The sequence below is a fragment of the Nuphar pumila genome, chromosome 17 (assembly GCF_984573655.1).
Source record: "Nuphar pumila chromosome 17, dmNupPumi1.hap1.1, whole genome shotgun sequence".
Lineage (NCBI taxonomy): Eukaryota > Viridiplantae > Streptophyta > Magnoliopsida > Nymphaeales > Nymphaeaceae > Nuphar > Nuphar pumila.
Genome location: NC_143265.1, coordinates 83,283,648 through 83,416,270, shown reverse-complemented (window position 1 = coordinate 83,416,270; position 132,623 = coordinate 83,283,648). Strand labels below are relative to the sequence as shown.

The window sequence follows — 132,623 nt, the reverse complement described above, 5'->3', positions numbered from 1 at the left end:
ACCCCTATGATATGTCGTAACTGCTCTTTTTAGAGAGCGCTTATATATATATAAAAAAAAATAATAATTATAATTGACTCCTTGAAATAGAAGATTGTCTGAATCGGGTGCTATTGTTCTATGTAAAAGAGATTCTCCCTTTTTCTCATGGTTGTTCAACTCGGTCTAAATGGGTTATACGTAGGAATTGTTCCAGGTCAGTTGAGTCTGGATGAGATTCATATTCACAAATATAGGCAATATTCATAAAGCATTAAAACTAACAATTTATCACAAAAACATCATATCTTTTGTTGGGAAAGTATTTGGAAGTTGCTAGTTTTTTATTTTATGATCAAGTTGGGGATTAAGGCCACCCTTCTTTTATGAGAACGACACACTATCGACCAACTGACAAACAAAAAATGAAAGAAGCAAGAGATGAAATCAAACGACACAAGATATACAAAGATTTTACCTGGTTAGGCAAGAGTTGCCTACATCCACAGCCGCACTAAAATTTCTTATTCAATTGAGATACCACACATATACAAGAGAAGGATTTATCTTCTTTAAATAGAAGGAGTCTATGACTTACAAGGAGTCTACGAGAATTGTAGTTCGATTCTACAAGGTGTTTAGAATAAAATTACAAAACTACCTTCCAAACTTATCTAAAAAAAATTACCTCGAAAACTAACACCTTGAACTCCTCATCTTACGGGCAGGGGCCGACCCCATGCAACCCCCACCAACTTACCACGAAGTTAGTTCCACGAAGATTAGGGATTTATATCCAGGTAGGAAATAAACTCCACACTCCTCTAATAATCTCCCATTTGGAGATTGATTTCTTTTTAGCAACCACATCTTGTAACTTTTCTTCTTATGCGGTCCAGAATCTTAGTGTGACACTCCAGTTATTATCTCTGAAGGCCAAGAGAAGTCGAGCATGCCTTTAGCTTGTCAATTGTAACATCATTGGTTAACATATCTGCATAATTTTTGTTGGTATATATTTTGTGGAAGATAAATGGTCCATCCTTTAGCTAGAAGAGAGAGGTTGAACGTTGAATTCTTAGTAAGATAAATTACACTTTGACTATCACTATGCAGTTTAATATCCTCTTGATGCTTACTCAATTTAGACGTTAGGTTCGTTAACCATATTATTTTCTTATATGCTTCTGCCACTTCTGCGTACTCGGCCTCTGTAGTCGACATGGCAACTATCTCCTAAAGCTTTGAAGCTCAACTCACTGCTGCACTACTCAAGGTGAATACATAATATGTAGTGCTTTTCTGCTATCAAGATCACCAATAATATCTAAGTCTACATACCCCTGAAGCCTAATCTTTAAGCCTCCATACCAAAGTCCCAAATTTGTAGTACTTCTCAAATATCTGAGAAGCCATTTGACAACTTTCCAATGTGTCTTGTCTGGATTGCTCGTAAATCAGCTAACGACTCCCACTGCATGCATAATATCTGGCCTTGTACACACCGGAGAATACATAAGACTTCCAACAATTGAAGCATATGGTACTTTCTTTATATAGGTCTTTTCATCTGGAATCTTTACATACTGGTTTTTGTTAAGCTTGAAGTGAGCGGCCAACAAACAGATGGAATGCTTTGCATTTTCCATGTTGAACCTCTATAAGATTTTCTCAATATACAGGGCATGTGACAACTTCAGCTTCATTTTTGCTTTTTCCCTGCTGATTCTCATGCCAAGGATTTGTTTGACTGGACTTAAATCCTTCATTACAAAATCCTTTAACAACTCACTTTGAAAGTTTTGGAATTCTTCTATGCTTGATCCTGCAACACACATATCATCTACATACAATAGCAGTATGATGTAAGAGCTATCAAATTTCTTAAAATAGCAATAGTGGTCAGCATTGCATTTACCATAACCCTGCACAAACATGAATTTGTCAAATTTAATATACCATTGTTTGGGAGCTTGCCTCAAACACATCAAGTTCTCATTTTCTGAGGCCGCAAACTATGTGGTTGAAGCATATAAATTTTCTCCTCTAAATCTCCATGGAAGATGCAGTTTTTACATCTACCTGCTGAAGATGTAAATCTTCTAAAGCCACCAAACTCAAAACAGATATAATAGTCGCCAACTTGACAACAAAGGAAAAAAATCTCAATATAGTGGGGAAAAAATCTCAATATAGTCTATACATGCTTTATATTGAAAACCTTTTACCACCAATCTGACCTTATACCTCTTGGTGCCATCATGTTCTTCTTTCAGTTTGTAGGCCCATTTGTTTTAAAGAACTTTCTTTCCTTCAGGCAACTGGACCAAATCCTAAGTCTTATTTGACATCAAGGAGTCCTCCTAATCTATAACTTTCTAGCAATTTGCATTGATGTCTACTTGCAAAGTTTATCCAAAATACTTTGGTTCACCATTGTCAGTCAGCAGTAGATGATGTAGAGATGGATAATAACGACTAGGAGCTTTAATTGTTCTAGCAGATCCCCTAGTAGCAGTTGGGGTCTCTGGTTATGCAAGTTCCACCTTAATAGAGGTCTTTGGTTTTGTAAGTGCCACCCTAATTTCTTTACCTTTTAAAACATTTTTTCATTTATTTCTTCTAACTCTACATATTCATTTCATTCCTGTTATTTTTCAGATTTGTCTTTGTATATAATGTTTTCATTGAATATGACACCCTTGCTTCTAATGCCTTTTCAATTTTCTTCATCCCAAAATCGATATCAAACTTATTTCATTCATACCCAATGAAAATACACTTTTTAGACTTGGCATTCGATTTGTTTTTATTTTCAAAGTCAATATGAACATAAGGCATGCAATCAAAAGTCTTTAGGTGTGATAGATTTACTTTATTCTCAGTCCATGCCTCATCTGGAAATGCTTCATTTAGTGAAACTAAAGGCCCCATGTTTATCAAATATGCAACATTATTCACTGCATCTGTCCAAAACTATTTAGGCAACCCAACATGTAGCCTCATGCTCCTAGCATGCTTCATAATAGTGTGCTTCATGCTTTCAGCTACACCATTTTGTCGTGGTGTCCTTGGAATAGTCTTTTGTCATCTGATTCCATGAGTAGCGCAATTTTCTTCAAATTCTCTTCTACATTACTCTCCATTGTTTGGTCTTAAACACTTCAACTTAAGACGTCTTCCATGTTCAACTAGAGCTTTTCACTTTTTGAAGACATCAAACACATCAAATTTATTTTTGAGAAAATAAACTCATAACTTTCTTACAGTATCATCTATGAAGGTTGCAAAGTAAGAAAAACTACCAAATGAGCATACTTGGGTTGGTCCAAAGACATCATTATGGACCAACTCCAACCTATGTGAACGTTGTAGTCGTATCAACTTTGAGCAACCTACTCTCTTCTGCCTTCTATAGATGCAGTCTTCACAAAACTCCAAATCCACTTATTTGAGCCCTAGGAGCTTTTCTTTGGAATGCATGATCTTCATTATCTTCTCGCTCATGTGTATAAGTCTGCAGTGCCATAAAGCTGAATATGTAGCTGACTCTGCAACTGAGATAGGACTTGTGGTGTCTTCTATCACATAAAGAGTGCCCTCCTTCTCAATGTTATCAGTATTGGTGCATATCGGTTGATACGCATCATATCGACAAAATATCGATACGCTTCACTGCTGAATCAACTATTTTTAAATAAATGCAAAAATATTTAAAAAATATATATTATTTTAATGATTTTAATGTGTATCATGTTATGATTGATATATAATATTTTATTATTATTTTTTGGCCAATATAGAATGATTCACTTGAATATCGATATCGATTGATACAGTTGAATCAATGGCCCAACAATTCAAGGTTGATATCGATACTGACAACATTTCTTCTTACCACAGGCTAGTACCATGGCTCCGCTAGTGATTTTCCATAAATCATCAGCAAACACATCAAAATAACTTGCACTAACAAGTTGTCCCATGGATACAAGACTCCTCTTTAGATTGGGCACATGTCTCACATATGTCAGTTTCATAATAGAACCATTGAACATGTTTATCTGAACTTCTCCTTTACCAAAAATACTGCAAGACTCTCTATCTCCAAGATAAACATGTCCAAAATCTTCTTGGACATAATTCCTGAGAATGTCGCCCTGTGCGGTAGCATGAAAAGAAGCTTCAGAGTCTACAACCCATGACTCAGACGGTCCATCCAAAAAAAAAAATTAAGGCATCAGTGTCAGAATCATCAAAAATATTTATCGAAGGGCTCGTTGCTTGAATGGTGCTCTCTGTCTCTCTGTCTTATTTTTATGTCCTGCAAAATTGCATGATATGCCCCTTTTTGCCAAATGCCAGCAACCATCTCATTTGTCTTTGGTAGATTTGGATTCACTCTTTCTAGATTTGGATCTTCCATGGGTCTTTGATCTATTATGTAATCAACCCCTACTCTCCACATATAGAGTTGTCTCTGATGCTTCTCTAGATTATTTTCTCTGTATCTCCTTGCTAAGGAGAACACCTACTAAATTAGCATACTTCAGATTTGATGATCCTGGGGAGTTGCTCACAGTCATCACATGCTTGTTATAGCTTTCTGGTAGTGAAGACAAGATCAATAATGCACAAATCTCATCATTGAAGTTGATGTCAATCGAATTCAACTAACTGGTGATGGTATTGAACTCGTTCAGTTGTTTGACAACACTTTCGCTTTCGGTCATCTTCAAATTGAAAAACTTCTTCATAAAAAATACCTTGTTGAATACCGATGATTTCTCATACATCTTGGCCAAGGCAATCATAAGACATGCAATCATCTTCTCTTTTGAAATATTAAAGGCAACAGATGCCACCAAGGAGAGACAAATAATTTTGAGGGCTTTTCGATCTAAGATCTCCCCGACGTTATCGCTCAACTTTTTGGCTTTTCTTTCGAGTAGCCGAGAAAGATCCTTTTGATAAAGGTATTCCTTAATCTGCATCTTTCAAAGTCTGAAGTTCATCTCGTTGAACTTCTTGATTCTCAACTTTCTGCCTTCCATCGCTCTCACTTGAACCACAACCAGGCTCTGATACCAATTGTTGGGAACAACACACTGAATTAATAAACAAAAAAAAAGAAATAAGCAAGAGAAAAAATCAAACCACACACAAGGAACAAAAATTTTATGTTGTTCGACAAGAGTTGCCTGCATCCATGGCTGCAATGAAATTTCTTATTCAATTGAGATACCACAAATATACAAGAGACAAATTTGCTTTCTTTAAATAGGAGTCTATGAGTTACAAGGAGTGTACTAAAATTATAATTTAATTTTATAAGAAATCTAAGGTAAAATTATAAAAATACCCTCCAAACTTATTAAAAAAAATTGCCTCAAAGCTAATGCCCACGAACTCCCACCTTACGAGTAGAGGCCGACCCCTCACTAACTTACTACGAAGTTGGATCCGTAGAAATTAAGGATTTATATCTAAGTAGAAAATAGACTCCACACTGCTCTAACATCCTTTCCAGTAGACAAGCCATATTGGTGATCAGTTATACAACGACTCGTACCAGTGGGATTCGAAGTTACAACATCCCATCACATGATGACTTACACAAACTACTCCTACAAAACGGATGGATCCCTCGTTGGTTAGTAATTGCTAGTTGCTACTATCTTAGGTAAGTAAACTTGATGTACCCAGGACCCAAAATCAAATCCAAGCAAGACTGTCAATGAGAAAAAGATGAAAAACAAGGATGATTAGATTGAGGTCTAGGATCCATTTGGATTTGTAGTTAGGATTTTAGAATTGGATTTAGTTTTGAGGATTTTTTATTTAGATCTTATTCAAGATCCAGTGTAGGACTAGAGTTTCTTTTTTGTTGATAAATATTTGTCATGAAGTTTTTGAGGGATGGTTGATTAGATCAAGACAAGTTATTTCTTTAATTTTAAGAATTAATAATTACTTATTTTCTATAGATTCGTAGAAGTAGGCATAACTTAGTTGTAATGACCCCAACTCATACCCCTTGAAAATGCAGATTTTTTTTTCCAACAAGTGTGGAAACAATCCCAGAAAGTCGAGGCCTTTATAGTTCCACTCCCAATTGGATAACACAACTAACCACAATAGAGCTTACACTTATCATCCCAACCCATAGCAACTCATTATTTATTAATCATAAAAGAAAGAGTATCTAACATTAATTACAAAAGACATATCAGAGTTATTTTAATGACATAAAAGTAAATAAAGAAAAAAACTGAGTCACATTGTCCCTTTGTGATCTGTTTAGCAAGTGTGTGACATCTGTAACTCCCTCAAAAGCCAGTCGCTTCACTAATCACTTGCAACTGCGAAAAACCACAAATAGAGGGTGTCAGAACCAAAATCCTGAGCACATATACTTCTAATGAAGTAAGTGAGTTAAAGAACACTGATACGATTTCATGCAATAGTTTAGAGGAATATAATTATGACATTTACATAATTTAATTAAACATTCATACAATAGGGAGCAATTATTAAGCATGAAAGAACATTAATCAATAACAGGGATCACAATTTAAGTAAGCAGGGCATTTAACATGCATTAGAAATTAAACATCAAGCATCCACCATCATATAACAATTAAGGAAAATGAGTAAGATATGCATGTTCTAATGCTTTGCAGGATTATGCATGAATCACGTGCGATGCATGAACACGTTGTTATCTTTCATTAAAGTTTTCCTTTTCCATATGCATGTCCCTATTAATGCATACAATTTAGGTTTCTCTTTTTTATTACTGTTGCCCGCGGATATACCAAACGGGTATAATTTTCTCGAGGTGCAATTTAGGTTCTCAAGGTATCTTAACACACAATTTGTATTTTATTACTGGAATCCAAACTTAGCCCTCGACCGAATCACCTTTGGAACATTAGACCTCTATATCTAATATCGGGAACACTAGGGACACTTCACGCCCACAAGTGTCACTTCTTTGGTATATCAAAACAACAATTGTATCGAACACACCACTCTCAGGTAAAGTGACAGACTCTCCTTAAAACCATGGCTAGGAGAAAGAACCTCAATACCGGGTTCAGGGATCAAAGTAAAACACACAGAGTTTTTGTATCATCGTGGTCTCTCAAAACCAAATCTTTAAGATCTTCATTCTTCCGATGAAAGATCCCAGAACGTATATTATACTGTTCATATTCATTATTTTTTTATTAAAAGCTAATTATTGAGTTTTGCAAATCAACATGCAAAAGCAAAGGCAAAAGCTCACATCTACCACTACGAGAACCAAAATGGGACTCCCGCATGTGGAAACACATAGAACAGTGCAATAAAAATAAAGGTGATTTTTGTGATGCATTTAAAAGTAAATAAAGGAAGAGCAAATCAATGCTCGAGGCTCTTCAGGCCTGCGATGATTCACTCGGATCATCGATGCACCATATGTAAAAATCACAACAATATGCAATATATGCAATGATACCAACCTGTTTCCAAATGCACATTCATTCATACTAATTTAACAATGTGCATGAGTTACCACAGTCATATGCATGTGTTCATTATCCATGTGCAAGTGCTTTCATGTAGTCAATTATCAGACATGCATTCATTCATGATTCATAAGTACATGTGAACATTTATACAGGATTATACATGCTAAACACACATCGATTCCATGTATGCACATGCACTGGAACAACTTTCACAATAGCATAATGTTTAGGCATGTCACATAAGTTCAAAACGTGTGAAAGCTTCCATTCATAACATGTATTAAGATTATCATTCAAGTATTAAACTAAATCTGAAAATTTAACTTGCAATTTAACTACCTAACTCCATAATCAAGTAGCATCGAGTGTTAAAGTATATATATACTTTTTGAGTTGGCTTACCAAGCCTAGATAACCCTGTCGGCTAGAGTTCAGCCTCGAATCGGTTGAACCCAAACAGAATAAATGGTTGGATGCCATCTTCACATATTAAAGAGTTATGATCCAATGTACAACAACATAAAAGTCTCCACAAATGTAACATTATTAAATACCTCTAAAACTGACCTGTATGTTATGGTTGTAGGTATTATGGATCCGTGAACTTTTGATAATGACTTTTCATATTTGTATCCCTAAATTCCTATAGGAAGTACAAAAATAGATGACTTCAAACAAGAGTTCATAATATCGAACATCCTTGCAATGTCATTGACAATAACTGATTTAGGCAAATGGTTGAGATAACAAGGTTGAAAGATAGCCTTGTTAAACATCTCACAAAGTCACTTTCTAAACTATGCAAAAGTCATAGGACATTTTATTTCTTGCTTCAGTTTCAGGTTGTAAGGATTTTATCCATGTTTTTGCTTTCTGCAAGTAGAAATAACCTCAAGATCATAAACTTTATCATGTTTGACATCATTCACAACCTTACACATCTAGTACTACATCCAGGACCCCAAGACCTAACTGAAGCCCATCTCCATATTGCATTCTAGAACAAGCAAGTAGCTTGGATTGCTTATACAGATCTCCTTAACCCCACAAAATGATTTTTCCTATAGTATATGTGCACCTTAGGGTTATGCAGTAACCTGATATGCAGCAAGATAATCTCTTGGTCGGAAGATGGCATTTCCTGGTAATTTGGAAATGCTGGGAAGGGGTATAGACCAACACATCTAACTCATACTGTCAATCAAATTTCTCATATTCAGATCAACTAGAGGTGGGCAATGGGTTGTTCTAACATGAATCTTCAGACAAGCCATGGCCTAGCCACAACATGATCAAGCTGGCTAAGATTCTAAAACATGACCTGAACCCAAATAGGCCACTCTCCTATCCACAGAGCACCAAAAAGAAATGCATTCTTTTAAAAAGCTTTGCTTCAGTTTTTTTTTATAGAGGGTTTACACCCAGTCGACCAAGTTGGTTGGGGTTCCAACATGCCCAGCCGACCCTGGTCGGCTGGGTTTGTCTGGACTGAACCTAGACCTGAACATACCCAAACAGGCCCAGCTGACCTGCACTGTCATTGGCTGGGCCTGACAGCCCGTGCACAGGCCCAGCCCGGGCCTGTGTGCATGCTGTCAGGGCTGGATCGACCATCAATCATAAAAAAAAATTCAATTGACCCAACCCACTGGCATGAACAAGAAATTTTATTTCTTCTTTTTCTAATAAAAAAGAAACTACACATGTATTAGACAAGACTCCATTGCATATACACTTTTTTGAAAAAGAAATGTACACAGAACATGATTTCATGCAGATATTTAGCCCATGGTCTGATTCACCCATAGAAATCGATTTCCTCAACAACTAGGCATTAAACGGATGCATATACATCATTGAAAATTTCTGTTTTAAACACAAAAATAAATATGCACAGAATTTTTGTTTTTGAAGAAGGAAAAGAGTCAAAAACACGTGCATGGAAAGGGATCCATAGATCCTATTTCATATATCATAGAGTGATCGCATAGGTCCGCTCTTTCACCATGATTTTTTTTATCATGGTATAGCATGAGAATCGAATCAATATTCAATTTCTCACTTATGTCAAAAGAAGAACCCATACCTCATAACCGATGCTTGGGGGATGCTGTTGTTGCGGGAAGAAGATTTGTCGGCCACCGATCCTCTGCCGTGAGGGAGCGATAGGGAGAGAGAGCGAGAAAATGAGGGAGAAAGATAGGGAGACAAAGATATTATAGTTAAAGCTTATGCTCACCCATTCAAAAGATAGACTAACAGCCTACACACAGATCAGGGGCCTATTACAGAAATTAAACTCGCAAAATAACAGAGATTTAATATTTCTCAGAACCTAATAGTAAACACAAAGAACCAGAATCACAAACTAGAGTAGCATCCATATATCTCTTGCTATTTCTGAATATGACACAGGTATAAACCCCAAAATATACTTACTGACAGGCTTATGTCACCAAGTCACACAGATACATCGATTTTCCCTATAGAGAAAACAAGTCTATGCACAGTAACCATGCGAATACGAGTCCCCTTTTTTTTCGCAATAACACCATCTCAATCTTATAACGACTGGTAGTATTACTATCACTGCATACTAGGAATGCAACCACCACGACAGACATAATATACTCAAGAAATTTTTTTGAGCCCTTACTGTATTTACACAACAGAAGAACATAGGTGCAGAGAATTTGGGGCTCGGTAGATTTCACGTGTGGAGGTTGTGGAATATCATAATGCATGCTCGGTATAGGTACTCTGCAAAAACCTAGGAACTCCCACTATCGAAAATCCAAAATCCCCCAAATCAGAGATGTGGAATTTTTGATAGCTTAAGCCTCAAATCCCCAATTTCCTGTTTGATTTGGGTTTCCTTTCACAACAGCTGAAATCAAAGGTAGACATAACTTTGAATTACACAGACATCGCTAGCCCCTTTTTGTTTACCGGCCTGAAATCCCCAAATCTGCCGATTTGGGGTTTTCGACAGCCCTAAACAATTTTTTTTCATAGGCCATGGTAGCCAGAATTCCCAAATCAAGTGATTTGGGGTTTTCGCCAGCCCTCGCAGTACCCCCCTTTACTAAACCAAAATATGAAACCCCGTGGTCGGAAATCCGATTTCCCCCAAATCGAAGATTTTGGGATTTTTGATACCTTAACCCCAAAATCTCCTTTCACTAAAGATTTTCGGTAACCACACGATCAGAAATCAAAAACCCCCTTTCACTAAGGATTTTCGGCAACCACATCATACCTGACACATGAAGTACCCAAAAGAAAAGAAACAGGAGGACCTACCTTTTCCGGTGTGATAGTGGCTGATGCTACCACGAGAGGGTCGACCGACGTCGATTGCTCCGCTGTCGAGCTCGGGTTGAGAGGGACATGGAGGTGAACTTGGGGTAGCAAGGAGGGTGTTAGCGAGAGAGGTAGAGGAGGGCCGACAATGATGGTCGGCCATGGCATCGAGGCTCCGGCGAGCTGCGCAGGACAGAGGGTGAGAGGGTCACCGATAGGGGACAGAGGTGGATGGTAGCTGCCTACCTGCAAGGGCCAGCAGGCATCAGGTGTCTGGCATCGGGGCTGCAGGGCATCGTCGATGTCTTGTGTAGAGGGAGACGAGGGTGTCGACGACGATGATCATTAGGGACGATTGGAATGCCACTAGAGAAGGGGAGGAGGAGGAGGGACGCAATTGGGGGAAAGAGGGGGGAGGTGCTGGCGATGAGCCTCCCCTCCCCTCTTAGCTGAATTTAAAGAGGTCGGGGGGCTCAAATTGGGAAACTCTAAAGGGGTTTCCCTTTTCAGCTAGAGGAAGGAAGAGGGAGTGGCACGAGGATGGGAAGAGGGGCCTAATGAAACCCTCTCTCCGTGACCCCTTTATCCCTAGTGGGTTACGAATCCGGGTTGGATTCGGATCCGACCTGAGTTCGGAAGGATTTTTTTAACCACTTATCAGTAACGGGGCGCGGCCCAGGTCCGAGACCCAGAATCCAACTGTGGGTTTGGACCTGCGCCACCTTTATGATGTTGATCCATGGGTTGCCTGCTATATTATACGTATAATTATTATTATATTATCATCTTATTTCTTTTTCTAATAGATATATATAAATATATATGATAATATACGCATATTTATATATGGATCCTGGATTTCAAAATGCAGATCCTAGAACCATTTTAGAAAAATACCTATTATTTTTAGATAAATTTAAATAAATAAATGACAAAAATCATGGTTATTACATAGTTGTTCATTAGCAATCTCAAGCTTCAATGTTACATTTAAGTAGAATAAGAGCAAAATCTCGATCTTGTGATGATGTCAAGAAAATGATTACAAAGAGAGTGCATCATAAATCATGGGCGAAGCCAAAGATGTATTTATGGAACTGTCACTTAAAGTTATGTCTTTAAAAGCGGCCATTATTGACATCAATAGGAACGTTGTATTGATCGAAAAAACAATATTAGAACACTAGAACGGTGAATCGCGGATCTCATGCAGGACTGAAGGCAACATAATAATTTATATAGACGTGCTCTCCAGATCCATGAAGAAAGTGAAAAACAAGAGGGAGGCACAATGATGCCGATGGGCTTCAACGCAACTGCTCCTCTGCTTTATGCTGATTACATTCATCTGTCATCAATGTTTGATCAGAAGACAAAGATGAAATCGATTGGTGAGCCTTCCAAGCATGACCTAGAGGGCAGAAGTGGTCATCAGTCTACCATCCCCTCATCTTCCTCCTCTTCACTGAAGCAACTAGAGGTGGAAGGAATCAACTACCCTGACCTATCTGGCAATCAATACCCAAAGAGGTTGGCTTGGATGGATCCCCACTTTCCTGATCCATTGCCATCACTGTGAGCGATCCCGCCTCCACCATCATCGGTTGAGGTTGGAGAAAGATGGATGGCTTCGGTTGTCTATCCCCCTTCTTTGTTTCTTCTTTTTTCAGGTAGGGTTGGGCCGACCATCGACGCATACCCATCCTGAAAGTGTTGTAGGATCGATGCAATGAGCACTAGGGGGGGGGGGGGGGTGAATAATGCTTTTAATCTTCGTCTTTGAAATTTGAAGGAATTCGAATACCGTAAAGCAATCGCACACAAATAACACAAGAATTTTATCCTGGTTCGGTCTTTCAGACCTACATTCAGTCTCCAAGCAAAATCTGCTTGAGATTTCCACTATCACACTTGTGTCGCCACAAGATTAAACAGACTAAAACTGGTCCCACTTTCAGCAATAACCCTGTTGAAAGCAAACTACTTCTTTAAACCAAGGAGATTGTCCTTTTACAAAAAATTTGAAATAACCAACTTACAATCAACCTATGAGTCTTTTTTATGAATGCAAATGGAGTGAAATAGGCTTTTAAGGCTGCTGAAACGCTCAACTCACAATTTCACTAACTCACAGAAAGAATTGGAGTGAAAAATTAGAGTGAAAATACTCAGTGAGTGAGAAAATGAATACTTGAATGAATAGAAGTAAAAAACAAAGAATTTGATCTTTCAAATCAATGTAATTCGATTCAATTTGATCATTTTGAGTGCAAATCACACTCTTATTTATAACTGAGGAATTTCATACATTGGTGATACGAAAGGGTATCAAAACAGTCAGTTTTGAATGGTCAAATCATTTGAAAAATTGAAAAGATGTACTTTTTAAAAGTTTCAAAAAATGACTATATTAGTCGACTAAAATCAAATATTAGCGGACTAATAGTTAAAGTCAGTCAACTACTATGTCTAGCCAAACAGATTTAAATTTTGGTTTTTGAAACTTAGTCGACTAAGGAAAAGTTAGTCGACTGATGAAAATCATCAGTAGACAGAAAAAAACTTTTAGTCGACTCCTGCTAAATTTTTCAGAAATCGAACATTCTGGCCGGTCGACTAATCAGAAAGTTGACGTTTTGCTTTGAAAAACTGACAAAAAAAATCGGTCGACTGATGAGTCTATTGGTCAACTGATAAACTTGAAAATATGAGTAAAGAGCTTTCTAAAATGATTTTCGCCAAGGGTTCTTTTAGAAAAAAAATTCTTAAGTATTTTTAGGTGAAATGCAAGTAAGATATGCAATCAAAGTAAGACTCTTACATGAATCTAATACTTTTAAAGAAATTTACATTTGCACACTTGTCTTCACAGATTCTTCAATGAATTTTTCATTTCTTTTAATCTTTCTTCATTGCCTTAGTTGAAATTCAATTGTTCCAGTTGTTCATCATCAAAATCTTGTACTTGAATTGTAGTGTACAACTTCCTTGTCTTAACAATTTCTCCTTTTTTGATGATGATAAACTAGTCACAGATAGAGCATTGATAAACAAATAGAAAACTTACTCCCCCTATCACAGATAGAGCATTGATAACCAGATAAAAAACTTACTCCCCCTATCAATATGCTGTCAAAATATAAGAAGTTAGCATAATATCAACATTGTTAACACATTATTTTTCTTCTCATGCATATTGTTTTTATTCTCCCCCTTTGTCATGATCAAAAGGAGTAGATGGAGTCAGAGTATACAAAAAATACAGATACAAGTTGAAAATATTATAACCCAAAAAAATGTTATCAAAGCAATATCAGTAAACAAAGTTCAAGAGAAGTATTGCTTGATCATCTCCTTGATTTCAGTTATATCAGACTGAATAGATGAAAGTTGTTGAGTAACATCCTCATAAAATGTATGTTGTTGAAGTTCCAAAGCTTCAATGTGTTTTAAAATTTCAGCATTATCTTTTTTAGTAGAGACTTTCTTCCTTTTGCCTTGAGATGGAAGCGATATAGGGGATGGTGATGGTTCAAGAGATATAGGAGATCCAAAGGATGAATGTACTAGATAGGAAAGTTTCATTCGTTTAAAAACAATTTCATCAAAGATTTCTTTTTGAGAAATAAACTTTTCATTATTCAGAGGCACTTTAAAATATTTGAAGATTCAGGTAAGGATACACCCATACGGAAGAAAAGGTTTTTGTTTTCATAATATAGTAAAAAAGATGTGTGCCCAATTTGTAGATATATTTCCAAATAAGACATAGAGCAGTAGAAAGATTAGTTAAAAAATAATCAAAAGATCCTGTTTTTGGGAGGACATTATGAGCAAGAATTCTTTCTGCAATTTGAGGGCGAGGTTGAAGGTTTGTATTTTTGAAAGGAGGACAATGGAGAGTGCCTGGAAGTAGAATTTGTTCAAAAATATTTTCATCATTAAGGTCAATGGAATTGAAAAGAGTTCCCGAAGATGGAACATCAAGAATCGGTCCAAGGAGTTTGGAATCAAACTCGATTTCAACATCTCTAATGAGAGAGGAAAGAAAATCGGTATCGTGATCTATTTGCAAATTTGTGTAAAACAAATAGATCAATAAAGGATAATAATCACAATCAAAAGAAGCATAAAAAAAATGTGAAATCCCTGTAAACAATGCCTCAAGATCATATCTTAAATAAACATGAAAAAGAACACTTCTACCGGGTAAGATGGGAAGGGCAAAAATAGAGCCAAATGTGTCATAAAGAAGATGATTTCTAAGGAGGTTAAGAGAGAATCCATGCCGAGCCTTGGCTGTGGGTGTGGATGAGGAAGGGAAAGCATGTTCGAAGACAGTTTTCTGATGAGGCATCGTTGTCAAGAAAGAGGAGACAAAGAAGATGGAACTTGCAAAAGATGGCATTGCCGTAGTGAAGGATGGGACGTTGTGAGGAATCCAGCATTGCAGTGGCGATGTCTGGCACTACAGACGTTATTCGGCGCTACAGAGGTTGTCTGGTGCTGCAGAGATGGTTCAACGAGTGAAAAAAGGGGCATTGATTCAACAAGGGTTTTTAGAAGAGGTGAAGATGTGGTAGATAAAAGGGAAAGAGGGTTTGACTGCTGCAAAGGAGAAAAAAATACATGGGTGGGTTTCTGAGAACATAACTTAAAACATATATGTTATCGGGTCCCTCCAAAAAAAACAACCAACTATCGATCGACTAATCGTCGAATGTCAGTCGACTAAAAAGTTCAGTTTTAAATTTTTTTAAGTAAAATAAAGATTTCAACAACAAATTATAAGTCTAATAATGAGCAAATGCCTAGTTCTCTTCTAATTCTCATAATTTTTTTATTTTTGAGTGGTTTAGTAAAGATGTCAGCATATTGTGCATTTGTGGGTATAAAATTTAAAGAAATATCACATTTTAAAACATGACCTCGTAAAAAATGATCTCACTTCAATATGCTTAGTTCTTGAGTGCTGAACAAGATTTTTCAAAAGATTTATAGCACTAGTGTTATCACAATAAATTATTGTTGTGGAGTAATTTAAACCAAAATCTCTTAAGGTTTGCTTCATCCATAGTACTTGTGAACATGTTAAACTAACCGCTATATATTCCACTTCAATAGTTGAGAGTGATACTGAATTTTGCTTTTCACTAAACCAAGAGACTAAAGAATGTCCTAAAAAGTGACAAGTTCCACTAGTAATCTTGCAATCAGATTTGCTTTCAACAAAATCTGCATCACTATATGAAACTAAATCGAAGGAAGATGATTTTGGGTAAAACAAACCAAAGTTTGAAGTATCTTTCAAGTATTGAAGAATTTGTTTTACAACAATTAAGTGAAATTCCTTAGGATTAACTTGAAAACTAACACACATACAAACACTAAACATTATATCAGGTCGACTAACAATTAAGTATAATAGAGATCCAATCATACCTCTGTAGAGCTTAGTATCTACAGTTTTACGATTTTCATCTTTGTCAAGAGAGGTAGTTGTGCTCATAGGATTTCTTCTTAATTTAGAAGAGTCTATGCCAAATCTTTTAAGAAGTTCTTTTGTATACTTGGCTTGGTTGATGAAGATTCCTTCTTCAATTTGCTTTATTTGAAGTCTAAGAAAGTAGTTCAATTCACCCATCATGCTCATTTCAAACTCTTCCTGCATAGCTTTAGCAAAATCTTTGCAAAGAGAATCATTAGTAAAACCAAATATTATATCATCAACATAAATTTACATAATAAAAATATCTGATTTTATATTTTTAATAAATAGAGTGAAGTCTACCCGACCTATGAAAAAACCAGATTTTTCTAAAAAAACTTCGTAGTCTTTTATACCATGCTCTTGGTGCTTGTTTGAGTCCGTACAAAACTCTTTTTAATTTGTAGACTCTTTCTGGATATTTCTCATCTTCAAAGTCTGAAAATTGCTCTACATAAACTTCTTTATTGATGTATCCATTCAAAAATATACTTTTAACATCAATTTGGTATAACTTAAAATTCATGTAGTTAGCAAAAGCAAACATAATTCGAATTGACTCTAATCGAGCCATTGGTGCAAAGGTTTCATCAAAATCTATGTTTTTTTTTGTTATAGCCTTGTGCTACTAGCCTTGCTTTGTTTCGAATAACTTTACCGTTCTCGTCCAACTTATTCCAGAAGACCCATCTCGTTTCAATTACTGGATGATCCTTTGGTCTATCAACTAGATCCCATACATCATTTTGTGTGAATTGGTTAAGTTCTTCAGACATGGCCAAAAGCCAAAATTCATCATCACAAGCTTCATTGATATTCTTTGGTTTTATTTTTTATATGAAAGCAAAATTTATAATATATTTTTCCAATTGCCTTCTACTTTGGACACCACTGTTTATTTCTCCAATAATCTGCTCATGTGGATGATTAGGAAGTTCTTTCCCAACTGGTGGAAGATGAATGTTTTCTTGTGAAGTACTTTCTATCAAAGGTTCTCCTTGAAATATAACTTCTTCTCCTTCGCTTAGAGGTATAACTTGCTCACAATTTTCATCAAATACAATATGTAAAGACTCTCCAATGCAAGGAGTTCTTTTATTAAAAATATGATAAACTTTGCTTCTAAAAGAATATCCAAGAAATATTGCTTCGTCTGATTTTGAATCAAACTTATCAAGATTATCTTTGGCATTTAACAAGAAGCATTTACTACCAAAAATTTTGAAATATGAGATCTTTGGTATACGATCATAATACAATTCAAAACATGTTTTATGTAAAAATGGTCGAATAAGAACGTGGTTTAAAATATAACATGTTGTATTTACTGCTTTAGCCCAAAAGTATTTTGGTAAATTTTTATCTTGAAGCATGGTTATAACACATTCTTGCAATGTTCTATTCTTTCTTTCAACAACTCCATTTAGGGGAGCCGCTCTAGAAAAAGAAAAGTTGTGAGATATTCCATGTAAATCACAAAACTTTAGAAAAGATTTATTTTCAAATTCTCCTCCATGATCACTACGAATAGTAATAATAGAGGTAAAATTTTCATTTATGATTCTTCTACAGAGTTTAGAAAATTTAGAAAAAGCATCATTTTTGCTTTTCAGAAAAATCACCTAAGTAAAACGAGAATAATTATCTACTATAACAAAAACATATTTACTACCATTCAAATTTTGAATTCTAGATGGTCCAAATAGATCTAAATGTAAAAGTTTGAGAGGATGATTTGTTGAAATTATATCTTTTGCTTTGAAAGAACTCTTGATTTGTTTACCTATTTGGCAAGCATCACATAAATAATTCTTTTTATATGATATTCTAGGTAGGCCTCTTACAAGATCATTCTTGGATAACTTAAAAATTAATTTGAAGTTAACATGTCCAAGTCTCTTGTGTCATAACCATTGAATTTTATTTAAAGCAATAAGACATTTTTCATTGAAGGTGGGTAACTCATCAAGATAAAGTTCATATACATTGTTCCTTCTTTTTCCTCTAAAGATGATATTTTTAGAACAAGAATCAGAAATTAAGCATAAATCAAGTTCAAAAGAAACGAGAAAACCTTTGTCACATAATTGACTAATAGATAACAAATAATGCAGTAATCCATCTACTAAAAAAACATTTTATATTAAGGAAAATTTTGGATTACCAATACCGATTACTTTTCTCTTACTATTGTAACCAAAGGTGACAGTTCCTCCATCCTTACTTTGAAGGGTGAAAAATAACTCCAGCCTTCAAGTCATATGTTTGGAACAACCGCTGTCCAAGATCCACTTGTTCCTTATTTTGTGTACCTACAACAAATTTGGAAGATAAAGCATTTGATTCTTTTTATTTTCGGGTCCATGAGAGTTAGTCTTAGGAACCCAAATCCATTTGGATTTTGGTTTCCTTTGAAAATAATTACTCTTTCTATCAAAAAATGATTTAGCATGTCTAGAATTATAATATAGATAATCATGTCTAGGCTTATATGCATTGGAAGTACCCTAATGTGATATGTTTCTACCATGATATACATGTCTAGAAAACTGAGTTCTTTGAACCAATAATTGAGAATTTTGACTTTAATTCTTGACCATATAGTTTGGTCAATTTTGAGTATCAAAGAAACTATATCCAAATCCAGTTTTGTTAATCGAGCATCTTTGAGAACCAAAAAGTTTTTCTAGATTTTCTTGATCATTAGTGAACTTAGTCACTATGGAGAGAAGATCATTAGATTTTTTTTTTCAAACTAGATATCTCTTCTTATAAGACATTGGTTCTAATGCCAATTTCTTTTATCTTAGATGCTTGAGAAAAGTTTTCCTTCTTGAGATCTTCCATCTCTTGAAGTAAAAAATTATTCTTAGAGTCAATAGTGAAATTTTCTGTTTTCAACTCTTTATTTTTAGAACTTAGACTCTTAAATTTAGCATATAAATCATTAAAAACTTCTAATAAGTCATCATAATCAAATTGACTTACCGAGTCATCTTGTGCTACAAAGCACATGTTGGCGACTTCTTCATTTGATTTTTTTATCTGAAGAAGAGTCACTTTCATCCCAACTTGCTTGAAATGCCTTTTTCTTCTTGAATTGGTCCTTAGGCTTGATTTTGAGAAGAGGACAATCTCTTTTGATATGTTCAGCCTTTTTGTAGTTGAAACACTTAACTTCATCATGATTTAATAGTTCAATTTTCTTCACCTTTCTTTAGAATCTCCCTTTTTTTATGAATCTTTTGAACTGCCTAGTGATAAGAGCAATATCTTCATCTCCATCTCCATCTGAATTTTCAGATTCTGAAGTAGCTTTGAATACAAGAGATTTCTTCTTTGGTTCTTCTTCTTGTCTATCTTGAAGTTGAACTTTATATGCCATCAAATTACCAACTAAATCTTCAAGAGAAAGAGTGTTTAAATCATTGGCTTCCTCTATTGTTGTAGTCTTTCTCTCACATTCAGGAGTTAAACAACTCAAAACTTTTCTAACTAAATCCACTTGTGAATATTCTTTCCTAAGGAATTTAAGAGTATTAGTAATATTAGTCATTCTAGTTATCATGTTAGAAATTGACTTATTTTGCTTTATTTTAAATAACTCAAATTTATTAACTAAAGAGACAATTTTAGATTCCTTTACCTTTGACGTACCTTCATGAGTCACGAGAAGAGTATACCAAATTTTATTTGCAGTAGAACATTAAGAGATATGATTGAACTCTACTTTGTCAACGATACAATATAGCGTATTCATAGCTTTGGCATTGAGTGAGACAATCTTCTTTGCTTCATCGGTCCATAGGCTGAAATCAATTGATGATGCTTGGTACTTTTCCGAAATGACTCTCTAAATTTCAAGATCTATGGATTGTAGGAATATTGTCATTCTTAATTTTCAATAGCCATAGTTTGTTTCATCAAAGTGAGAAGGATGAACTAAGGAGCATCCTTCTTTGTACTAAGAAGACGATGTTGTTGCCATGCTAGATGATGGTAAGATCAAAAGATAATAAACCTTACTCTGATACCAAATGAAAGTGTTATAGGATCGATGCAACGAGCACTAGAGGGGGGTGAATAGTGCTTTTAATCTTCATCTTTGAAATTTGAATATTGTAAAACAATCACACACAAAGAACATAAGAATTTTATCCTGGTTCAGTATTTCAGACCTACATTCAGTCCCCAAGCAAAATTCGCTTGAGATTTCCACTATCACACTTGAGTCGCCACAAGATCAAACAAACCAAAACTGGTCTCACTTTCAGCAATAACCCTGCTGAAAGCAAACTTTTCCTTTAATCCAAGGAGACTCTATCCTTTTACAGAAAAATTGAAATAACCAACTTACAATCAACCTACGAGCCTTTCTTATGAATGCAAATAGAGTGAAATAGGCTTTTAAGGTTGCTGAAATACTCAACTCACAATTTCACTAACTCACATAAAGAATTGGAGTAAAAAATTAGAGTGAAAATACTCAGTGAGTGAGAAAACAAATACTTGAATGAATAGGAGTGAAAAACAAAGAATTTGATCTTTCAAATCAATGTAATTCGATTCAATTTGATCATTTTGAGTATAGATCACACTCTTATTTATAGCTGAAGAATTTCATATGTTGGTGGTACGAAAGGGTATCAAAATAGTCAGTTTTAAATGGTCAAATTGTTTAAAAAACTGAAAAGATGTACCTTTTAAAAGTTTCAGAAAATGACTATATTAGTCGACTGAAATCAAATATTAACAGACTGACATTTAAAGTCATCCAACTACTGTGTCTAGCCGAACAGATTTAAATTCTGGTTTTTGAAACTTAGTCGACTAAGAAAAAGTTAGTCGACTGATGAAAATCATCAGTAGACTGAAAAAAACTTTCAATCGACTCCTACTAAATTTTTCAAAAATTTAATATTTTGGTCGGTCGACTAATCAGAAAGTTGATGTTTTGCTTTGAAAAACTGACACAAAAAATTGATCGATTGATGAGTCTATTGGTCGACTGATAAACTTGAAAATGCGGGTAAAGAGCTTTCTAAAATGATTTTCGCCAATGGTTCTTTTAGAAAAGTTTTTCTTAAATATTTTTAGATGTAATGCAAGTAAGATATGCAATCAAAGTAATGCTCTTACAAGAATCTAAGACTTTCAAAGAGATTTACATTTGCACACTTGTCTTCACAGATTCTTTAACGAATTCTTCAATTCTTTTAATATTTCTTCATTGCCTTAGCTGAAATTCAGTTGTTCCAATTGTTCATTATCAAAATCTTATACTTGAATTATTGTGTACAACTTCCTTGTCTTAACACATTCAGCCACCTGCCGTTGGACAAGGTTAGCTAGTGGCGACCCAACCTACTGTGGGAAGCTTCCCGTCGCAGAGGAGGCCTCCCGGCCTACCCAATCAAGTAGGGGGTCCTCCCATGGGTGTCCCAAGCAGGTGTCCTCCTACCTGGTATGGAAGGTGGGAGACTCAAGTTTCTAAATGGAGTCACCCACATAATCAGAGTTCAAGTCAGTTCAGACTCAAATTACCTGATTTCAGCGGGTTTGGATCCTTTTACCAACCCAAAGCCCACTGGTTCCGGCCTACGTGAGTCTTACACAGGGTCCAAATATGTCAGGTTGGACCCAACCACCACCTTTTAGTCTAAATACTCAAACTTTACCCAAACTAAGCCTAATAGAACCCAGGCGAAGCTCCAGTTCCAATTCAAACTAGGTCAAGACTAGACCCAATACAATTTTGGATATAGATCAGGTAATAACTAGACCTTATACCATTAAAACCTAAACCAGTATTTGACCTATCCTAATCCAAGGTCGACGAATTATTATCCTCCTTATCCAATCGCGATCCAACTGAATCTTTACCAAGCTCATTATCTTGGCTGCCCAGAAATTTGATCCATGAACGAAACCCCACCCAAGCATAAAACCAGTCTATTCAACCACAAAACCAGCCCATCCAACCATAAACCTACCCAAAAACACCCATGTATCCTACTTATTTCACACATAGAGGTTTACCCAATTCAACCCAAACCCTGTTATTGGACCTTATCATAACCCAGGTCCACTTTAATGCGTAGAGCCACAACATGTGTTGCAAGGGTCCAGTTTGGACAATATGCATGTGCAAGAGCAGCACAATGAGATCAGAGACCACCCGATGCACCTCTTCTCTGTCCACCAAAAAGGCCTCCACCGAGACCTGCAGTTCATGGTGGTCTAATGGATCCATTTTTGGGTCCAAATGACTGCAGATTTTGGTGTGAGTATCCACCAGGATCAATTGTGCTTAGTGAAAGGCGATAGATAGAGTATGTAGAGACCTATGACATCAAGCTGGACCTTCTAGAATTTGTGGGACAACTTGATGATGATATTTTCTTGGACTGGAGGCTAGTGATGAATACACATTTCACTTCTCAGTGACTTAGGAAGCATAGTTGGGTTACACTTGCCATGATCCGCCTACAAGAACTAGCACTATTGTGGTGGACCGATTTGCGAGGGCCAAGGACTGTCTCGTAGACACATGGGCCGAGATGCAGTGAGTCATGAAAGCCAAGTTCATACTTTTCAATTATGCGCAACAGGCCTACCATCGATGCATTTTACTTCAGCAAAGTGCGAAGTTCGTGGTTGAGTACACTGCATAGTTCCATTGCCTAAAATAGACTGAAAATTATCATGTTACCTGTGATATCACGAGCTTTCATTCAGCTGTTTATAATGAGATGATTTTATATTGTGGTTACAAATGGATCAAGCAACACAACATAAAATGTCTATTGAAGAAAAACTTGAGTATAAGAACGATTTAGATAGTAGGACCAAGAATCATCTAGGACTGGACACGATTGAGTCCAACTCATTACAGTAATGCCGTGAGATCCGGTATTACCAACTTATAGATAGCACAGTTCAGGCTACCAGAGAAGATCCACTTTTCATTTGATGAAATAGGTTTATATATTTGCAAATTATCATAGATTTTCCAGATTTATTGAGATATAATGAGAATCTAATCTAAAAAATTGGACTAAGAAAAATAATGACGTTCGTTTATACTTATAGGAAAAGTCCTTTTCCTTTTCACGGTCTTCAAAATTAGTGTGAGAATTGAAAGGTGTATACCATGGTCAAGGCACAGTCATGAATGTAGCCGTTGGTGAGCTTTGAACGTTTCAAACACCGAGAATTTCAGCGCCCATGTGACGATTTATAAGTGGAAAGCCAAAAAATCGAATAGGGGCATCCTTGTGACCCCAAGACCGGAGTTATTTGTGCTTCATTTCATTAGGCTTGTATAAATTTATGAGAGGTGATATGTTAACACGGAATATGACCCAAATGCCAAGTTCCCGTCATGCCAATGCTGCCAGTGGTACACAAATATTTTACTTTGGAGAGAACTTCGAAACTTTATTTTGGAAAATCACTATCTAGATCTTGCCCAACAAACAATTTCTATGATCTAGACTAGCATTTGGTGTTCAATCTTCAGAGGAGAAGTTTCCCAACTTGGTCAAGTTCACCTGACGCCCTAACGTGCATTTAGGATGCGACTACCGAGTTACACAAGCACAGTTGCTATGGTCATAAAAATAACTTAAATGGTATTTGCTACAGTCCACTAAACATATCATCTAATTGAAAAAACATAGGTGCAAGTTGTATCCACTCAATTTGACTTTATAGATGTGTTCAACATGGTTTTGTTTGTTAAGAATTGCACCTTAGATCGTGCTTTTCTGATGTAAAAACGTGACTTTTTGAAATGAAGTGTTGCACATTGTGGGCACTTGATTTTTGAATTCTTTGAAAAGCCTTCTCAGGCTTCGCAAACACATGATCTAAGCAAACCATGCAGATATCATCTGTAGAGTAGGATATAAAAAAACTGAAAAAATGTGAACATAATGGTGCTGTATGTCACTATATAAACAAGCCAATTTCTAGGCTCAAAAGGTCATTTTCAAGAAACAAAAGTTAGAGATGCCCATCTATTAAAATAGCCGTTGCAACGGCTATAAGTTCCCCTCTTACCACTGCCATTTAAGCTTCAAACTCCACTATACCTTTGCTGTCTCCATTTTCTTCTCTCAACTTTCCAGCCATTGTTTTGATCTCTCTGTTTTTTCTTTCCCCACTTTCCATGTCTTCCTCCAAGCTATAAGAAGCTACACTTCCTGTCCTAATCTCCTTCTTTCATGGTTGAATTTCTGTGTCCTCCTCGCCTCTTCAGCGTCCATCGCCATCATTTTCCTTCTTAGACACCCTCCTACACACTTCGGTTGGGCCCTTTTCACAGCCTCCTCCGTTTCATTTCTTTCCTCTCTCATTGGGCTCTTCTCGCAACTCAACAAGCTCTGCTTTGTTACCAGTGCTTGTGTGCTTGTGTCCTCACTGATTGGGGAAGGCTTGGGGTTCCTCATGCTCTTTTCCAGAGAGAACGCCAGCACCAAGTTGCTTGATCCAACAACAAATCAGAGAGAAGCCAAGATTCTGATCAAAGTGAATGCTGTGCTGCTCCTGGTGATGTTCTTGATGCAGACGATGATATTGGTCATGGTGTGCGTCTTGCAGAGCTGCTTGGTTGCAGAATATCGCGGATTGGAGTCTCAGAGGGAAGAGGCATCAAAGAGGAGGATCAAGAGGATGACGCAGGTACAGGAAGAATCGCTCGCAAATGTGGCACAAATGGAGGAAACGAAAGCTAAGGAACTGGATGAGAAGATGAAGATGAAATATGGGCAGTGGATGAGACCTGCTGATTTTGAAGCTTAGATTGTTGAATGCCGTGGGAAAAGCAAGCTGAGCCACTCTAGCGTGACTCTGTATTGTGCGTACGAGAGAGAGAGAGAGAGAGAGGAGAGAGAGAGAGAGAGAGAGAGAGAGAGAGAGAGAGAGGTGTTATTTCTTTCTTGGATGCATGGTGAAATGAAAGGCTTCTCAAGCATTGTGACATATGCTCTCAATATTTTCAAAAAAATATCGCAAAATTTTGTCTTGTGCTGTAAACAAAATATCGTGGTGCCATTGTTTAAACGAAAACAACACAATTTAATCAGCAAAAAAACATGAGAGGGTGTTGAGTGTTCTCCCCGGAACATGCACTGTAGCTACAGTGTACAGTGCATGTTCCGTCCCCGACTGACGTGTGGCGCTCAGTCGGGTATATGGGTGTACCATACAGCACCGTGCATCCTGCAGGCAGGTGTATGGTGGTGTATGGTACACCCGTGCACCCGACTGGAGAGAGAGAGAGAGAGAGAGAGAGAGAGAGAGAGAGGTGTTATTTCTTTCTTGGATGCATGGTGAAATGAAAGGCTTCTCAAGCATTGTGACATATGCTCTCAATATTTTCAAAAAACAAAATTTTGTCTTGTGCTGTAAACAAAATATCGTGGTGCCATTGTTTAAACGAAAACAACACAATTTAATCAGCAAAACATGAGAGGGTGTTGAGTGTTCTCCCCGGAACATGCACTGTAGCTACAGTGTACATGTTCCGGCACTCAGTCACCCGGGAACATGCACTGTAGCTACAGTGCGTGTTTCGGGGAGAACATATGACCTGCCCCCGGCAAAACATTGAGAAAAGACAATTATTTTTATTTAATTACATATCTTTTTATTGGTATTCTTTTCTTTTGTATTTTGTTAAAAAAATTAAAAAAAGTATAGTTGCCTACAATTTTCAAATAAAAAGTGAGAAAGTAAAAAAAAAACTAAAAATCTCCCAAGAATTTCACAGTAAAAAATTTGCTGTTTGAACATTTGTCACTATGCTCTCAAGCAAGTGCCTCGATAATTCCTACAAAAGCATTAAAATTCACTTCCAGGAAAAGTGACGAGCGATCTGTAAAATCCCACAGGCCATACTTGTCAATATCTTTCTTGATCAATATGGTGGTATACAAGTTCTTTGAAGGTTCAGTGGTATTCTGAAAGCAATTTAGAGGCTGTTTTCTCAAAATGCCAAGAAATGAAGAGTCCTAAAATCATCCAGCTTTTTCCCATTTGTAAACCATGACGTCAACCTATCTCGTATGAATCATGGGGATCGGTGAACTCATTAACCCATGCACCTGACATGATTTCATTAGATCTCCTTGTACCATTTTTAAAGCGATTTACCGTTGATATGGGAAATTCTATACCAGAAACAATGGTATCTCCAATTATAACCTCTCTGAGATGTAAAATATATCTCTTTTAACCATCCCCTTCTATGATACAAATGCATACAGGCTCATATTCTATGGTTACTATTCTACCTGACATGTCTTTTTCATTCCGTTGAAAATCAATTTTATGGTACAGATGCTTATGACCTTCCCCTATGCCTTGCAGTAATGATTCTTCTGACATTACAACCATGGGGATAGATACTTAATGTTCTTCTAACATTACCACAATGATCAAAGTGGCTTGGATTTCACTTGACTCTCTACGGCTTCTTTGGGTGTGTTAGGGTCATTAAGTATTTATTTATTTAAGTTCTTTTCTCTATAAGAGGTGGAATAGAATAACCCAATTGAAGCATGATGAATTCAACATTAGAAGTATATTGATTGTTCCCTAACAACAGAATATTTTTTTTTGTAAATACTGCATATTTGATTTCATCCATAAATCCATTTTTCTTTCCTGTGAGTTTCAGTCATAATGACAAATATCACAAAATTTATGAATAATATCGCGAGATATTGCTTGAAAGTTTAAAATGGCAATTTCTGGCAAGATTTTTAAAATATCACGAGATTTATGAAAAAACATAAATATCATGATTTAAACGGCTATTTATCATGAAAAAATTATGTATTTTTATTTTTAAATAATTTTTATTAATATTTTCTTATAAAAAACAAATTTTATATTTTTTAATTTATTTTTTATTGCTAAGATTTTGCCAAAAATGCGAGATTTATGAATTTTCTTCAATTTCTCACGAGTTTTTGAAAAACGAAAATTTGTTGACAAAAATGTTTGTCACTATGGTTTCAATATCTATAAGAATTAGAATTCTTACAGTATGAATACACCAATTAGTTGAGATTCCATTGATAAGGAGTCAATTCTATTATTGAACGTTCCAATTCACATGCATCCCAGCAGGAATTGAACCTACGTACTTGCCAATTATGAGTTAGACGCTTTAACCATTCACTGGAGGTTGTCTTTGTGTAAGTGGATTTTAATTGAAATATAATCTTTCGTTTGGCATCAATTCAAATCCTGTATTTTTGAAGTGAGAGAGATATTGAGAGACACTGCAATACCATTTTTAAAGCGAGAGGGAAAAACACTGCATTGCTCTGGGAATGCTATAATATTCTTAGCCCCATCCGAAGATTAAACTAACAGTGACGACGATATATGGCTAACCGCTTAACCGTGGCAACCCTTCAGTGTTGACACTTCAAAAGTACAAAAACGGTATAGGGTTTATTATTTAATAAAAAATTGGATTGATATATGAAAATTACCCCAAAAAAGAACCAAGCCCCTCCCCTCTGGACAGCCGCAGAAAATAAAAGAGTTTATGAACGTCATGAATCAATAGCATTGGAAGCAAATCAATGAATAGCAAAATGTCATGTACAATCGCAGCAGGGGGTCCTCAAAACCATATCAATTTGTCTTCCTTGGAGCAAATCCATCGAATTGTAGCAGTAGAGAGTTTGTAACAACAAATACAGAACTCAACGCCATCAAGCCTCCTGCCAATGAAACCAAGAAAACAGATAAGATGAAGGCTAGCACAAGAGCAACCTCGCTGGTGAAGGTAGCAATCAGCCACAAACAGAAGTTGCGTACTCCCAACAAAGGTTTTGGTAATTTCTCACCAGGCTAAGGGTGCTGGTGACTTCCACACACAAAGTACAAAAAGTTGTTGGTAAATTTGAAGTTTGTTTGAAACTTTGAAAACAAAATCTATTTCTTCCTGGAATATTGTAAATTCTAGTCAATTAAAGGACCACATAATCTGATTCTTTGGACAACTGAAATCATTCAATCTTTCTTTCAGTTTAGCGCAATCAGTTACCGTATAACAAGTTTTATAGCCTTCAACAGCCATGACATAGTTCCAATCAAATCAAATTTGCACCTGCTACAGTGAAATTTCAACTCACCAGATAGTGACGGTGTCATTGCAAAATCAAAAGAAGGGAGCAGCATCCCAGCAGCAATGGGAATAGCAATGATGTTATATGCAACAGCCCACACTAAATTCTGGCGCACTTTTTGCATTGTTGCACGAGCAAGGTCAATTGCATCCACAACCTGCACATTAAATAACAATTCAACATGATACAAAATCCACACAGGATTTTAGAAACATGCCACCTCATTTGGAGAGTATGAACTTTCATTATGGTTTGAAATTATACAAAATCAGTTCACGATGGTTCCATCTATTAGATCTCAAACACACCTGTGAAAGTTTGTTGCCCAATAGAATTACTGATGCTGCATCAGATGCTGCATTTTCTTTTGCATTTTGTAAGGCCATTCCAACATCAGCAAGGGCCAAAGAAGGCGCATCATTTATGCCATCGCCAACCTTGAAAGGCAGAAGGCATATACCATCATTTTTGTGCTCTTAACTTACTATGATAAAAGAGAAATGGTAGGTTGAGTTACAATTCATCAGTTGAAACTGATAGAGATGCATTAAGCAAATACACTCCAAGAGGGAAAAAGCAAGTAGATACCATTGCAACACAATTCCCTTCATTTTGCAAGTTTGAGATAAATCTAGCTTTATCTTGTGGACTTAAACAGGCATCAGCACTTCCTATTCCAACTGCTTTAGCTATACTTGCCACTGCCTCTTCCCTATCGCCGGATAACAGTATTGTTTTGATTCCATATTGCTGGATCCTTGAAAAAAGAAGAGTAAATGGTAAGTTAGAAGTCTGCTCTAAACTCATTTATTATTCGTGATGTAGATAGGTAATTGAAGACGTTATCCAAGAACACATTAAGTCAAAAAACTGAAGCATGGATTCTTTTGGAAACTACAATAAAGTTGCAAATCAGGACCACCACTGATAGTCAACTATAGTTTGACTGAAAAGTATCCACAACTCAAACAAAATCATTGAATTTTGTCCTGTGCTCATTGCCATTGCAAATCCTTGAATGCCAACCAATTTCGGTATCCACTGGGTGACTGATATCTACATGGAACTGTATAATTGACATAGACTGAAGAAAAACAGAAGAAATGAAAGAAGAAAAAACAATTAATCTTTAAACAGAAAAATAGAGAAATGATTGTGATATTTGCAAATACATATGTTTAGTGGCTCAGGTCTTGTGGCATCATTCAAGTGATCTTGATTGTAAGAGCTCCAATGAGATTATCATCACATGGGTAGGCTACAAAATTAGGCTTTCTCCAATGCAATTTCCAAGCCTTTCATGAATGGAGGCATTATTATCAAATCTTCTTTTCGCCAAGAAAAACTACTTTCGAAGGTCTCTGATAATGTGTATCATCAAACCATCATATTTTAAAGAGAAATTTACAAAATAGCCACCTAATTTGTTACCTATTAAAGTTATCTGCCTAGCTTTTCACTTGTGATATATTTAACCTCGCATTTTTTATCCAGTTCAAACAGCTACCTGAGGCAAAAATTTACTTTTTTTCCTTCATTAATGAAATAGCTCAGTGTTCTTTTGCAAAGAAAATAAATGATAAAGGCAGTTTAGCCAATTTATTTTACTAAATCAAGGTCAACTGCACGAACATAGGACCAGGTGTGTCTACTGCAAAAATAAAAAATTCAGACTGTTAAATGTAACAACTGAAGTAAGGCAGTTACTTGTAAAGGTGATTAATTAAGTTTCTATTTGTGAATTCCACAGTTTAAAATTGATCAGCACCTGTCTACAGTAGATTTTGCATCATCACGCAAAGTATCTGCTACTGCAATTGCACCTATGACTCCTTCCCCTTCACATCCAACGTAAACAATGGATTCTGAATGACTTGAAGGTGAATCTCCATTTTGTAACCTATGTCTCAAAGAATTTTCCAAATCCATCAAAGCAGAGTGTCTTGCCCGTTGCTGAAAGCGTGCATGAACCCATTCCTTCGCACCAACTGCAACTAGAAATCCATCAACTTCTGCCATGCATCCATAACCAGGCTCTGTTAATTGTCCACTTGTGCTAGGAATTTCTAAATTAAGGGACTGTGCCTTGTCTAAGATAGCCGTTGCAATGGGATGTGATGCTGATTTCTCCACTGCAGCAGCAAGCTGAAGAATCTCTGATGCTTTGTGAACTATAGATGCCACATCTGTGACAGTTGGTCTCCCTTCGGTCAGGGTACCTGTCTGAAATATAACAAAAGGCAACTTGTTAATGGAGTTACAATTCCAATTTCTAGAATACACAAGGCAAAGCAGGCAGGATGTAAATGTTATGGCATACTTTGTCAAAAGCAAAGACATTTATGCTAGCCAAACGTTCCAATACATCTCCACCTCTTATAAGAAGTCCTCGTCTGGCTCCTTTACAATGCCAAACACGCATAAGACAGGTTTGTAACTATCAAAACAAGAAACCTATTCATTCAGTCTAAAACATATAGCAGCAGCTGTAATATGTGGTCAATATTGCATCATGTTCTTGAAAATAAATTCATCAAGCATATCACCTGTTTATTTTGTTTGATAAGTAAACTACAATACCTTCTCAGTGAAAGGAATACAGAACTCACCAAGAGATGTGCCAACAAGGATGGCAGTGGGCGTTGCAAGCCCTAGAGCACAAGGGCAAGAAACCACCTGAGGTAAGATAAAAAAAATGCAAGCACATCAACCATGATTATCAATCAGAAGTAATAGCCGGGAGTGTCTCTTCTTTGAGAAATGTAGTCTGGTGCTTTGCTTCAGTACATTTTTTCCTCTTTAACTTTGAAATGCAAAAAGGAAAACCCTAATGGCATAGGAATTTATAAAGGCCCATCATCAGGACCAGGTAGAGCCAAATTTAGACCCAAACTAATAAGGATGGATCTGGGTTGTACCTAGTTGTGTACAAACCTGGATCTGGACCCAAATGCACAAAATCCAACCAGATATTGTAGAAGTCTCAAGGTTGGACTCACAGACACCATTAACCAGATTGTGTCTATCGACTCTATCCTGTTCGTATCCAGACTAAGGGAAAATATGTTGTCAATTTCCCTTATGGTAAGCTAAACCAACTACAAGTTTTTTATCGACAAAAAGAATTTCATTTCCTTCGTATCACTTACTAATACATCCACAGCAAGCTTCAAGCTTAGAAGCAATGGACTTCCTTCTGGCCCTGAAATATCATTGAGAAGTACCTCAGGGAAGATGTCAGTTCCTATATAATACCTGCAAATGCACATTATCAGCAGTTTTGATATGTAGTAGGCTACAACTGTAAATTATGGAAATGAAATGTAAAATCACCACATAATAAACTGAACTACCTACTACAAATCTGGAAAAGCTTCACAAACTCTAAATGTCCAAACCCTTTCACATTGTGTCTGACCGTATTCTATTTTAGTCACTTACCATTAAAACTAAAGTTTGTCCAAAAACAGAGCATCCATAAATGATTATTAAGAGGGAGAAGGTGTTCACTGTGCTGCTGCTGAGGCTTAACAGCCTTATTTGTTTCTGACACTGTATTTTCCATCAATGTTGCCATTTTCATTCTCCATAAAATAGTGTCACTAAACATAAATGCCAACATATCGTAGAATGTACATGGACATAGATAGTGTTGGCAAACACTCCTTGTCAGTTTTAACTTTTAACATGAGGGTTCTTATAATCTTGGTTCAGTCAATGAAAAGACTTCATAGTATGCCTAATTGTTTTTGCATTTTGTTTGTCCCTTTGCATGTTTTTCTTTTTCACTTTGTTTTACTTCTTATATCTGAAATCACATAAGTTGTCTCCTCCCATTACAATTAGTAATTCTCAGTTCTACTGATAACCAAATAGAGTGGTGTCATTGTGATGAATGTCACTTCTCCAATGGAAAATATTATGGTTATCATTGCATGTTTTCTTTCAGGACCAATGATTTCTTCTTCTATTTCTCATAATAACAATTGTTTTCCCATGTACTTTTATTCGATATCCAATTTGTATCTTTCAGACCACAAAATCGTGCGTACGTCAGTGCATGATGGTTAATAAGGTTGTACACAAATAGTAAATATTCCATAATATACATGTAGATGCTAATGTTGTCGATACAAATACTTCAGTGATCATAGGAATATAGGTTTATCCTAAACAAATTTCTGCAGCAAGAAACAAACAACTCAGAAGACTCAACACATTCATATGATTGCCGATGAGTAACTAAAGTAGTTCTTGAAGGCATGTTAAACATGTCCCCAGAGTATACCTTTGCCTTTTTCCAGGCAATGATATTCATCTATTTTCAAGTTAGAAAACTTTAAAATACTAAAGTTGTCCAGTCATTCTTCAAAGGAAAACCTACTCAAAGTTTGACCAACTTTGTTCCTTCCCCAAATGCCATAGGGCCTTCATATTTTTCAGTGTATAACATGATCATATGAGGTCCTAAAAAAGCTATACAGTTTTTGCGCGAGTCCAAAAATCAACTACTCTACCAGACCAAAGAGGTGTAAATAAAAATGCAGTGACATGATGACTGCTGCATAAGGATCAAAAGTCAAGTAATTACTGTTTCTCCATGCCCACAATGTCAGAAGCATTCAGGGAATTAACGTAAAAGACGAAAAAAAAACATTATCATGCCTTGTCATATCTACATTGGGTTCAAAAGTCGAGTAAACATGCTTTCTCTATGCCCACAATGTCAGAAGCATTCAGGGAATTAATGTAAAGAAAAAAAAAACATCATCATGCCTTGTCCTATTTACATTGGGTTGATGCAAAAACTGAATCAATGTATGGAAAAATCTGCCACATCTATACGTGGCAGCAGAAATTAAAAGGCTTTTTTTCCCAGCATGAATCTGCAGCCAGGCAATCATTCTCCATGCAAAATAAAACACAAACAATTTCAACGTACAAGATAACTAGTTGCGTTGTTTCAAACCTAATCAAATTAGAAAAGTTTCTGCATAAAAGGCAGCATTAGAGCATGTATGTACCAGAATGCAAAAGTCACTGCAGATAATGTCATCACACTGTATACAAAAGACCCAGCAATTGAATCTGCAACTCTTTGGATAGGAGCCTCATTACCTTGTGCATCCTCAACCTGAAAAATCCCAAAGATCTCATAACTTCCCCAATATTTTTGCATCTAACTAACAAATGGTTGGCTCATCTTCAAGGAATTTTAGTCAAATCAAATAAGAAGACTTTGGACAATGAAAATTGAAAAGCATAAACCTATCTTTTCCCCTCCTTTTCCTTTTCATCTCATTTATATTTTTTTGTTGGATATGGATGTCTGAGGCTGTTGCGAGGGTTGGTGTTTGAAAGGAACAAAATCCAAAGAAGTATCGTAATTGGTAAATCATAATTCCATCATTTTTTCTGATGGATCTTTCACAACCATTTTAACAAAGGCTTTACAACTAGAAACTGAAAATCCAAGTGCTCTAGAATATTTTTTATTCCACCAGCATACCTTCTACTGCTATTAGCAAGCTCCATATACTTCGCATACATATAGTAGATCAGATTGGTCCTTTACTGAATTATTCTTCGCAGCATAAATACATCATCAGTCAATAATGGCACATTATTTCGAGTTGCAGGATAAAAATGATTTGACAGATGATTCCTTTATTGAATTATGCTTGGCACCATAAACTAAATCATCAGTCAATGGATGATGATTTGGAAATGGAGGGTAAAAGTAATTTGGCGGCATATTTGGTTAGAGGAGTGCACATTATATTCTTAAGGCTACACACCCTCCAGATCCATTTGTTCAATGCACTAAATAGTGACCCATGGATAGCTTTGTGTAGGGATACCCCTCTGCAAGGGAGTCAAGACATTCACTAGTGCTTCCACAAATGTAAATCATATTTGAATTTCCTAGCTCTATGAAGGCTACTGCAAGCCTCTCATCCTCATTTATGTATGTTTATGAATCTTCATGTCACAAATTGATACTACAACTTAATATTGTTTCCAGAGTCCCTACATTTGAATATTGACAGCTATGATACTAAATCCTCCAATGAAAATAGCTTTCTATTTTTAGCTAGCTACTTTTTTATTTTTAAAAGTGTATAAGAGATGGGGCTAACATACTTCCCAACATGGGATAAAATATCCAACAAATAATACATGAACATTGCACATGCAACCTAAGAAACAGCAAGAAATATGAAAACAATGACTAATTGTAGGCACTCACAAACTAGAAATATACTGACCAAGTGGATAATTTTGGAAATTGTTGACATAGATCCAGTAGAAGATGCTTCAATCCTCAATGGGCCATCCTGTAAAATGTAATTGAACACAAGTAGGTCATGCTTGACATGATAAGTAACATGCAATTCAGGACTTATCATCATGACAGCAATTTTTTAATTTAACAAACTACCCAGAATAAACATAAAATTGTGTTCATATTTCATGGTCATAAACATGAAGAAAACAACTCTAAGAAAAGTTTGACATTAGTTCTTAAAACACTTTAGAAAGATTTGACATCGCTTCTTAAAATCCAAGTTGTCCATGAATGTTCCCATGGACCTTTCAGATTCAGGGGAAGACCTGGTCAACCTTCATAATACCATAAATATTCCTCTTATTTAAAGAAGTTATGCCACTATGCATTTTCCAGATAGTTAATTTGAAAAGAATAACACATACTGTATGCGTTCAATAATTCCAAATTCCAGGTTGACTAATTATTCCATGCTTAACAAGTGAACTCAGCAAATGATAACAATTACAAAAGAGAATGTGGTGTAGGGAAGGTGGGAAGATGATTTAGGAATGCATATGGCAGGATTAAGAAGACAATATCATCAAGATGCAAAATCAATGTGCATACCCAGTTAACAGTCCCAGCTGAAACAACATGACCTCCTTCCTTGAATACAGGAAGTGATTCTCCAGTGAGCATAGATTCATCCACCCGACTTTTTCCTGCAACAACTCTCCCCTAAGAGAGTAAATAAGAGGTGTCAGATCCTGATGAGCATTTTAATATAATTAAAGGAAAAGAAGGCATATCCACTCAACCATCATGAACTCAAAAGAGAGAGAGAGAGAGAGAGAGAGAGAGAGAGAGAGAGAGAGAGAGAGAGAGAGAGAGATCTTTGCAAGAAGCTCTAAACAATAGCACATCCCTGACTTTTAAAATACATAATACAAACTTCTTCTATTCCATAAATACATATTACTTTTGGTGGAATTAGGAAAATAAAATAAGCTATACAGACTTAGTTAAGGCAAGTTTCAAATCTTGAGAACTAGTTGGACTGATAAGGAGTTATGGGAGCCTATTCTATAATTTTTGAAGGCTAAATATATATATATATATATATATATATATATATATATATAGAGAGAGAGAGAGAGAGAGAGAGAGAGAGAGAGAGAGAGAGAATTTAGTTTGTCCTGCAACTTGTGATGCAATTAACAAAAATATTCTCATAATGATGCATTTTGCACATGCAGAATGAAGCTTTCTTCAATAAAAGTCTATCACATTGAATGACTACCTTCCAAGGACCTCAATGATGAATGTGTTGTTTTATGCACTTAATGGGGACCTCTATACCTGTTCCGAGGACATTTGGGTGTTGATGCTTGTTTAATACTTGCGAGCTATATTTTCTATCAAAACATGTTCATGCTTGCAAGTCTTACTATACAAGGTTATAAACACAGAATAAAGCAACACCATTTTTTTGAAAATTTGGAAAAAAGAAACAAAGCAACCATTAGCATTTGCAAAATCCATACACATCGTCCAATATATATCACCAAAAGCAGTGAGAAAGGTGTGTTTCAAACTTTTAATCTTACCATAATGTTTCGATAATCCACATTGATAGTGTTCCTCAATGTACATAAACTTTAAACCACTTCTTTCAATAACTCAATGAAAAATGAATGACATCCATTTTGATCATTTCAACCAAGAATATGCAGAAAGAGGCAGTCTTTTTGTGTAATATTTTTTTATCAAAGAAAAGAACAGAAAAAAACAATAAAATGTCGGGGTAACAAAATAAATTCTCACTCAGCTGGCCATGAAGAGTGGTAGCGTAATTACATGTAATTACAAGCATGATTTGGAACTGATCACAGTTTATGCAGAGTTCTGAAAAGCTCGTACAAAACACACACACAGAAAGTTTAGATAAAAATACATACATCTACAGGAACAGTCTCCCCAGGAAAAATTAAGATTGAGTCTCCGACTCTAATGTCGTCAGTTGAAACCTCAACACAAATTGCATCAGGGCAGACAGCATTGTCATCTGATATGCCACCTTCAGCAGAGGTGACCACCAATCGTGATTGAGAAGACACTAATGACTGCATGAAGGCACACCCATGGTTAGTACTTTCAGCATCTTCTATTTTAGTAAAGAGAGAACATAACAGAACAGAGTTAAAAAGAAAGCACCTAGTCAATAAACAAACAGCACATACATCTATTTTTGAGAAGAATAAAAACATTGAAAGAAAGCAAACATTTATCTGAAAGGCTTCAGTGATGGAAGCCAGCAATTGAAACTATTCAAAAAGTGCCAAAACCATCATACAAACACTTACACACAGAGTAATTGTATTGCACCAAAAAACTTGATTAACTAAAAACGAGAATTCTTATTAAATTGGCTCAATTCAAAGCAAGTTTTTAGTAAATAAACTATGATAAACACATCTACGGGTTTGGATTATGCAAAAAACTCATGCAAGCATGTTTTTTAAAGGGGTCTGGGACAGTCTTGAGAGATACATGGTTTGGAAGCTACACATTTCTCTACATATACATACTAGACATAATGAATCCAATTTCATTTGCAGATGTGCTTCATGTTCCATAAGAAGTTGATTGGTTGGAATTTCCCGATTCTCAGGTTGATATTTGAAGCGACATGAACATGCTCAATAAGGAAACTAAGCCATGACTTGGCAGTTGATTACTTTGGAATCAGACTGAATTGCATAGAGATGCTTCCTAGATCTGTACATGCTATAGGCTATAGCTAAAGCAAGTGCTAGTAATTATAATGAAGAGGAAGTAGTAAGAAGGTAGACTCAAAAAGAAGAAATGCAACAAGCAAAACTCTAAAAAACTTGTGGAGAAAGCAAGCAAGAGGCAGTTGGGAAGAATCACAACATACAAAAAAACAAGAAGCATTTTGCAAGTGTTGCAATGCAAGAGTTGCAGAAGCATTTTGTCAGATGATGCTTTGGGATCATATATTCCTGTGAAAAAACAGAATATATCCATGAAAAACTGACAATGGTAGCAGGATACATAGCTTTTAACTAGTTATCGAAATTGAACTTCCAAAACTAAAAATTGATGATGCATGATTTCTAACATGGAAAACTGTGACTCCAATTTGGAAGATTAGACAAGACAGAGATGGAAACTAATCTACTTACTGGAGTTGACAACAACACATTTTGGAAGCAATTGCTGAAAACAAGTATGTGCAGGATAGAAGTGAGCTCAAGCTCCTAGCCTCCAGGGGACCTTTTCTCTAGGGCAACCCATGTAGCTCTTCTGGTCCCATGTGTGTAGCATCTGACTTTTCCAGCACTATAACTGAACTAGTGTCGTACTCACCATTCAATCAATGACTAAAACTATCCACATAGGACATAGATCCTACATGCTCCATTCAATGTGTATAACAAGTCAAAAAGACAACATTAACAACAGAAAAAGATGCAAAATTTCCAGGAAAACACTAGCTCTGACAAAAATTATGAAGTTAACAAATTGAAGGCAAGTAACCAGGCAAAGTTGGTTATTGAGAGATATTTCAAGAGCAGCAGCCAGCAGATCTAAGTGTGAATTTTGAAAATTTAATGGTTTGATCCCCTATGAGATGGAAAACTATGCAAAAAATCTGTTACCCTATCTCCAAGTTGTCCGTGCAACTCATTCTCACTAGTGATTACCAGAAGAACTGTCCAGTTTGACCCTTTAACTAAAATGACCTAATACAATTCAGAATTGTTATCCCTTTAATTCGATTAGAAAAGCTGAGGAATGCTCAAACAGCATTTCTAATGTACTAGATTTTTTCTAAAGTATTGCAAAAGGAAGATCTGATTGCTCATGTTTTAGTTCAATATATTGGCATCAAATGGGTATCTTCCTTTCAAGTTTCAACTAGATTGATATCAACATACAGCATACCAATCTTCAAAAAGTGCAGATAGTGATACAGATTAATATCAAACCTTGCAAGAATCATCAAAGCCACAGGAAAGAGTGAAAAAGGTGGAAAGGATCCGACCCGATCCACGTCGATCCATGGATTGTGTACAGCCATGTAACATATCCATAGTTATGTATTATAACCCACTTAGACTATCGGGTCTGGATACACCAGACCCGGATCCATATCACTGTGTTGTAACATTATAAAACATCTTTTAGGTCACGATATGATATGAGAAAAACAGAAAGCGTAACAGCAAAAAAAAAAAAAACTTGCGTTTCTTCTTCGTCTCTCTCTCTTCCTCTCTCTCTTTTCTCTACAGGTGAAAAACTTTCATGGTATCAGAGCATAGATCCGACTGAGGCTGAGAAGGATTCTGGCAAGAGCGAAGATCGGAAAATCGAGGTTCTTCTTTCCCCTTCTCCCTTTTTTTTTTCTCTGTTCCCCCTTTCCCTTTTTTTTTCTTTTGTTCTTCCCCATTTCCTCCCCTTTTTCTGAAATCTACTGTGTACCCACACCTCACGTGGGTTTCTTCCTTTGGTGAAACCGTGATCCACGTGACCTCTATTCACGTGGGTTTCATTTTTTTGGTGAATCTGTGATTCACGTTTACGTGAACACAGACACCCACAGTCTCTCCTTAATTTCTTTTCTTGATCTGCCTTACCTAATCTCCTCTAAGTTTGTCTTTGCACATTCATTTTTTTTTTATTCTTTACTGCTATACTGTGAAACTTGTCCTTTGATTATCTATTTCTATTCTTATAAAAAAAAAGGGGGTTCTTTTAACGTGTGAAGGCATCCTTCATCTCATCAATCTCAATTTCTAGACTGCAAAAAAAAAAAAAGGTTCAGAAACTGAGTTCCCTGCATCCGGCAGCCTGCGATTCTATATTCCAAAAAAAAGGGGCTGAACTTTTTGTGAACACTCTGGTCGACATTCTCGTTGTTTCTTTTCAAATGGACCCTTATCACTCTCAATCAAATATTTCTTCAAGCTTTCTCAACCAACTCGTCTCTAAAAAGTTGAATACCTCAAATTTCTTGATTTGGAAGAGACAAATTATTCCTTTTATAAGGAGTCAAGGTCTCTTAGGTCACCTGGATGGAACCACTCTTGTTCCACCAGAATTTGTCCTGAGAGAAGAGAAAGATGATCAAGGGGTGAGTTCGATCGTGTATGTCAAAAATGTAGAATTTCTCAATTGGGAAAGGAAAGATTAATCAGTTGTTGCATACATCACCTCAACCCTGTCTCAAGAAGTTCTAGTTGCCATTCCCGACAATTGTACAACGCTACAACTCTGAGAGTGACTGGTTCAGACGTATTCGCAGGTTTCTCAAGCAAGGATGGTTTTCCTTAAAAGGGAATTTCAGTTGTTAAGAAAAGAATCCATGACCATCATGGAATATTTGAACAAGATAAAGACCATCACAGATCAACTTGCAGTTATAGGATGTGCCGTAAGCGACAACGACATGGTGCAACAAACTCTGAGTGGATTGGGATCTGACTACAATATGATAGTCACTTCACTATTGTGCCTTCCTGCTCTTCCTTCCTTCGATGCGTTACGGGCGAAATTGATTCAATATGAAATGACTCTGAAGGGATTCTCTGAAGAAACTCACATCCACACAAATTCTCAAGAAGTTTTTGCCACAGGAGTGACTTATGGTAGAGGACGAGGACGAGGAGGACAAGGGCGAAATGGATACGGAGGGCATGGTCTGCTTCCCACTCCAAATATGTCTGCCCATGCGCAGGGATCAAGATCCGTCCCCACTTGCTTCTTTTGTAACAAAAAGGGGCATATCAAGGCGAATTGTTGGCACAATCCAGAGAATAAAGGAAAGGGCCCACAGACAGAAACGAAAAGAAAGTTCACAAATACCAGAGATAGTGGAGAGATCAAAGATCTACTAATATCTGCCTTGTCAGGGTTGAAATTGAAACAGAGTGATGAAGACACTTGGTTTGTTGACTCAGGAGCAACAACTCATGTGACAGGTGATGCAGGTAAGATTTCTAATCCTATTCCTTATTTTGGAAAAAGTAAGATTGTTACTGGAGATGGATCCCACCATCCTGTTACTCATGTTGGAAAAACTATCATTCCCATGTCACATTCCACTCTTACTCTTTCTGATGTTCTTCATGCTCCTGACATTAAGAAAAACATCGTCTCTGTCTCCAAGCTTATTGATGATAATAATGCTTCAGTTGAATTTACTCCCTTCTCTATGCAGGTCAAGGACCTATGCACGAGGGAAACATTCGCTGAAGGAAAAAGACGAGGCAATATATATGTCTTTGAAGAAGCTCCATGTCATGATGTCCGCCCTGCTCATCTGAATTCGAAGCCTTCGTTAGAGTCGTGTTCATCTTCTTCTGCCAGTGTTTTTAGTATTTCTGAATGTAATAAGCCGTTCTTATGGCATAGTCGGTTAGGACATTGTGAGAGTCATTTCATTAAGAAACTTGTTTCTAATAATCTCATTCCAAAAGAAAGTCTTAATGAGAATGAGAGCAGTCATAAGTGTTCCAGTTGTCTTTCATGTAAAAGTCATGTATTGCCTTTCCATTCCATTAATAAGAGAGCTTCAAAACCTTTTGAGATTATTTGTTCTGATGTATGGGGACCCGCCCCAATTGTCTCTGGATCTGGGAGCAGATACTATCTAATCTTTGTTGATAGTTATTCTCGATACACTTGGATATATTTCATAAAGAATAAGTCGGAAGTCTTCTCTTTGTTTCAAAATTTTCTTTCCTTGGTCAAAAATCAATTTTCTGAGTCCATTCAATTTTTTCAATGTGATGGAGGTGGGGAATTCTCATCCCGTGATTTTGTTTCTTTTCTTCGAAATAATGGAATAGGAAGAAGGGTGTCCTGCCCCCATACCCCTCAACAAAATGGGATTGCTGAACGAAAACATAGACATATTGTTGAAAGTGCCATGAGTATGCTTCATGACAGTCATCTCCCTATCAACCTATGGACAGAAGCCTTTCATTCTGCCGTGCATGTGATAAATAGGCTGCCCATGGTTGTTCTGGAAAATAAGTCTCCTTATCACTGTCTTTTTGGAGCTCATCCTAGTTATCATAATTTGCGTGTCTTTGGTTGTGTTTGCTATGTGCATATTGATCAGTCTCTGAGAAAAAAATTTAAGGACAAAGCCCAGAAATGTAGGTTTGTGGGATATGCAGATGACTACAAAGGATATAGGTGTTATGATCCCATCAACAAACGTATCAGAATCTCAAGAAATGTTGTCTTTGATGAACAAAATTTTGATGACGGAGCTGATGCAACGAATATGCCAATTGAAGTTTACTATCCGTGGTTGAGTTCAAAACTTTTTGTTGAATCCAATGAAGCATGCTCCTCAGATTGTGTGCAGCAAGAAGAAGAGAGTTTTGAAGACACTGGGACGTCGGGATCACAAAATACAGAAGAAGTACCAGGCAGATACAAAGGCATTGTCTATTCTAGACAGAGACCGATAGCATCAAGCCATTCAGATCATGTCTCAGACGACAATCCGACTCATTCTCGTACTCTTGAGGTCAGAAAATCAAACCGCATACGACATCTCATTGACAGGTGGGTCAGCTATAACAACTTCTCATTGGATTTTCAACTCTTCTTAACTGCTCTCAATAAGGAAGAAGAGCCCACTATGTACTACCAGACAACCACTTCTACCAAGTGGGTAGAAGCCATGAATGATGAAATGCAAGCCTTGCATGAATGTGGAACCTGAGAAGTTGTTCCTAGACCACCTGACAAAAATGTTGTTGGATGTAAATGGGTCTACAAAATAAAGCACAAGCCAGATGAAACTATTGAACGGTACAAGGCAAGGCTTGTGGCAAAAGGATTCACTCAAGAAACAGGACAAGACTATGATGAGACCTTTAGTCCGGTTGTAAGAATGGGAACAATCCGAATTATTATTTCCCTGGCTGTTGAACATGGATGGAAGTTGAGTAAGCTTGATGTAAAAAATGCATTCTTACATGGGAACTTAAAGGAGGAAGTATACATGGAGCAACCCCCTGGGTATCAAGAACAAAATTGTAAAACTCATGTGTGCAGGTTAAAAAGAGCTATCTATGGTCTGAAGCAAGCATCTCGCTCATGGTTTGATAGCTTCTCGCTAGAGATTCAGAAACATGGATTTTCACGTTCCATGCTGGACCACTCATTATTTATCCTTAGAAGTCAGACTGTGAGCACTCTGTTATTAATTTATGTCGATGATATTGTCATCACAGGAAACTCTGCGACCCACATCCAAGAAGTAAAAGACTTACTAGATCAGAGGTTCAAAATGAAGGATCTTGGAGTTCTACGTTATTTTCTTGGCATAAAAGTTGATAACCAGGCTCATGGCTTGACACTCACTCAACAAAAGTACACCGTAGACGTTCTCAGCAAGGCAGGCATGCAAGACTGCAAACCTCTGGGAACTCCGAGTGTGCTTCATCAAAAACTTAGCTCTCAGGATGGAGATCTGTGTGATGACCCCACTAGGTATCGAAGCATAATAGGAATGTTACAGTACCTCACATTCACCAGACCTGATATTGTTTATTCAGTCAATCAAGTGTCTCAATTTATGCATGCGCCACGTACTGGACATATGGAAGCGGTCAAGAGGATCCTTAGATATCTGAAAGAGACTATGGGGGATGGATTGATATATTCACCACAGTCATATGGCAAAGATGAGCACGGACTCACTGTATATTGTGATGCAGACTGGGCAAGAGATCCTGATGAACGAAGATCTACATCAGGATATTGTGTCTTCATCGGAAAAAATTTAGTCTCTTGGAGCAGTAGAAAACAAAAGGCCATCGCTAGATCAAACACTGAGGCTGAGTATAGATCTATGGCTGCTGCTACTGCCGAAGTCACATGGATTAGGCACCTACTAACCGAAGTAGGAGAAAAGATTTCCCACACTACTTTGCTATGTAACAACCAAAGTGCTATCAACATGTCATTCAATCCAATACATCATAGTCGTGCCAAGCACATTAAGATCGATCAACACTTTGTGAGACAGAAGGTTGAAGAAAAAGAGATTGAGCCTGAGTTTGTCAATACTGAGAGACAAGTTGCAGATCTATTTACCAAAGGGTTAACAAAGGATCGTTTTTGGATGCTTAAAGGCAAGTTGTTCATGGTCCAAAACCATGATCAACTTGAGGGGGGGTGAAAAAGGTGGAAAGGATCCGACCCGATCCATGTCGATCCATGGATTGTGTACAGCCATGTAACATATCCATAGTTATGTATTATAACCCACTTAGACTATCGGGTCTGGATACACCTGACCCGGATCCATATCACTGTGTTGTAACATTATAAAGCATCTTTTAGGTCACGATATGATATGAGAAAAACAGAAAGCGTAACAGCAAAAAAAAAAAAACTTGCGTTTCTTCTTCGTCTCTCTCTCTCTTCCTCTCTCTCTTTTCTCTACAGGTGAAAAACTTTCAAAGAGCACATCAATCATCACATAGAGCATATTAATGATGAATTCTACCAGTAAAGCAACAAAACAGGATTTTGTCAATATCCACTTTTTCTTCAAAGAAATAACAAATATACACAATCAGTCTTCATTGACCATACCCTGTGAACATTTCAAGTTCAATAATATCACAGGAAAGTAATCAACACAGGTTACAAGTTCATAATTCATCATACTTGTCATGAAAGAACATTAACAGAAAGGAACATGAAAGGAAATCGGAGAACATGGCTAAGGAAAACAGCTAACCAGAAGTTGGTTCATATCACTGGATGCTCTAATTCTTGCTCTTTCTTCTAAAGAACGTCCAAGAAGCACAAAACCCAGAAGCATGACCTGCATACTAAAGAAAAAAGGCTCACATAAGAACTATGAAATTTTACTAGCTAATAAACTTCACTTTTCATAAGAAACTGAGCTAATGAACATCAATTTTCATAAGAAACTGACTGTTTGGTGGTGTTTACAAGAACCACAAAAATTAGCAATTCATATAGTCTTATATCAGCCAAATCCAATGAGGGAAGATACTAAGATACAAAGAACAAGAGCAGTCAAAGGCCACACACATTGTTGGAATATTCTAAAAAACCGGAGCCAAAAACATGCTATCAGAATCCTGCACTCAAACACCTTAAAAATTTCAGATATGCAGTATGAAGTATGAACACACATGTATGCATAGTTGCATACACATACAAGGGGTGACATGTTACAGTTGAGACTGCAACCAATAGCACTTAGTCCTCTCTTATGATACATTATTTTCTTGGGATGAAAATTTGGAGGTGAATTGGAAGAAAAATTTCCCAGTGCTGCAAGCTTTGTCTGCGCATAGCATTCTGCGACTCCAGCTTTCAATCTCTGAGATGATTCCACTCACCAAACTCAAGAAACCTAAGTATGTGTCAGAAATTCAGAATGTGACATAATCTATTGATGCAGAGCAGGACCAGATCGGGCCTGTCCCGCGTGACCCAGGCACGGCCAGGGAACCCGACCCACAGGGGATGGACGATCGGACCCAGGAGCTGGATCCGATCGCAGGTAAGGTGACCCGATGCAGGGATGTGACCCTGCGCACCTACTCTAGACGAGGGAAGACCCAGATCGTCCCAGATCCATCTGCAGAGTGAAGACGTCTCGGGTCCAGGAACGGACCCGAGACCTGAATCCACTAGCAAGCTTTAAAAACCCTCTTCTAGGGTTGCGCGAAACACAAAGAATATTCAGATTGCAGCAGTTTTTCTTCCATTTTTTTCTGTCAACAATTTTCCTCTTGGCTTTTCTTCCTTTCTATTGTTTGTTCCCTTTCATTTACGTTCATTCTATTGTTCAGTTGAAGTTTACTTTGAAATAAAAGTAAGCCTCATCGATTTCGGTGGGCATTCTTCTTACTTTCTGCACATCGCACGACCGTAAGGGTCGTGCCTTCATCGGCCATAGTCAAAGAACGCGAAAGTTGATCCTCCTCACTGCATCAAAGTGGTATCAGAGCACAGGGTTTCCTCCTTCAACAACGACATGGCTCAAGAGGCGAGGAACGATCCTACAAGCGGAAAAGAGCGGGAGGAAATCAGCAACGAAGATCCGATGGCGCGGATGATGGACATGTTGCCAAAGATCCAGGAAAACCTACTGCGCGTAAGTAAAGATGTAGCCGGTATGTCGAAGCGTATGGATGGATTCGAAGATCGGCTTGTCGTCCTTGAATCACCGGTGGAACGATGCGCGACTTCAACACCAATGCCAGGAGCAGATCTGGTTGACGGCGCAGCAGCTCGCGTGAATCCCATCTTCGCGGAAACAGGCCAGACGATACATCCTCAGTCTGTCCGTGTCACCGCCTCGCCTTCGGTCCCTCCACTCCATTCAGATCCGTGTACCCTCCAATTGAACCAGGGGATCACGGCAGAACCCCCCATCGTTTGGGTGTACCACAACCCTGGCAGCGAGTCCCTGCGACTGCGTCGCAGGCCAGACCTAGTTTGCAGGACCCCAGCATCACACTGGGTCCTGCCGCAGGTCTGGGCTCGTGGCCTCAAGCCACGAGGGATGCCCCACAGGCTGGGTCGGGTCTGCAGGACCCCAGCTTCACGCTGGGTCCTGTTGCAGGCCTGGTCTCGTCAGCCCGACCTGGGAAGGATCCCCCTTTCCCTCCGAGCCCGTGCGGGGAGGCCCCGTGCCAGCACACCCGCGAGCCGGAGCGGGAGGGCCCCTTTGGATTGGGCCGAACCAGGATTCTCCTCAGCAGAGCCCATGCCCAGTTCTCGGGGACCATCCTTTGGGTCCCAGGGAGTGGGTCCGAGCCTCGAACCCCTTTATCCGACCTACCTAGTTGGGTCTGGTTCGTGGGTCGCCCCAAACCAGATCCAACCTATTACTTTTGAACCCCAAAATGGATCTAATGCCAACCCAAACCTATATCGGACTCGAACGGAGCTCCAATTTGAATTTGAACCGGGTCAAAACCCGACCCATTTTGTTACGGATCAAGGATCGAGTTCAAACTAGGCTTTCTCACACCATAACTCGATCCATGATCCTACCCACCCCATTCTAGGTCCGACAAATAGTTTAGGACTTGACTCAATCTAGAGCCAATCGGGTGATTCATCCCAATACTACACCAACCAAACCCAATACCCATACCAGACCCAATCCGTTAACCCATCCCTGATCCAGAACCCAGCACCATACCCGACCCAATACCTCTACCCTAACCCAACCCATAACCCAAACCCATATTATCCCATTCCTACCCACCTAGAGCCGAGACCCGACCGACCCGTCTACCTTTAGTAGAACCTCCTGTCATATCGGTGCCACAACGCCGACCACAAATGGCTCCCACCCACAGGCAAGCCAGACCGAGGCAGTTTCCAGCAGCCGCCATGCAGATTCAGCAGGGACCAGTGCAACCTGAGCGCCGACCACACGTCGTTGGAGTTCGTCGGCACCAGTATCTAGGCAAGCAATGCCACGAAGAGGGTGATGAAGCAGTGTTGGATGACGACGCTTTCTAGAACGAGTACCCCGTAGGAATGATGGAGACCCGTCAGTAGAGAGCACCAGAGCACCTCTTCACCTACGGGGTGAAGCTAGACCTTCCGGAGTTCGCAGGACGATTCGATGCAGAGCAGTTCATCGATTGGTCCTATGTCGTACAGTTTTTCTTCGACTACCACACTATAGCTGAGCACCGTCGTGTCTCTTTAGCGTCAACTCGGTTGAGGGGCCTAACACAGACATGGTGGGTTGAGCTGCAGAGGTCGAGGGAGTGGTAGGGACTAGAGCACGTACAAACATGGGAGGAGATGCAGTCAAAGTTTGTGCCTTCAGAGCACGTCGAGCGAGCCTACAAGGAGTACCTGACCCTGCGTCAAGGCACCCGTACCGTGATGGTGTACACTGCTGAGTTCCATCGTCTATCCCTGCGAGTGCAGATTGAGGAGACCGCCCGCCAGCAAGTCACGAGGTATATTTTTTGTCTCTGTCCTGCTATTTCTGATGATTTCAGTTGTGTCACAGTCGAGTCATTGGATCAGGCAAGCAATTATGTCATGAATGTGGAGGAAAAATTGAAAAAGAGGCAGGAATATAGGACCTCCCGTAGTGACCAGTCCAGTCGACCCAAGTCGAGTTTCCCAACCAAGGGAGCAATCTCTCCTAGGAAGGAAGACTCCAAGTCCACCCTAAGAGTAGACCCTAGCAAGCCTGACCAGTCCGGACCCGCATACCATACCAGGTCCAAGACCAAGCCTAGTGAGTCTACCCTTCGTTGTTTTAGGTGCCAGGAGTTAGTACATTTTGCGTCCAAGTGCCCCACCGTGAACAAGAACGGCCATTTGGTTGAGGGTATTGTTGAGTCAATGTCTGATAGTGAGAGTGAGGGTGAGTCATTGGTTGAAGGCGGTGACAAGAGGGAAGTCGTAGAGTTCGACGGCAACGTCGAAAATTTATTGTCTATTTGTCATGTTTTGACCGCACCCCGAGAGTCGACCCCTGCAAAATGGTTGCGAAATAACATTTTTAGAACCCATTACAACTGTGAGGGGCATGCATGTGATGTTATAATTGATACTGGGGCATGTGAGAATATGGTGTCTGAGAGTGTCGTGTCCACCTTGAACCTGAAAACGGAAAAATTATCCCAACTATACAAGATGGCATGATTCAAAAGAGGAAACGAGGTCCCTATCACCCAACATTGTTTAGTTCGGTTCTCCATGGAGGAGCATTACCACGATGAGGTGTGGTGTGATGTAGCCCATATGAGTGCGTGTCATATTCTTTTAGGACGTCCCTGACAGTTTGATCGCAAGACCATTCACGATGGCCATAGGAACACATACTCATTTATTTTTAAGGGTCATAAAATAGTCCTTCTCCCTATCAAGAAGATCGGTTTTCCCACTGTGGATAAGCCTGAGCGAGTTCCCCGTCTCGCGGGCCTATCTTACCAGTCTTTCTTGAGCCATTGTCGGGAGGACGATTACTGTTATGCCCTGGTGGCTAAGTCATTGTTGAGTACGTCGTTGCCCGTTCCCGCGGACATCGCGCCCCTTGTTGAGGAATTTTGCGACATTATGCCAGACGACCTTTCTGATGGTCTACTTTTGATGCGGGTGGTGCAGCACGCCATTGATTTTGTCCCGGGATCGAGTCTCCCTAATCTCCCCGCGTATCGCATGAACCCAGCCGAGCATGCCGAGTTGTTGAGGCAGGTTCAGGAGTTATTGCAAAAGGGGTTTATTCGTGAGAGTGTGAGCCCTTGTGCAATACCCGCCCTGCTCACTCCTAAGAAAGATGGGTCCATGCGCATGTGTGTTGATAGCCGAGCAATCAATCGCATCACTGTCAAATACGGTTTTCTCATTCCTCGATTGGATGATATGTTTGATATGTTGGTCGGTGCCTCTATCTTCTCCAAAATTGATTTAAAAAGTGGGTACCACCAAATCCGTATCCGAGAGAGGGATGAGTGGAAGACGGCATTCAAGACACATGATGGATTGTATGAGTGGTTAGTCATGCCATTTGGGTTATCAAATGCCCCGAGTACCTTCATGAATATGATGACCCAAGTGTTGCGCCTTTGTATAGAGAAGTTTGTCGTTGTCTATTTTGATGACATTTTGATTTATAGCTCGTCTTTGTCTGCTCATTTGAGTCATCTGTGTCAAGTCTTAGAGATTTTAAGAAGGGAAAAGTTGTATGTCAATGCCAAAAAGTGAGTTTATGACATCAAGTGTCATATTTTTGGGTTTTATTGTGTCGTCTGATGGAGTTAAGGCGGATCCCGCCAAAGTCCGTGTGATTATGGAATGGCCTACCCCAAAGACTATAGGAGAAATCCGTAGTTTCCATAGGTTAACCACTTTCTACTGTCGTTTTGTGAGAAACTTCAGCACCCTCATGGCCCCTATTACGGAGTGCCTAAAGGGTACTAGTTTCCATTGGACGTCAGTAGTGGGAAAAACCTTCACGCTCATCAAAGAGAAAATGACTAGTGCCCCTGTCTTAGCCCTTCCTGATTTTAGCACAGTCTTTGAGGTTGAGTGTGATGCCTCTAAAGTGGGAATTGGTGCAGTCTTGAGTCAGAACCACAGACCCATTGCTTTCTTTAATGAAAAGTTGACTCAAGCCAGGTGCCAGTACTCCACTTACAATGTTGAGTTTTATGCCGTGGTAAAAGCCCTTCGTTATTGGAGGCATTATCTTATTTATAAGGAGTTTGTCTTGTACACATATCATGAGGCGCTAAAGTATTTGAATAGTCAAAAGAAGTTGAGTGCCAGGCATGCCAAGTGGGTTAGCTTCTTGCAAGAGTACACCTTCACGATTCGCCATCAATCGGGTACTCTGAACAAGGTAGCTGACGCACTTAGCAGGAAAAATAATCTCCTAATGACTATGTCAGTGCAGGTCATTGGGTTTGAGCAGTGCAAGGAGTTGTACCCGACGGAAACAGAAATGTGCAGCAGTGATACAGTGAGTATGAAGAAACCACATAACAGAAATATGCAACAAAGGTACTGTGAACGTGAAACAACCACATCGAGAAAATTTTCCTTGCTGTCCATATCTACATCCACCAAAAGGTAATCACAATCATGTCCTTGAGGCATCGAATGATGTCATGGGTTGATCTTCTTTTCACGAAACAAGGTCAGGATATACATGCATTTTCAGTGCTCGAGTAACATCACAATGCAACTTACTAACGGCCAACAGTGGAATTTAAAGTCACCATGATGATAATTGTTATGAAGAATATACTGCAAGAAATCTAAGAACTTCATAGGACAAAGTCAGTGACTCAGCACATGTAGGCAACCATATCGTGTCCTCTTTACACTAGGTCATATTTCTTGTCATTTGTATATGACATTCTTGGTCTCCTTCAAGAGTTACCTCTCTGAAGATGAACTTATAGGTGCACTGTCGATGCAAGCAAGATGACCATGAAATCACTGTAGTGCAATTTGTAGTCAAGTTTGTCAATTATCGATGAATAGCAGGAAAGACAATTGACTGAGGAGGACATAATGTAGGGTTAAAGAGTGTGTGATGATACATATCATGTCTAAATTCAAGAAAGATATTTGGTTATATCTTGAGATTCAATTCAAACACAGATAATGACAACTTTTCTAGCAGCCGGAAAGGGGACTAAGTATCACTTGAAGTGCATCAAACAGGGAAAAACTGGGAATAGACACGTACATCAAAATGTCATTCCTGATAAAGCTGCAAATGGCATGAATCCAAAAGTATCATGTACGACAAGAATAGATTACCGATTCATCGAAAAAGCTAGCATCCCATTTGAGCCCAGGGTTCAACAGAGACACCTAGAGCAGCAGACAAACTGTATATCAGATCAAATTCAATAGCTAAAAAGATGACTGATTCTAATAAGTGCAATAATTTAGAGGCTCAAGCATTGAAAGCAAACTGCTTCTCAAAGAAAGCATTAAGAGACAACTGACCAGACTTATGGCAAATGCAGCGATGCATCCAAATCCCACAAGAGAGTTCATGTTAGGAGATCCCTTAGAAAATGCATTTACACCATCCACGAGAAGATCTGCAATTATATGAAAAATGCCTGTTTCATATTTCCTTTTTTTTCTTCATGTGTGTTTGGGTCCACACACACACACACACAAGCATGCACACACACACACACACAGTTTGTGCATGTGTATGTGTAATGATTAATAAAATACAAATGCATAAGATTGATATGAATAACAATTTAGTGAACAGATCCTGCCAGAACTCTTATAAGTAGAAAATATGGATACTGACATTTGAACTCCACAAACCACACAATGTTGCACATGTACCAACTACCAAGATGCCTGTTTAGAAAGAAAAAGAACACAGAAAAAAAAGTGCACTCACCTCTTCCTGGTCCAAACAAAGCAACCAATGCAATGCAGCATTTTACATACGAATTCTGCAGAATTTCCCAGACTGGCCCTACATCAAATTGGAATGTGGAAAAAGAAAATCATTGGCTATAGGCTCATAAACAGTACTCAAGTATCTCATAATTATTGCCTACCATACATATAAAGTAGTTCTGTTATATAGGCAAATCCAGAAATAGAATATATCTAGGCATGCATATTCAAATGTAAAATATAAAGAGGTTCATATTTGAGACTGGTTTAGTCTTACTGCATTATGATGAATAGGGACCGGAAATTGTTTATCCAAACTGGCTACAAGGAGAAAATTGACCGTTTGCATGATACCACATCGATATTGAAAATACTAGGTTCTATCGATCAACCTTAGAGACTTCAAGATTCATTTTGGAATATACATACACACATATATACACAAATACATAAACAAATAAATAAATAAGTATGCATATATATATATATCATAGAAAAAATATCATTGATGTCTGGAAAATATCACAAATTTTACAAGAAAAACACCCAAGCCATTATTAAAGAGAAGATATCACAAGATTTCCGAAATATCAGCTATAACATAAATACCATGAAATTATTGCGAGATAATATCATGACACTAAAAAAAATCTTACTTTATATACTTTTTCCATTTCTTGTTTTTCTTATTTTTAAAAACCTTTTCTAATTGTTTCTTTATGTTCTAAAAAAAATAATGCTAAAACTTATTATTGCTTATCTTCTTTATTTTTCTTTACATTTAAAATTGTTCCAAAGCGTCCAAGATTTTCTTACGAAAAAATGCTTGAAAACAAAAAAAAAACTCTTTAGAAAAGTCGCATTGAGAAACTGCCAAGAACGATACTGGAGTAATTGGTCACTCCTGACCAGCTTAGGAATGCACTACCAAATGGGCCAATTAGTTTAGATGTTGCATATCATGTTTTGTAAGTCCTACTCTAAAAATGTGATCTCTATAGATTATTTCGTAGAAAACATGTATTAGATTATACACTTTTTATGTTTAGATAGGTTTAGCAAAGAATCTAAAATTCAACGGCTCATATTGCACAAAAGACTTTGTAAGACTGAAATAATTCAATTCGAAGTATGTTTCATGGTAAACAGGCATTGAGAAACACGTTTTCAGGTTTAGATTAAGCAAAAAACACTTGCAACATTGAAAACTAATTGGTCACATTCCTAAACTGGCTGCACACACGCGTGCGCGCATGGAGCACATCGTCAGAAATATGACGCAGCTCATTGGGTAAAGCTTCAAAGTTCTAGCCACGCAAAATATTCCACCGGCATCCAACAGTTCATGTGTTGTACCAAAGTGCAATCGTTTCCATGAAAATTGCTGGATTCCTTCGCCCAAAGATGAGTAAGATATGAAACTCAAGTTCAGGATCACAATTTACGTGTGAACATCTTATATACTCCACGAATGCATAGCATATGCCTCTTAGTAAACACAACATGCATATGTGAATATACATGCACAGGCATGGATGCAGTGATCAGTCAAATCATAGCAACAAACGGAATGAAGAAGAAAAACGATCGGAATCCTACCGTGTGCAATGTGAATACTGAGAGAGTGCAGCAAGTGAGAAGCATGCCCGCCACAGCACAGAGCGACCAAGGTCCAGGCGAAAGCAACTCTGTTCCTGCTCCCGGCCAGAAACTTCTCCTTCTTCTCTGCCATTTCCTTCCATTTCTTCACGTTTTCCGCAACACCTAGCCTCGAATTCCTTCTCTTCGCTGGGAATCCGAAATCCGACAACTTCCACGCGAGATCCTCCGCAACACTCTCGGAATTTCCGGTCACCGGAACATCCGTTCTCAACCTAACCGCCACGGTTTCCGTGATCAGGTTGACCGCTGCTGAATGGACACGATTGTCGGAGACGAGGACCGACTTGACGCGAGCGGCACAGGCTCCGCACATCATCCCGCTGACATCCAGAAGCAGAGAACGCTCCTCCGGCTGGTTCAGGACAGTCGGTAATCCGATATCTACGGCTTTAGCTCGGCAGATTCCGAGAGGATTCCGATCGGAACTTCGCCGGAGAAAACGTGAAGTTCTGCAGAGTGACTTGCGAAATGGTCGGGGCAGGAGGATCGTACTTCCATTGAGGGCGATCGTAAATCGTGGCCGGAAGGAGAGGGTGCTCTGCAGAAGCTCACCCGCCATGCGTAAGGAGGCTCAAGTCAACCCAGCCAGCATTCCAATTTCCAAAGGAGGGGAAACGGGCGGTGGGAAGAATGGCTTTCAAAAGGATAGGGCCGGCTTTCCTTGAGGGGCCACTTTTAGTCTCGACCACCAAAGAATTGTGGCGGGCGGGTCAAATCAAAATCCTTTCTTCCAGACCAAATCCTATCCTATTGAAGAAGAAGAAGATTAGCTGACATTTGAAGAACACAACAACATCTTTGGGCATCCATCGATGACTCGAATCGTAGGCCTCTACGTAAGCCGGGGCAAAGAATGATGAGTGAAGGGTAATTGGTTGGGACTGGTCTTATCACCTCTCTCTTAGGACGGGAATGATTATCCTTTCTGGCTTGCCACTCTTGTATCCGTCATATGAAATCAGCATAAGTGAGGTTTTCTTCTTTGTTACTCAGTGCTGCGAGCACCTATTCCTAAAAGTGTAGTAGTTAAGCCCTGTTTGGAATCTAGGCGCTGGAATGGGCGTTTATGCATTTGGTGTTCCTGAGGCAAAACTCTTGGTCAAATTTGGAATCTCGGCGCTAGGATGCATCTGGGATGGGAAGTGAGACCCTTTCTCCTTTGTATTTACACTAAAGGATGGATTTGACAGCTACCACTTCCTCAAATGCATAACTCCATAAACTCAGCTACCCATCCCAAACAGGAGCTTAGCATAGTTTTCAGACATTACAGGCTGAGCTACCCATCCCAACAGGAGCTCTGCTTGTTTGTTAGGTAAGAGCTGTTAGTGCAGGTCACCATGTCTTGGGACGTTGCAAGTTCAAAACCCAATAGTATGTTGTGTAACTGGTGGGAGTCGGACTAACCCCAGATTGCCTTTTAAAAAAAAAATCCTACGTATGAGATATATATCAACACCAAAAAGAGGAATGAGTATCTCCAACAACAACAACCAGAATAGAACCATAGGCTTCAAGTACTGGGAGCCACTAAGAAGAGCCACCGGAAAAAATCGTGAGAAAACATTGACATATATAAAAACATGATTTTAAATTATAACTAAGCAAATCATGCTTCGTTGGGCAGTTTGAGAAGAATTCACAGCCTCCACTAATCATCCCTCGTGGATGTTTTTCGGTACTCTCACAGAATAGGTCTCTCCATCACTTACTTAGGCCTCGCAGCTTGAACGCCCCAAGCCAAATCATCGATCACCTAGCAAGGTTGTGGGGAGCCTTTATGGGAATAAAATATAAAATACAAAAAATATATAAAAAACGAGAGTTTTTTTATTTTTTTATGCAGCCGCCCTGATTGATGCAGCACAGCTACCGCCACCCATCTCAGCATTTCTCGAGATAGACCACACCCATATCGAGAAATGCCAAGATGGGTGGCTGTCAGGGGAATGAGAACAAATAAAATGCGTTCATGTAAGAACTGTATACACTAATATCATATTTTCATCTCATTTTTAGATAATGATATGGGCCTTTGAAGATTGCAATGTTTTAAAATATGATCAGCGATATTTTTTACTATGACCAACACCGTCTTCGTGTCTAACCAGTCAGGTGCTCTCTCATTTGCGATGTTGGAACTGTGCCAAACTTTATTGGAAACATCCGCACATGCGATTGAAACGATAACACTCGTGAAAAAATAAACAATACGAGAATAAGGGGCAAGAAAATACTGCACTATCGCAATACGGAAGAAAGAAAATTCGGAACCTTAGCTACGGGTTCGCAATTGTTAAAGCAAAGAAACTTGCGGTCTCCATCCAAAAAGTATTTTTCTTTCACTCATTCAGCGCAAAAGAAGGGAGCGTTTGCAAAGCCTGTGAACCACTTTCTTACCTGAGAAAGTGGACCATTTTCATTTAGATGAGAAAGTCTGTTAGACTTTTACAAACGTGTGATTCATTTTTCTGAAAGCAAAATGACTAAAAAAAAAAAAAAGATGAGTTTCACAGTGAGAAAACATAGCTGTGAAAGCTGGCTCCGCTCTTGGTCCCAAGGAAGCAAATCTCAACCTCAGGGGTTCCCGTAACGAGGGATGCGTGGAAAATAGTGATGGTTTTCCAATCGGTAAAGGTCAGGCACAGTTCAGAGGAGACGTATGGCAATGAGTTTACTGCCAGTTGACCAACAGGCTCAGAGTATATGACAATAAATAGCAGCAGTGAGACTTAGATAGTATGCTGTAAAAAATGCCTCAGCTGACACCAAAAAATAATCAGCATTTGAGGGCAAGTCCTTCCATGATTCCCTATGGTTTAGAGGAGTGTCATCGTGTTAAACACTCGTGAAATAGTACAACGAAACTATTGAACCTTAATGGGATGATTAAAGCTGTGTACAATCTGTAGTTTCTCCCAAGAAAAGGCAACCCAACACATTGTTGAAGAAATCACGACCTTTGACAGGCTTCCCACTGCCAACAACCGCTTCAGTGTCATACTTGCATGCTCTATTACAGTCTGGGCAGTAGGTAACCTGCGCAAAGAAAAAGTGCAAAACGGGCAAAGGTTCAAGAGAAATTCCAGAGTAACAGAACTCCAGAAAACAAGAACTGAAAGCCACCAGATATGCAGTTAGATCATGCCACGTCCTTGCAATCTATTAAATGACAATGTACACCACTGATCTGAAAAAGTCTTTAAAATTTTGAATATTTCAAAACAAACCAAACAAAAAGAATAAACGACTAAACAGGAAGAATAGTTTAAAATTTGTTTGAAAACAACCATGTGGAGAAATAGGCACAAGGGAAGAGAACCAACTCTGTTACTACAATAGGATGCTTTCAATTGAGTCAAGAGTGAACAAACTCGTAACACTTGTTAGCGATAGGGTTTCCCAAGAGGCACAAAGGAGAAAAAACTTGGTAAATTCATTCATTAAGAAAGAACGAGAGACACTTCTTTTTTTTAAAGGGTCGACTCTCACGATGTTACAAGTAAAACGAGAAAAACTAAAATAGAACTAAACTACCCCTAACAATAAGCTAATGTATAAATCAATGTTTAAGAAAAAGGAGGTAACACAAGCCTTGTAATACACATATTTTACATAAGTCTCATCCCTCCCCTTCAAACTTGAAACTATGTAAAAGGATCATTCTGAATTTGGAAAGGAAAGAGTTGAAATGTGAAGGAGCCACTCTTCTAATTCTTTGAGCTCACATGTTCCAAAGCAATAATTCTATCTTCATCAGCATTCCCTGTATAATGACATTCTATTTTCAATGTGCTTGGTTTGCTCATGAAATTTCAGATTTGCAATATGAATAGTGCTCATATTGTCTTTATTCTGGAGATTCTCAACTCATTCAATAACCATTGTATCTCAATAATCACAGCAGTGACGAGCCATAGCTCTGTATTCTGCATCTGTTGTGAATAAAACAACTCTATGTTGTTTCTTGCTTTTTCATAAAATAAAAAAGCTTGCAAGAAAAATACAAAATCCAATAGTGGAGAGCCAATCTCGAGTAAAACATCTAAAATTAGCATCACAAAAGGCTTTTAATACTTCGTTCGATGATAATGAGAAGAACATACATAGTGCATAGTGTCTTATATATATGATGATCTTGAGTATAACGTAACTAAATCTTGTCACATGACCTAATGACTCAAGCATGTTTGAACAACCTTTATGATAAAGTCGTCCACTAGAAGACATTACATATGTAGAGGATTCCATAATCATCATATTTTATTAAATCTATATTGCTTGTTTAAGATGCAGAACAGTGGCAATAAAATCATAGTTCATCCTGGAGGTTGCTTAACTCTTCTACTCCATACCCACTTGTATAGTCAAAAGATATCTGCTAGCCAGATTGCATAAGCACCATGATCTATTGTTTCCTTGCGACTTACAATGTACAGTTGCGCTTAGAGTCTGTTTTGCTTTTGTTGAGTCTGATGTAACCTGCCCGGTTTAGGTGAATCAATACCCCGAAGGGGCAGCCCGTATACTTGAACTGTAATAGCCTGCGGGCAAAATTGTGAATGAAGTAAATGCGTTGAGCTTTCTTTTGTTCACCCTCGTTGTGATTGCTTCTTGTGATTGCAATTTCTCTCCCTCAATTCTCTCTTGCTCTCTTGCACTCTGATTACAAGCTTCCGCGATCCGCAAGTGAGCTGACAAGTAGGCTTGCGGCGGTGAGGAGGGACCGTTGCGCCGTGCTGGCCCATTGAAGAAAATAGGCCAGTGACAAGTGGTATCAGAGTCCGTTCTCGTGTCGGAGTCAGTGTCGACAGACACGCCGACAGGCTGCGATTTATGAGCAAGACATCGTGGCGCCATATCAAAACTTGCGCAACACCAAAGGCAAGGCAGTTGCCGAAGCTGAGGTGATGGGTTCACCTCAGGGCCAAGAAGAGTTGGCTGCAACTGTTAACAAGCTGGTGGAAGAAGTGACTTCGCATGAGGAAACGATTTCACGCGCATGTGAATCATTCAATGGACTGAATGATGTGGTGGCGAGCCTGCAAGAGCAGGGGAGTTTTAGTTAAAGAACCGTACGTTGCAGCGGACGGTGACTCTAAATGGCAAAAATGGTAAAAGGCCATCAAGGATTGATGTGCCAAGACCCATAAAATTCAATGGTTCTCGTGACAGCAAGGTTATTGAGAACTTCTTGTTCCAAGTAGAAGACTACTTGGATATCCAGAATGTGACCCTTGAAGATCTGATGATTAAGGCTGCAGCGGCCTTACTTGATGGAGATGCTATCGCTTGGTGGAGGCAGAAGCGCAATGACATGGAGAGGGGTCAATGTGTGATAGACACCTTTGATGACTTCAAAATGGAGTTGCACAACTACTTCATGCCAAGAAATGCGCAGAGACAGGTATACCGGATGGTTCATGAGCTCAAACACTCTGGTTCGTTGCAAGACTATGTCAGAATATTCCAGAAGCTTATGCTGGAGATACCTAACATGCTAGAAAACGACATGCTCAACTGGTTCATTGTGGGACTTCAGCCATGGGAACAGTCTGAAGTGAAAATGAGCAACCCCTGTATTTTGGAAGATGCATATGTGGCGGTCGAGCGCTTAGCTGACACTCAGCGTAAGCCTTTCACCCCATCAACCAAAGTTGAGAAGAAGCCTTACCACGGAGGCAAGAAGGATGAGCAACGCAATGATAAAGGTGAGGCGTTGACATGCCATCAATCCGAAAAGAAACAAAACTTCATAAAGCATAACAACAACAACAAGAATGTGGTTGTGACATGCTAGTTCTATGGTGATAGACATATCACCAGGCAATGCCCAAAGCACCTTGTAAAGGACGACGGGCAAACCAATGCTGCACAGGAAGAATGCAGTGATACTGAATGCAGTGACACTGAAGGGATGCAACCAAGGATGGGGGTCATGCGATCGATTAACGTAGCTAGAAGTTGCGCAACTAAGAACATGCAGGTCAGTAAGGAACTTATGTACTTGGAAGTCATTATGAATGAAAAGTCTACTTCAACAATGATAGACTCCGGGGCCACACACAACTTTGTCTCGCGGGAAGAGGCAGAACTGTTGGGCTTGAAGCATGGGCCAAAGCAGAGGACCATCAAGACGGTAAACTCTGAGGCCAAGCTCATCCTTGGCGAAGCAAGAGATATGGCTATTCAAGTGGGGAGTTGGGTCGGCAAAGCCAACTTCTCTGTGGTGCCCCTGGATGATTTCAAGGTGATTTTGGGTATGGAGTTTCTGCGAAGCCAAAATGTTATGATGTTGCCAAAGTTTAACACGTTGACGATCATGGGGTCAGACCTGTCCTACACTGTCCAGTGCCTTACACAGAAAGACAAGTCTTCGGTGTTATCAACAATGCAGCTGAAGAAGGGTGTCAAACATAGGGAACAAACATTCTTAGTTGCAGTGCACGTAAAAGAAGGGAATGTAGAAGCAGCAGTGCCGCCGACCCTTAAAAGAGCCCTCAGAGGTCCCTCAAAAGTCCCCTAAAGGCTCCTCCAAAGAGCCCTTAAGAAATACCAGTAGCTTTTATAAGTCTGCTAATTCAAGTGAAGCAATGAAGATCAAGGGACTAGTCACAAGCAACAAGCAATTTATAAAATTCACATAAAATAAGTGTGATAAAACTTTCTTTTAAACTCTCAAACTTCCAAACAATGCAAATACATGAGTTACTTTGCATAAAAAATTTGTGAAATTTCTTTTAAACTCGAACCTCCAAACCTCAAAAATATTTGAGTTATCGTGCATAAAGAATTTACTAAATTCACATAAAATATGTACAAATGAACTTTATTTTAAACTTGAACCTCCACACATTGCAAATACCTGACTTTGCATAATTTGCGAGGTTTGAAAGTTTGAGTTTAAAACAAATTTTGTAGCTTTTTTATTATTTGGGATAGTTGCATGTTTTGTTCATCAACATCATTCACTGCTTGGGACAATTTGATGTTCAGCAACACACTAACCTCGATAGATTGTTTTATATCCCTTCTAACTGCTTCTTGTTAAACTATGTGAACCACTAAGTAAACATCGCTACTAAATAACATCTCTTCTACATCATCATTATCCAAAACATCTAGCCGACCTGGTTTATTACCTATAGACAACGAATATGTATACTCAAGGCTTATTAACTTTTTATTTTGTCCTATTTTTTGAGACAACCAAGCTAGTAATTCATTAAAGCTAATATTTTTGGAGACCACTAAAGATCTCCAACTATGATCATCAGCGACACGGTAGTGCACTTTAACATATATTGAAGTCATCTTAACTACCTACACCAACCATATGAAATATACAACATTTATTGAAAATATAATACATACAACAACCACTCTGCAAAACCCACTACCCACATTAACACTTTGTGTACAATCAACCCAAGCCCCATTACACATACACAGAAAAATAAAAAATCACATAATAAGGGACAAACATCTTCAAAGAAGTAAAAATATTAATTTTTTATACGATAAATCATCTTCAAAATGAACACAGATTATCAAAACAAACATATTATATTCTTTTAAAAAAAAAGCCTTAAACTATAAGTTTGGAGAAGATTTTGGGATCCATAGGTTGGGGACTACAAAGAACTCACATTTCAATCTAACAAGAGAAGTCAATGGGAAAAATGCTGCAACCTCGTTGGAATCATCAGAAAAGTTGTCATAGATAAGAAAAACTCAAAAATCATGTGGAGGGGATTTTAGGGACTATAGGTGGGGAACCACAAAAAAATCCCTTCAATCCAATAATTTGTGCCACGTCCTCTAACATGATGGTCATCTCCATATTTTCAAATTGAAAGGTGTTGGTTTTTAAATATCAAAACTTGACCATAACCTCTAAGAGGGGGTGACTGATATTTCATAGTGAGATCTCGAAGAAACTTCAAAAATGCATACCATCAAACATTTCCTTCATGTCCTTCGGGAGAGCTTGGAACCACTACCGTGCTTGGAACCATTGTTGTGCTTGAAACCAATAGAAGTGGTGCATGCAACTATCATCGGCTTGTGGCTCCTATCCATGAGTATCATACCTTTTTTTCCTCTTTGAGAAAATCCTTAGAGCATGCACTTTCTTCTTGGCATCTACCCCTTGTTGCGATGTCTCCAGCTCTTGCTGAGCTACCTTCTCCCCTTGTTGAGAATCGTCCTCTCATTACACAACAACCTCCAACTCTGCCTGAGAAGCATCCGACCATTATGAAACTCAGTCCTCCTCTTGATGAGGTTCATCCTCTACTCTTCTATCATCTATATTCGCAACAAGGGGAGGAGGCAACTCATGTACATCTCTAACAACCTCTAAGTGAGCGTATGGCTCAAACAAATGTTGAAAACACTAACATGATCACGATGTGATCACACCATGTGATCATATCATGATCCTTCCAGGTCTTGATAAGGACTCTACCCACAGTAACCGAACATAGACTATTTGGTCCCACATATGTTTCCAACTACCACTAGATGCTACCTATCAGTCAATTATCCTCACCTTTATTCACAGTGTAACCCCACCGAGTTTGTTATCATCTGTTCACTTGATCCCTAGCACCACACAACATTATCCTTCTCAATGTTAATGTTGTTATTGTCTATTGCATCTTATATATATCTTTGATGTAACTGGTGAAGATTGATGACAAAAATAATATAATAGTGCACACTTCCTCACGTGGATGTAGGCTTAACGCCGAACCACGTTAACTCCGATCCTCACTTCTCCTTCTCTCCAATTTCTTTTTATTTTGTCATGGTATCAAAGCGGGCTCGAACGAACAGGTAACCACCACTGCACGCATTTCTATCACTAGTCGATGGCAGGAGAGGACAAGTTGAGTTGCATCAGTTCTTTAGCGATCATCGCGTCGAAGATGGTAGTGTAAGAGCAAAACCTAACGCTCAAGATCACCACCGTGCCATTGAATGGATCAAACTATCTGACATGGTTGAAGGTTGCCACTCTCTTTCTCAGCGAGATGTCCAAACTGAGCTTCGTCAATGGTAAGATTGTGCCTCTGAAACCTGAGGATCCAGTCTATGATGTGTGGGAGTCAAGGAATCACCTCGTCATGTCCTGGTTGTTGAACTCCATAGACCCCAATATAGTCAAGGAATTTCTATTTCTCGAAACCGCCAAAGACATATGGGACTCCCTGAGAGACATTTACGATGAGCAAAACAACCTCGCCAGAGCTTACCAACTCTAGCAGAATATCGCTCACCTGAGCAAAAGTGATAAGCCATTCCACTCATACCTTAGCTCCCTGCGTACCATGTGGGATGAAATGAATCTATATCGCCCAATCACTAACGATATAGTCATCATCAAGAAGTGCATCAAGGAAGATAAGGTATTCAAGACCCTTGCTAGCCTCGAACAAGACCACAACACCATAAGGAGTTAGATCCTCATGTCTAGGGAATTGCCTCGCTTTAAGTAATTTGTTACATCATCCAGCATGAGGATACATGCCATAAAGTCATGAGATTCGAATCCAAGCCCCACGTCGAAACTCATGAGAAAGCTGATTTTTCAAGCAGCTCTAGGGAGAGCTTGGCTAAACCCCCACCCGAACATGGAGGGAATGAATACCCATGGGGCCGAGTGAGGCCTCGCTGCAGTCACTGCAAAAAACTTGGTCACATAAAAGATACATATTGGGATCTTCATGGACACCCTAAGCAACAAAAACCACACACCAATAGCAAGGGCTCAAAAGCAGGAACCACCATGGATGACCTCGCACAACTCCTACAATAAATCAATAAATTCAACCTAGCAGGAATACTCGAAGATCAATAAAAGAAAGCTATAGGTAACATGTTCGTGCTTAGCTCCAAACTTATCAATCCCAGGTGGGTCATCGACAGTGGCACCACTAACTACATGACAGGCAAGGTTAATCTGTTGACAAACCTCCGATCAGCCAACAAAGACCCCGTTAGCATCGCTAATGGATCTCAGATCCCCATCCAGAACATTGGTGATATCTCTTTCCTTAACGGCTCAGGCCCCTCATAAGCCCTATATATTCCCTCTTTGCCTTCTAGCCTCATGTTTGTTAGCAAGATAACTGAAAGTCATAACTGTGTTGCAATTTTTTCCTCTAAGCATGTACTTTTTCAGGACCTGAACATAAGGAAGGTGATTGGTAGAGGACACACAGTAAATGGGCCTACCTTCTTGATGCAGAAAGCTAGGCCCACATTGCTCGCAAGACAATTAACACAAACAGAAAGTGGCACTCCAGACTCAGACACCCCTCTCATCAATTTTTAAAAGGATATTTTCTAATATCCCACTATCTCAAATGTCGTGTGATGCATGCCAATATTCCAAACAAACCAGAATTCTTTTTCCTTTGTCTGAAACAAAAAGCGATGAGAAATCTTCACTTATTCACTTCGATGTATGGGGGGCGGCCCCTATTGAATTGTACTTTGGTTTTAGATACTTTGTAACCTTTACTGATGATTGCTCACATACAACGTGGGTATATTTGCTCAAACACAAGGACGAAGTCTTCAATACTTATAGGAAATTTGAGAACATGGTTGAAACTCAGTTCAATGCTAAAATCAAAACCTTTTATTTGGACAATGGGATAAATTATGTCAACACCAAGTTCACTAAACACCTCACCAACCGTGTCATTACCCACCAAACCAGTTGTGTCGGCACACTCCAACAAAATGGTGTTGCCGAGTGCAAAAATAGAACTCGCTTGAACATAGTGAGAGCCTTTATGTTTCACATGAACGTCCCCAAGGGCTTATCGGCAGACACCATATCCACCGCCTGCTATGTGTCAAACCGTCTACCCAACCAAGCCATCAACTACATGACCCCCATGGAAATGATTAGGGGGAAAAGTCTATCCTTGTCACATCTATGGGTGTTCGAGTGTAAGTGTTTTGTCCACCTACAAGAGCGACATAGAGACAAACTTGAAAGAAGGGTGACTAAATGCATATTTCTGGGATACTCTCTTGTAAAAAAGGGATACAAGTTCTATGACCCCTTGAGCAAGAAACTTTTTTTCTCCCAAGATATTAAGTTTTTCGAGGAAGAGCTCCACTACCAAGATAATGAGTCATCCTTTTTCGATAATGAACTTCAGAAAGAGCGCACATCGTAGGATACGGTCCCAGTCCTACCCACCATAGATGTCAGAGATATATCTCTTACCAAGATTGTCGATAATACCTCGTCTGTGTGTCCCAACATCGATGTCATTGAAGCCTCCACTAGTCTGAGTGCACAAATGCTTGCCGAGAGTCCTGTTGAGCAAGCCATCATACCATAAAAATCTGGCATAACTACCAAATGTCCCAACAAACTGAGAGACTTCTACACCTAATTTGCTAGATCTATCGATCACCCAATCGAGAGGCACATATTGTTCGATAGCTTCTCAAACGCATACCTCTCATACCTATGAAACGTGTACTCTAACACGAAGCCATCAATGTTCAGAGAATACAATGCCCAATAAGTCTGGAGAGATGAAGAACTTGTAGCTCTAAAAAAGAATGAGACATGGGAAGTTGCCCCCCTCCCTCCAGTCAAAAGACTGGTAGGTTGTCGATGGACATACAAAATCAAGTATCGTAGTGACGAAACTATTGAATGGTATAAGGCGAGACTAGTCGCAAAAGGGTACACCCAGGTGGAAGGGACTGGCTATCACGAGACTTTTACTCCAATTGTCAAAATGAATTCCTTCAGGATTCTCTTATCTGTTGCCGCTAATCAAAGATGACCCCATATCAACTTGATGTCAAGAATGCTTTCTTACATGGAGAACTTGAAGAAGATGTATACATGGAGCTACCACCAGGACACCCCAATACAAGCAATAAGAACCTCGCCTGCCAACTAAGGAAAGCTTTGTATGGTCTCAAACAATCATCCCGCGCATGGTTCGCTAAACTCAGCGATACCCTCACACAATTTGGTTTTCAAAGAAGCCCATCTGAGTACTCTATGTTCAGCAAAAAAGAGCACCACAAGCACCATCATTATTCTCGTCTACGTAGATGATATCTTCATAACAGGGGACGATCCCAGGTTAATTAATGAAGTAAAGGACCATCTCCATCAAAAATTTAAAATCAAAGACTTTGAAAAACTCCCCTACTTTCTTGGTATAGAAGTCGCCCAGTCAGATAAAAGAATATTCTTGTGTCAAAGGAAATATACAATGAACTTACTCAAAGAAGCTCGCATGCTCGAAGCCAAGCCCATCAATACGTCGATCAACCAAAACCACAAAGTCAATAAGGATGAGGAAGAACCCGTACGTGACATCAGTACCTTTCAAAGACTCATGGGATGCCTAATCTACCTCACCATTACTAGACCTGACATCATATATGCGGTCAATCTCATTAGCCAATTCATGCTATGACCCAAGGATCTCTCACCTAGCCATTGCTCACAGGATTCTGAGATACGTATATGAAAAAAATTCTCACCGAAAACTATGGGTGCTAGGGCTAAAAAGATCATAAAAATAAAATAAAAAATTTATTTAACAATTTTGAAGGCATTTCAAGAAGAGCATCATTTTTGCAATACAGTACCGTCATTTGTAGTAAATTTTAAGTAAAGTTCACGTATAGAGGACATGCAACGAACAGGAAATTTCCTAGGTATATCAAGCGAAAGCAACGTAGCATCGTCTATATCAAGCTCCTCAAGCCCCAGTCATTGAGCTTCATTCCCTTCCTCCATGGACGTGCAATTTTCTCTTTACAATATCCACAGGATCATCCTTGGAAATGCTTTCCTCTAGTTCTTTCCCTTCAAAGCTCATAGCTTCAGAAGTTGAGTTCAAATCATCAGATACACACATCAATGCAGCCATCCTGTCAGCTAACCCCTGAATGTCTTGCAACTGCAAATAATCGATCATTAAGTTTGCAATAGGTTGAAGATGGGTAGACATCGCAAGGAACAGTTCATATCTCAACAAGCTCATATCCATAAGGCGGAGTTAAGCCCTAAATCTCAAACATTAAGAGAGATCGCTCATTGACAGAAATAAAGGAAGCAAATTAAGGGGAGAACTTTTCAAAAGGGAGAATACGCCCTAAACAGACGCCTTCCCCTTTTCAGGTTCTGACCTGTTTCTGGGCATCTGGAAGACGGAAGCTCCAGGCGTGAGTGATCGACTAGATATAGACGTGGGACTCCGCGGAGAGGACAAGGCGCCTCTGCCGCCCGTTTTCGCATGCCTCGATCCTGAAGAAATCCCCACCGTCAAAACGTTTCGGAAGAGAGATTGAGAAAGAGGCACGAAGGGACGCCCGAGGATGCCTAAACGAAACCGTGAACTCATCGAGCGCCGCCTCTGCGCAGCTCTATTCTGTCTGAGCTCGTTTGGAAGTCTGGCAGCTCCAAAGTTAATGATTGATGAGCTAAAAGCTTAAGCCTTTAGAATAATATTGAGTGCCTTATTGTGCATGATAAAACGGAAACAAAGAAGAGGATGATGGATGATCTAGATCTGAGGTTTTAAAAAGTGAGAAGCACTTGCTTCTATCCAAAACCTATTTAAAAATGAATTGCACGTGTGTGCTTCCATCAGAAACAATGTTATTTGAGAGGTCAAAAAGTGAAGCAATCTAATAAACATGATTTACAATGTTTTCTCTTATGTGACGCTCTCATCTTTTTTGGTAAAGAGAGGCCATCATCTGTATCATCAGAGCAAAAAAAAAAAAATATTAAACGTAAGTGCTCATGGTATGCTAAACTTTGTGTTATGAAAGTTGTTGGACTTGAAATCTTTTAAATAAACTAGTTTTTGGGATTCCTTTTCGTCAACTTGTGCTTTAAATGTTGATTAGTTTTGCAGACATTCCTCCTAGTGCTTTGAATGAAGCAGTAACTGCTAATATTTGATGGTTGTCGAGAATTGACAATCTTTCATCAATACATCAAGCCGACGAGATGACAAAAACACTACGACGTACTACTCTCATGATGTTCATAATTCTGTCTTACTCATCAGAAATCTGTGATTTTTGTTTTTAATATATTCAGATGATGCACAAAAAATCCGAATATCCCACAAGACCAAAGGATGGAACAACAACAATCCCATCAAAAGAGTCTCATTTCCTCTTTTTTGCCGGGAAACGCTTTAAATGGACCTCATCTCTTGTGGTTGTAGTTTTTTTTTCCTTTTAAATAGATTTGTAATGGACAAGAGGGGACAGAAAAGCTCTGGAGACGTGCTTTAAATGGCACCATCCACTAAATTCAGTGTACAATCTTCGTCTTGATATCTTATGCAACTAAGGGAAATATGGTGGTTTTATGAAGTAATACCAATTCTCTGTATGCGGAGGACAAGAAAAAAGCAAACATGCATTTTTTGAGGAATGAATTGCTGATACATTTTGGAGTCACAAATGGAGACCCAAGTTACACAAGAGATCAATTAGCACACACCTAGCCCGTACAGTTCCCATACACCCCCACCTGTACACTTATAGGGAGAGGTGTCTATGCTTGAGAAAATATATACAAAAGAAAAGTAACAAGGGTGGTCATATACTTCCCGCCATTCCCGTCCTGCTAAAAGTTAGATCCCTATCAAACATGCGACGTATTTCTTCTCTACATTCTGTCAAAGATTTATCCGGTATCGATGGAGTCAGCTCCACCACATCCCCCATCTTCAACTTGCGATGAGGATCACCCACCGGCAGTCCGTTCAGCCTTGGCCGCAGCTCCTCCTTAACAGGGACCCCGTAAGCTGAGCCCTCCTGCCCGACTCTTTCCAGTAAATCCATCACCATAGAGTTGGCTGCAAACTCCTGCACAGACATCTGAAGCACGCACCGAGTTAATCATTTAGTTTGCAAAGGACCAAACAGAGAGTATCTTATGTAGACAAAAGTGGAAAGGCACCGGACCTTGTCGTTTTCCAGCACAATCACAAAAAAGGGCCCGTCTTGTTGACTACGAGGGACGTATGAGTATGGACAGTCATCGGAATGAGAAGGGAAGGGGCAAGATGGCCTGATGGAATCCCCATCCAGCAAAGCAGGGCCTCGGCTCGCTGCCTCGCATTGCCAGGTTACAACCCATCTTGCCCATTCCACCATCTGAAGCACAAAGGAGGGATGCTTGCAGTCTCCTTCCTTGTACCTCCAGTGAGCTGCAAAGCCAAACTCTGCTTGCAGATGCATCTCCCTGGTCCGAATCTGAACTTCCAATGGCACCATGTCTTCCCCCATTACGACCGTGTGCAGAGACCGGTACCTGTCAAAGAAAAGCATGCTCAGAAGAGGCTACCTGAATCGCGGGGTCAGCAAAAGTTTGTCCCATTCTAACAGCGTACCCGTTAAATTTCGGATGGGAAATGTAGTCCTTGAGCTTCCCAGGTACTTGGGGCCACAATTGATGAACAATGCGGAGGGCAGTAAAGCAGTCGCTCTCGTTTTCCACTATCAATCGCAGCCCTTGAATATCATGAATTTCATCCATCCTAAGCTTCTTCCTGCAGGCACAAGCAACCATCATCAGGAGAGAGAGAGAGAGAGAGAGAGAGAGAGAGAGAGAGAGAGAGAGCATACTTCAACATCTTCGAGTGGATGCTGTATAAGCTTTTATGCCGTCCCGATAGTACATGATAAGAAACGGCCTCCTTTTTCAACGCTGAGCCAAGTTTCTCGATGGCAGAAGCAATTGTCACTTCTCTAAATGGCTTGACAAGTTTGGAAGAAAGCTCCTCGTGTTTTACTGGGTTAAGATGTTTGAAGCACAGATTCTCCATCTGCTCCTTCCATGTGGAGATCCCCAGTCGGCTGGCTAATGGAGAGAAGATCTGCAAAGTTTCCTTAGCAAACCTTTGTTGCTTGGAGAAGGTAAGAGCATCCAATGTCATCATGTTATGCAGTCTGTCAGCCAGTTTTACTAGAACAGCCCTTGCGTCCACCATGGCAAGGAACATTGTGTGCAGCCGATCTGCCTCCACGGTCCTGCTAGCAGTATTACTTTCACGAGCAAGCTTGCTCAAGTGGCTTAGCCTCGACACCTGAACATACAACATAGCAAATAAACTGAATCTCCTGTTTAATATCCTACAGCAATAAAACTTGAATTCCAACTATCTAGTTTATATGGAAGCTGAAATTGTGTTATTATGTGTTTACAGTCCAAAGATTAGAGACAATGACTACCACTCCAGGTTCCTTGAAGACCAAACAGCTCTAGCATACTTTTTATGAAATTAGGAACAAAACTTAATTATCCACTTTCTCATACAATCATGCGTTTAAGACTCAAAAATAGTTTGTATGTGTGTGTGTGTGTGTGTGTGCTTGTGTTGGAGACCTAATCTGACTCGGATGCATGTGGACAGCTTGCCCAATTCAATGAATTGGAACACATTAGAAAGCTACATACGAGGACAAGTAGACAAGTGGAATGGCAAGCCAAAAGAGGCTAAGAACGGTCCAACCAATCCATGGGGGCCACCTTGACCAAGCCATTGAATCAAACCAAATAAAAGGCATTTCAGGAAGCGACGCAACTAAGAAAGTGCATCGGACGCCAAAAGGTACCTTCCTATCTAAACAGCTACGCAACAAAAAGGAAAATAGTTTTGAAAATTTGTTTTTATAATTTAAAATTTGAAAAATAATAAAAAAAAAGTCAAACTTAAGAAAGGAAAAGATGGTCAAGCAAAACATCTCAATGAAACAAAAAAAATACAGCCAAAACGAAACTCCCCATGAATTGTGAAAAGAAAAAAACAGAAAATCGTACATAAAAAAAACAAACAAAAGAAATTAATTGTTTTACGACGAATCCAAAAATTTCAATCTATCCCGACATATCGAGCCCTCACAATCTGTCAGACCTGTGATCATCGGTAAGATCAATTTTATTTGCACTTTTGCAAGCACTGACGGGTTACTCTGATGCGATCGACCGCATCCCAAAACACCATGGATGGATGCTACGGCTTTTAGATGGGTCCCACATTTGTTTTTCCAGAGCCGTTGATGCCCTGTATGAACGACATCTAAGGTTTTCAAAACGAACGCCCGAAAAAATAGTACGTCCATGGTATTTGGAATGCCATTAACGGCATCAGGGATTGTTCTGACCTGATACGCACTTTTTTGTTTATGCCGCAGAGCCATTTGTATAAGAAATGCAAAGGCCGAAGTATTTCAAAACATATATTGCATGAACAACAAGAGAACATTAGCATATAACCGTGTGCTGAAGTCTAAACAGAAATTCTATTAATTGAACCTTAAGGCTTGTGTGCCTAGAAAAAAAAAAACATGCTTTCATTAGATAAGAATATATTCGACAGTTTTCATTCGCTTTTCCCAGTTCTTATAACTGAAGTCAAATGCGCTTGTTCAGCTTCATTTGAACTTCAGTGACAACAGTTCCTTAACACACATCATTCCTAGTGAATGGATCAACGTCACCCTGTACCAGGGGATCAACATTAAAAAATAACCACTTAAGAAGAGAAAATGAAGGCAACAAAACAATCTTGTTCTAATAAGAAGGAAAACTGAGAGAGAAACAGTTCGAAGTGGGAAGCATACTGAAGAGTATTAGAATTATAGAAATGCAAATAAAAGCACTCCGTTGTTAGTTGAACTCACCCCTCGGACTAAATCAGCTACACCAGCACCAAATATGCGGTATAAATATTCATAATCCACAAAGGAGTCATCCAACGTATCATGAAGCAGCCCTGCTGCCACAACCGTCGAGTTAGCTCCAATCTCCGCAAGCAACAGAGCTGTTTCTACACAATGCTGCAGATAGGGATCACCATTTGCCCGCATCTGAACAAACATGGGAACCAACGGGAAAACCCATCATCAGAAACTTTCAATACTCATAATTTGTTTGTTTGAGAAACCCATCATCAGAAACTTTCGAATTTCAACATTCATAATTTGTTTGCTCGAGAACAAAGAAGCAAATTGGATAGAGATCAAACAGCAATGTAGAACACAACTCTTCAAATGGAAAACTAAGAACAAACCTGCCCCCTGTGAGCTCTCTCTGCTTCACAGAATGCCTTCAATACAAACTCCTGGTAGAAAATCTTATGCCTCTTCTGAGCACCCGATAAGATCTTTCGAGCATACGGTTCGAGGCGACGATTGCCATAATAGCCAAGATGGGGATTTTCCCGGTAATCAATCACCGAAGCATCCCCAACGAAATTGTCTTCCATATTGAAAGTTAGCTCTTCACCGATCGAAGCGGGTGGGGATGGGGAGGCGAGTGGCGATTTTTCATCTGTTACGCTATCAACAGGCATCGGAAAGCTCGGTGAATCGTAATCCACGCAAAACCCCAATGCATTACGAACGAAGCTGTTGAATAGCCCGTCTCTCTGTGGATGTGTATCCCCGCTCCTATCCCTCGAAATCCGCACGGAAGGGCTCCTCGATCCCGCGCTGCTGCATGAAACCGGGCCATGGAAGATAGAGATGGGGCTTTGATCCCTGCCCTTGAACGAAGAACCCAGCGACGAGTAGCATAAGGAGCTGCTTAATTCCTCGCCTCTCTCCGCCATGACGCGTCCGTGCCACATCGAGCCAAGCTCCTCGTTCACAAAGCTCGACCCGTGCTTCCCCGTCGGAGAGGAGAATAGGCAAGAGAGGCCCCCAGCCATAGACTTGTGAGAAATGGCGGAAGTCGACGAAGAAGTCGACCTAACGTTCAGATCGTAGTCCATGGAAGGGTGGGAACTGATGTGGCAAGGATGGGGTGTGGAACAGACGCTGCTGGGCGGGCTAGAGTAAAGAGCAACAGGAACCCCCATGATCGACCACAACGCCCAAATCTCCCCACGAAACCCTAAATTCCCAAATCCCACCCCTCCCAAAATCCCCTCTTCCGGATATCACAAATACCCCAAATCCCCTCTAGAACAACGCCTTCTCCCCCCGCCCCCCCCCCCCCCCCCCTAAAAAAATCACACCGTTCTTGAAGAAACCCTAATCAGCAAGACAAAGACTCCGATTACAAACACTAGAACGAAGACTAAAAAAATCCAAAGTCTTTACACAGTATCAGAAATTCTTCAGAATCCAGAAGAAGTGAAATCGAGATATACAAGTTCGAGATTGGGATAAAATCAAACTCAAGAAGAGAGAATGCCCAGCTCTAAAAGAAGAAGATCGCGTGAATCAATAAAAATAGATCTGAAGACGCTTCGGTTTTATGTACAAAATTCACAGAAAGGACAGGGGAGAATACGAACAAGGTTAAAACTTGGAGCCCGAAGAAATCGGAAGCGTTATAAGTTTTCTCTGTCGCAGACACAGAGAGAGGGGAGAATAAAAGGAACACGAAAAAGGAAAGGAAGGAGGATATCGGCGTTGGTTAACCGAGACAATGTGGGGGAAAAAAAAGTTATGATACCTGAAGGGCAATCCTGTAATAAACAGTAAGATCGAGGGGCATAAATAAGGGAAAAAACTATTCTCCAGAAGCCCATCCTACTCAAGGTATTGCTTTGCCAACACACAAACTGGAGGGCATAATTACTCAAGTGCCCGTAGTGTTTTCTAGAAATGGCGTCGACACGCGTCTTCGTTATTGGCACTTTACAAAGACGCCCCTCTTTTGCAGGGAATTACGGTAGCTGCCAAGTTTTGGTGGGGGAAATGTTAAAATCAAAATCCAATAGATCTGGGACCGAGCAAGGCACGTGAATTTCTAAAATTGATAAAATTTACATTTTTTTAATCAATGAACCGTTGAATTACGCCCAACCAAACCAAACCGAGCTTGTGAATTTAGGCTCGATCATATCAGTGTTGTAAATAGATCCTATTTCGAACAGGTCAAGTTCGGCTCATGTGCGGTGGGCCTAGTTCTAAGAGAGTTATTCATTCGTTTACATGGCTATGGCATTTTGCTTGGAGCCTTTGGCTTTAAGAAAGTAAAAAGTCCAATGCTTTGAACGGTCAGACTGATCCAGCAATTAGGAATTTGGACCAAGTCATGGCAGCTCTATGGACCGACCCCCCACACTGCACACACAACCGGGTTGATCTGAAACTGAAAGGACGGTTAGGTAAAGGCCAGGTAATTTTTTTGACAGTGGAGGGAGGATCCACGTTGTGGCCAGCAGCGCACTTGGATGGTCAGGCGCGATGGGCGGTTCGTTGAATATTGGCAGGTGGCGTGGGGTGGAGGGCAGCAAGAAGGACGCGACTCCTGTTTGTTTCCTCCCATTTCCACCCAACCACGTGCCAGTTGCGGGCAAAGCACGTGACGTGCTCGTGCTTACGTCTTCAAGGAGCAACTAAAAGGCATGTGTTTGACGGAAACTTGTCGTGGTAGGCTGCCTTGGCGTGTGTGGAGTCACACACTGTACCCTCGCTCTACACACTACGTGTCGGTGACGTCTACTCTCTCTCACAGCAGCCGGGTAGGGTAGGTGACTCAAGTTAAGATTTGAGATTCTCTTTGGGGAACCAAGATCATGAACTTGTAACCACTGAGTTCGTGAATATCATCGTGGCGTCCTAGCAATAGCAATAGCAATAGCAATAGCAATAGCAATAGCAATTCAACACACCTCAGGAAATGTGACCAACTAACCGTTAGGTGCAAGAAAAGAGGGGGAGAGAAAAATTCCAAGAAGAAACGTGGGGTGGGGTATTTTTTCTTTTTGAAAAAAGTTTGGTTTTGATGGTGTGGAATAGTCTCATATTGATCTCATATTGATGGTGTTTGAGTTTGTTGTAGGCTTTATAACCCATATATAAACTCTTACACTTGTTCCTAAGAACAAGGGGTTGGGATGACTACCACACACACGCGTGCGCGCTCGCTGTGCCGTGTCGAGGCGAGCCGAGTTCGGGTAAGGGTAAGGGTAATTGGCCCTTAAGGGCCAAATCCAATCAAGATCAATGTGGATTATATAAAGAAAAAGAGTCATGACTTTTGGAACCGGTGACCTTTGGCAGAGTCACACCCGTTCAGAACTGGTGACCCTTGGCAGAGTCACACTTGTTCAAATCTGGTAACTCTTTGCAAGGGTCATGTCTATTCAAAATGGACAACTCTTCAAGAGTCATGTCCTTTCGAACAAATCTCTTCCACGTCTATATAAACGTGGTTAGAGAGGTTCTAAGGGGACGGATGTACACTCTATCATCTATCTATCTCTTGCTTTGCTAAAACTGTGAGGTCTGCAGTTGTAGTTCTTGAGGTTGTTTTCGAAGGGTGATCTACCATCGGCGTGCACCGATCCAGATCGCTGAGGCTATTGTATCTTGGGAGAAGGACGCTGGACCCTGTTTGCACTGTATGTGGGGGTGAATCTTCTCTAAGGAGAGTACTTTCGTACGTCTTAGCCTTTTACACAGTATTAACATGCTTTCGTTGTTTTTATTGTGTTCTATGCATCTGTTTGTTCATATGCTGTTGTCTGAATTTTGGTTTTATGAGGAAACTGTCATGCTTGCTCCCTGTTCTTGTTTCGATCGACTGTCAATCATGATTTTCATACTGCTATATTTCTTGCTTTATGTCATGATGTTGATTGTGAAACTGCGTGATCCGAAATATGATCCAACAGTCTTAGAGAAGATTCTAAGAATGTCGACCTCTTTCGCTTTTATACCAAAAGTGAATATGTCCGGTATGCCGGAAAAGTTTGCCAGTCAGAATTTCAAGCATTGGCAGCAACGCATGAAAATCTGGTTCACTACGATAGGGGTGTTGTCTGTTCTGGAACTCGACTGCCTTTCAGTTTCTGATACTGAACCTGACCCTGTTGCGGTCACTGCGGCTGTAGAGTGGAAAGAAAAGGACAATATATGTCGTGGTTGCATACTGTTGGCTCTGTCCAATACGTTGTTCGATGTATACTATTCCTCGTCTACCACTGCTAAGGCGCTATGGGATCAACTTGACAAAAAGTATAATACCGAAGACCAAGGTCTTGAAAAGTACTCGGTTGCCAAGTTTCTGAAATATCAGATGGTTGAGGGCAAGTCATTCACTGAGCAGACACACAATTTTCTGTTGTTGCTCCATAGTTTGGCTGAGACTGATATGAAACTTCTTGAGAAGTTTCAAGTTATGACCATCGTGGAGAAATTTCCTAAGTCTTGGGTAGACTTTGGTATGTCTCTCAAGCACCGTAGAAAGAAGATTTCCTTGGATGATCTTATGGTAGCCATTGCCATTGAAGAAGAGCATAGGATCCAGAAACAGGTTGTGATGCCAATTGAACAACCTAAAGTGAACATGATGACCAGATCTTTTAAGAGCAAGGGACAAAAACCAAAATCTATAATGAAAACCCAGTTTAAACCTAAGGCCAAAATCCAAAAAAATGTAAAGAACAAATTGTACTGGAACTGTGGGCAGGTTGGGCACTGGGCTAAGGAACGTCCTTCCAAGAAGGCCAAAGCTCATGGGACCACTGATGGAACGCCTCAAGTCAATATGGTGACTGAGATCGTTGGGACCAGTACTGAGTATGTTTCTGTTAACCCGCAAATCTATCACGTTTATGAGCCAACTGAGTGGCTGGTTGACACTAGGACTAATGTGCACGTTTGTGCTGATAAGTCTATCGTTGTGTCATACCAGGCTACTGCAGGCAGATCCGTGACTATGGGAAATTCAACGGCTGCAAAGGTGTTAGGGATTGGACGCATGGATCTGAAGTTTCCTTCAGGACGAGTTCTATCTTTACATAGAGTGCACCTTGTGCCTGTAGTTAGAAGGAGCATTCTAAGTGGTTCATGTCTTATTAGAGAGGGTTATGAATTTAACTTTAAATGCAATAAAGTTGTTATTTTACATTCTGGAACCTTTATTGGCAAGGGGTATTTAGATGATGGTTTGTTTAAACTTCGTGTTGAACATGTTTGCAGTGATAAATTAGAAAATGATGTTTCTTCTGATTCATTGTCTAAAGTTGCATATAACATAAAATCATCTGATTTATGGCATAATAGATTAGGTCATGTGAATTTCAATTCTGTGAAACACATGATGAACTTGAAAATGATTCCTGAGCATTCCATGGATAAAACTAAAAAATATGAAATTTGTGTGCAAGCAAAACAATGTAAGAAATCTTTTCATACGATTGTTAGAGATTCTGAAATATTAGATCTGGTGCACATAGATATCTGTGAGTTTAATGGAGTGTTAACCAGAAATCATAAAAAGTATGTTATCACTTTTATAGATGATGGCACTAAATACTGTTATGTGTATCTGCTAAAATCAAAAGATGAAGCTTTTGATAAGTTTCTTATTTTTAAGAATGAAGCAGAAACACAAACTGGTAGAAAACTTAAAAGATTGAGGTCTGATAAAGGAGGAGAATATACCTCTAATAAACTCGATAAATATTGTAAATCTGTTGGCATAGTTCATGAGTTTACTGCTCCATATTCTCCTCAATCTAATGGGATTGCAGAAAGAAAGAATAGAACCCTAACTGACATGATAAATGCTCTACTTGGGAGTTCTGGATTACCTACCTATATATGAGGGGATGCTTTGAATACGGCTTGTCATATTCTGAATAGAGTTCCTCAGAAGCATAAGGATAGTAACCCTTTTGAACTCTGGAGAAATAGGAAATCTAGCTTGAAATACCTTAAAGTGTGTGAGTGTCTTGCTAAGGTACTCGTCTCAGAGTACAATAGGAAGAAATTGTGTCCTAAAACAGTAGATGTTGTCTTTTTGGGTTATATAAAGAACAACTATGCCTACAAGTTCTTAGTAATTAAGTCTGAGATATCTAGCATAGATGTAAACTCTATTGTTGAGCTTCAAGAAGCTACATTCTTTGAGGATGTATTTCTCATGAAAGTTGGTGTACCTCAGAATCTTTCTTCTTTAGATATACCTTCAACTTCTGGTTCTATTCCCGAACATGTGGAAATAATGATAGATGTGGGGGTAGAACCATCTTGTTCTCATCCTAGACCCATTGAGTCTGAGGAAGTGGTTGAACCTAGAAGGAGCAAGAGACCACGGATTACCAAAGATTTGGGAAGTGATTTTATCACTTACCTTATCGAGGATGATCCTCCCACTTTCCGAGATGCGATGGCTTCACCTGAAGCAAGGCATTGGAAAGAAGCCATAAAGAGTGAAATAGACTTCATTGTCTCTAATGGCAGTTGAGAATTGGTTGACCTCCCTCATGGTAGTTCTACTATTGGGTGTAAATGAATCTTTAAGAAGAAGTTGAAACCAGATGGATCCATTGACAAGTACAACGCGAGACTGGTTGCCAAGTGGTTCAAATAAAAGGATAGAATATATTATTTTGATACCTATTCTCCGGTTACCCGGATGACCACTATTAGAGTGCTTATTGCACTGACTTCTATTTATAATTTCTCAGTCCATCAAATGGATGTGAAGACTGCCTTTTTGTATGGCGATCTTGAAGAAGAGATCTATATGGATCAACCTGAGGGTTATGTGGCTCCTGGTAATGAAAACAAAGTTTTTAGACTTGTCAAGTCATTATATGGACTAAAACAAGCCCCTAAACAATGGCATAAGAAGTTTGATAATATTATTTTATCATTTGGTTTTGTTGTTAATGAATCTGATAAATGTGTTTATTGCAAGGTTAAAAGTGATGGTTGTATTATTTTATGCTTGTGTGTAGATGATATTCTATTGTTTGGTTCCAATATGAGAATTGTGAATGAGACAAAGTCGTTTCTTAGTAGTAAGCTTGATATTAAGGATATGAGTGTTGCAAATGTGATCTTAGGCTTAAAGCTGACTCGTTCAGCTGAGAGAATAGCCATTTCTGAATCTCACTTTGTTGAGAAAGTAATTGAGAAATTTGGCTATAACCAAGGAAGATCTGTAGCAACTTCATATGACCCTTTTATCCCTCTTCATAAGAATACGACTCGTGTTCCTGTGTCTTAATTGAGGTATTCTCAGATTATTGGAAGTTTGATGTATCTTGCAAATTGCACGGGACCAGATATTTCATCCTCTGTGACAAAATTAAGTAGATACATAAGTTGTCCAAATCGCACTCATTGGAAGGCATTGGACAGGGTACTTAGATACCTGAAAGGAACCATTTCCTTAAGTTTGCATTACAAGAGATTCTCTGCAGTTCTGGAGGGATATAGTGATGCGAGCTGGATAGCCATGAACTCTGGGAGTTATGGTGTGACAGAGTATGTATTTACCTTGGGTGGCGGTGCAGTCGCCTGAAGATCAGTAAAACAGACCATCTTATCTCGGTCTACTTTTGAGGCTGAACTCTGTGCTTTAGATGTCACAAGATTGGAAGCTGAATGATTAAAGGGACTTCTGAAGGAACTTCCTTTAATGTGCAAACCAATTCCTGCGATATCTGTGCATTGTGACAATATGACCACAATAACAAAGATTAAAAGCACAAAATATAACAAAAAGCAGAGGAGACACATCCAAGTCAGAATAAAGTCTGTAAGGGAACTGGTGTCTTAGTTAGTGGTTGTTGTGGACTATGTTGGATCCAAAGAGAACACAGCTGATCTATTAACGAAAGAACTAGATAAGTCATTGGTCCTGAAATCCATAAAAGGGATGGGACTGAAACCCATTAGTAGTTCATCTACAGTAGCAACCCAACCTATCTGAGTGAAGATCCCACAAAATAGGTTCAATGTGGTAATAACAAGCTGTAGGGTGAACTGGATAGCACATTATTTATGTGATACTATGTATCTGTGTCTGTTCTCCTGTTTACTCTGGAAAGGTGTTGTAGCTGCTAGTTAAGGAAGAGTTAAAACTCTGAATGGGTTCAAAGTCTTCTAGGCGAGATGTTAACAGTGCATCTCTGAAGAAGCCCACCTATGTGAGTGTGACTGTGTGGCCGCAGTTTAAGGAATTGGGTTATTCCTAAAGTCACTCATGAAACAGGATTCGGGCGCATGTTCTTAACGTGCCGCCCCTAAAGATTACAACCAGAACTTTTATCATGTTGTTGCTAATGGACACTCATACACCAAAGGTTCAAGTTCAAGACTTCAGTTCACTCCGTTCCTGTGGGGGTAAAGTTAGTCAACTAAGGTAGTGGTTCAAACCGGAATGTACCATTACTGAAAGCATGATATATCCTGCTACATATTATCTCATCTTGCATCTTGGTTTCCTCCCGTTTCATTCTTTAAATTTGTGGGGGAATGTTAGGTGCAAGAAGGGAGGGGAGAGAAAAATTCCAAGAAGAAACGTGGGGTGTTTTTCCTTTTTGGAAAAAGTTTGGTTTTGATGGTGTGGAATAGTCTCATATTGATGGTGTTTGAGTTTGTTGTGGGCTTTATAACCCATACGTAAACTCTTACACTTGTTCCTAAGAACAAGGGGTTGGGATGACTACCACACACACGCGTGCGCGCCTGCCATGTCGTGCCGAGCTGAGCCAAGACGGGTTCGGGTAAGGGTAATTGGCCCTTTAGGGCCATATCCAATCAAGACCAATGTGGATTATATAAAGAAAAAGAGTCATGACTTTTGGAACTGGTGACCTTTGGCAGAGTCACACCCGTTCAGAACTGGTGACCCTTGGCAGAGTCTCACTTGTTCAAATCTGGTAACTCTTTGCAAGGGTCATGTCTATTCAAAATGGGCAACTCTTCAAGAGTCATGTCCTTTCGAACAGATCTCTTCCACGTCTATATAAATGTGGTTAGAGAGGTTCCAAGGGGACGGATGTACACTCTATCATCTATCTCTCTCTTGCTTTGCTAAAACTGTGAGGTATGCAGTTGTAGTTCCTGAGGTTGTTTTCGAAGGTCGATCTACCATCGGCGTGCACCAATCCAGATCGCCGAGGCTATTGTATCCTGGGAGAAGGACGCTGGACCCTATTTGCATTGTATGTGGGGGCGAATCTTCTCTAAGGGGAGTACTTTCGTACGCCTTAGCCTTTTACACAATATTAACATGCTTTCGTTGTTTTTATTGTGTTCTATGCATCTGTTTGTTCATATGCTGCTATCTGAATTTTGGTTTTATGCGAAAACCGTCATGCTTGCTCCTTGTTCTTGTTTCGATCGACTGTCAATCATGATTTCCATACTGCTATATTTTCTGCTTTTTGTCATGATGTTGATTGTGAAACTGCGTGATCCAAAATATGATCCAACACTAACCAGCCGAGAAAACTCCTTGTTACAAACATCAATCTTATTGTTGGATTAAAATATGAGTCTTGACTAAGACAGTTTATGTCCAAAACCTTTTGAGTTTTAACCCTTTTTGCACTTTGATCACTAAACCAACTTAAGCTGTTGCAAGGAAACTGAACTCGCTTCCTATGAAATGCCTTTTGAAGCTTGGGCTGCGTTTGTAGATGTTTAAGTTTAGAATAGACTCACCGACCTTTGATTATCTTTTTTCTTCTTTTTTTCATGACAAGAAACCCTCACCGAGAACGGGGTCACATAATGGCCCATCCCCCTGCTAGGGGTAAACCCTGGGAGGGGCCACTGACACCGAAGCCCTTGGGGAGCCCTAGATTATCTCATTTATTTGGATAGCAAATTCTCAAAAGAAGCAGAGTTGCTGCATAATTTTCTAATTCAAGTGGGGGTTTGGATGAATTAGGAACATTCACCAAAATACGGGTTGACCAAATTCTGTTGGAAGTTTTTCTTTCTCAGTAAGGCCAGTGAAATCCATGCAAATCTTGGGCAGTCAACACAAACTCTGGTTGGACACATAAGCATGAAAATTCTGGGCATCCAAATTCCTCAGAAACTTTTAGTTTTAAGGGCCCGTTTGCATGACACAGAAGAAATGTATAGTCGCCCTATGCCATTTCTACGAGCCCTTACACGCTGGATCCCCTTTCCACGGATTCAGTTTCCGTGGGGAGATCACAAGAATGTGCTACGACACCTTCCGGGTCCGTGACATGCAAATGCCCCGGCTAAAGTGCCAAGACATACCCACGTATGACGCGCGGGACGCTCCATCAAACGTGCCCTTAAGGACATGATGGATTAACCATTTGAAGATGGAATTTGACATTAGTGTTCAATGCAATGTTGTCAGAATCGGAATTGTAAGTGAATCGATTTAAAAATCAATTCAGAGAATTGGCTGCAGTCTCGATGCGAATCAAGCTGAATCGACCGTTTTTTTCAGATTGAAAACATAAAAAAAAAATAATAATAATGTGCAGAATATAAAAAAAAAAAAAAAACAAAGGGCACGATCGGCTGATTCAAGCCTAATTCAGCCTGAATCAGGCCGATTCAGGTAGAAGGGGTTCGTATCAGCCCTTTATTGTATCGATTTAGGGCCGATACAATTGAAATGAGCTGGGCACTGGCTGATTCGATACTGACAACATTGGTTCAATGCATTATCAACATATTCAAAATCTTTGTTGCTGGAGACATGTAATTAGTGCTCTCTCAAAGGGAACATTTTCTTGCTTTTCTAAGAAAGAAGTTCTTCCTCAAAGCACGTTTTTGTCATCCTAGTAGTGGTTGGGAACAGTTAAGACTGTACGGGATGGACGGAGTGTCTTGAGTGGACCTACTGGATGGATGGTCCTCGCATCTCGAATAAGCTTTGCCCAGAAACACGGTGTGAAGTTTGGTAGCCTACCACTGTTCCTAGTCAATTATCACTGCCTTGTCTTGGCAGTGTAGTTGCACTACTTTGTTCGCTTATGCAATGTCGACCCAAGCGTTAGACTTGTCACAAGGAGAAAATTCAAGTGGTCTACTCAAACACAAAGAGTAAGAAGCTTCACAGCTATCATGATTCTTCAGCCTTCTTGGTAAGAAGGTGTAAAGCATCACAGCTGTGATTCAACTTTTACATGTTTGTGTCGCTGTATGAAAGTTGTGTGGTTGTGATTTATAATCACAAACTTGAGAAAATACCACATTTATATAAGAGATTTGCAAACGTGCCCCAAGAGTTGTGCCCATCAACCGACTCACTTCTAGTTGGCTTGTTTTGTTTTACATCCCAAATTTACCATTTGACCAAGTTGGGATTATACAGAAGAGGTTGAGATCTATGTTCAATGTGCGTTTTTATTATTTATTTATTTATTTATACAGGACCACCATCACGTCCCGAACTTGGTTAACCTCATCTTTTGACGCAATGATAGTGATTTACGTCCAAATCAAAATCATCACAAGCGTGCAAACTACAATATATATTTATATTTTTTTTTAGGGTCTTCATCTTATCGTCTGATATTCACTTTCTTCAGCTGCGTTGTTGGCATCATATAAAGAGTCTGTCCGCATGAGAAAGGAAGAGGATGGGCGCCCAGGTCAAAACCCATTGTTCCAACGGCTCTTTCTGGGCCGTCCAAACTGCATAACTCCAATGCCGTCCATCCACAAAATGAATGGCATCGGAATCCTTCTACGTGAAGGGCATCCTATCTATGAGGGCTTTGGTGCCAATTCTTGTAGAGATGAATGGTAGCCAGGGCACCTCTGACATAGCGGTGTTAACGGGTCTGGTTTAGTTCGGACTCAGGTTGAATCAGACCTGACCCTGATTTTCTGGTATGCTACAGAGATAGGGCCCTGGTCTAATCGGACCCACCATAAGATAAATTATACACAAACCCGATAAGAACTACATGGACCAAACCTGGGCCATACCCGGTAAAATAATATTTTTTTTTATCATTTTTATATTAAAAAATTGTGGGTCTTAATTGGAACTCGGGTCGGGCGCGATTCTTATATAAAATTTCACAAACTATACCTGGATCCATGTATTAATAGGACCTTTAGGTTTGTACCTAGGTCTTAATCAGTTCTTCTATTTAACACCATACCCGAACCCTATAGGGTTTGATACGGGTCGGATTCGGGTAAACCCGACCCATTGATACCCCTACTTTGACGATAGTATTGTCAAGGACACCCCCAAGCATATAGCCTCAACTACTATTTGGTATGGTAAAAAAACTACAAAAATTGACCATATTGTCTTATAAAAGCATTCTTGCATAAACCCACAAATATGCCTTGCATGTTCAAAATCATTGATTATTTGACTTTTTAAGATGATTTTACCCTTCACAACATATTTGTATGAACCTTTTTACAAATCTTTGAATATAATTAAAAATTATCGAGGATATTCACAACATATTTGCTTAGACCTCTTGACATTCGTACAAATATATTATAAACCTTTGAATATGACTAATATCATTGAGAAGATTCACAATATATTTGTACGGACCTACTCATGTTTGTACATATATGTTGCGAACCTCCGGATATGATTAAAATCACTGAGTAGATTTACAATATTTTTTAGCAAACCTCCTCACATTAGCACAAATATGTTGCGAAACTCCAAATATGGTTACAATCATCGAAGAGATTTATAACATATTTGTGTGAACCTCCTCATGTTCATACAAATATATTGTGAACCTTCAAATATGGTTAAAATCACCGAAGAGATTCATAACATATTTGTGTGAACCTCATCCTGTTCACACAAATATGTTGTGAACCTCCCATTATGGTTAAAATCATCGGGGAGATTCACAACATATTTGTGCGAACTTCCTCACTTTTGCACAAATATGTTGTATCGCACAAATATGTTGTGCACCTCCAAATATGGTTAAAATCAAATTAAGAAGATTCACAATATATTATATGAACCTCCTTGCGTTCGCACAAATATATTGTGAACCTCTGACTGTGGTCAAAATTATCGAAGAGATTCACAATATATTTGTGTGAACCTCCTCACATCTACACAAATATGTTGTTAACCTTTGCTAAAATCACTGAAGAGATTCATAACATATTTGTGTAAACCTCCTCACATCCGCACAAATATGTTGTTAACCTCTGACTATTGCTAAAATCACCAAAGAGATTCACAACATATTTGTGTGAACCTCCTCACGTTCTCACAAATATAATTAGAGTCATCAAATATAGTAAAAATCATCAAGGAGATTAACAACATATTTACTCAGACCTCCAAATCTGGTTAAAATCAACAAAAGAATTCACAACATAATCGCAAAACAAAAAATTATTTATATGAGTATAAAATCATATGACTATAAGATGTCAAGATATTATTTGTGAATGTCGAAAGTTCCATATGAATATCATGTGAATATCTTTAGTTTGATTTTAATCTTTTAAAAGTTTACATGATACTTGTGCAAATGTCGGCAAGTCCACGCAAATATTATGTAAAACTCTTTTGATTGATTCTAATCTTTCATAGATTCGCAAGATATTTGTGTGAAAGTTGGCAGACCCACATAAATATCATAAACATATCTTTTGTTTGATTTTAACCATATTTGGAAGCTCATAACATATTTATGTGAACTTGAGGAGATTTAAAAAAATATGTTGTGAATTTTATCTATGATTTTAACCATATTCACAAGTTCACAATATATTCGTGCAAACGTAAGGAGACACATGTTATGAATCTTCTCGGTGATTTTAACCATATTTGAAGGTTTGAAACATATTTGTACAAATGTGAGAAGATCCGTTCACATATGTTGTGAATCTCTTTGGTGATTGTAACCATATTCAAAGGTTCACAACATATTTATGTGAACGTCAGGAGGTTCACTTAAATATGTTGTGAATCTCTTCAGTAATTTTAACTATATTAAGAGGTTTATAACATATTTGTGTGAACATGAGGAGGTTTGCACAAATATATTGTGAATCTCTCCAGTAATTTTAACCATATTCAAAGGTTCACAACATGTTTGTGCCAACGTCAGGAGGTCCTTGCAAATATGTTGCAAACTTTTTTGGTAATTTTAACTATATTTGGAGGTTCACAACATATTTGTGCGATCATCATAAGGTTCACACAAATATGTGGCAAAGGATAAATTGATCTTAAAAAAGTCAAGAATCAATGATTTTAGACATGTAAAAGATTTTGACATATTTGTAGGTTTCTGCAAGAAGTTTCCATTTTCACAGGACATCACAGTCGTTTTTCCCAAAAAAACTATCATAGGATGCTTGATTTGCCACCTAACCTCGCCTATTAACAAATTTTTCTTTACTATTTTGGTTGATAACAGTGAATACAGTCCTAGGCTTCACGATGCGCACCACCAAATCTCTCATTCAGTATAGATCAAGCCCCACATGTCAAGTAATGATGGTCAAAGGGTCCATCGCTCTATCCTAGGCATATTACACCAAGTCCCTTAATGTGAACACTAATCTAGGCTAGCGACAATATGCTCAAATCTCTTCACCTACCAACCACATAGGATAAGAATAAATGATACCCGATCTTTAGTGTAATTGTCATTTCATTCATTAACTTAAGCACTTATAATATGACTTTTTTCGCTTCTATAGTCTAACTAGTATTAGAAAAATCATGTGGGCCTACATACGATGAACCACACATCGTAAATATGTCTTAGGTTCAGGCCTAGTTCATGTGCTCTAATCCGGATGGACCCTATAGTATCTCAAATGGTATTGAGCACTATATGGAGAGACATGTCCTGTCTGCAACTCTATAATAGGTTGAGTTGAGACAGACTCCTAAATGCATTAGGTTATGGTCCCCAAACCTTATATTAAGGCCCTCCCTCTTCAGACTCCCCATTATCAGAAGAAGATTCAGTCCCTCTTATCAGGTCCAGAGAAAAGAAAAAGACTAATATACATGTTTTGGAAGATCATACATGTCAACGATAAACCAAAGCGCTATGAATTCATGTACAACTTCCGCTTTGGGTTTCGTTCTGTTTTGATTTTAATGATTCAATGAGAGCATGTTATCGATCCTGTTTTAGTATTCAGTGGATTTAGAATTCAACAATTGGTATTAGAGCACATGTTTCCGTTGAATCTTTGAAAGATTCGTATATATTTTATTTTATTTTCTCTGCAATGATCCATTATGATCACGGATCATTGCCAGGTGGCATAGGGTTTCGTCCCCATTTGGTTTGTCAGTTTGGATAGCCATCAGGCTCATCGTTACTCTGTCAATCAGACGAAAGGGCTATCAGGGCCTTTCCCTTTTTCTTTTTTCTGATCGTCAGTCTTCCACCTTCCACCGAGTGGTGAGGGGTTTTCTTTTCCCTGATCACTGTTCAAGCATTTGCCTAGTTTGATCGTCGGACGACAAAGGTATCTGCTTGCTACGATCACTGGATGACTCAGGTAACCGCTCAATTGGGCTTGGCTTCTATTAGAGGGTTGTTTGGCCCTCCCTTGCATTTTTTTTTGTCACTGGACTACAAGAGGTATCGTCGGATGCTCGATTCATCGAGTGGCAGACAACGACCCTCATTAGTTTGTCAGACGGTGGATTTTAGTCGCTGGACGATAGGAGGTGTCGTCGACAGCTCGATTCGTCGAGCGACGGACGATAGCCCTCATCAGTTTGTCAGACGGTGGATTTCTGTCACCGGACGACAGGAGGTGTCGTCGCCCGCTCGGTTCGTCGAGTGGCGGACAGTGGCCCTCATTAGTTTGTCGAACGGTGAGTTTTTTTTTATCGTAAGAGGACGGGAGAGTCGCCTCTTACCCTGTGGCCGTCGGTCGATAGGCGGTGGAGGTTTCCCCTTCTTTCTTTCGTTCATCGGACGACAGGGGTCAAATGACATCCAGTTTTCTTTTGGGTCTGTCAACATCTGAGCTACATTATGCTAGTGTCGGCGATCTTTGCAGGTCGGCAACCATTGCAGTCAGATTTGGCATCCTGCCAGCAAGACTCAACCCTCCACTGGTGCGCTTTCGGCCATCCGTTAGGGTGTCATTGGATTCTGTCGAGTCGCGCAATTGCCCACCCAGGATGAGGCATGCAGGTCGTATTAGACGGGCTTTAAGCCAGTTCGGTGCCCATTAGATGACTCAGACTGCCAGGGCCAGTTCAGCGCTCTCTCTTCAAGCGGCTCAATCGGGCCAAGGCTGGTTCAGCGAGTTGGTCCAGAGTGTTTCAGCCTCCATACACAAGACATGTTCAGTCTTGTGTTTCTCCGGGCTCAGGCTTCACCTGTGCTCTAGCCGGTTCAGCTTTTAGCCAAACCGTTTGATGTTGCTTTAAGGGCTGAAAGGTCTGGTGACCCGGTTCAGCTCTATTCGGTTAAGGGGCTGAACTAAGTCTATTGCAGTTTATGTGGATCGAGCCTGGTCAAGACCCGATCCATTGCGCAGTGTTGCACTCGGTTGCATATTACAAGGTCTGACCCAAACCAAGTCATCCCAATTATTGACCGACACCTAGTTGCAGTGCGCTAGGTTTGACCGAAACCGGGTTAGACCTGCTTTGGGATCCATTGATGGGTTCAACCAAGCCCGATTGGTCGAACCCACGCACTAAGCCTTATAAAAAAAATAAGGATTTTATAGAGCTATTTGGTGTCTATTAAAGGTCATTATAGTGGGTCGATATTCAGTTACTTTTCGGCCTATATATGCTATTATGCTTGTCTCATTTTATTCATATGCATGTGTAGACATATTTGAATGATGATAATTATTTTTTGTTCTGTGTCCAATATTTTAAATTGAATTAATCGAATCAGTATGTTGCCAAAGTAACATCTATTATGTAGGTTAGTTCATTTTAGAATATTGTGATGGCTATATATTTGTGGCTCATGCGAATAGTGATCAGCCAAAAGGAAGATTACTATTTGGCCAAGCCCAAATCTATACTTTCAGTAATAAAGATGGGACAATCATTCAGTTTTCCATGTGAATAACGAGTCAGTCCAAAGAAAAGCTTGTTGTTTGATAGAACTGATTGTCCATATTTTGATTACTGTATTGAAAGTACCACTTACAAGTTGATACTTATGTCCAAAGACTAAGTGCCAATGTTGTGCTGTGTATCTTGTGATGGGGTTCACCATTGTTTAAATGTGTGTATTTTATATTATTGCATGTGAATATAAATGTTAATTGTGAGTTTGTTTGTTCTTTATTCAGTTAATACATCTGCTTCTATGATATCTGTCAACATTAATTTCATCCCTTTTTTTAGAGGTTCAAATTTCAAGAACTGAAAAGAAAATGTTATGATTATACTTGGATGCATGGATCTAGATCTTGCACTACGAAAAGATAAACCACCTACTTATATAGACAAGAGTTCTTCTGAGGATAAAAAGAACTCTAAGTGGTGGGATCGATCTAATCGCATGAGTCTCATGATCATGAAACGTGTGATTCCAGAATCTTTCAGGGGCACCATGTTCAAAGAGGCCAATGCCAAACATTTTCTTGAAGAAATTGAAAAATGTTTTGCAAAAAATGAAAAGACAGAGACAAGTACTCTTCTTTTGAGACAAGTATTCTTCTTTCGAGTCTTGTCTCAATGTGTATATTTAATTCATGAAAAGTCTCAGTCTATGAATATGTTTAAATCGTATAAGGCCGAAGTTGAAAACCAACTTAAGAAAATAATTAAGGTTGTCAGATCTCACTGTGATGGTGAGTACTATAGTAGATATGATGGATCAAGTGAACAACGTCTAGAGCCATTTGTTAAATTCCTAGATAAATGTGGGATCGTCCCTCAGTATACCATGTCAGGCACCCCTAGCATGAATGGTGTTGCTGAAAGACGAAATAGGCTCCTAAGGATATGATAAGGAGTATGATTTCTCAATCTATCTTACCAGAGTCCCTTTGGAAAGAAGCATTGAAGACTCCAAACTATGTTTTGAATAGGGTCGCCTCTAAAGCAGTAACCAAGACCCCATATGAATTGTGGACAGGCCAAAAGCCTAGTTTAAAACATTTTCATATTTGGGGATGTCCAATTGAGGCTAGGCCATACAGGCCATATGAAAAGCAACTGGATTCCAAAACGGTTAGCTGTTATTTTGTTGGGTATTTTGAAAGGTACAGGAGCTATAAGTTTTATGACCCTGCGAATAAGTTCTTTCTCAAAATGGGAAACACTTGTTTCTTTGAAGGTACTGAGTTTGGGGGGAGTGATAAAGTAAAAGACATTGCCTTTGAAGAATAATCTCTTTTTCTTCTGACAGTTGTGAATGACAATGATCAGATTCTCATTGTTGATATTGTTCCCACAAATTTGGATCAAGGTAATGTTTCAAATCTCCCTATCCAAAATCAAACTTTTACTCTTGAAGTTCAAACTCAACAACCTCAAGAACACTTCAAGAACCAGTGTCATTAAGGAAATCCACTAGAGAGAGAAGAAGGGCAATTTTGGATGATTATATTATATTTCTACAAGAACATGAGGGTGATACTGGCTTAATAAAAGATGATCCAATCAACCTTCATCAAGTCACACAAAGTTCTAACTCTCAAAAGTGGATTGAAGCAATGTATAAGGAGATTAAATATATGAGCGACAATGACGTATGAGATCTTGTCCCATTACCTGAAGGTGTGAAACCCATTGGTTGCAAATGGATATTTAAAATCAAAAGGGATTCAAAGGGTAATGTGGAAAGATATAAAGCCCATCTTATTGCAAAAGGGTTTACTCAAAGAGAAGGCATTGACTATACAAATACTTTCTCTCCGGTTTTTACGAAAGACTTTTTTAGAATCATGATGGCACTTGTGGCTCATTATAACTTAGAGTTACACCAAATAGATGTTAAAACTGTATTTCTTAATCAGGACATCGATGAGACAATATTCATGGTCCAACCAGAATATTTTATCTCAGGCGATGCCAAGAATATGGTTTGCAAACTAAAGAAATCCATCTATGGACTTAAGCAAGATCCCTGTCAGTGGTATCATAAATTTCATCAAGTTATCCTCTCGTTTGGTTTCGAGATAAATGTGATTGATGAATGCATATACCATAAGGTCAGTGAGAATAAATTTATTTTCTTGGTTTTGTATGTGGATGACATATTGCTTGCCAGTAATGATATAAGCATACTGCACAAAACCAAGAGATTTTTGACAAAGAAATTTGAAATGAAAGATTTTAAAGATGTCTCTTTTGTATTAGAGATCCAGATATATTGAGATCGTTCTTGGAGTATTCTTGGATTATCACAAAAGAGCTATATCAAAAGGATTCTGAAAAGGTATGGCACGAAGGATTGCAAACCAGGGGATACTTCTGTTGCTAAAGGAGACAAGTTTAGTCTCGTTCAGTGCCCCAAACACCAGTGTGAAATCAAAGCTATGAAATATATTCCCTATGCATCTGTTGTGGGGAGTCTCATGTATGCTCAGGTATGTACACGTCCGAATTTAGCGTACATTATTGGGATGCTAGGCAGATATCTTAATAACCCAGGTATGAATCATTGAAAAACAGCCAAACGGGTTATGCGGTATTTACAAAGAACAAAATGTTACATGCTCACATGCAAGAAGTCAGATCAGTTAGAGATAATCGAGTATTCTGATTTTGCAGGATGACAAGACAATCGCAGATCCACGTCAGGCTATATTTTTTTGTTGGTCGGGAGAGCCATTTCCTAAAGGAGTGCCAAGCATACACTCATTGCTTCTTCCACCATGACAGAAAAATTTGTGGCTTGTTATGAAGCATCCAACCATGAGATATGAATACATAATTTTGTCATTGGGATACAAATTTTAGATAATGTTGAAAGACCGCTAAAGTTATTTTGTGACAATAATTCAACAATGCTATATTATAATAACAACAAGAGCTCATCCAAGTCAAAACATATTGAGATTAAGTTCCTTGTTGTTAAAGAAAGAGTGCAGAATGGTCAGATATCGATAGAACATATTGGCACAAACTCTATAATTGTGAATCCACTTACTAAAGGTTTGCCACCCAAGGTCTTTCACGAGCATACTGCTCGTATGGGTGTTTTATCATTTTATGATATGTTGGTTTAGTAGGAGTTTGTATTTGGTCATTCTATGATATAATAAAGTCCTCTTTTGCCACTTTGGTATAAAGTTAAAGTTTCAATTGTATTTTGTACTCATTATGTTGTTATCTTACTAAAGTTTTCAGGTAGGACCAGTTGAAAACAGGCATGTTTGATCACATTGCATGTAATTTTCATACTTCACATTGATACTTGATCCATGTCATTTGGTTGTTTCAATATACGTGATCATTGATGGGTCCAATTACGTTATTTGTAATGAAGACCGCTTTGGTTCTATGTTGACATGATCAATGGACCAGATTTGAAAAGATATCAATTGATAAGACAATAATTTTTTAACTCATAAGGTTACAATGTGTGATTATAAGGTTACGTATGTGACCCAAGTAGGAGATAGTTAGAAAAATCGTGTGGACCTTCATACGATGAGCCACACATCGTAAATCTGTCTTAGATTCAGGCCCGGTTCATGTGGTCTAATCCGAATAGGCCCTGTGGTATCTCAAATAGTATGAAACACTATTTGGAGAGACTTGCCATGTCTGCAACTCTATAATGAGTTGAGTTGAGACAGACTCCTAAATGCATTAGGTTATGGTCCCAAACCTTATATTAAGGCCTTTCCTCTTCAGACTCCCTATTATCAGAAGAAGATTCAGTCCCTCTCATCAAGTTCAGAAAAAGGAAAATGACTAATATACAGGTTCTAAAAGATCATACCCGAGCGCTATGTATTCCGGTATAGCTTCCGCTTTTGGTTTCATTTTGTTTTGATTTCAATGATTCAACGAAAGCATGTTATCGATCCTGTTTTAGTATTCGGTGAATTTATAATTCAACAACTAGGCCTAATTGGAACAAAAGATTAAGTCTTTGGCGATTATCACAACTCACAATCCATAGCATATCCAAGTCATCAACCCGACCACCCTATACTTCCAAGCTAGAGAGATGATAACATCATACCAGAATGAGATGCCTATCATCCATATTAAAATCAATATATGACATGCTAAGCTGACCTTACTGCTAAATGAAGTGATGGGCCCATTGGCATGACACTTTGTTTTGTTTGGTCACTACCAAACAAGATTAAAAAGAAAGGTGACATTATTGTGTATGTGCTGCCATATAAGAGCAGTGTTATGAAGGCTTAATCTGATGTAGCAGCGGATTAAGAAATTCACAGCGGCACAGTGATGCACAAAAATAACATATAAGAATGGTCAGCTTCGCACATTTCATTCAAAAGGAATATACATCTTAACGTCTTCATCGATTTGGTCTATAAATCGTATATGACAGATAATGGTAAACCCATTTGTGCATGGGTTTGAGAGATCATCTCATTTTCTGGCTAAAACTTTTGCCCTTGAAAAAAAGAAAAGCCTTTCAAAAAAGACAGACAATGGTAACCCCCCACCAAATTGGTAAGCTCCAATTTGTTTCTTGGCAAGGGAACGTAATAACCTGGAACATAAATTTTGTGAGAGTTTCTTTTCTATTGGATGTCATCGATTGATTCATGACAAAATTAATACTGCAATGCTGCCAGAAATGCAGAGCAATAGCTGAAAGACTTCACCAATCAAGTAGAAATATCAAAGCGGCAATCCTAGGTCCCAACTACAAGTTCACCATACCTGGTTTGGCAAATTATGCAGCATTGGATGACCCCACCAAACTGGCTGCGAAAGATATAAATTGTGCATTCCTCCAGCTACACCAAAATGTTGATGAGTAGAACAGTATGAGAAATGGTGACTACTTGTTAACGCTGGAAGTAAGTTGCTTTAGTACTAGGACTTCATCGACTTCATTTGTGTAAATAATACATCCAGTATTTCATGAATCCTCTCGTGTTCTGGGTGGGATTTAGAACCCACAAGAAATTCATGAACACCACCATCAATACTAATCCAGCTACAGCCAGGCTCCTTGGTTACCCCCCTCTCCTTCATCTTTTTCGTCAAATCAAGGATCTAACTCCACTGACCCTCCACTGCATCATGTTAGAGATCATCGCGTAACCAGCAGAGCTCAATGGGTTTAAGTCCCTAAGAGCTTTAGCAGCATCCACAGCCACAACCAACTTACAACGTATCTGGCAAGATCCAAGTAGAGCCCTCCACGCATGAGCAGCAGGCTCCATAGGCATTCCCTTTATAATGTCCAATGCTTCCTCTACGCGACCTGCACGCCCTAGTAGATCTACAAGGCATGTATGGTGTCGGAGCTTCGGTATGATCCCGTGTTCTCTATCCATTGCAGTGAAATATGAGAGCCCTCTTCAACAATACCCGCATGAGTGCATGCACATAAAACTGCTAAAAGCGATACGTCATTGTGGCGTAAGTCTGCAGCCTGCATTTGGGAGAAGAGTGCTAAAGCATCCTTCCCTTGCCCATGAATGGCTAACCCCATAATCATCACGTTGTAAGCAACCACATCCCGCTTGCTCATCTTCTCAAACACCTTGTTTGCCTCATTCAAACTACCACTCTACACATTACATGTCTATCAATGCTGTGGCAAGAATGGCATTAGACTCTACAATCCCTTTAGGCCCAGTCCTCACAATGTACTCATGAACCCATCTTCCAATCTCCAACGCACCAACTTTAGCACAGGAGGCAGAGCACAGCAACCATGGTAACATGGTTAGGCCTCACATTCATCCGGCCAAACACTGCTAAAGCCTCCGCAGGATAACCAGTCTGTAAATAGCCAGTAATCATGGCGTTCCATGAAACCAGAGTTCTCTGAGACATATTAACAAAAAATTGGCGCGCGTCTTCAATATCCCCACATTTAGCACACAAGTAAACTAAAACCGTATCCGTGTGATTGCTGTAGTGAATTCCAACACCATGCAAAAACCTCCTTTTCCACTTATGAATCCCATCTAACTAATGATTCGAACAAGCAGAAAGAACGCCGACCATGGTATCATCATTTGGGAGAACAACACGTTCCTCAACCATATCCAGAAAGAGAGATAACGCCTCGTCTGAACGACCTGATTGAGAATGGCCAGATGTTAGCAACGTCCAAGATGCAACGTTTCTAAAAGACATTTCGTGGAACATTTGGCGTGCAGCAGTAACGTCGCCACCACCGTTCACATAGGCGGCGAGCAACGCGGTCTGCACGAAGAGATCCTTCCCGAAAGAGGATTTGACGATATGGGTATGTATCTGCAGCGTGTATTTGATCGCAGGACGGCCCAAAAAGGCCTTGAGCAGGAAGACGAAGGTGAAGTCATTAAGGGAGAGGGAGCGACGACAGAGGCGGCTGTAGAGAGAGAAAGAGTGGTCGGGGAGATCCTTCTCAGAGACGACTCTGATGATGGCGTTGAAGGGGAAGATGTTGGGGTGGCTGAGGTGGTGGAAATGGCGGACGGCAGAGTCGAGATCAGCGGAGAGGGCGAGGTGGCCGATGAGACGAGTCGCGAGGTGGCCGATGAGACGAGTCGCGAGGAGGTGGTCTTGGAGGACTCCGCAGGTGAAGACGCGGGCGTGGATTTGGCGAAGTTGGTCTGAAGAGAGATGCCCACGTTGCAGAAGCAGGGAGAGATGGGCGTGATGCGTGGCCGGTGGAGGGACGATGAAGGAAGAAGGGGAAGAAGAAGAGAAGCAAGAGAGATCGAGGAAGAAGGGGATCGATCGATGAGTGAAGCGTTTTGGAGTAACTCGAGAATCGCAAATCATGGACGCAAGATGATGCCGCCAAGTTTAAATCTTGGAGCCTCAATTTAACCGCCTTCGTTTTCGTTTTCTTATGAAGAGATTGAAAATTTCTATTTAGCGCGCGTTTTTATCTGAAAAATATCTGCAAACTTAAATAAATGGAATATTTAAAATATATAATAAAAAAGAAATAAACAATAGAACACGTAACTCGTATTTTGGGAACAGTCAATAGGGATGGCAGTGGACCGGGCCAGGCGACAAGGTCTCCTCCCCAACCTGGTCTCAAAATTCTGCCTTTCATCCCTGCTTTCATTTCCGCATGAGTTTTGATTTTAACCTCTATCTCTGTTTCATATCCTTCATCCCCAGTCCAAACGAGGTGAGGCGGGGCGGGGTTTTGTTTTCCCTCAATCAACTGCCATCCCTAAAAAAGAAGAGGAAGGTTTACTAAAGGAGATCAGGGCTGGGGCTGGGCAGGAGAAAGTGTTCTCCATCCCTGCATGGGTTTTGATTTTCACCTCTATCCCACTTTCATGTCTTCCATCCCTGTTCCAAACAGGGCGAGGCCGAATGGGCTCGTTTCCCCTGGTCCACTGCCATCCCTAACAGCCAATACATTCTTAAAAAAACGGTGATACTTTTGAAACAGTGTTTGTTTTAAAAAATGTCACATTTTTATTCGATATTAATGCAATAGAAACACTGTTTTAATATTATTATATGGTATATTTTTCCTTACATTTTTGTATTATTTTCTGTTTATATTTGCTGGTAATTTCCCAAGTCCCTTGCAAAAAATAAACTTTTAATTTATTGCGGGATTTTCCTCTTCGAGATTTTACTAAAGAGTGAGATTTGCGACACTGCAAAATTTATAAAACTGTTTTTCTTGATTTTTTGTTGATAAAAATGTAAAAGCATGGTCCTGGCTGTTGGATTCCAACATGGATTCAATTACTAGAATCCATGTTGGAATCCAACAGCCAGGACTAATAGGCAGTTGGTACACATTCTTGCTCTAATACATGGCCCTTAACGAATATATCTTAGAATTAATGCGCAGATCCAAGTTGGATCCCACTAATATCTGTTCAGTTTGAAAACCCTAGTGTTTAAACTTCAAATTTGAAAATAATATCATGCTTCTTTTGATATCCAAATGCATTGTTTGAGTACACTGGCTTTTTGAAAGAACAAAGAGCCAAATAGATCTAGTATGATGGTGAATTTTGTTATCCACAAAGGACTAACCATGTCTATTCGGTGATCAGGATTGCAAGTTTTTTAAGTGGATGGATCAACCAGATTTTAGCTTCTTTGGAGGTGGAGGTAACCCATATGAACTATTGAATCAGGTCAAGGAGACCCAACCAGCCGGCTAATGCAAGCCTAGGTCATGAAATGTATTGACTCAAACAGCTAAACAGAAGTGGACGAACTCACACAAGCTTGACAGAAATACGACTCGTCTGGTTATGCATAAACGAAGCTCTCATCATCATCTTACCCATAGAATCACATTATTTCATTTGACATTTCTTCGCCATGGATTTGAGGCTACAAGTTCCATCCTAAGACTTAGATGGCAAATTAAACCATTGGTTAATTAACACCCATCTAAGAATTACATTTCGCGTAAAGCAGGACATTGTATCTGCTATGCAGACCATCTGCCGTCCAGTTCTCAATTTTACACGTCAACAATCGGGTAGGAAGCACAAGTTGCAATACCTGTAACAACGTCCGAATCAGACTTACAACATGGATGAGCTTGCAAACTAAACCATACAGAGAAAACAGAACATGAGAGAGAGAGAGAGAGACTCACCACACATATTCTTTCCCAATTCCATCTTGAAGTAGCCATCAACTCCCCAATCTTTTCCCCAAGAATTCTTGATTAGCCAATATGGAGTTCCATTCTCTACCCCATAGCCAACAGCCAAAACAGCGTGATTTACATCCTGCCATCAAAATTTCAAGTTGTTGTAAGTATGGCGTCATGTTTGCAAAACAAGCAGGATTTGAGTTTGTTATGAAAATCATAACCAAGAAACTAAGCAAACGACAAGATAAATAGAGGAAGAGATAAGAAGACACGAGATTTACCTGGCTCGACACTCAGGCAGTGCATCTTACATTGCTTATGTACAACTGATTTATTTCTAGCATAAGTCTATGACAACCGTGATAAATTGACGACAGTAACACCACAATAGTTTTTCCTGTTAATATTTTTCATTTGTCACCCTAGCAGTTATATCTTTATCTGGCTGTCAAAGGGGTGCTGTCATGAACTCTGTTGTGGGTGTCTTGAATTTTGAACCTGCTCCAAAAATATTTCGGTGACCGTGCATTGAGATTTCCAATGGGGTTTGTGGTGGTAAGGAGGGATCAGGCCCGAGACCAGATAATTTTGTAATTTTCCTCTTTTTTGTACTGGCTAAGGTTTTATGCCCTTTGTTATGTTTATGGCTCCTTTTGAGAGTTGGGGGTATGAGAGTTTTGACTGTGTTGGAGAGAGCTTTGTATCTCGCCAATGGTTTTTCCTTGCATTTGCAAGTGAATTTATTGCTCCTCCTTCACCCATGGCATATATCTGGATTAACAACAAAACAATAGCACTGATAGGAAGTTTACCATGGGGCTGCTGCCGCAAGTGGTGCTGGTGTAGACTCCCCCTTTGTAAAACGGGAAACCACTAACCACCTCAAATGCAACACTGACAGGCCGAACAACTCCAACTGCATGCTTCAGTTCATCTTCGGCACCCTGATCAACCACAAAATTCTGTATTAGATTTCTTGTAGTACACTAATTACTTGGCCTAAACTAAGGACAGATGAAATATGCCGCTGATGTTGGACTGCCGTACTTGAGGCAGATTCTTCATGCTAGGAGTCACAAAGGAAACAATCCCTTCAGTGATGTGGGAGATGATAAAGCATTTTGTATAAAAATTGACATAGTAAAACAGACCATCGAAGATACTACCAGAGTAATGTTACTAGAGTCGGCAACTTTCACTCCCACGTTGTTTGATGTAAATTTACACTCAGCCATCACGGCCACTGTAGGGATAAGATTCTTTCAACCAGAGTTACCGGAAACGCCTATGGTATAGGGGAAGCGCGCTTCCTCGAAATGCATTTCGGAAGCGCAAAATGCGGCACTTCCGAAATGCATGGGGAAGCGCATATTCAATTGAGGAAGCGCGTCTTCCTTTAAAGGGGGACGCGTACCCCTTTAAAGGGGGACGCATACCCCTTTAAAGGGATACATGCTTCCTATTAAAGGGGTACGCATTTTCCTTTAAAGGAAGATGCGTATCCCGATAAAAAAAGATGCGTACCCCTTTAACGGGAGACGTGTTCGAGATGCTTAATTTAGAAAGATGAATTTGCCCTTTAAAAAAATTTAACACGTAAAACCCTTTTTTACTAAGGGTAAAATGGGTATTTTATAAAACTCATGAAAAAACAAAACCGAAAGGGGCTTAGGGTTTTGTTTTTCACGTATCATCTTCTCTCTCTCTCTCTCTAGAGTTTTCGGCAACCTCTGAGTTTCGAATTCCGGCGATGAATCTTTTCAGGTACTCTCTCTCTCTCTCTCTCTCTCTCTCTCTCTCTCTCTCTCTCTCTCTCTCTCTCTCTCTTCTCTCACCCTCTCTCTCTCTCATATGTGCATGCCTAGGCAATCAGACATATGGCAATGTGTGTCTGTAGACTTTGCACATGCTTCTATTTGTGTTCATGGACATGAATGTTTATATTTGCTTTGTGAAGTGGATGATGATAAAATGAATCAAATGTGTTGATCCTGCAGTAGCTTTATCGATTGGCAAGGTTACTGTTGTGGCAAAATCTGTCACAATTAGAAAAAAAATATTGGGGGAAGCGCTGCCCCCCTATAACCCTCTGCCAGAGGCGGACCCCCTAGACCCCCGCCCATTGAACGTGCAGCGGGACCTGCGCCGGAGGGAGGCTCCACAACTCATCACTCACTTGTACAACAGCAATCTTTAATAATGATTTTCTCAACCCCACAACTGTGGAGGAGAATGCCATCACAGCTGGTCCTACGAGGAATCTTGTTGCCATGGTTGTAGCTGTCATTCGTTTCCCACATGCTGCAACCTTGGGCTGAGATGCCATAAAAAAACCTGCCAGCATATGCTCTCAAATAATGATTGAACTAAGATGGATCTTATGCTCATGAACTTGCCCAGAAACTCACCTAGGCTGAACATGGCCATGCCAAGGCCTCCGTCTGATTATGCTTTGGCATTGCTACATCTAACCTGCAATTATTCTTACCTGAAATCAGTATATGGGACAAAATTTCTATTTAGATTCACTAAGTTGTCTTCAAAGTAGAGAAATATCAGAAGGTTAGCTTCTTGATGCCTGATTTTTCCTTGTTCATGGAAAAACTAATATTTGACGAAGATCAATGCCCAAATAAGACAGAATATGCTGGAATAAGTATTGGGGTTTCTAGAAAGCTTTTTCATCACCATCACTAAAACAAGTCTTGCACTGATCTTTCTTGAATTTGTGACATTGCTCATCTTTGATTACGTGCTCTTTGATCATCAATTTCACCTTTAGAAGAATACAATCACATAATAATGTGAATAATCTATGTACACAGAAGAAAGCGGACTCATGATATTGCAAAAATACAACTTGATGATGATGTATAGTTATTGCAATCATGATCTTGCATTTTGCTTGTAGTTAGCAGTATGTTTTTTTCTCTAGTCACAAACTCACACACAAGCCAACTTTGTTTGTTCTTTTCCTTTGTTTAAAGCATAGTCACTTATATTAGTCTCTAGACATTATAAGTTAGTGAATAATCTTGGAAAATTTCACTTTAAATTCGAAGAAATATGAAATATAACATTAAAAATAAGACGGGATTTTTCTTTTGGCAAAAGATAAAGGAAGAAGTGTTTAAAATGTATGTGATAAAATAAAAATATATAATTACATTTTCGCTTCCCTTTCGATTCGTATTCACTTCCCTTTCGCTTCTCATTTGAATCATATGTCGCTTCATTCTTCGCTTCTTAGGTCGCTTCCAGTTCGCTTAATAGGTCGCTTTCGAGACGCTTCCCGGTTAGCTCCTAAGTCGTCCCACGCTTCCCGCTTCCTAAAATTTTAAAAGTGCCTCGCTTCCCGCTTCCGCTTCCCAATCCCCGCTCCTGCTTCCTCGACTAGCAACTCTGATCAAGACCACCATTGTACTTTATGTATTCAAATGCCTGAGATGGCAGTCCTCCATGGCAACCAAAGTTGTTGAAAGTCTGCACAGTCAACAAGCTGCTGCTCGGATAGGGAAATATTCTTCCCTGTGGCCTGTGCATAAGCTGCTTCAAGAGCTCCTGTAGTGCTGCAATTCATTTCCAAAGAAATTAAGAGTTACTCGAGTCATACATTTAAAAACAAGCCTCATGTCCATGTAGCATGTTAGTATACCTAAATGTCCAACAGGAACCACAATGGCCTTGATTTTTCACTGGGCTCACTATGCCACTCTCCCTCCAGTCTTTCTGCAACAAAAGATGAAGTAAAAAAACACCAATAAGAGACTGATAACAAATATTTCATACTAGTTGTACTATGAGATAGACAGAATCCACTGGTCGTTTATGCACAAAAACGAATACTAATAGTATATAAATACGCCATAGCCTATAACTAACATCAATTCCATTGGCACCATCCATCTTATTCTCTGTAATGAGAGCAACTGGTGCCACAGTTTCCTTAACATGATTGTAATGGAAACAGACCTAAAGTCATTTCAAACGGAGCATAGGGGCGATGTCGCCTGATTCCCGGACCTAGCAGCAGATGCCTGGGCCAGGCCTGAATTCAGACAGACTGGACTGGACTCTTCTTTGTATGAGCTGCTACCACACACTCAGACAGGAAGATCTCCCATGTCCTGGACTGGACAAATACGTAGAGATCTTCGTGAGCAGAAGATCTTCAGTGACCCGTCACTGAAGGAGGTGGGCTTTTGGATTGCCCGTGCAGTTGTACTTGGGGAAACTTGGTGGCGTATAGCCTGGATGGGCCGAGGTCAAAAGGCAAACTTCCGTCTGTGGGCCTAGCGATTTGAGCTTGGAGGTGTCCTAGCTGTGGGGGTCGAGGGGATTTGGAAAACTGGTTTGAGGATGGAGGGTGAATCCCTGCTGACGCACTAGTAGGGGTGGCAATTGGGTCGGGTCGGGTTGGCGGGTCAGAATACCTCAACACGAACACGACCCATTTATTAAACGGGGCGGATGTGGAAAACACGAACACGACCCATTTATTAAACGGGTAACCCGACCCGACATGATTAACCCGTTTAATAAACGGGTCGGGTCGACACGACACGATTACACGATATGGCGACCCATTTATTAAACGGGTCGACCCGATAACATAGACATGATAACCGACCCGAGTAACCCGAATAACCTGTCTAACCCGAATAACACAATTAGTGAAAACTGAAAAAAAAAGATAAAATTTTCTTTTACAGCATATATATATATATAGGAAAAAGGAAAAAATATTAAGGGGAAAGGGGTTTAGATAATAGCCCGTTTTTGTTTTCCGATTATTGACACCCTCTGTTGACGGTCACCGAAAATCCGGTGAACAAAGGAATCCAGGTGACTGCTCTAGGGTGTTCCCTAAATACATTAAAGAAAAAAGAAACAGGAAAAACAAAATAGAGTTAGTGGTCACCAGAGGCCGCCGTGTGTTTTCCCGGCTTGCAAATATTCTTGCTCATTGTTTTTATGCAGTGAGAGTCACCAAAATCCCCTTTAAATCAAAGATCAAACTAAGAAGAAGAAAACCCCTCTTTTGAGAAGAAGGAAACAGCGAGAAGAAGGGTCAGAGACCCTTCTCGCCAAAATTTTCAGGACATCTCGAGGGATAGGGAGTCTAACGGCAACACTCGATGGAAGGTCCAGCTTGAATCGTCGGAGATCACCCATCTCATCGCCGGAAAAGCCCCAAACGTGTTGTGAAAGCTGAATCGGCTCGATCAACACCCACTAAGGCATCGATCGAGACCTATAGTGGTTGGACTCCATCGCCGGCTGACTGGGGCGAACTCCACCGGTGTATCGTCGCCAAAACTTGCAACAGTGTTTTTGAGAATAGGTGAGGGTTTAACCCTCTTCGGTTTTCAGAGAAGAGAAAGGGTAGAGAGTACCAACATTAACATAAAACCCTAACTCCTAACTTTAACGTTAACACTACTCTCGTAGGGTTAGAAGTTAATATATATATATATATATATATATATATATATATATATATATATATATATAAATGGGTTGCGGGTTGACGGGTTCGTGTAAACAGGTTGACCCGCCTGCCTAACCCGTTTATTAAACGGGTCAAACGGGTTGGCGGGTTGGCATACCCCTAACACGAACCCGACCCGTTTAATAAACGGGTTAGGCGGGTCGACCCATTTACGACACGAACCCGTTTAAGCCAAACCCTAATCCGGCTAAGAAGCGAGTTGGCGGGTCGGGTCAGATTTTGGCACCCCTACGCACTAGGACGAGCTGCTAAATTCAATCTTTAAACATAAGGTCGTGCACAGAGCAGGAGAGAAGATTCATTACCCACTAAATTGATAAATCAAGGTGTAAGTGTTAAGCATAAGAAAAAATGACAAATTATACATGAAAGAATATTTTGAATATTGTTTCAGGAAGTACGACATCGTTGAGCTTGTGAGTTCCCGTGGTGGCAGAACAATTTTGAGATTTTGAGATGCTCCCAAGTGGTGACTCTTGAATTCCTCCCAACTCAAATCAGCAAATTCTGCATTAGAACAAAGCTTGAAATTGATTACATAAGCAGTAGAAATAGGAGCAGTGAAACCAATAGTAAGAGGTGTTGGATTAACCACCACGATTTTCGTGGTGGTTATCCACGATGTGGATTCATCCCCACATCTAGAATGATTGCTTCCGATAAACCAGCATGGGATAAAGGGAGAATGGTTATGCAAACCGTTCCCATCCCGTGCCCTATAAATCAGAGGGTATCATGAGCAACCCTCATCAAGTAAAAGCGTGAGTAACCTGCTAAGAGAGGGAAGAGGTCTACTCATCGGCTGCATTTGAAAGCCTGCGTTCGTGGTGGCTGCAGCCCGGCTGAGCAGAGAAATTCTCCTTGTTGCCTGATCGCTCACCACCGGACTGACACCGTTTCTCCTTTGCTCCAGTCAACTCCACCATCTGCAAGAGCAGAGTCGACTCCACCATCTGCAAGAGCAGCCTGTCAATGGCTGCCTCAGGTACGCAACATCTCCCTACTGAACTATGTTTACATAACAGCCATTGTGCTTTTCTGTCACAGTGCAGGGTCACCGCTACAGGGAAGCTGACCTCCAACTTCGGAACCCAACATTGGGTTATGGGCCCACACCCCGCATCCGTTGCGCGGGGTGTGTCCTGGTCGTCCGGCTATGCAGATCACCGTGGGGAGACGCTGCAACTGGTCGCCGGCACCAGCGACTGTCGCTGTAGGGCGACAAAAAAAAAAGGGCTCACCTTTGTTTTGGGGGTTTTCAATCGGGCAGGGTGCGTCGGCTGCCCCGTTGTGGCATATTCTCCATCTGGTGCTGCAGAACCGATGCTACTGTCACCGACGACTATCGAGTCACCGGAGCACGGCAACAGGCCTGACAGAGGTTGTTTTTTCACCCCACTGTCAAAAGCTAGTGACCGTTGGGTCACTGGCGGTGGTGGCATCTCCTCTTTTGCCTTCGGATCACCGACAATCGTTGAATTACCGGACATTGGGGTCGACGATGCACGACGGCGTTCCTCCTCAGAGAAGAAAAGCAAAATAGGGTTTTAAAAACCCTATTTCGTATTTTCAGTCCCTTTTAAAGGTTTCGGGTCGGATTCAATCCCCGACCCGTCCCACCCGAATCCGATCCATAAAGTTATCTGGATCGGATTCTGGATTCAGATGAGGGACCCGTTCTGTTTCGACCCATGATCCATAGACCTTTGGATCTGGATCGGGTCAATGTTATGATCTGATCCATATTACTCGATTCGATCCATAAAAGGCCCTTTGGATCAGATACAGTTCTTGGGTAATGGATCCGAAGTCCTTTTGACCTTGACCCATTGTGTTTTAGGATTCGGATTAGGTCTGAGAGGTTCATTTTGGATCTCCCTCGAACCGCAACCGATCCGTTAAGAACTTTTGGATCGGATTACAGTTCAGACCTGGATCTGATGCCATGATGATAATCTGGGTTGGATCCAAATACAGATCTTCGGGTCTCAGGTCCCAAATCCAAATAATGTTCTCTGGATCGAATCCGGGTAATCCAGATCTAGTTCTTTCATTAGTAGATCCAGAATCCAGTTAAAATCAGATTATACAGTTCTGGATCAGCTTGATAGAACCGATCCAAATGGCCTATAACAGAGACCGAACCAGTTCAACTGGTTTGGCCTGTTTCTGTACCAATCCGGATCTCTCTGGAACCGGTTCTCAGACAACTGAGATCGATTCACTGTTGGAGAGATCGGTTCTCAGTATTATAGACCTAGTTCGGTACATTTTGAACCAATTCAGAGCATTATTTGATCGGTTTATACAATTTTTAGACCGATTCGTGGGTCATATGACCGGTTCATCCAGTTTTCAAACCGGTTCGTGGGTCATATGACTGGTTCATTCAGTTTTCAGACTGGTTCGTGGGTCATATGACTGGTTCATTCAATTTTTGGACCGGTTCATAGGTAATATGATCGGTTCATCCAGTTTTTGGACCGATTCATGGGTCATATAATCGGTTCATCCAGTTTTGAACCATTTCAAGGTATTGTTTCATATTAGCATTAAGGATAGTTAAATGACTTAGTGTATTCACGTCACCAAAGTGACTGAATACACGTATGTCATCAAAGAATTTCAATACTATCATTCAGTTTAAGCCGATATAAACATTGTACTTAGATTCGTGAAACGATAAACGACCCAAAGGTAGTTTTATCGTATTTGAAATTTAAGTAGGGTAGAATAAGGTAAATGTGTCAAGATACATCATACATGTGTATCCAAAGGCACCTTATGTCGATTGTCTAACTTCACAAGAACCTTAGTTTTACCGAATATGGTCGGTAGGCGAAGTAGTTTCGCGTGTCGGAGTTCTTACCAAAGTAGGACTCCGATGACCCCATTCGTTTGCCTAGAAATAAGCATATTAAGGGTCTTTATTCTTTTGCTTTTTCCATTAAAGTTTTAGTCTCGTACAAATGCTTCTTGATACATGTCTTTTGTCATGCAGTTTCTAGTACTGTGATTTTAAATGACTCTAGCTGTATACCTTTTCTAGATAGAACAAATTTTAGTGATTGGAAAAAGACTGTACTTTTTATATTAGATTATATGGATCTGGATCTAACCCTAAGGATAGAAGAACCTGCTGCTCTAACTGATCAAAGCACTATTGATCAAAAGACTGTTTTTGAGAAGTGGGAGCACTCAAATAGACTTAGCTTGTTGCTTTTGCAATCTAAGGTGGCTAAGAATGTTAGTAGTGTCATACCATAATGCAGAACAATTAGAGAGTTTTTAAGTGCTATTGAAGCACAATTTGTGAGTTCAAACAAGGCCAGAGTCAATACCCTGATGTCTAAACTCATATCTATGAAATATACTAGAGGGAAAAACATTTGCCAGCACATTTTGAAAATGAGGAACATAATGTCTCAGCTAAATGACATGAAGTTCACCATCTCTGATTCTTTCCTAGTGCATTTAGTTCTAACGTCCTTACCCTTAGAGTACGAACCTTTCAAAATGTCTTACAACACACATAATAATGAATGGACGTTCAATGAACTTATGTTAAAGTGTGTTGAAGAAGAAAAAATGTTGAAAGGGGAGAAGGTGCAGAGTGCACATATGACTTCTCATGCATTCAAGGTAGGACCAAGGAAGAATACATTTAAGAGAAATGCTAGGAAAAAGAGAACAAAGGATAAGACATTCCAAGGCAAATAATCTGACTCTGATCCCATAAAGTGCTTTTGCAAGAAGAAGGGACACAGGAAGATAGATTGCATAAAGTACAAAAAGTGGTTGAAAAAAAAATAATTTGTCATTTGTTTCTCATGAATGTAATTTATTACAAATTCCTGAAAATAACTGGTGGATTGATTATGGTGCTACTGTTCATATTTTCAACTGTCTACAGTTGTTCCTGAGCAGAAGGGAACCAACAATGCATGAGAAGAACATCTATTCGGGAAACAAGATGCGTTCATATGTGAAGGGTGTTAAAACCTGCAGGATTACACTAGATACAGGCGTAGTTTTGGATCTTCATGATGTCTTTTATATTTCATCATATAATAGAAACTTAATTTCAATTTCAAAATTGGATAAATTTGGATATTGTTTTAAGTTTAAAAATTCCAAATTATTTATTTATAGAAATTCAATTGAAATTGGTTCTGCATCAGTTTATGATACGTGAAGATCCAAACTCAGGAGTCTCTGACTTCTAAATACGCATTGGTTGAAAATAAACGTAGCTTGATAAATGATAAATCTTACATGCTTTGGCATCAAAGGTTGGGCCATATCTCTGAAAAGAGAATAAAGAGACTCGTAAATAAAGGGATCTTGAAATCTCTAGATTTTACCGACAATGACCCATGTATTGATTGCATAAAGGTTAAGCATATAAACACATATAAAAAGGGTGTCAAACTCAGTAGTGAGATATTAAAGATAGTTCACACAGATGTATGTGGACCTTTTTTTCCCTGTTACAAACAACAACAACAACAACAAACAACAACAACAACTACGCCTTCATCCCAAAACAATTGGGGTCAGCGATATGAACCAAAAAAGAAATTCATTTTGGGTCTTCCACATGAATCCTTTTCCTCCAATCATTTCTATCCAACGCCATGTCCTCGGTGAGGTTCAAAGCATTCATATCCTTTCCTATCATCTCCATCCAAGTCTTCCTAGGCCTACCCCGACCTCTTTTAACTAATATATTTTCCCATTTCTCCAACCTTCTAACCGGAGCATCATTAGGCCTTCGCCGAATATGTCCAAACCACCGTAAACGATTCTCTCGCATCTTATTTTCAATGGGTGCAACACCTACCTTCTTACGTATCTCTTCGTTCCGAATCTTATCTTTTATTGTATTTCCACACATCCATCTAAGCATCCGCATCTCAGCTACACTCATTTTTTGAATATGATGTCTCTTGGCAGCCCAACATTCCGTACCATATAGTAAAGCGGGTCTAATAGTCGTCCTATAAAACTTTCCCTTCAACCGCAATGGCATTCTACGATCGCACAACACTCCAGTAGCACTTTTCCATTTCATCCACCCAACCTTTATCCTATGATTTACATCTCCATCAATTTCTCCATACTTTTGAATGATGGATCCCAAATATTTGAAATAATCATTCACCGGTATATCTTGCTCACCAAGCTTCACTACACTCCCATCACTACTTCGTTGCTTACTAAACCGACATTCCATATATTCAGTCTTACTCTTACTCAACTTAAAACCTCTAGCTTCCAATGTCAGTCTCCATAATTCTAACTTAGCATTAACCCCAGCTCTAGACTCATCAATCAAAACAATATCATCAGCAAACAACATACACCACGGTACATTTTCTTGAATTGATCTCGTAATCTCATCCATCACTATCGCAAATAGGAAAGGGCTTAAAGCAGATCCTTGATGTAACCCAACCGTTATCGGAAAATTGGTTGTCACCCCTCCACAAGTACGGACATTGGTTACTACTCCTTCATACATATCTTTAATTATACTAATGTACTTGAGAGAAACACCTTTCTTCATCATTGTCCACCAGAGAACGTCCCTAGGTACTCTATCGTATGCCTTCTCTAAATCAATAAAAACCATATGCAAATCTTTGTTCCTCTCTCTATATCTTTCAATAAGTTGTCTAAGAAGATGTATAGCTTCCATAGTTGATCTTCCAGGCATAAAACCAAATTGATTCTCCGATATCATGACAACCTTCCTCAACCTAGACTCAATCACCCTCTCCCAAAGTTTCATAGTATGACTCATGAGTTTTATACCACGATAGTTTGTGCAATCTTGTATATCACCCTTATTCTTATATAAAGGCACCAAAGTACTCTTCCTCCACTCATTAGGCATCTTATTTGTTCGCCAAATCAAGTTAAAAAGATTTGTCAACCATTCTAAACCTTTCTCTCCCAAGCATTTCCAAGCCTCGATAGGTATACCATCTGGGCCAACTGCCCTTCTTGATTTCATTTTCTTCAAAGCCTCTGCAATTTCTTTCTTTTGAATCTTGCGCATGAAGTCACGATTTATCTCATGAAAAGGAATGGAGAAGTCTCCAAGATCTTGAGCATGACTATCATTAAATAGCTTATCAAAATAATCTTTCCATCTCTCCTTAATCTCCTCATCTTTGACTAAAACCCTTTGCGTTTCATCTTTGATACATCTAACCATACCCAAATCCTTCGATTTCCTATCTCTCATCTTTGCAAGCCTATAAATATCCTTCTCGCCTTCTTTGGTATCCAACTTGTCATAAACCTCCTTATATACCTTAGCCCTCGCGTTTCGAACAACTTTTTTAGCTTCCTTCTTTGCTATCATATACTTCTCCAAATTCTCATTATCACGACTCTTACTTAGATTTCTATAACACTCTCTTTTAACCTTAATAGCTAATTTGACATCCTCGTTCCACCATGATGTATCCTTACCTAGTGGTGCACCGCCTTTAGACTCACCCAATACCTCCTTAGCTACTTTTCTCATACCACCCGCTATCTTATTCCACATTGATTCTGAATCCTCCTCGAGACACCAATCAACTTCCTTAACTACCTGCTCTACAAACATTCCTTGTTTAGCTCCTTTCAGTGCCCACCACTTAATTCTAGGATCTATCCTATGTCTATCCCTTTTGCGGCATTGTCTAATTCTAAGATCTAAAATTAAGACTCTATGTTGTGTAGCTACACTTTCTCCTGGTATAACCTTACAATCGATGCAACAACCCCTATCTCTCTTTCTAAGTAGGAAAAAATCTATCTGACTCGTATTAACCCCACTTTTAAATGTTACTAGGTGAGACTCCCTCTTCATAAACCAAGTGTTTGCTAAGATCATATCATAGGACAAACAAAAATCTAAAATCCTTTCTCCACTTTCATTTCTTTCTCCTATACCATAGCCTCCATGGATATTCTCAAATCCATCCCTACTAATGCCTACATGTCCATTAAGGTCACCGCCGATGAAAAGCTTTTCTCCATAAGATGTCTCTTGTACTACTCCATCTAAATCTTCCCAAAATTGATGCTTAATGGAATCATCTAAACCTACTTGAGGTGCATAAACACTAATAATATTAATAATATCCATACCTAATATTAATTTAATAAGTAAAATTCTATCACCCTTCCTACGGACCTCAACTACATTATCTATAAACTGACGACTCATAACAATCCCTACTCCATTCCTATTCCTATTTATTCCTGTATACCAAATCTTATATCCCCAAGGTTCTATCACTTTAGCTTTCTCACCTACCCATTTGGTCTCTTGAAGACATAAAATATCAATCTTTCTCCTACACATAACATCTACTAACTCTACCAACTTACCAGTTAAAGACCCTATGTTCCAAGTGGCTAACCTAATTTTATGGTCTTGGACTAACTTCTTTACCCCCACCCGTCCAACAAAGTGAGGGAACCCTTGCCTATTTGACACCACACCCGGGCGCCGGTGTGACGCGTCGCTTCTGGGCGACGACCTAGCAACCCTTGCACATTTATCACTGCCTCCGGGCCTAGAGAGTACAGCGCGTCGCTTAGTAGGGAACGCCCCAACGAAATTCTCATATTGGTTCATTTTCATAGGATATGACAAAGTTTTTATGCTGGCTGTCACAGGCCTACCGCAACCCTCCTCCTTTATCCGGGCTTGGGACCGGCAGTGTATAACTACACAGGCGGAGTTACACAGGCAAAAAATATTTTGTCACATTTATTGATGATTATTCTCGGTATATGTATCTCTACTTGATCTTTAAAAAATCTGATATTTTTCAGATATTTAAAGAGTTTAAGAAAGAAGTAGAGAAACAAACCGATAAAGTTATTAAAATAGTCAGGTCTGATAGAGGTGGCGAATATTATGGTAGGTTTACTGAGATGGGGCAAAAAGAAGGACCATTAACGTGATTTCTCAAAGAGAAAGGCATTGTGCCTCAATATACCATGCCTGGTAGTGTCTATCAGAATTGTATAGCTGAAAGGAGAAATCGAATGCTTAAGGAAATTGTCAGAGCTATATTGAATTATTTATCACTCCCCATTAAGTTGTGGGGTGAAGCCTTAAGGACAAATGTGCATATTTTAAATAAGGTACCTACAAAATCTGTGTCTAAAACTCCTTATGAGTTATGGACAAGTAGGAAATCATCTGTCTTATATGCACATATGGGGATGTCCTGCAGAGGCTAAGTTGTATAACCCCCACATTAAAGTCTTTGATCCAAGAACAACCAGTGGATATTTCATTGGTTTTCCAAAAAGATCAAAATGGTACAAGTTTTATTGTTCATCTCACTTACCACATATTGTTGAAACGGATAAGGCAAAATTCCTAGAAGATGGTTCAGTAGGATTAAGTGCACTTCAAAACCTTGGTTTTGAGGAAGTACAGGATCTAGTTTTGTCACCTGTTAAGGAAAACATCGAAAGATACTGCATTATTATTCCTAATGATGATGTGGTTGACCATTCGGTTGTTGATACACAAATCCAAAATAAACATATTGTGGACAATGTAGAACAACACGAACAGGATGATCAGGTTTAATCTGAGCCTGAAGAACGACCTGTTTGGAGATCTACAAGAATTAGGAGATCTGTCATACATCCTGATTATGTGATGTACCTTTAGGAGCCTAGTGATTTCATAGATATGGATGATGACCCATTGACTTTTATGGAAGCTGTAAAAAATAAACAATCTACACACTGGATAGAAGTCATGAAAGAGTTAGACTCTATGGCTAAAAATCAAGTGTGGGAACTTGTCGAGTTACCTAAGGGAGTAAAGTCAGTAGGGTATAAATGGGTCTTTAAGACCAAGAAGGACTCCAAAGGTAACATAGAGAGACATAAAGTAAGATTGGTTGCTAAAGGATTCACCTAGATAAAGGGCATTGACTACAATGAGACATTTTCTCTTGTCTCAACTAAAGAGTCAATGGGGATAATTTTGGCCCTTGTAGCTCATTATGACTTCGAGTTACACCACATGAATGTAAAAACAGTGTTTCTCAACAGAGATCTGAATGAAGAGGTATATATGGATCAACCTCTTGGTTTCTCTGAAAATGATCATCTGGTTTGCAAGCTAAACAAATCAATATATAGACTTAAACAGGCCTCCCGACAGTGGTATATTAAATTTTCTCAAGTCATTATGACTTTCAGGTTTATAGAAAACATTATTGATCAATGTATATACCTTAAGGAAGGTGGAAATAAGTTCATTATATTTATGTTGTATGTGGATGACATTTTACTTATAACCAACGATATAAAGATGCTTTTAGAGACAAAATAGTTTCTTGCATCACATTTTGATATGAAAGATATGGGTAAGGTTGCTTATGTTCTTGCATTGAGATCCGTTGAGATAGAGCAAAAGGTTTTCTAGGCCTCTCCCAAAGATCCTATATAGATAAGGTGTTAAAGCGATATGGGATAGAGAATTGTTCTCCTAGTTCAACACCTATATCAAAAGGTGACAAGTTAAGCCTAAAGGATTGTCCACAGGATGATATTGACAAAGCACAGATGAGTTTGTATTCATATGCATCAGTTGTTAGTAGCTTACAGTACGTGCAGACATATTCTCGACCAGATATTTCTTTTGCAGTAGGGGTGCTTGGCAGATTTCAGTCTAACACAAATATACCTCCATTGGAAGGCTGCCAAGAAAGTCTTACGGTACTTGTAAGAGACAAAAGATTATATGTTGACGTATCATAAAGTTGATCACCTCGAGGTCATTGGCTACTCAGATGCGAACTTAGGAGAATGTCTTGATAGTAGAAAGTCTACTACTGGGCACATCTTTTTACTTGCTGGGGACGCGATCTCTTAGAGGAGTGGGAAGCAGACGACCACTGGTGCCCACACCATAAAGGCAAAATTCATATCATTGTACGAGACTACCTTACAGGCTATATGGTTAAAGAACTTTATATCACAATTAAAGGTGGTTGATTCTGTTGATAAGCCACTAAAGGTCTATTGTGATAATGAAGTTGCAGTGTCTTTTTCGAACAATAACAAAAGTACTACGTCATGTAAACATATAGAATTGAAGTATTTTGTTGTTAAAGAAAAGACGAAGAATAATTTAGTGCATATTGTTAATATTGGTATCAAAGAGATGATCGTTGATCCTCTTACTAAAGGGCTAGCACCGGGATTATATTCCGAACATGTAATAAAGATAGGCTTGTTAAACTCTTTTTGAGATATGCATATAAACAAAGTAATCACTTTCAGTTCATGATTCTCATTATTTTTTGTTGTTAATCTCATAAGGATTAAAGATTCAACTAAGGACCTATAAAATAAAATAAAAATGTCATTTTATTCATCAAGTTATTCCCATAAGGTTTTTTGGTTAAAGGGTTTATCGTCGGATTAATCACCACGATTTACATAGTGGTTATCCACGATGTGGATTCATCCCCAGATCTGAAATGATCGCTTCCGATAAACTAGCATGGGATAAAGGGAGAACGGTTATGTTCTCATCCTGTGCCCTATAAATCAGAGGGTATCATGCTCATCAAGTAAAAGTGGAGTAACCTGCTAAGAGAGGGAAGAGGTCTACTCACCGGCTGAGTTCGAAAGCCTGCGTTCATGGTGACTGCAGCTCGGTTGAGCAGAGAAATTCTCCTTGTTGCTTGATCGATCACCACCGGATTGACAGTGTTTCTCTGACAATGTTTCTCTTCTCGACTCCACCATCTGCAACAAACAGCAGCCTGTCAATGGCTGCCTCAGGTACACAGCATCTTTCTGCTGAACTGTGTTTACAAAACAGCCGTTGTGCTTTTATCTCACAGTACAGGGTCACCGCTACAGGGAAGCCGACCTCCGACTTTAGAACCCAACAAGAGGCTTACTGTTGCCATTGGTTGAGTGGATGAGCTCAAAGTTTTTCACGAAAACACCAAATCTATGCTTGATCTCCTTCGTGGAAGCATCTGTTTCCATATCTTCACCACCCACAAAAAAGAAGAAAAAAAAGACAAACGGGTTACTAAGACAATATTATTACAGAAACAGAAACCAAAAACACAGAGAGAGGACATATGATTTTAACCGTTCGCTCAGAGAGAGAGAGAGAGAGAGAAGAAGAAGAAATACCAACAAAAAGGAAATGGCTAAACAACAATTGATCCGGTAAAATTACAAAAACGTGAAAAGGGCAATCCAGCAATGAATTAAAACCGCCAAATTCGGTCTCTGTTCATAGATTTCATCATGCAAATTTTGCGATAGATCCAAATATCCACTTTTTTCTTTCTTTCTTTTTTGCTCAAATCTAGCGAACCACTCGAATGTAAAGGACCAATCCTCAAAAGGGTTTCTCTTTCCCTTTTACGATCCCCCAAAAAATCGTCCAAAACCACAGACAGAGACGTGAAACTCCCTAAAAAAAAGTAGCAGAAAAAGAAGAGCTAAAAAAAGGGCCACCGATCTTTCACCTCTTTGCGAAGCGTGAGAACTCGATAACGTGTCGTGTGTTGCCTAAGATTCGCAGCAAGTGAGCGTCTATATCATGAATCAAGTCGGTGACCATCTGAATATGGCTCTCACCATCGTCCACGAGAGACCTGGCGTTTGTCAAGGCCACAAGGACGGCCAAGACCAGCACAGAGACGGCAGTCGAGCGAGCCATTAGGAAGTGAGGATCTCCGGCAACCAAGGGAATGTTAGATTGGGGAAGGAGACACTGAAACCCCGGTCCACAACCTCCTCTTTATTAGTCCAGGTGTTAGGTTCGTTGGGCTCGTATAACATTCCTCTCTTTATGTAAATTTGTTGCCTTCGTTAACCATGATTGATTTTTTTATAAGGGATTAGTTTTGTCATTGTTTTTCTTTCATGAACTTTTTTGTTTTAATCTAACCATACGTATGTGATCTACATTATTTGTTTTATAAGAACCCCTTCTTGACTCAGATTTTGATGCATAAAGAAATTTTTTTAAAGCTTTAAAATCAATGGCTCATAATCTTTATAAATATTATCCAAAATACACAATCCAATGGTTGATTCCTAAGCAATATTTTTAGTTATCTTCTCATATTCTGGCGACTCTTTTTGGTATAGAAGTAAGTTGTCGTAGATACTAGTGACGTACGAAGTGACGTGGAAGGATTGATACCCATTGGATGGTTTACGCGAAAGACGCTATCTCTCGGCTTTCGGTTGGAAGCGGCAACACAGATGGAATCTCCGTTGGCTTTAATGGCGTAAACAAGGGCATATTCCAACCATTAGGTCCCATTGCCCTTGTTACCCTGTATATAGCCTATATATTGTTAATCTATCGGCAAACAAGATACTATTAAACATATAAGAAAAAAGTCAAATTCAGACGCTAATTGGGTGCATGAGCTATAATCTTAAATTATTAATAAAAATAAACAAAACATTCAAAAGAGCAGAAAAATACAGGAAAAAAACTTGTTTGTTACTCAACACAACGTGATATATCGCTTTACCTTTGGCCTATTTTTTGTGTAAATTTCTAGGATGCTATATATATATATATCCGATATTGTGACAATGCTTGAAACCACTCTACTTTTGTCGCTTGGGGCACAAGATTATGATGGGCAAGATAATTTTCTATTAATTAATCTGGAATTTACAGGGATTTTAAGTATATTACACGATGCCAAAAGCAAGAAGAAAGTTTAGTACATTTAAACGCAAATTAGTGAAGATTATGAGGCAGATCAAGTGGCGGTGTATGAAGTCCCCCCACCTGGCTTTTTAGACTAGAGAACCAACAACTTTTTGGATGTGCAGTAAACAACTCATACTACTGCCAGAAACCTGGCTTATAAAAGAGGATGATATATAATTGAGGGTCGCTAATATTGAATAATGAATGATGTAACTTCTTTTTTTTACTCCCAAGATAAAAAAAAGGATGGTGATAATGATATATGGTGACTGAAAACCACAGACCAATAATTTGAAAGGGAAAAAATCATGGATGATGGGTCCGTTTGTCCACACACATTAGAATAAATTAATATAGAGGATGGTTATCTGCTTCTCTTTAAGTCCCATAATTCAGAAGGAAGACGCAACCAATAACACCATCGATCCCTTGAATCCAATACCAAAATGTGAGAAAGGATGAAGTGTACAGATTAAGCTGTACATCAGGAAGGAGTCGGTTGCAACCATTCACGTATTGGAATCTGCAAGAGGAATGGGCTGAAGCAGCGACCAACCCGGTTCTTTAGTTCATATCAAGAAAGAATTGGTTGGTTATGATGGTAGCTATGGCGACGGTTCGAAGAAGCCCGTGACTAAGATATATGTCGGTTTCAGAGGTCAAAAGTGAATCCATCACCCAGCTCATCACTAAGGAACCACAACGCTGCAATCCAACTCTTTTTGCAGTTCAGTGACTAGCTCCATGGTCCACCAAATAAGCACCAACTTGAGATGTAGATTTAAAAAACAATAATAAAAGGAAAAATATGGAAATAATGAAAGAATCTCCAAAACATATCTCACAGAGGGAGGCCACCTGCAACTGCAAACAAGTTTGTTTGGTTTGGAAGTCCAAGCCAACACTCTTAAAACACTAATTTGAACTGATGCCTCTTCAAGAATGGTTAAATTCTTTGCTTTTTTATCATTATTTGTGTTCTGTTGGGTGAGTTTACTTTTTTTTTCCAATTTTTCTTCCTGAATTTTTATGGTGCATTACAAACAATATTTTCTTGTTTTTTCATCATTCCATTGAAATGAAAATTTCAAAATTCAAGTTATCTTGATATTTACAGTAGTCAAATTTACCTTCTATCCGACGCTGCTTCTTTCATTGCCACGCAATTCTCGAATAACCATACAACCCAGCGGTTTCCAAAAATATCTCAACCAGATAGATAATTCGTCAATGATCTGGCCACATACAAGTCCACGACCATGAGCCAGTTGCTTCATATAATTGTCGATATGCTATCTACCATTTTGGAGTCTCTACTATCGTATGTGGCTCCCTAGGTCCTTCACTTGGTGTTGTCTCCAGTCTAAGGAGTGATTCTTCCGGTTTTTCGAGGGCTACTGAGCATGCGGGGGTTGTTCGGCATCGACACATTAGCAGTGGTAGTAGAAGTAGGAGGAACAACTCACTCAATGTTACGACTTTCGATGGCAGATTTCCACGAAGGTCGACTAGGCCACACACTCCCCAAATTTTTTCTGATTGTGTATCATGAAGTCTCTCTGTTAGAATATTAGGGGCTTGAATTTGCTCCGCCAAGCATATGTTTCTGGCTAATTAGGTTAGACAAGAGAAGCTCGACCTGATTGCTATTTGCGAAACCAAGATAGATGATGTTTCTCGTTTTGTTGCTTCTGGTATATGGAGGGGTGCTGACTATTTTTTTAAGCCTGCGATCAGCCATGCCGGTGATATCCTTATTTTTGGAAAGTAGTCTTTACAAATTTTCCAGCTGGACATGGGTCTTTTTTCATTGTATGTTGCATTCACTTTGCAAGATAGTGGCAGAAGCGTCGTCGTCACTGTTGTGTATGGCCCTAATCACATCATCTTGAAGCTTGCTTTTGGGAACGACTTTAATAGGATCGTCGTCTCAAACGGAGAGTACCATTTTCTAATGAGAGGTTTTAATTGCCTTTTGTCTATTCATGATTCTAATAACCTCGTTCTTCCTAATCCATCTATGTGAGGTTTCCAAGATTTTGTTCATCGACATCACCTTTACCCTATTCCTTTTATCGAGGAGTATTTCTCTTGGTTGAATAGGCAGATTCGCCCATGCTGTAGAGTTCTTGATAAGGTTTTTGTTACTCCAAATCTACTGGATCTCATTCCCTATGTCAAATGTGTCTTGCTAGCTCCTTCTATCTCGGATCATGGTCAGTTAATCACTCTTTGGGAATATGAGTTTAAATCCGCCAGGAGTTTTGTATTTTAATAATGGTGGCATTGGTCCTGTTTATATTCTGTTTCACTTATCGCGGCGGGTGTCATTGGTCCTGTTTCTGTTGGTTTGATTCAGCAAGATCAAGTCAGATCTATGCAAATAAAGTTCTCTGAAGACGAGATTTTTAGGGCAATCAAAGGTTTATCAGGATGAAAAGCTCCAAGTTCTGATGGGTATCATGTGGATTTCTTTAAAAAAATTTGGTCTTGTGTCAAGCCTGATGTTATTAACATGTTTGATGAGTTCTATTGCAACTCCAGATTGTCTATTCAAACCCACCTGGCAATTATCTCTTTAATTCTGAAAGATGATGTTGCCACTGATATCTCTAGGTTTCGCCTGATTTCTGTTATGAGTGCTCTCTATCGAATGATCGCCAAGGTGTTGGCTAATAGGTTGAAGGTCGTGACTCACCAAATATTTTTGAACTCTCAGTTCGCTTTTATCCATAATAAGAGAATTCATCATTCTTTCTTCTTGGCCTCTGAAGTCATTCACTCCTTACATCTTAGTGGTCAGTCATATTTTTCTCTTAAATTAGAATTTTATAAAGCCTTTGATTTTGTGCATTGACCCTTCTTATTTCAAATGTTATCCAATTTTGGCATTGGTCATCGTTTTTCTGGGTGGGTGAGGGAATTGGTCTTTAACGCTTAGGCCATGATTAAGATTAACGACATTAGAGGTGGCCGGATCAAGTTGGGGCATGGATTACGGCAAGACTGCACTTTCTTGCCTTTGTTGTTCAATGCCATTATTGAGGGTCGTGTGGTGTTGCTTAAGCGTGTTGCAGAGAAGTGTCTGATTGATCCTTTAGATGTTTCAAATTTCTCGAACTATATTCTTATTTATGTTGATGATATGATTATTTTTGGGCGAGTAAACATGCAACAGATGCTTAGATTCAAAGTTATTCTTCAGTTCTTTCTCTCTCTTTATGGGCTTTCTCTAAATGATAGCAAATGCTCTCTTACTATGTTCAATGATGAGTCTTTTATGCTTGCAGCGGGATAATGGATTTTTAATTATGCAATCTCTAAGTTGTTTATGACGTATTTGGGTCTGCCGTTACAAGTGAAGCGCCTCTCTTCCGCTGCTTGGGCTCCAACTATTCAAAAAGTGAAAAACAAGTTTTTCTCGTAGCAGGCATCTTATCGCTCCATCATTGGCCGTCTAACTTTAATCAGACATGTTTTTTCTTTTATCTCTAAATTTTTCATGTCAATATTCATGATGCATGTGGGTGTGGAGAAACAGATTTGTCATTTAATGATGGATTTTTTTTGGTCTAGGTGTCAACTCCAGGGTAAGTGCCATTTGGTTGGTTGACGAATGGTGGTGTTACCTAGGCATATAGTTGGCTTAGGTTTTTTTGCTTCAAGACAAAGGAGTATTGCTCTTGTGGCCAAGCAATGTTGGATGGCTCATCAACCAGGTTCTCCATGTGCTTGTTTGCTTCATGCTAAATATGATGCTCCTGATTTATCTCTTTTTCGTCATAGAACCCAGGGGTTGACGATCTTGCACTTGCGAAGCATGTGGCTGAGAGCCTTATCATTCTTCAAAGATCAAATTGGAGATGCGGGAAATTACAATCAGTGGTTGCAATGGGTGATTATGCCAAATGGTGTGTTCCACATCCACAAAGTGTATAGATTGTTTCTCTCCCCAGGAATCGATTGGTTCTTTGAGTGTGTGTTATGGGCTAAATGCTCTTCTCCAAGATCTCGGGTCTTGGCTTGGTTAATTTTGCATGATAGGGTTCAGACTCACAGTTATTTAAAAAAGTTGGGTTTTCAGTTTTCTAGCTGGTGTGTGCTTTGTCAAGCTACTGAAGAAACTTTTTTTTCATTTGTTCTGGTCCTGCCCAATCTTTGTGGTTCTATTTAATAGGACGTGAAGATCTTCGAACGTAATTGTCAAAGAGAAGTCTTTCGCGCTTGATCTGCTCTTGGGCCCTGTTGAAATTAGACGATACAAGCGGTGAAGACTGATCTGGAAGACATTATTGCTTACTACTTGGTGGTTTGTTTGGATGGCACACAATGATGTTATTTTTCGTCAAATTTTGATCGTCCTTAATAATCTTGTCCATAAAATCTTAGTTGATGTATATGTGATTCTACGTATGCATCTTAGAGACCTTTCCTTCCCTCTAATCAATGTTCACTCATCGGTGGTGCCTTCTAATCCAGCGGATCCTGGTTGAGCTTGGATTTGTTGTCTGTTGCTATTTGTCTGTAGTTTCTTTTTCTTTAGCATCTTATTTTTTATATATTTTTATTTCTGTTTTCTATCTTGTTTGGTTCATGGGTTCAACATTTTGTTGATCTTCACGAGTGGTAATGTTGATCTTCTCTCTCTCTCTCTCTCTCTCTCTCTCTCTCTCTCTCTCTCTCTCTCTCTCTCTCTCTCTCTCTCTCTCTCTCTCTTGTGCAACAGCCAGGCGACGATACTAGGGTGTCGTCGCCTCGCCAGTGGCTTTGCCACCGACGATAGTACTCTGGCATTCTCTCTTTCTCTCTCGTTGTTTTCTTCTAGGCTCTCTAGGGCTCTGATTAGAGCTCTAAATAAGAAATTTCTTTCACAGGGCTTTGATTAGGGTTTTTTTTTATTTTTTAGTTAATTTGATTTGGGTTTTTCTTGAATTTCATTAGTTTTTTTATTAACTTGTGCCTATATATGGCTTTAATAAGGAACAGAGCCGACTGGCCTCTTTGAGATTTGAGACAACCGCCTAGGGCCTCAAATGAAAAAAATATATATCTCTTATATTTAACATGCTGAGGGCATCCAATAAAAAAAATATGGAGGATTGAGGGCCTCCAATGAAATATGCTTAGGGCCTCAACTTCTCTTGAGCCGCCCTTGATACCGAAGACCACAGATCAGCATCCAATCGTGCCTATATTGAGATAGACGCATACCATTCATTGCTCGGTTCTTGACCTTCTAACTGTGTGATCATAGAGTTAATAGTCAGATTGCCGCTTTTTTTTTTTGAAAGGCAAGCTAGGGTTAGGCATACCCCCACCGGGTTTTGAACCTGCAACGTCCCACCACAAGGAGGTGTGCACTGACACTCGTGGCCATCCGATTTGCATTTTAAAAAGCTCAAAAGTCAACAAAACCATGTGGCATTCATCCAAAATGCAAACAGACGGCCACGATGTCCGCATGAGCAAAAACGCTCATTTTCAGCATGACCTGATCTGCTTCGGTATCGAACCACGTCAAAAGGTGGGAAGCAGATCAGGTCATGCTGAAAATGAGCGTTTTTGCTCATGCTGACCATCCGATTTGCATTTTAAAAAGCTCAAAAGTCAACAAAACCACGTGGCATTCATCCAAAATGCAAACAGACGGCCACGATGTCCGCATGAGCAAAAACGTTCATTTTCAGCATGACCTGATCTGCTTCCGTTCGATACTAGATGAATCTGACGGTTACCTCTCTCTCTTAGTCTAAACACTCCACGTGAGAGAGGGTCTTTGGTTTGTTAATAGAAGATGAGAACAATCCTTTTGAATCATTAGTGTGATTTGATACAAAGCGGTTTCCATGATTAGAGGATTGCAGCAGTTGCAGTAGGCCAATCTGTTGCCTTTGTCTTTCTTCTTATCTATTGTAACTTCATTTGCGCTGCCTTCTGTTTTTTACCAAAGATGAATCCTTCATACACACGAGAGACCTTCCTTTACCTGCTTTTTCTGTCATGACTGACCTGGATCCATGATTCCTTTTGAGAATAATGGCCCTAAACATCTTTGCAGCTTGCTAATCATACTACTAGCTAGCTTCTTTTGCCACAAACAAAAAACATGAGGCCATGATCAGAATGCACACCAAATTACTTGTTGACGTTGGGAAGCCACCGTTCAGTTTAGAGGCATCAGTTGCAATACAATTACTGTGGGGTGGAAGCCAATATATAAGATTCGCTGCTTCAGCTGCATTGAATCCACTGCTCACTGATCAGATTTGTGGCTTCAGTTAATCATGTTTGGGAGCTTCACTTGTGATTAGAATTATTTGAGTCAACTCCATGAAGTGATGGCAAATATTCGGCTTCAAACACCATGAAGCAGCATATAATCTCATTTGAAGTCGTGTGAAACTGGATTCCCCGCTTCAATTGCAGTTAGAAATCGACCTTGTGAAGTTGATAATTAGATGGCAACTTTAGTTCATCAGTTATGTCAAGCCCATGATCAAATTCGGGATTAAAGCTGGGAATAAACCGAGCAGCTTTTGGCTCAACTCAAATCAACTCGTTAAGCGATCAACTGGGCTTGTGAAAGTAAGCTTTCCAAGCCAGGCTACGAGCTGCTCATGTAGATTATCAAGCCAAGTTGTGCTGAGACATTGCAAGTTCTATAGGGGGACTGGGATTAAAGCTACTCTATTAGGGATTCGTTTGGCTGAATGGAACACCATGAGTGCATTTGAAGCCTTGAGCCAAGTTATGGAGCTCATTGTTGGGATCCCACTGCTTCTCCAAGTCACCTATCATTGGGATTTAAACTTGCAACGTCCCAACACAAGGTGACACTGCTCCTTTTTATTATTTTTTAAAGACAAGTTAAAATAATAAAAAAAAAATCCCAAAAATATGGTGATAATATAGCGATGTTTTGTCTTGTGGCAATATTTTGAAAATACCATGAGATATTCCCTTTAATATAGGCTACCTTAAAATATGAGTATTTATTGCGATATTTTCAAAACATCACAATGGTGACAGTGGTCTGAACTGAACTTCAAAAAGCATCATCAAAACTCAAATCTTAGAAATCCACGGGTAAGGATTCTTAAACGTTTATTTTCCAACAAGTAAAGAACCATTTGTAGCAAAGAGCAAGCATAAACAAAAGAAGCTCGAGCGTACCGGCCTCCCATGGCATAAAACCGTTGGATATAAATGGATTGTTATAATGGCACATAATATGACAGACACCAATCGATGGAATTAAAATCAGCGGTACATATTATAGTCCGTTTATAATTTAATTATATATTACTGAGAAGCAACACAGGATGACAGGATCCTGTTTTAATGGACTACAACGAATAGATATTCCGTTTTCCTTCGGTTTCCAACGTTGCAAGAAAATAAAATAAAGAGGCTGTTAGCTTCAGACAGTTCTTTTAAAATCCTAACATTAAATTCGAATAGGTGTTCTTTCCTTTTCCACACCCAAAATCAGATAAAATGACAAACCAACTAGACTAGTTGCCAGTTAGACATGGTTTGCATTGGTGGAACATCGTGAGACAGAAAATAAATGGCTTAGGCAATCCAGCTAGATGCCAGAACAAATGTTAAAAGACGCGGGAAAACAAATCAGCAGCGTGAAACCGTAGCTTGCGGAGGAGATATCTAATTACACTAGTTGGACAGGGTAACTTGGCGTAACAGCAACATCACAAGGCAAAAATTAAGAGCTTAAGTATAGAAAGATTAATGGAGATATCTAATTACACTAGTTGGACAGGGGTTAGTGTAACAGCAACATCACAAGGCAAAAATTAAGAGCTTAAGAAAGCACAATATAGTCCGAGTAATGGAGATATCTAATTACACTAGTTGGACAGGGGTTAGTGTAACAGCAACATCACAAACGCAAAAATTAAGAGCTTAAGAAAGCACAATACAGTAGAGTAAAACTGAACAAAATAATCATAAATAAATGACCACTTTACTTTCTACTTTTAACTTGCAGAGAAATTGTGACCACCCCAACTCGTACCCATGAAAAAAGTGACATTTTTTTTAAACAAGTGCAAAAACATTTCTAGAAAAACGTTAAAAACAACCACTACCACAAGAGATCTTGTATTCATCTTTCAAACCATATCAAACCCAAACTTTATTTATTTAAAGAGTACATAAGCAAATAAAATGTAAATAGAGTACCAAAAAACACGTTCAAAAGAATCAGTCAAGCAACCGTGTAGTCCTCTTGGAACTCCTATCAAAACAAGTCACATCACTAAACATATAAAGCTATGAAAAACACAAAAGTAGAAGTGCCAGAATACAAATAATTCTATCTACGAATCTCTAGAAACGAATAAGTAAAAAAATCATAAATAAGATTCATGCAATATTTTAAAAAGATGCAATTATAATAAATTTATAACTCAATTAACTATTTATGCAATCGAGTACAATTAATAAAAATAAAAAAATAATTAATAAACAACGGATACCACAATTAAAGCAATAAAAATATGTAATATACATTAAAGAATAAACATCACACATTCACCAATATATTACAATTAAGAAAACAAGTAAATATGCATGATCTAATGCATAACAATAATATGCATGATATTAATGCAATGCATGAATAAATTCTTATCTTTTATTAGAAATTTTTTTATATACATGTCCATATTAAATGCACATAATTTAAGTTGTTTTTAATTACCGTTGCTCATGAATATTCCAAACAATTAAAATCTCTGAGGTCAAGTTAAGTTCCTAGGGTAGCTTAGCACACAATTTGTATTCTATTACTGGGTTTCAAACTTAACCCTCGATCGAAACAGTCTTCGAAACATTAGACATCCAAATCTAATGTCGAGAATACTAAGGACATCCAAATCCAAAAGTGTCACTTTCTTGGTATACTAAAACAATAGTTGTGTCTACACACTTCTCTCAGGCAAAGTGACGGATTCTTCCTAAAACCATGACAAAAAAAAGAACCTCAATATCGAGTTTACAAGCAATAACGCACATGAAGTTTTAGTATCTTCACGGTCCTTCACGGTCCTCAAACTGTTAAGCTGAAGATTACTTTTTTGTAGAATGAACATAAAGAGAACATTCATTACATTGTTTTCTTTATTATCTTATTATTAATATCAGTTTTATTAATTTGCAAAATCAATATCATAAGCTCGCAAATCCACATGTGCAGCTCTTCACGGTCTATCACTCGTGGCTACAATAGAAGAATGTAATTAGAACCATATTATCAAACTAATTTTTGCAATGCATCAACCAATAAAGTAAGGAGCACACTGACTAAGGCATTTCATAGCCCATGATGATCCATTTTAATCATCGATGCATTCACATGCAAAAATCATGAATAACATACCACTATGCATTCATCTGCAAAAATCATAAAGAGCATGCCACTATGCATTCATCTATATACTTTTCAATGCATGTGCACGAAACAACAATGAGTTCACACATTCATGTTAAATGCATGATTTCATTCAATTCACATATTCGTGTTAAATACATGCTTCCATTCATGAATAATCTCAAGTAGACGATGTGAACACTCATGCCATTATGCAAACGTCAAAACACATTCATTTAATGTAAGCATGATTTCATTCAATGCACAAGAAAGGAAGAAAGCAACCTTGCATTAATATTTTGATTCAACATAATACATCAATTCTAATCTAAACATGTGAACTTTTCATTCTTTCGCATGCATAAGGTTAAATCTAATATAAATAACAAATTTTGAAAATCAACATGCATAACTGAATTTTGTTCCAAAATTGCATAAACACATGGAAAGAGCATAACCTGAGCATGAAACACAAAAACAATTTGAATGTATTTCACACATGTACTCAAACATTCTGTTAAGAAGAAATGCTTTTTCAAACACCTCATAACTTTAGGAATATATGTTTTTTTTGTAAGCCTCTTGCCAGCCAACCTATTTGGCTAGGCCTGGTGGGTGTGCCAAGCACTGGCAGGCCAGCTGAATCTGATTGAGCTGAGCTGCCAATCGACCTAACAGGAAACAAAAAAGAAGAGAAAACTTAACGATACAGCAAAACAACATGACCCAATCTCGATATGTTTGCAGAAGAAACAGTTATGTAGGTGCATAAAAAATCATATAAAAGAAAACGTGCAGGTATAAGCATGTTTACATTCAGCTATAGCATGTTCACATAACACGTAGACATGCATATACTTAGTTTCATATTCAAATATCACATGATGACAACACGGACAACTCGTCATGGGACATACCTTAAGCATACCATCTTAGCAAAAAATAAAACCTTTATTTTCAAGACTTAACATGTACTAAATCTGGGCCTTTAAACTTGCACTATATATATATATATATATATATATATATATATATATATATATATATATATATATTTATTTATTTATTTATTTCAGAACCTGCCCAACCGAACCCACTCAACTGGGCCTAATTGGCTCGGTAGGCCTGCCAGTGCACTAAGAGGTCTGGCTGCAAATCCTCACGGTAATTAAAGTATGTAAAAAAAAAAGTTATTTTAAAGGGTGTCAGCCAAGTGGCTAGCCTGGCAGGATCCAAAAGCCTGCACCAGCCCAACCGTTTGGCGAGGCCTGCCCGCAAGCCCGGCAAAACAGCAATATATATATGTACCTTCGAGTAGATAGGCGTACTTAGGTTTATTACTTAGGTATGCATGTATCTGGGTATCTAAATTCAAATTCAAGCATGTATGTATATGAAAAAAAATCATCCAAATATACTTGTATACCCAAATTTATAAACAGGTATATAAGCATGCCTTTGCAGACTTATATTCAGATATGCAGGTGTAAACAAATCCACGAGCAATATATATATATATATAACATCTGAGTTTTACATTCAGTTTCCATATGAATCCTATACAAAACTATATAGCGGAAAAATATACAACTAAACCTACTGTTCTACCGTGGAAACACATAATATCAATTTCTGTCTTAACCAAACAACAAGCATATACGGAAAACAAGTAAGAAAATTCATAAAACATTGCAGATCATGTATTTTCTTTTCAACAAGAGTCTAATACACTAAATCTGGATCAGATTTATGCATGTTACAACATGGCAAATCTGTCTCGATTTGGGGACTCACAACACACAACGAAGTACATATTCTGAATCATGTATCGATATATGTTTTCTTTCCAAAATAAAATCCAAAAAAAGAGAAAAGTAAAACCCAAACTTTATATACTAGAAAAAATTTCCAGATTTACTCTTTTTGCATGAATTTTCACTAAAATCTTGCATAGAAATCCAATTCGTGCCTTTTTCTCATTCAAACAATGAGAAAGACCCGTACCTTATGCAAATATTGAAAAGAAATATGGATTTGATGGTAGAAACGACGGAAGATAGGAGAAGAAGCTCCATTCTTTTTCCTCTTGTTTTCTCTCTTTCCTTCTCTTTCTTTCCCTTTTTTTGAATTATTTATAGAGCTCTAGATGGACTGGAGAAGAGAGTGCAGCCCCAACTGGAACTCTCTTCTCTCTTGGAGTTCTAAAAATTTTGAAACTTGACTTTTTTAAAGTTTTATTTCATTTAGCTTTCTAAAACCTTCTTAGATGCTTCTATGTGTGTTTAAGGGCTCTACTAAGAGTCCTAAACCCTTTAAAAATAAATCTCGAAATTAATTAAAATTATTTATTTATTTATTAATAAATAAATAACTAGTAGCTAGAGGTTTCCAAAAATTATATTAGTGAATTAAAACACTTCTAAAGTGATTTTATATAGGTTCAAAGGCTCTACTTAGAGTCCTAAACAATTGTCAAATTAAATTTTCAGAATTACACTCAATTAATTTGTTAATTATTTAATATTAAATAATAAATAAATTTTCAACATCTTCCAAAAATTACCAAATTAACTTGAAAGACTTCTTAACATTAATTAACTCCACTTTAAAGGTTTTTAATGAATTTAAAGTTAAAAAAATCATTGAGCATGGATTTGAATCTAAATCCGAATCTAAGATCCAAATTCGTCTCAAAAATCCAAATGAGTCTTGAGCTGGATCAAATCCAAATCAATATGATTCTTGGATAGAGTCTAAATCCATATTAATTTGGATTAAATCTATCAAATCCAATCCTATCCAAATAAAGATCCGAAACGACAAACTACTCAATTTTTTAAAAAATGTGATTTTTGAGTCATGTGTAACCCAAATCAAGAAAAATAAAATATAGTTACACTAAAAATTTCACGACGCATCCAACAATATATAACTCAAATTTCGCTTATGAAAATTTGTCTGAAAATAACTCAAATTTTACTTGAATTTAAAGGTTGAAAATAAAACTTTATCTTTAGGCCTTGACAATGAGACCTAAGTCCAGCCCCGACTCAAAAACATCGACCTAAAATCAAGAATCTATCAATTTTTCTTCTATAATTGGTCAAATTTTTAACAAAATTATAAGATGACCAATTGCAAAAATACGAAACAGAGATAACTAATGCACACGTCTTTCATGTCAGGAAAGAGGGATAGCACCATCTTCACTCAGTCGAGTACAATGATGGCTTATTACTACCAAATGTCCTGCCAATTTTCTATCAAGATGTGATCAAAATAATCTATTGATATCCAAATCCAGAAATGCATAGAACTCATTCAATCTCCAGGTAGCATTAAGCACGTCTATGTCTATCAGATAAGCTACTACTCAGTAAACATTCAGTAGGCAAAGAATGCACACATAATCTCATTATAGACAGAATTCCGTGGATGAGAAGAAAATTTCTCCAGAGGCTGGTAAGACTATTGCCACACAGAATCCTAAGCTTGCAGAGATCTGACAAATGTACGAGTGAAATCAACAATTTGGAGTAAACCATATTTGGGTCCAAATATAAAACACAAACCAATCTTGAGCAATGAGATTATTTTCATATTCTCCCACCAACCCATATTTTCATCTCATCACCGTCAAACCCTCATTTAGCCAACTCATAGTTACCTACACCCCCAAATCCCTTATCTACAAATTTCACCTAAAAGTGCAACACATTTCATTAGATACCAAAAGAATAAATGTGAATTCTATACTGTTGTATATGGTATCATTTTAGGGTTTGGAAAAGGGACAGAAAAGAATAAGAAACGACAAGTTAACAGTCATCTCTTCAATCAGGCCATAAACAGGGGCCCCGGTCATATGCGTGGTTATCAACAAGAGTGGCATAGGAAATACCTAACACAATTAATCCTAAGATTTTAACAACCTTAAACCATATTCCTCGCCTACAACCTTTTCCAAATATATCAGAAATAACGCATGGCTAAACATCAGTGCCAATAAGAAGAGTATCCATTAAAACTTAGAGTACTACTATCTTAAAAAGAATCCAATAAATGTAAGAAATAACAGTTTCTCAATTAAAGAAAGTCGCACCCAAATGTGGGACACTACAATCCCGAGCAGAGACACTTTACTACAGTTTATTTCCACACACACACACACACACACATATATATATATGATCATTCCACTAAGGAAACCATAGTGATCTCAACCCATAACCTTCTTAACCACGGATCCACCCATTGCGCATGCATTTCATGGTTGTAAAAAGATAAGCAAACAAAACACCCACACCAAGCAAGAAACATAAGAAAACACATCATAACCCCTAATTTTAATTACAACAACTGCAAAAACAAATGAAATCCTAATTCCAATATAGGATAAACCAAGTCATTAAAATTCATCAGAATTTGATTAATACTTAAAACATCCCAAACACAAAATTGTCTCTTAAAAGAGGAAATAGACAAAGGGAAATAAAAAAGCTCTAAGCAAATTGAACTAAGCGACCGCATCAGACTCAAAGGAAACAAATCTATCACCATCAAGCCGCCAAGACGACCGCACCACCGGCCTCCTTGATCTTCTTTTCCGCCAACTTGGAGACGACCTTCGCTTTGACGACGATGGGCTGTGAGGGAGGGAGGTTTCCCTTGCCGAGGACCTTGAAGTAGCCGAACTGGGTGACGTCGAGGAGGGGGACGCTGTCTGGCGACGCCTTCTCCTTGGCGTCCGCCGGGAGGAGGGACCACAGCTTGTCGATGTTGACGATGGGGCAGTAGAACTTATTCCTGAGCTTGTGGAAGTAGCGCATACCGACCTTGCCGAAGTACCCAGGGTGGTACTTGTCGAATAGGATCCGGTGGTGGTGCAGGCCTCCGGCGTTACCGCGGCCTCCGGGATGCTTACGGTGCTTCCCGATCCGGCCATGCCCGGCGCTCACGTGACCCCTCTTCTTTCGGTTCTTCTTGAACCGAGTGGTCATCTTCTCCCGGCAACTGTGAAAACGGGGATAATGGGAAGAGAGGAAGAAGAGGAGTAGCGGCGATTAGGGTTTTGAGCAAGCGGCTGTCCCCTTTTATAGTGTCAAAGGAGATGAGAAATTACGGAAACGGATAATCCTCATTCAGAATTGGCAGATGAGTCCCTCTGGGGTAGGAGCAATGTTGTCAGTATCGGTATCGGCCGTGTATCGTTTTGAGTAAGCAAAAAATAATTAAAAAATGTTACGTGTTAATCAGAATACAACACGTGTTAAACCTATTAAAATAATAATAATAATTTTTAATGTATATTTATTAAAAAATAACCGATTCATGGGTAAACCGTATCGATTTTCTACTGATACAATACTTATCGGCCTAATATGCACCGTACTGACAACATTGGGTAGGAGTTCGAATGGACCTCTTATTAGAATCCAACCCATTATTCAAGTGTTGGGATCTTAAACTAAGTTCCAAATTTTACTTTCGGGTTGCATTAGGGCTTACATGTTTCGATATTGGAATCTTCCGATTTGCCATTTGAATTCAAGATTGTTACTTACTCTTAATCCTTATTTGGATCCAGATCCGATCTATTTATTCTTTTTTCACATTCAAAAATTTATTTTCCCAACTTTTTTATTGAATTTAGTATTATCATTTAAACTTTGGATCTGGATACAACTAAACTACATTGGAACTAGTTTGGACCCAAAATTAGATTCAGACCTGCTGCACAACCAGCCCCGTATCATACCCATTTGCTTCACTAATTGGAGGACTTCAACCGGTATCCTGTATCCGATATGGGACCAGCGCCAGGACTTATTGGTCTATTCTTAAATTAAATAGAAAGGAATATGGATCAGGTGAATAAAATTTGAATCTTGTTTGTTTCAATGGATCCTATCCCCAAAGATACATGTTCCAACCTGATTGAGGGGTGGGTTATGACTAACCGAACAAGGCATGTTTGGCCTTAACTCAGCTCAGCTCATGTTTGTGTTTGGGAGGGTGTTGTGTGTTCTCTCCTGAAGACGCACAGTTTGCTACAGTGCATGTTCGGGGTCAGAATGAGCGTTGCGTATATAAGCATATTGTGCTCGTATTCTTGTGTGTGTCAACATCACTTAGCATCGGAGTTCGGTGCGATTGCAAAGACTTAAGTACCATTTCTTGCTATTCTCGCCATGAAATGATGGTTCAAGAAAAGGACAAAAATGTTTTTCATCCAAAAAAAGGAAAAGGATGGTTTGAGAAAAGAACAAAAATATCCTTCATCCAGAAAGTTGAGAATGATATTAACTCTTCAAAGTCCAAATGTTTTGTTTTTGCCCTAAGCTGTAAACTTTTGCACCATCTGCTCTAACAAGAGCTCTCTTTGATGTACTGCCACTAGACTCTCCTTTGTTATCATCTTGAGTCCAGGTTCCCGCCTCGGCTTTTAGGTTGTGTTACAACACATTGTCGCATTCTCGTACCTGCCTTGTGTTACAAAAAAATCCTAGGTTTGCGATTGACTAGTTCGATCATTGGTGGGCGTCATAGAGGCATTTGTCGGCCATCTCTTTTTATAGTCTTCTCTTCTTTTTTGTTGTCATTAGGCAGTATGGAAGAAAGCAATGACGCACAAACATTCCAACAAGTGCCATTAAGGCGTCGTGAGTACCTTTATATGTCGTCATGCTGTTGTTAAAGAACGTATAGCGTTGTGAGTGCCATTAAGGCAATGTTTTGTTATTACAGGTGGATATTGTCCTTTCGACGGTTGGAAAATGAAAGATATTTGTAAAACGCTGAGACCCATTGACAAGAATGCTTGTTTACATATGTGAGGAAGGGCCTCTACCCCATCCAGTATTGTCCATTCACTCAGTATATGCAATGAATCACAAATCGCGGTTGTAGTAACATACTACTGATTTGTGAGATATTATTTTGTTTGTTAATATCGATTTGTAAGCTATTATGCTGAATTTTCGTATCAATTTGAAATATATTTTATGATATGTATATCGATTTGTAAGATATTATATGTTTTGTAATGTCGATTTGTAAGCTATTATGCTGAATTTTTGTATCAATTTGAAATATATTTTGTGATATGTATATTGATTTGTAAGATATTATATGGTTTGTAGTATTGATTTGTAAGCTATTATGCTGAATCATCGTATCGATTTATAATATAGTATGCGATATGTATATTGATTTGTAAGATATTATGTATTTTCTAGTATCGATTCGTAAGATATTTGTAGAAAAATTTTTAAAACATGTGCATGTGGAAATACATTGTTGCGCGCTTGCGGTGGCGATTTTCGTATTCAAATCGCTGCTCATTTAGCGATTTTTATTAAAATCGCTTCACAACATCGTATATATAATTAAATCGTTGTCACGTGAATCGCTATCGTCAACACATATATGACAAATCGTTTCTTTTATTGGCATGGTAAGTAACAACTCGATGCGTAGTATAAGCAAATAAGAAATTGTTGTTGTTTTTTTACTATGATTCATTGAATCATTTCTTTGACTTGCTTAACCTTATCGGTATCCATTTAACGTAAAACAGTATCTTGCTTATGACAGTGGTGAGCTTATCACCTGATTGTAATGAAGATGATCTATCTAAATCATTGGGAAGTTATGAAAAATGAACATGTGCACTAATGATGCACATGATAAGAAGGGTGCAAGCATTGGATTCACTTTTGACTTGAATGTTCCAGCAGAAGAAATGCAATTCGATACTGAGATAGATGATCATGACAATACACTTGATAAAGGTACATGCACTGAGAATGAACATGATAGTACACTTGACTATGTTCTCGTAGAAGAAACACAATTTAATAATGAGGAAGATGCATATAAATTTTATAATGATTGTGCCTTAAAACTTGGCTTCAATGTTAGAAGGTATTCTTGATCAAAAAATGCATAGGGTGTCATGGTGAGAAAGACATATGTTTGTTCTAAAAAAAGTTGAAAGAAGTCAAGTGAAAATCCAACAAGAAGCAAGCAAGATTCAAAATGTGAATGTCCAGCAAGAATGGTATTAAGAAGACTTTCAAATGAGAAATATGTAGTTCGTACTTTAATCAATGATCATAACCATGATTTATCTACTTCATTTATGACTTCTATGTTAAGGTCACATCGTAAAGTAACTGAAGCGCATGC

At 39.0% G+C, this 132,623-nt stretch overlaps 5 protein-coding genes, 1 long non-coding RNA gene and 2 pseudogenes across 8 annotated transcripts; 1 reads left to right on the top strand and 7 right to left on the bottom strand.

Moving 5' to 3' along the window:
• Window positions 1-12,093: 12,093 nt before the first annotated feature.
• LOC149812549 (uncharacterized) lies at window positions 12,094-25,092 on the top strand. The gene is made up of 2 exons (XM_089993078.1): window positions 12,094-12,374; window positions 24,366-25,092. The coding sequence occupies exons 1-2, from the start codon at window positions 12,094-12,096 to the stop codon at window positions 25,090-25,092; spliced, it is 1,008 nt and encodes a 335-aa protein (XP_089849204.1).
• A 2,648-nt stretch (window positions 25,093-27,740) lies between these two features.
• Window positions 27,741-54,568, bottom strand: LOC149812548 (copper-transporting ATPase PAA2, chloroplastic-like). Its single transcript, XM_089993757.1, has 17 exons — window positions 53,272-54,568; window positions 51,671-51,748; window positions 51,253-51,350; window positions 51,061-51,114; window positions 44,507-44,593; window positions 36,669-36,833; window positions 35,338-35,448; window positions 34,709-34,777; window positions 33,464-33,573; window positions 31,589-31,694; window positions 31,049-31,115; window positions 30,760-30,839; window positions 30,208-30,662; window positions 29,028-29,196; window positions 28,748-28,876; window positions 28,446-28,596; window positions 27,741-28,031 (listed from the first exon to the last, which is right to left on the bottom strand). The coding sequence occupies exons 1-17, from the start codon at window positions 53,891-53,893 to the stop codon at window positions 27,943-27,945; spliced, it is 2,640 nt and encodes an 879-aa protein (XP_089849883.1). The 5' UTR covers window positions 53,894-54,568; the 3' UTR covers window positions 27,741-27,942.
• Window positions 54,569-65,925: 11,357 nt separating this feature from the next.
• Window positions 65,926-66,840, bottom strand: LOC149812547 (uncharacterized). The gene is made up of 2 exons (XR_016428601.1): window positions 66,526-66,840; window positions 65,926-66,296 (listed from the first exon to the last, which is right to left on the bottom strand). It is a non-coding gene; the product is annotated as an uncharacterized LOC149812547 (long non-coding RNA).
• Window positions 66,841-67,759: 919 nt separating this feature from the next.
• LOC149812546 (putative GTP diphosphokinase RSH2, chloroplastic) lies at window positions 67,760-72,755 on the bottom strand. Its single transcript, XM_089993756.1, has 6 exons — window positions 71,436-72,755; window positions 71,047-71,232; window positions 68,989-69,449; window positions 68,754-68,912; window positions 68,326-68,674; window positions 67,760-68,238 (listed from the first exon to the last, which is right to left on the bottom strand). The coding sequence occupies exons 1-6, from the start codon at window positions 72,222-72,224 to the stop codon at window positions 67,957-67,959; spliced, it is 2,226 nt and encodes a 741-aa protein (XP_089849882.1). The 5' UTR covers window positions 72,225-72,755; the 3' UTR covers window positions 67,760-67,956.
• A 20,476-nt stretch (window positions 72,756-93,231) lies between these two features.
• Window positions 93,232-94,033, bottom strand: LOC149812545 (pentatricopeptide repeat-containing protein At1g11290, chloroplastic-like). Its single transcript, XM_089993077.1, has 3 exons — window positions 93,905-94,033; window positions 93,563-93,764; window positions 93,232-93,473 (listed from the first exon to the last, which is right to left on the bottom strand). The coding sequence occupies exons 1-3, from the start codon at window positions 94,031-94,033 to the stop codon at window positions 93,232-93,234; spliced, it is 573 nt and encodes a 190-aa protein (XP_089849203.1).
• Window positions 94,034-94,171: 138 nt separating this feature from the next.
• Window positions 94,172-94,972, bottom strand: LOC149812544 (pentatricopeptide repeat-containing protein At2g33760-like). The gene has a single exon (XM_089993076.1). It carries the CDS (start codon window positions 94,970-94,972, stop codon window positions 94,172-94,174), a length of 801 nt encoding a protein of 266 aa, XP_089849202.1.
• Window positions 94,973-96,644: 1,672 nt separating this feature from the next.
• LOC149812543 (vanillin synthase, chloroplastic-like) lies at window positions 96,645-113,135 on the bottom strand (annotated as a pseudogene). Its single transcript, XR_016428501.1, has 8 exons — window positions 113,131-113,135; window positions 112,956-113,088; window positions 100,438-100,511; window positions 100,184-100,351; window positions 97,949-98,041; window positions 97,595-97,726; window positions 96,783-96,918; window positions 96,645-96,685 (listed from the first exon to the last, which is right to left on the bottom strand). The product of XR_016428501.1 is annotated as a vanillin synthase, chloroplastic-like (transcript).
• A 15,653-nt stretch (window positions 113,136-128,788) lies between these two features.
• On the bottom strand, window positions 128,789-129,504 carry LOC149812542 (large ribosomal subunit protein uL15x pseudogene; annotated as a pseudogene). Its single transcript, XR_016428525.1, has one exon. The product of XR_016428525.1 is annotated as a large ribosomal subunit protein uL15x pseudogene (transcript).
• Between the last annotated feature and the right edge of the window lie 3,119 nt (window positions 129,505-132,623).

What these genes read in the sequence shown, in the direction of transcription:
- LOC149812544 (XM_089993076.1), bottom strand. Translation starts at nt 94,972, where the DNA reads ATGATTTGCGATTCTCGAGTTACTCCAAAACGCTTCACTCATCGATCG.
- LOC149812545 (XM_089993077.1), bottom strand. Translation starts at nt 94,033, where the DNA reads ATGTCTCAGAGAACTCTGGTTTCATGGAACGCCATGATTACTGGCTAT. An exon ending in ACCATGTTACCATGGTTGCT is followed by an intron (nt 93,765 to 93,904) that starts GTGCTCTGCCTC and finishes TGTAATGTGTAG; the next exon opens with AGTGGTAGTTTGAATGAGGC. An exon ending in ATGTGCATGCACTCATGCGG is followed by an intron (nt 93,474 to 93,562) that starts GTATTGTTGAAG and finishes CATGCCTTGTAG; the next exon opens with ATCTACTAGGGCGTGCAGGT.
- LOC149812549 (XM_089993078.1), top strand. Translation starts at nt 12,094, where the DNA reads ATGCCGATGGGCTTCAACGCAACTGCTCCTCTGCTTTATGCTGATTAC. An exon ending in CCTGATCCATTGCCATCACT is followed by an intron (nt 12,375 to 24,365) that starts GTGAGCGATCCC and finishes CTGCCATTTAAG; the next exon opens with CTTCAAACTCCACTATACCT.
- LOC149812546 (XM_089993756.1), bottom strand. Translation starts at nt 72,224, where the DNA reads ATGGGGGTTCCTGTTGCTCTTTACTCTAGCCCGCCCAGCAGCGTCTGT. An exon ending in ATCCACTCGAAGATGTTGAA is followed by an intron (nt 68,913 to 68,988) that starts GTATGCTCTCTC and finishes TTGTGCCTGCAG; the next exon opens with GAAGAAGCTTAGGATGGATG. An exon ending in TCCCATCCGAAATTTAACGG is followed by an intron (nt 68,675 to 68,753) that starts GTACGCTGTTAG and finishes TTTCTTTGACAG; the next exon opens with GTACCGGTCTCTGCACACGG.
- LOC149812548 (XM_089993757.1), bottom strand. Translation starts at nt 53,893, where the DNA reads ATGGCGGGTGAGCTTCTGCAGAGCACCCTCTCCTTCCGGCCACGATTT. An exon ending in CAGTATTCACATTGCACACG is followed by an intron (nt 51,749 to 53,271) that starts GTAGGATTCCGA and finishes AATTTGATGTAG; the next exon opens with GGCCAGTCTGGGAAATTCTG. An exon ending in ATGTCTTTGCTTTTGACAAA is followed by an intron (nt 30,663 to 30,759) that starts GTATGCCATAAC and finishes GTTATATTTCAG; the next exon opens with ACAGGTACCCTGACCGAAGG.